Here is a 122,195-nt window from a genome sequence, read left to right on the forward strand (position 1 = left end):
GAGTTTAAACCAACAAAGATAAAAAAAATATATAAAGAAGGGCATTACATAATGGGAAAGTGTTAAATTCCACAAGCAGACCTAACTATCCTAAATATATATGTACCAAACACAGGAGCACCCAGATTCATAAAGCAAGTTCTTAGAGACCTAGAAAGAGACATAGACTTCAACACAATAATAATGGGAGATTTAAACACTCCACTGACAGTATTAGATCATCCAGGCAGAAAATTAACCAAGATATTCAGGACCTGAACTCAACATTGAACCAAATAGATCTGATAGACCTCTACAGAACTCTTCACCCCAAAGCAGCAGAATATATATTCTTCTCATCAGCATATGGCACATACTCTAAAATCGACCATATAATTGTACATACAACAATCCTCAGCAAATACAAAAGAACCAAAATCATACCAAACAGTCTCGGTCCACAGTGCAATAAAAATAGAAGTCAAGACTAAGAAAATCACTCAAAACCATGCAGTTACATGGAAATTAAACAACATGCTCCTGAATGACTTTTGGATAAATAACAAAATTAAGGCAGAAATCAAGAAGTTCTTTGAAACTAACGAGAACAAAGATACAACATACCAGAATCTCTGGGAAACAGCTAAGGCAGTGTTAAGAAGGAAATTTATAGCACCACATGTCCACATCAAAAAGTTGGAAAGATCTCAAATTAACAACCTAACATCACAACTGAAAGAATTAGAGAAGGAAGAGCAAATCAATTCCCAAGGCAGTAGAAGATAAGAAATAACCAAAACCAGAGCTAAACTGAAGGAAATCAGTACACCAATAACCATTCAAAAGATCAACAAATCCAGGAGTTTGTTTTTTGAAAAAGTTAATAAGATGGGCTGCAAGCTATAAAGAAGAAAGAGAAAAGATCCAAATATACACAATTAAAAATGACAAAGGGAATGTTACCACTGACCCCACAGAAATAAAAATAACCATCAGAAACTACTATGAACACCTCTATGCACACAGACTACAAAACCTAGACTGAACCAGGAAGAAATTGATTCCCTGATGAGACCAATAATGAACTCCAGAACTGAATCCATAATAAATAGCCTACCAACCAAAAAAAGCCCAGGACCAGATGGATATACAGCCAGATTCTATCAGATGTGCAATGAAGAGTTGATACCATTCCTACTGAAACTATTCCAAAAAACTGAGGAGGAGGGACTCCTCCCCAACTCATTCTATGAGGCTAGGATCATTCTAATACCAAAACCTGGCAGAGACACAACAAAAAAGAACTTCAGGCCAATATCCTTGATGAACATCGATGCAAAAATCCTCAACAATATACTTGTAAACTAAATCCAGGAGCAAATCAAAAAGCTAATCCACCATGATCAAGTAGGCTTCATTCCCAGGATGCAAGATTAGTTCAACATACACAAATCAATAAATGTGATTCATCACATAAACAGAAGTAAAGACCAAAACCATATGACTGTCTCAATAGATACAGAAAAGGCTTTTGATAAAATTCAACACTGCTTCATGTTAAAAACGCTCAATAAACTAGGCGTTGAAGGAACATACCTCAAAATAAGAGCTATCTATGAAAACCCACAGCCAGCATCATAATGCATAGGCAAAACCTAGAAGCACTCACATTTAAAACCAGCACAAGACAAAGATGCCCTCTGTCACCACTCCTATTCAATATAGTATTGGAATTCCTAGCCAGAGCAATCAGGCAAGAAAAGAAATAAAGGGCATCCAAATCGGAAGACAGGAAGTCAATCTATCCCTGTTTGTAGATGACATGATTCCATAGCTAGGAAACCCCATAGTCTTGGTCCAAAAGCTCCTTGATCTGATAAACAATTTCAGTAAAGCTTCAGGATACAAAATCATTGTTCAAAAATCACTAGAATTTCTATACACCAACAACAGTCAAGCCGAGAGCCAAAATCAGGAAGGCAATCCTATTCACAATGGCCTCAAAAAGAGTATAATACCTAGGAATACAGCCAACTAGGGAGGCAAAAGAGCTCTACAAGGAGAACTACAAAACACTGCTCAAAGAAATCAGAGAAGACAGAAACAAACGGAACAACATCCCATGCTAATGGATAGCAAGAATAAACATCAAAATGGCCAGACTGCCTAAAACAGTCTGCAGATTCAGTGCTATTCCTATCAAAATACCAATGACATTCTTCACAGAACTTGAAAATATTTTAAAATTCATATGGAACCAAAAAAGAGCCCGGATAGCCAAGGTAATCCTAAGGAAAAAGAACAAAGCTGTAGGCATCACGCTACCCAACTTCAAACTATACTACAGGGCTACAGTAACCAAAACAGCATGGTACTGATACAGAAACAAGCACATAGACCAATGGAACAGCCTAGAGAGCACAGAAATAAGTTGCACACCTATTACTATCTGATCTTCGACAAAGCTGACAAAAACAAGCAATGGTGATAAGACTCCCTATTTAATTAATGGAGCTGGGATAACTGGCTAGCCATATGTGGAAGATTGAAGCTGGACCCCTTACCCCTTACACCATATTCAAGAATCAACTCGCTCTCCCTCTCCCTCTCCCTCTCCCTCTCTCCGTCTCCCCATGGTCTCCCTCTCCCTCTCTCTCCACGGTCTCCCTCTGATGCCGAGCTGAAGCTGAACTGTACTGCCGCCATCTCAGCTCACTGCAACCTCCCTGCCTGATTCTCCTGCCTCAGCCTGCCGAGTGCCTGGGATTGCAGGCGCGCCCCGCCACGCCTGACTGGTTTTCGTATTTTTTTGGTGGAGACGGGGTTTTGCTGTGTTGGCCGGGCTGGTCTCCAGCTCCTACCCGTGAGTGATCTGCCAGCCTCGGCCTCCCGAGGTGCCGGGATTGCAGATGGAGTCTCGTTCACTCAGTGCTCAGTGTTGCCCAGGCTGGAGTGCAGTGGCGTGATCTCAGCTCGCTACAACCTCCACCTCCCAGCCACCTGCCTTGGCCTCCCAAAGTGCCGAGATTGCAGCCTCTGCCCAGCCGCCACCCCGTCTGGGAAGTGAGGAGCATCTCTGCCTGGCTGCCCATCATCTGGGATGTGAGGAGCCCCTCTGCCCGGCTGCCCAGTCTGGGAAGTGAGGAGCGCATCTTCCTGGCCACCATCCCGTCTAGGAAGTGAGGAGCGTCTCTACCCAGCCACCCATCGTCTGAGATGTGGGGAGCGCCTCTGCCCCGCCACCCCATCTGGGATGTGAGGAGCACCTCTGCCCGGCCGCGACCCCATCTGGGAGGTGAGGAGTGTCTCTGCCCGGCCACCCCGTCTGAGAAGTGAGGAGCCCCTCCGCCCAGCAGCTGCCCCATCTGAGAAGTGAGGAGCCCCTCCACCCGGCAGCCACCCCGTCGGGGAAGTGAGGAGCATCTCCGCCCGGCAGCCGCCCCATCCGGCCAGCTGCCCCCATCTGGGAGGGAGGTGGGGGGCAGCCCACGCCCGGCCAGCTGCCCCGTCCGGGAGGGAGGTGGGGGGCAGCCCCCACCCGGCCAGCCACCCCGTCTGGGAGGGAGATGGGGGGCAGCCCCCGCCAGGCCAGCCGCCCCGTCCGGGAGGGAGGTGGGGGGCAGCCCCCGCCCGGCCAGCCGCCCCGTCTGGGAGGGAGGAGGGGGGCAGCCCACGCCCGGCCAGCAGCCCCGTCCGGGAGGTGGGGGGTGCCTCTGCCCGGCTGCCCCTTCTGGGAAGTGAGGAGCCCCTCTGCCCAGCCGCCACCCCGTCTGGGAGGTGTACCCAACAGCTCATTGAGAATGGGCCATGATGACGATGGCGGTTTTGTCGAATAGAAAAGGGGGAAATGTGGGGAAAAAATAGAGAAATCAGATTGTTGCTGTGTCTGTGTAGAAAGAAGTAGACATAGGAGACTCCATTTTGTTCTGTACTAAGAAAAATTCTTCTGCCTTGGGATGCTGTTAATCTATAACCTTACCCCCAACCCTGTGCTCTCTGAAACAGGTGCTATGTCCACTCAGGGTTAAATGGATTAAGGGTGGTGCAAGATGTGCTTTGTTAAACAGGTGCTTGAAGGCAGCATGCTGATTAAGTGTCATCACCACTCCCTAATCTCAAGTACCCAGGGACACAAACACTGTGGAAAGCCTCAGGGTCCTCTGCCTAGGAAAACCAGAGACCCTTGTTCAATTGTTTATCTGCTGACCTTCCCTCCACTATTGTCCTATGACCCTGCCAAATCCCCCTCTGCGAGAAACACCCAAGAATGATCAATAAATACTAAAAAAAAAAAAAAAAAAAAAAAATCAACTCAAGATGGATCAAAGACCTAAATGTAAAACCCAAAACTATAGAAACCCTGGAAGACAACCTAGGCGGTATCATCCTAGACATAGGAATGGAGAAAAATTTCCTGAAGAAGACACCAAGAGCAGTTGCAACAAAAGCAAAAATTGAAAAATGAGCTCTAATTTAACTGAAGAGCTTTTGACAGCAAAACAAACAAACAAAAAAACTATCAACAGAGTGAACAGCCTGTAGAATGGGAGAAAATATTTGCAAACTATGCATCTGACAAAGGTCTAATACCAAGCATCTATAACAAACTTAAACAAATTTACAAATGAAAAGCAAACAACCTCATTAAAAATTGGGGGAAGGACATGAACAGACACTTTTTTATTTTATTTTATTTTATTTTATTATTATTATACTTTAAGTTTTAGGATACATTTGCACAATGTGCAGGTTAGTTACATATGTATACATGTGCCATGCTGGTGTGCTGCACCCATTAACTCGTCATTTAGCATTAGGTATATCTCCTAAAGCTATCCCTCCCCCCTCCCCCCACCCCACAACAGTCTCCAGAGTGTGATGTTCCCCTTCCTGTGTCCATGTGTTCTCATTATTCAATTCCCACCTATGAGTGAGAATATGCGGTGTTTGGTTTTTTGTTCTTGCAATAGTTTACTGAGAATGATTATTTCCAATTTCATCCATGTCCCTACAAAGGACATGAACTCATCATTTTTTATGGCTGCATAGTATTCCATGGTGTATATGTGCCACATTTTCTTAATCCAGTCTATCATTGTTGGACATTTGGGTTGATTCCAAGTCTTTGCTATTGTGAATAGTGCTGCAATAAACATATGTGTGCATGTGTCTTTATAGCAGCATGATTTATAATCCTTTGGGTATATACCCAGTAATGGGATGGCTGGGTCAAATGGTATTTCTAGTTCTAGATCCCTGAGGAATCACCACACTGACTTCCACAATGGTTGAACTAGTTTACAGTCCCACCAACAGTGTAAAAGTGTTCCTATTTCTCCACATCCTCTCTAGCACCTGTTGTTTCGTGACTTTTTAATGATTGCCATTCTAAGTGGTGTGAGATGGTATCTCATTGTGGTTTTGATTTGCGTTTCTCTGATGGCCAGTGATGGTGAGCATTTTTTCATGTGTTTTTTGGCTGCATAAATGTCTTCTTTTGAGAAGTGTCTGTTCATGTCCTTCACCCACTTTTTGATGGGGTTGTTTGTTTTTTTCTTGTAAATTTGTTTGAGTTCATTGTAGATTCTGGATATTAGCCCTTTGTCAGATGAGTAGGTTGCAAAAATTTTCTCCCATTCTGTAGGTTACCTGTTCACTCTGATGGTAGGTCCTTTGCTGTGCAGAAGCTCTTGAGTTTAATTAGATCCCATTTGTCAATTTTGTCTTTTGTTGCCATTGCTTTTGGTGTTTTAGACATGAAGTCCTTGTCCATGCCTATGTCCTGAATGGTATTGCCTAGGTTTTCTTCTAGGGTTTTTATGGTTTTAGGTCTAACGTTTAAGTCTTTAATCCATCTTGAATTAATTTTTGTATAAGGTGTAAGGAAGTGATCCAGTTTCAGCTTTCTACATATGGCTAGCCAGTTTTCCCAGCACCATTTATTAAATAGGGAATCCTTTCCCCATTGCTTGTTTTTCTCAGGTTTGTCAAAGATCAGATAGTTGTAGATATGTGGCGTTATTTCTGAGGGCTCTGTTCTGTTCCATTGATCTATATCTCTGTTTTGGTACCAGTACCATGCTGTTTTGGTTACTGTAGCCTTGTAGTATAGTTTGAAGTCAGGTAGCATGATGCCTGCAGCTTTGTTCTTTTGGCTTAGGATTGACTTGGTGATGCGGGCTCTTTTTTGGTTCCATGTGAAGTTTAAAGTAGTTTTTTCTAATTATGTGAAGAAAGTCATTGGTAGCTTGATGGGGATGGCATTGAATCTATAAATTACCTTGGGCAGTATGGCCATTTTTGTGATATTGATTCTTCCTACCCATGAGCATGGAATGTTCTTCCATTTGTTTGTATCCTCTTTTATTTCATCGAGGAGTGGTTTGTAGTTCTCCTTGAAGAGGTCCTTCACGTCCCTTGTAAGTTGGATTCCTAGGTATTTTATTCTCTTTGAAGCAATTGTGAATGGGACTTCACTCATGATTTGGCTCTCTGTTTGTCTGTTATTAGTGTATAGGAATGCTTGTGATTTTTGCACATTGATTTTGTATCCTGAGACTTTGCTGAAGTTGCTTATCAGCTTAAGGAGATTTTGGACTGAGACAATGGGGCTTTCTAGATGTACAATCATGTCATCTGCAAACAGGGACAATTTGACTTACTCTTTTCCTAATTCAATACCCTTTATTTCCTTCTCCTGCCTAGTTGCCCTGGCCAGAACTTCCAACACTATGTTGCATAGGAGTGGTGAGAGAGGGCATCCCTGTCTTGTGCCAGTTTTCAAAGGGAATGCTTCCAGTTTTTGCCCATTCAGTATGATATTGGCTGTGGGTTTGTCATAGATAGCTCTTTTTATTTTGAGATACATCCCATCAATACCTAATTTATTGAGAGTTTTTAGCATAAAGTGTTGTTGAATTTTGTCAAAGGCCTTTTCTGCATCTATTGAGATAATCATGTGGTTTTTGTCTTTGGTTCTGTTTATATGCTGGATTACATTTATTGATTTGCGTATATTGAACCAGCCTTGCATCCCAGGGATGAAGCCCACTTGATCATGGTGGATAAACTTTTTGATGTGCTGCTGGATTCGTTTTGCCAGTATTTTATTGAGGATTTTTGCATCAATGTTCATCAAGGATATTGGTCTAAAATTCTCTTTTTTGGTTGTGTCTCTGCCAGGCTTTGGTATCAGGATGATGCTGGCCTCATAAAATGAGTTAGGGAGGATTCCCTCTTTTTCTATTGATTGGAATAGTTTCAGAAGGAATGGTACCAGTTCCTCCTTGTACCTCTGGTAGAATTCGGCTGTGAATCCATCTGGTCCTGGACTCTTTTTGGTTGGTAAGCTATTGATTATTGCCACAATTTCAGAGCCTGTTATTGGTCTATTTAGAGAGTCAAATTCTTCCTGGTTTAGTCTTGGAAAGGTGTATGTGTCGAGGAATTTATCCATTTTTTGTAGATTTTCTAGTTTATTTGCGCAGAGGTGTTTGTAGTATTCTCTGATGGTAGTTTGTATTTCTGTGGGATCGGTGGTGATATCCCCTTTATCATTTTTTATTGCATCTATATGATTCTTCTCTCTTTTCTTCTTTATTAGTCTTGCTAGCGGTCTATCAATTTTGTTGATCCTTTCAAAAAAACCAGCTCCAGGATTCATTAATTTTTTGAAGGGTTTTTTTGTGTCTCTATTTCCTTCAGTTCTGCTCGGATTTTAGTTATTTCTTGCCTTCTGCTAGCTTTGAATGTGTTTGCTCTTGCTTTTCTAGTTCTTTTAATTGTGATGTTAGGGTGTCAATTTTGGATCTTTCCTGCTTTCTCTTGTGGGCATTTAGTGCTATAAATTTCCCTCTGCACACTGCTTTGAATGAGTCCCAGAGATTCTGGTATGTTGTGTCTTTGTTCTCGTTGGTTTCAAAGAACATCTTTATTTCTGCCTTCGTTTCGTTATGTACCCAGTAGTCATTAAGGAGCAGGTTGTTCAGTTTCCATGTAGTTGAGCGGTTTTGAGTGAGTTTCTTAATCCTGAGTTCTAATTTGATTGCACTGTGGTCTGAGAGACAGTTTGTTATAATTTCTGTTCTTTTACATTTGCTGAGGAGAGCTTTACTTCCAACTATGGGGTCAATTTTGGAATAGGTGTGGTGTGGTGCTGAAAAAAATGTATATTCTGTTGATTTGGGGTGGAGAGTTCTGTAGATGTCTATTAGGTCTGCTTGGTGCAGAGCTGAGTTCAATTCCTGGGTATCTTTGTTAACTTTCTGTCTTGTTGATCTGTCTAATGTTGACAGTGGGGTGTTAAAGTCTCCCATTATTATTGTGTGGGAGTCTAAATCTCTTTGTAGGTCACTCAGGACTTGCTTTATAAATCTGGGTGCTCCTGTATTGGGTGCATATACATTTAGGATAGTTAGCTCTTCTTGTTGAATTGATCCCTTTACCATTATGTAATGGCCTTTTTTGTCTCTTTTGATCTTTGTTGGTTTAAAGTCTGTTTTATCAGAGACTAGGATTGCAACCTCTGCCTTTTTTTGTTTTCCATTTGCTTGGTAGATCTTCCTGCATCCTTTTATTGTGAGCCTATGTGTGTCTCTGCACATGAGATGGGTCTCCTGAATACAGCACACTGATGAATCTTGACTCTTTATCCAATTTGCCAGTCTGTGTCTAATTGGAGCATTTAGTCCATTTACATTTAAAGTTAATACTGTTGTGTGTGAATTTGATCCTGTCATTATGATGTTAGCTGGTTATTTTGCTCGTTAGTTGATGCAGTTTCTTCCTAGCCTCGATGGTCTTTATAATTTGGCATGATTTTGCAGTGGCTGGTACCAGTTGTTCTTTTCCAAATTTAGTGCTTCCTTCAGGAGCTCTTTTAGGGCAGGCCTGGTGGTGACAAAATCTCTCAGCATTTGCTTGTCTGTAAAGTATTTTATTTCTCCTTCACTTATGAAGCTTAGTTTGGCTGGATATGAAATTCTGGGTTGAAAAGTCTTTTCTTTAAGATTGTTGAATATTGGCCCCCACTCTCTTCTGGCTTGTAGAGTTTCTGCCAAGAAATCCGCTGTTAGTTTGATGGGCTTCCCTTTGTGGGTAACCCGACCTTTGTTTCTGGCTGCCTTTAACATTTTTTCCTTCATTTCAACTTTGGTGAATCTGACAATTATGTGTCTTGGAGTTGCTCTTCTCAAGGAGTATCTTTGTGGCATTCTCTGTATTTCCTGAATCTGAATGTTGGTCTGCCTTGCTAGGTTGGGGAAGTTCTCCTGGATAATATCCTGCAGAGTGTTTTCCAACTTGGTTCCATTCTCCCCGTCACTTTCGGGTACACTAATCAGATGTAGATTTGGTCTTTTCACATAGTTCCATATTTCTTGGAGGCTTTGTTTGTTTCTTTTCATTGTTTTTTCTCTAAACTTCCCTTCTCGCTTCATTTCATTCATTTGATCTTCAATCACTGATACCCTTTCTTCCAGTTGATTGCATCAGCTCCTGAGGCTTCTGCATTCTTCACATAGTTCTCGAGCCTTGGTTTTCAGCTCCATCCGCTCCTTTAAGCATTTCTCTGTATTGGTTATTCTAGTTATACATTCATCGAAATTTTTTTCAAGGTTTTCAACTTCCTTGCCTTTGGTTTGAATTTCCTCCTGTAGCTCGGAGTAGTTTGATCATCTGAAGCCTTCTTCTCTCAACTCGTCAAAGTCATTCTCCATCCAGCTTTGTTCCGTTGCTGGTGAGGACCTGCATTCCTTTGGAGGAGGAGAGGCACTCTGCTTTTCAGAGTTTCCAGTTTTTCTGCTCTGTTTTTCCCCATCTTTGTGGTTTTGTCTACTTTTAGTCTTTGATGATGGTGATGTACAGATATGTTTTTGGTGTGGATGTCCTTTCTGTTTGTTAGTTTTCCTTCTAACAGACAGGACCCTCAGCTGCAGGTCTGTTGGAGTTTGCTAGAGGTCCACTCCAGACCCTGTTTGCCTGGGTACCAGCAGCGGTGGCTGCAGAACAGCAGATTTTCGTGAACTGCGAATGCTGCTGGAACAGACACTTTTCAAAGGAAGACATACATGCAGCCAACATACATATGAAAAAAAGCTCAATGTCACCATTTATTAGAGAAATACAAGTCAAAACCACAATAAGATACCTTGTCACACTAGTCAGAGTGGCGATTACTAAGTAAAAAAATTACAGATGCTGGCAAGGTTGCAGAGAAAAGAGAACACGTATACATTGGTGGGAGTGTAAATTAGTTTAACCATTGTGGAAAGCAATGTGGTGATTCATCAAAGAGCTAAAAGCAGAACTACCGTTTGACCCAGCAATCCCATTACTGGATGTATACCCAGAGGAATATAAATCATTCTGCCATAAAGACACATACATACACGTGAATATTCATTGCAGCAGTATTCACAAAAGCATGGAATCAATCTAAATGCCCATCAATGACAGATTGGATAGAGAAAATATGGCACATACACACCGTGGAATACTATGCAGCCTAAAAAAGAATGAGATCATGTCTTTTGTGGGAACATGGATGCAGCTCAAGGCTGTTATCTTTAGCAAACTAATGCAGGAACAGAAATTCGAATACCACATGTTGTCACTTATAGGTGGGAGCTAAATGATGAGAACTCATGAACACAAAGAAGGGAACAAGAGATACCGGTCTATCAGAGATTAGAGAATGGGAGGAGGGAGAAGGGTAGAAAAGTTAACTATTGGGTACTGGGCGTCATACCTGGGTGATGAAATAATTTGTACAACAAACCCCTGTGACATGAGTTCACCTGTGTGACAAACCTTCACATGTACACCTGAACCTAAAATAAATGTCTTTTTTTTTTAAAGGAACAAAATTAAAAGTGTTTGTGCCTCAAAGGACACCATCAAAAAAGTGAAAAGAAACCTACTGAAAGGGAGAAAATATTTCTCATATATATACATATCATATCTAATATATAAAATACCTGATAAGGGATTTTTATCTATACCATGTAAAGAACTGTTACAAGGGCCAGGGGCAGTGGCTCACACCTGTAATCCTAGCATTTTGGGAGGCCGAGGCGGATGAATCACTTGAGGTCAGGAGTTTGAGACCAGCCTGGCCAACATGGCGAAACCCCGTCTCTAATAAAAACACAAAAATTAGCCAGGAATGGTGGTGCACTCCTATAATCCCAGCTACTCAGGAGGTGGAGGCTGGAGAATCTCTTGAACCCAGGAGGCGGAGGCTGGAGAATCGTTTCAACCCAGGTGGGAGAGATTGCAATATGCCGAGATTGTGCCACTGCACTCCAGCCTGGGTCACAGAGCAAGGCTCCATCTCAAAGAAAAAAAAAAAAAACTGTTTTAAGTCAACAATAAAGACAACCCAATTAAAAAATGGGCAAACAGTTTCAATAAACATTTCTCCAAAGACTACATAGAGATGGCCAATAGGCAAATAAAAAGATGCTTAACATGATTAGTTATTGGGGAATGCATATCAAAACTACAATGAGATACTTCTTTGCACCCAGTAAGATGTCTAAAATGAAAAACACAGACAATATCAAGTGTTGACAAAGATTGAAGAAATTGGAGCTCTCATACATTGTAAAATGGTGCAGCTGCTTTGGAAAAGTTTGTCAGTTTCTCAAAATGTTAAACTTAGAGTCAGCATGTGACCTAGCAATTCTATACCTTGATATATGCCTAAGAAAATTGAGAATGTACATTTATCAAAAAACTCATAGGCTGATGTTCATAACAGCATACTCACAATAGTAAAAAAGTGGAAACCACCCAGACATCAACTGATGGATGAATAAATGAAATGTGGTATTCTGTAATGGAATATTCAGCAATAAAAAGGAATGAAGTACTTATATATAGATCATACTTGAAAAATAGTACAGTGTAAAAGAAACCAGTCACAAAAGGCTGAATCTTCTATAATTCCAGTTAAGTGAAGTGCCCAGAATAGGCAAATCTATAGGTTAGTGGTTGTCAATGCTTGGGTAGAGGGGAGAATTTAGAAGTGACTAGTAATGGTACAAGGTTTTTTTTTGGTGATGATAGTTTACTGAAATTAGATAATATTGATGGTTGCACAATGCTGAATATACTAAAAACCATTGAATTATATTTTAAAAGGATGAATTTTATGGTAAGGGAATTATATCAACAAGTTTGTTACTTAAAATACTTCAAAAGGATGAAATTTATAGTAAGGGAATTATATATCAATATATCTGTTACTTTAAAAAGAAGAAAAATAATGATTAATACACCCTCACTCATAATTCTAACATGCCATGGTGGAGGTCTTATTACAAATTTATTCCTTTGTATGCTTTCTATGAAAAATTACATTTTTTTCCATGACTGTCCTACAGTGGAGATAGAAAGATTAATATAATTCACCATATTAACAGAAAAGTGTTTAAAAAATTATAAGATTATCTCTATAGAAAAAGCATTTGACAACACCTAATACCCATTCTTGAGAACAACTCTCAGCAAACTGGGAGTATACAAGAACTTCAATAACGAAATAAAGTGCATTTATGAAAAAAGCCCAACAGTGAACATTACACTTAACAGTAAGACTTTGAATGCTTTCCATCCATTATTTATTTTCTATTGTGACCATAGCAAATTGCCACAGATTTGGTGTCTTTTTTTTGTTTTTATTTATTTATTTTTATTATATTTTAAGTTCTAGGGTACATGTGCACAATGTGCAGGTTCGTTACATATGTATACCTGTGCCATGTTGGTGTGCTGCACCCATTAACTTGTCATTTACATTAGGTATATCTCCTAATGCTATCCCTTCCCCTTCCCCCGACCCCACGACAGGCCTGGGTGTGTGATGTTCCCTACCCTGTGTCCAAATGTTCTCCTTGTTCACTTCCCACCTATGAGTGGGAACATGCAGTGTTTGGTTTTCTGTCCTTGGTCCTTGTGATAGTTTGCTCAGAATGATGGTTTCCAGCTTCAACCGTGTCCCTACAAAGGGCATGAACTCATCCTTTTTTATGGCTGCATAGTATTCCATGGTGTATATGTGCCACATTTCCTTAATCCAGTCTATCACTGATGGACATTTGGGTTGGTTCCAAGTCTTTGCTATTGTGAATAGTGCTGCAATAATCATACATGTGCATGTATCTTTATAGCAGCATGATTTATAATCCTTTGGATATATACCCAGTAATGGGATGGCTGGGTGAAATGGTATTTTTAGTTCTAGATCCTCAAGGAATCATCAGACTGTCTTACACAATGGTTGAACTAGTTTACGGTCCCACCAACAGTGTAAAAGTGTTCCTATTTCTCCACATCCTCTCCTGCATCTGTTGTTTCCTGACTTTTTAATGATCGCCATTCTAACTGGTGTGAGATGGTATCTCATTGTGGTTTTGATTTGCATTTCTCTGATGGCCAGTGATGATGAGCATTTTTTCATGTGTCTTTTGGTTGCATAAATGTCTTCTTTTGAGAAGTGTCTGTTCATATCCTTTGCCCACTTTTTGATGGGGTTGTTTGATTTTTTTCTTGTAAATTTGTTTAAGTTCTTTGTAGATTCTGGATATTAGCCCTTTGTCAGATAAGTAGATTGCAAAAATTTTCTCCCATTTTGTAGGTTGCCTGTTCACTCTGATGGTAGTTTCTTTTGCTGTGCAGAAGCTCTTGAGTTTAATTAGATCCCATTTGTCAATTTTGTCTTTTGTTGCCCTTGCTTTTGGTGTTTTAGACATGAAGTCCTTGTCCATGCCTATGTCCTGAATGGTGTTGCCTAGGTTTTCTTCTAGGGTTTTTATGGTTTTAGGTCTAACATGTAAGTCTTTAATCCATCTTGAATTAATTTTTGTATAAGGTGTAAGGAAGTGATCCAGTTTCAGCTTTCTACATATGGCTAGCCAGTTTTCCCAGCACCATTTATTAAATAGGGAATCCTTTCCCCATTGCTTGTTTTTCTCGGGTTTGTCAAAGATTGGATGGTTGTAGATGTGTGGTATTATTTCTGAGGGCTCTGTTCTGTTCCATTGATCTATATCTCTGTTTTGGTACCAGTACCATGCTGTTTTGATTACTATAGCCTTGTAGTATAGTTTGAAGTCAGGTAGCGTGATGCTTCTACCTTTGTTCTTCTTGCCCAGGATTGTCTTGGCAATGCGGGCTCTTTTTTGGTTCCATATGAACTTTAAAGTAGTTTTTTTCCAATTCTGTGAAGAAAGTCATTGGTAGCTTGATGGGGATGGCATTGAATCTATAAATTACCTTAGGCAGTATGGCCATTTTCATGATATTGATTCTTCCTATCCATGGGCATGGAATGATCTTCCATTTGTTTGTATCCTCTTTTATTTCATTGAGCAGTGGTTTGTAATTATCCTTGAAGAGGTCCTTCACATCCCTTGTAAGTTGGATTCCTAGGTATTTTGTTCTTTTTGAAGCAATTGTGAATGGGAGTTCACTCATGATTTGGCTCTCTGTTTGTCTGTTATTGGTGTATAGGAATGCTTGTGATTTTTGCACATTGATTTTGTATCCTGAGACTTTGCTGAAGTTGCTTATCAGCTTAAGGAGATTTTGGGCTGAGATGATGGGGTTTTCTAAATATACGATCATGTCATCTGCAAACAGAGACAATTTGACTTCCTGTCTTCCTATTTGAATACCCTTTGTTTCTTTCTCTTGCCTGATTGCCCTGGCCAGAATGTCCAATAGTATGTTGAATAGGAGTGGTGAGAGAGGGCATCCTTGTCTTGTGCCGGTTTTCAAAGGGGATGCTTCCAGTTTTTGCCCATTTACTGTGATATTGGCTGTGGGTTTACCATAAATAGCTCTTATTAATTTGAGATATGTTCCATTGATACCTAGTTTATTGAGAGTTTTTAGCATGAAGCAGTGTTGAATTTTGTTGAAGGCCTTTTCTGCATTTATTGAGATAATCATGTGGTTTTTGTCATTGGTTCTGTTTATATGATGGATTATGTTTATTGATTTGCATATGTTGAACCAGCCTGGCATCCCAGGGATGAAGCCCACTTGATCACGGTGGATAAGCTTTTGATGTGCTGCTGGATTTGGTTTTCCAGTATTTTATTGAGGATTTTTGCATCGATGTTCATCAGGGGTATTGGTCTAAAATTCTCTTTTTTTGTTGTGTCTCTGCCAGGCTTTGGTATCAGGATGATGCTGGCCTCATAAAATGGGTTAGGGAGGATTCCCTCTTTTTCTATTGATTGGAATAGTTTCAGAAGGAATGGTACCAGCTCCTCTTTGTACCTCTGGTAGAATTTGGCTGTGAATCCATCTGGTCCTGGAGTTTCTTTGGTTGGTAAGCTATTAATTATTGCCTCAGTTTCAGAGCCTATTATTGGTCTATTCAGGGATACAACTTTTTCCTGGTTTAGTCTTGGGAGGGTGTATGTGTCCAGGAATTTATCCATTTCTTCTAGATTTTCTAGTTTATTTTCAAAGAGGTGTTTATAGTATTCTCTGATGGTAGTTTGAATCTCTGTGGGATCGGTGGTGATATCTTCTTTATCATTTTTATTGCATCTATTTGATTCTTCTCTCTTTTCTTCTTTATTAGTCTTGCTAGCAGCCTATCTGTTTTGTTGATCTTTTCAAAAAACCAGCTCCTGGATTCATTGATTTTTTGAAGGTTTTTTTTTGTGTCACTTATCTCCTTCAGTTCTGCTCTGATTTTAGTTATTTCTTGCCTTTGGCTAGCTTTTGAATGTGTTTGCTCTTACTTCTCTAGTTCTTTTAATTGTGATGTTAGAGTATCAATTTTGGATCTTTCCTGCTTTCTCTTGTGGGCATTTAGTACTATAAATTTCCCTCTACACACTGCTTTGAATGTGTCCCAGAGATTCTGGTATGTTGTGTCTTTGTTCTCATTGGTTTCAAAGAACATCTTTATTCCTGCCTTCATTTCGTTATGTACCCAGTAGTCATTCAGTAGCAGGTTGTTCAGTTTCCATGTAGTTGAGCAGTTTTGAGTGAGTTTCTTAATCCTGAGTTCTAATTTGATTGCACTGTGGTCTGAGAGACAGTTTGTTATAATTTCTGTTCTTTTACATTTGCTGAGGAGTGCTTTACTTCCAACTCTGTGGTGAATTTTGGAATAAGTGCAATGTGGTGCTGAGAAGGATGTATATTCTGTTGATTTGGGGTGGAGAGTTCTGTAGATGTGTATTAGGTCTGCTTGGTGCAGAGCTGAGTTCATGTCCTGGATATCCTTGTTAACTTTCTGTCTCGTTGATCTGTCTAATGTTGACAGTGGGGTGTTAAAGTCTCCCATTATTATTGTGTGGGAACCTAAGTCTCTTTGTAGGTCTCTGAGGACTTGCTTTATGAACCTGGGTGCTCCTGTATTGGGTGCATATATATTTAGGATAGGTAGCTCTTCTGGCTGCATTGATCCCTTTAACATTATGTAATGGCCTTCTTTGTCTCTTCTGATCTGTGTTGGTTTATAATCTCTTTTATCAGAGACTAGGATTGCAACCCCTTTTTTTTGTTTTCCATTTGCTTGGTAGATCTTCCTCCATCCCTTTATTTTGAGCCTATGTGTGTCTCTGCATGTGAGATGGGTCTCCTGAATACAGCACACTGATGGGTCTTGACTCTTTATCCAATTTGCCAGTCTGTGTCTTTTAATTGGAACATTTATCCCATTTACATTTAAAGTTAGTACTGTTATGTGTGAATTTGATCTTGTCATTATGATGTTAGCTGGTTGTTTTGCTCATTAGTTGATGCGTTTTCTTCCTAGCATTGATGGTCTTTACAATTTGGCATGATTTTGCAGTGGCTGGTACCAGTTTTTCTTTTCCAAATTTAGTGCTTCCTTCAGGAGCTCTTTTAGGGCAGGCCTGGTGGTGACAAAATCTCTTAGCATTTGCTTGTCTGTAAAGTATTTTATTTCTCCTTCACTTATGAAGCTTAGTTTGGCTGGATATGAAATTCTGGGTTGAAAAGTCTTTTCTTTTAAGATTGTTGAATATTGGTCCCCACTCTCTTCTGGCTTGTAGAGTTTCTGCCGAGAGATCCACTCTTTGTCTGATGGGCTTCCCTTTGTGGGTAACCCGACCTTTGTCTCTGGCTGCCCTTAACATTTTTTTCCTTCATTTCAACTTTGGTGAATCTGATAATTATGTGTCTTGGAGTTGCTCTTCTCAAGGAGTATCTTTGTGGCGTTCTCTGTATTTCCTGAATCTGAATGTTGGCCTGCCTTGCTAGATTGGGGAAGTTCTCCTGGATAACATTCTGCAGAGTGTTTTCCAACTTGGTTGCATTCTCCCTGTCACTTTCAGGTACACCAATCAGATGTAGATTTGGTCTTTTCACATAGTTCCATATTTCTTGGAGGCTTTGTTCATTTCTTTTTACTCTTTTTTCTCTAAACTTCTCTTCTCACTTCATTTCATTCATTTGATCTTCAATCACTGATACCCTTTCTTCCAGTTGGTCGAATCGGCTACTGAAGCTTGTGCATGCGTCACGTAGTTCTCGTGCCATGGTTTTCAGGTCCATCAGGTCTTTTAAGGTCTTCTCTATGCTGTTTGTTCTAGTTAGCCACTCGTCCAATCTTTTGTCAAGGTTTTTAGCCTCTTTTTGATGGGTTCGAACATCCTCCTTTAGCTCAGAGAAGTCTGTTACTACCAATCTTCTGAAACCTTCTTCTCTCAACTTGTCAAAGTCATTCTCCATCCAGCTTTGTTCTGTTGCTGGTGAGGAGCTGCGTTCCTTTGGAGGAGAAGAGGCACTCTGATTTTTAGAATTTTCAGCTTTTCTCATCTGGTTTCTCTCCATCTTTGTGGTTTTATCTACCTTTGGTCTTTGATGATGGTGACGTACAGATGGGGTTTTTGTGGTGATGTCCTTTCTGTTTGTTAGTTTTCCTTCTAACACTCAGACCCTCAGCTGCATGTCTGTTGGAGTTTGCTGGAGGTCCACTCCAGACCCTGTTTGCCTAGGTATTACCAGCGGAGGCTGCAGAGCCGCAAATATTGCAGAACGGCAAATGTTGCTGCCTGATCCTTTCTCTGGAAGCTTCGTTTCAGAGGGGCACCCGGCCGTATGAGGTGTCAGTCGGTCCCTACTGGGAGGTGCCTCCCAGTTAGGCTACTCGGGGGTCAGGGACCCACTTGAGGAGGCAGTCTGTCCTTTCTCAGATCTCACACTCTGTTGGGAGAACCGTTACTCTCTTCAAAGCTGTCAGACAGGGATGTTTAAGTCTGCAGAAGTTTCTTCTGCCTTTTGTTCAGCTATGCCCTGCCCCGAGAGGTGGAGTCTACAGAGGCCAGCAGGCCTCCTTCAGCTGCGGTGGCCTCCACCCAGTTCGAGCTTCCCAGCTGCTTGGTTTACCTACTCAAGCCTCAGCAATTGCGGGTGTCCCTCCCCCAGCCTCGCTGTCACCTTGCAGTTCGGTCTCAGACTGCTGTGCTTGCAGTGAGCAAGGCTCTGTGGGCATGGGACCCTCTGAGCCATGCGTGGGATATAATCTCCTGGTGTGCCATTTGCTAAGACCATTGGAAAAGCGCACTATTAGGGTGGGAGTGACCTGATTTTCCAGGTACCATGTGTCACGGCTTCCCTTGGCTAGGAAAGGGAATTCCCTGACCCCTTGCACTTCCTGGGTGAGGCGATGCCTCGCCCTGCTTCGGCTCACAATCTGTGGGCTGCACCCACTGTCCTGCACTCACTGTCCGACAAGCCCCAGTGAGATGAACCCGCTACCTCAGTTGGAAATGCAGAAATCACACGTCTTCTGTGTTGCTCATGCTGGGAGCTGTAGACTGGAGCTGTTCCTATTCAGCCATCTTGGAACCTCCCCTTCAGATGTGGTGTCTTAAAACAATATGCTTTTTTTTTTTTTTTTTTTTTTTTGAGGCAGAGTCTAGCTCTGTCATCCAGGCTGGAGTCCAGTGGTATAATCTTGGCTCACTGCAACCTCTGCCTCTCGGGTTCAAGTGATTCTCCCGCCTCAGCCTCCCGAGTAGCTGGGATTAACAGGTGTCCGCCACCACATCCAGCTAATTTTTATATTTTTGGTAGTGATGGGGTTTCACTGTGTTGGCTAGGCTGGTCTCGAACTCCTCACCTCGTGATCCTCCTGCCTCGGCCTCTCGAAGTGCTGGGATTATAAGTGTGAGCAACTGCACCCTGCCTAAAACAATATCCATTTTTTTAATCTTACAGTTCTCTATGTCAGAAGCCTGTGTACAGCATCACTCAGTTTGTGCTCTCCTTAGGATTTCAGCAGGACCATCTCAAAATATTGACAGGGCTGTTTTGTGTGTGTGTGTGTGTGTGTGTTTTCCTGGAGGCTTTACAAATGAATCTACTTCTAAGCTCAGTCAGGTTGTTGGCAGGTTCCAATTCCATGCAATTGAGGTACTGGGGTCCCTGTTTCCTTGCTTACTGTCAGCTGAAGATTGTTCTCAGCTTATAGAAACCACTTATATTCCTGTGGCCCCTTTCTCAATCTTCAAAGTCAGCAATGGCAGCTTACATCCTCCTTATACTTTGAATCTTTCTTACCTCCCTTTCTGCATCATCTTTCTCTGCTACTTCCTCTTCTTCAGCATGTATCTGATTGACTCTTCTGCCTTCTTCTACTCTCAAGGGCTTATGTAATTACATTGGGTCCACTTAGCTAATTCAAAATAATCTCTTTAATTTAAGGTTAGTTTATTAGTAACCTTAAATTTATCTTCAGAGTCTCTACGCAGCAGTATCTGGACTAGTATTTGAATAATCAGGGGATGGGAATCTTAGGGCCCATCTTTAGAATTCTGCCTATCATACCCTTTAAGAATAGGAACAAGACAAGGATATTCACCATGACCACTCTTATTCAACATTGTATTGGAGATTTGACCTATTGCAAGAGGCAAGAAAAAAATAAAAGTATATAGATCAGAAGTAAATACATAAATTGCTTTTATTCATAGATGACATGTTAATCTATGTTGTAAATCACAAGAAATCTATGAAGAGGGGGCTGGAATTAACAAGTAAGTTTTCTGGAATTAATAAGTGAGTATAAGACAGCTAGTAGGAAAATCAATTATATTTCTATATGTTAGCAACAAACAATAAAAAATTTGATTTTTTTAATAGAAGGAACCACTTATAATAATAAATATTAATTGAAAGTAGATTATGAACATAAACATGAAATAAAACTTACAGAAGGAAACATAAGGACATATCTTTGCACCATGGGAGAGGGCAAAGAATTTTTAGACAAGTCATAGAAAGGAATAACCATAAAAGAAGACATATGTTAAAATTAATCAAATATAAAACTTTTTATCAAAATGAGTAGCCAAGCTATACTGGGAGAAAATAAGAAAGAAAATATATATAGCCACCAAGATAACTTTTCAATAGGTGAATGGATAAACCAACTATGGTATATCCATACAATGGAATCTTAGTCAGTGGTAAAAGATGATGTATCAAGCCATGAAAAATGTACAGATGAGCTTTAGATGCATAATGCTAAGTGAAAGAAGCCAGTCTGAAAAGGCTACATACTGCATAATTCTGATTATAAGACTTTTTGGAATAGGCAAAACTAAAGAGTTAGTAAAAGTCAGTTGTTAGCAAGAGTTTAGGGGGACGTAGGGAGAGTTCAATAGTTGAAGTTTAGTTTTAGTTTTAGTTGAATAGTTGAAAGTTTAATAGTTGATTAGTTAAAGTTTAGGTTTGTGAAACTATCCTCTATGATACTGGCATGGTAGATACGTGGCATGCATTTGTCAAAACCCATACAACTTTACAACACTAGTGTGAAACTCAATGTATGCAATTTAAGAAAATCATTTAAGAGATTGGGGTATCCAAGAAGGAATGCATATATGACAAGAGAATCTGTATCACAAATATATAAAACAACCTCAGTAAAGGTGGTGGGGAAGGTGACAACCTAGATAACTATGGAAATGAGTGAAGTCTGTAAGACTAAATACGATAGGAACTGCATATAAGCACTGTACTCTAGTTGATAAAGATGTTTTCCATGAGGATATGGATTAACAATTCTAATACTACTATGTATCTATACTGGAATTGAACAATTAAGTAAATGGATGATGCAGGGTACGAGCCAGTTTTCTCACTGCTGGAGTGAGAATCTACAGATAAGCTGGAAGAGGAGATTAGAATGATCTATGTGGTACTATATAAGAGTTGGCGACATATGTATGAACTCATGTTTAGCTAAATAGATCTACAGATAGTTGCAAGCAGAAATATTTATAGATACATGTATTGCACAGGTTAGTACACACACACACACATATCTTTGCTCTGTCAGCTAAGACAGCTTAGAAGCAACAATATCCCAGTAGCAATGAGCAAACGTGGTCTCTAGATTCTAGTTTCTAATAACATTCTCTAATAAAAGGAATCAGGACTTGGAGAAATGGCTGATTCCAGAACTGGGGCAGGAAATACTCAAGATTAGCCAAGAACATCCTGTGGTAACAGAATGTAAGGAAGTGCTCAAAACAAACAAAAAACCAAATGACACACCTACCTTTATAAGGATACTTTATAAGAGCACAAAAGCAAACTAAAACAGCTTCCAATGGCCAAAGCTGGAACACTTTGAACAACAAAATAAAGAGCATGAGGTGCTTAATATCATTCATTATTAGAGAAACTCAAAAGTGAAATCACAATGAAAAAACACTATTGACTCACCAGATGATTAAAATGAAAAGACTGAAAAGATAAAATGTTGATCAAGATATATTAATATTAATATAATTCATACATTGCTGGTGAGATTATAAAATGGTACAACCACTTGGAAAGGTTTGGCAGTTTCTTATACAATGCCAATTTTAGGTATTTACCCAAGAAAAATGAAATTATATATCTATAAATTATATGTGTATAAAAAGGCTTGTACATGAATGTTTACAGCACCTTAACTCATAATAGCTAAAAACTGGAACTAATCCAAATGTCCATCAATATTTATCTTCATTGGATAAACAAACTGTATTGTATTCATAAAATGGAGCACTACTCAGCAATAAAATGCAGCAAACTGACAGCCACAACATGAATGTGTGAAAGAACTCAAACAAAATAATTTATACTGTAATGTACTTTATCTGATGTTCCAGAATAGGCAAAAGTATAGTGAAAAAAAAATCAGAAAAATTGTTTTCTCTGGGTGAGGGGGTGGTGTATGGTCTGGAAAGGGGCATGAGAGTACTCCCTTGGGTGATGGAAATATTCTGTATCTTGACAGGTGTGAATTACTTGAGTGTATACATTTATTAAAAGTCATCAGTTTGTAAAATAAAGATGTGCATTTCACTGTAGTATAGTAAATTTTACCTAAATAAAAAAACTCAGGGAGAAAAAAGCTTAAAAACAAAGGTTTTATATTGGTAATTTTGATAAATTGAACATTTATATTTATTTTATTTTAGATTCAGGGGGTACATATGCAGTTTTATAACATGGATATATTATGTAATAGTGAGGTTTGGGCTTCTAGTGTGCCCATAACCCAAATAGTGAACATTGGACCCAACACTTAATTTCTCTTTTTTTTTTTTTTTTTTTTTTTTTTTGAGACGGAGTTTTGCTCTTGTTGCCCAGGCTGGAGTGCAATGGCACGATCTCGGCTCACTGCAACCTCCGCCTCCCGGGTTGAAGCCATTCTCCTGCCTCAGCCTCCAGAGTAGCTGGGATTACAGGCATGCACCACCACACCCGGCTACTTTTGTATTTTTAGTAGAGACGGGGTTTCTCCATGTTGGTCAGGCTGTTCTCGAACTCCCAACCTCAGGTGATCCACCTGCCTCGGCCTCCCAAAGTGCTGGGATTACAGGCGTGAGCCACCATGCCCTGCCGAACACTTAATTTCTCAACCTTTACCCTCATCTCTCCCTGCCCGCTTTTGGAGTCCCCAGTGTCTATTATATTCATCTTTATATCCAGGTGTACCCATCATTTAGCTCCCACTTATAAGTGAGAACATATATTATTTGGTTTTCTGTTTTTGGGTTATTTTATTTAGGAGGATGACCTCCAGCTCCATCCTCGACTGCAAAGGACATGATTTCATTCTTTTTTTTAATGGCTGCATAGTATTCCATGGTGTATATTTACCACATTTTCTTTCTCTGCTCATCTGTGGATGGACACTTGGGTTGATTCATGACTTTGTTATTGTGAATAGTGCTGCAATAAACATGAGTGCAAGTGTCATTTTTATATAATGATTTTTTTTTCCTTTGAGTAGATACCCAGTAGTCAGTAGTAGGATTCCTGGGTTGAATGGTGGTTCTACTTTAGTTATTTGGGGAATCTCCATACTGTTTTCTATAGAGGTTGTACTAATTTACCCTTGAACCAGTAATGTATGTGTTCCCTTTTCTCCACATTCATACCAACATTGTTATTTTTTGACTTTTTAATAATAGTCATTTTGACTTGTGTGAGATAGCATCTCATTGTGGGTCATATTAGTCATGGTTCTCTAGAGGGATAGAACTAACAGGATATATATTTATTTATTTATAAATATATATATGTCCTGTTATATATCCCATATATATATATATATATATATCCTGTTACATATCCCATATATATATATATATCCTGTTATATATCCCATATATATCCCATATATATATCCTGTTATATATCCCATATATATACATGGGAGTTTATTAAGGAGTATTAACTAACACAAGGTCCTAAAATAGGTCATCTGCAAGCTGAGGAGCAAGGAAGCCAGTTTGAGTCTCAAAGCAGAAGAACTTGGAGTCCGATGTTCGAGGGAAGGAAGCATCAGCACGGGAGAAAGATGTAGTCTGGGAGGCTAAGCCAGACTGGTCTTTTCACGTTCTTTTGTCTGCTTCTATTCTGGCTGCACTGGCAGTTGATTAGATTTTGCCCACCCAGATTAAGGGTTGGTCTGCCTTTCCTAGTTCACTGACTCAAATGTTAATCTTCTTTGGCAACACCCTCACAGACACACCCGGGAACAATACTTTGCATCCTTCAATCCAATCAAGTTGACACTCATTATTAACCATTATGTGGGTTTAACTTGCATTTTTCTGCTTAGTGACGTTGAGCATTTTTTCATGTTTCTTCGCCACTTATGCATCTTCCTTTGAGAAATATCTGTTCATGTCCTTTACCCACTTTTTAATGGGATTGTGTTTTTCTTGTTGATATGGTTGAGTTCCTTGATGATTCTCGATATTAGTCCTTTGATACATGCACAGTTTGGAAATATTTTCTCCCACTCTATAGGTTGTCTGTTGACTCTGTTGATTATTGTTTTTACTCTGCAGAAGCTTTTTAATTTAATATAGTCCCATTTGTCTATTTTTGTTTTTGTTGCATTTGCTTTTTGATGTTGTAGTTATAAATTATTTGCCTAGGCCAATGACCTGAGGAGTGTTTACAGGGTTTCTTCTAGGATTTTTATAGTTTAGGGTCTTACATTTCAGTCTTTATTTAATCTTGAGTTAATTTTTAGTGTATGATGAGAGATAGAAGTCCAGTTTCATTCTTCTGCATATGGCTTGTCAATTTTTCCAGCATCATTTCTTGAATAGGATGTTTTTTTCCCAACTGTGTGTTTTATCAAAGATCAATTGGTTGTAGGTATGTGGATTTATTTCTGGGCTCTGTATTCTGTTCCATGGATCTATATGGTTTTTATACCAGTACTATGCTGTTTTGCTTACTATAACCTTGTAGTATAATTTGAAGTCAGGTAATGTGATACCTCCAGCTTTGTTCTTTTTGCTTAGGATTGCTTTAGCTATTTATACTTTTTTTGGTTCCATAAGAATTTAGGATTTTTTTTTCTAATGCTGTCAAAAATGACATTGGTAACTTGATAGGAATTGCATTGATTCTATGTATTGCTTTGGGCAGTATGGTCATTTTAACAATATTGATTCTTCCAATCCATCAGCATGAGATATTTTTCCATTTGTTTATGTCATTTATAATTTATTTCATCAGTGTTTTGTATTTCTCCTCGTAGAGATCTCTCCCTCCTTGGTTAAATGATTAAATGTATTCCTAGGTCCTCTGTGTGTGTGTATGTATGCATTGTAAATGGAATTGAGTTTTTTATTTCATTCTCAGATTGAACGTTACTGGTACATAGAAATGCTCCTGATTTTTGTATGTTGGTTTTGTGTCCTGAAACTTCTTTTTTTTCAAGTCTAGGAGTCTCTTGGAGGAGTCTTTAGAGTTTTCTAGGTATAAGATCATGTCATCAGTGAATAGAGATAATTTGATTTCTTCTTTTTCAAGTTGGATGCACTTTATTTCTTTCTCTTGCCTAATTGCTCTGGCTAGGACTTCCAGTACTATGTTGAATAGAAGTGGTGGGGATGCACACCCTTTTCTTATTCCAGTTCTTAGGGGGAATGCTTTGAACTCTTCCCCATTCAGTATGATGTTGATGGTGGGTTTGTCCTACATAGCCTTTATTATTTTGAGGTATGTTCCTTCAGTGCCTAGATTGTTGAGGGTTTTAATCATGAAGGAATGTTGGATATTATTGAATACCTTCTTTGCATCTATTGAGATAATCATATAGTTTTTGTTTTTAATTCTGTTTGTTATGAATCACACTTATTGATTTGTGTATGTTTAAGCAGCCTTGCATCCCTAGAATAAAATCCTTGCATCCCACTTAATCATGATGTATTATATTTTTGATGTGTTGTTGGATTCAGTTTGCTAGTATTCTGTTGAGGATTTTTGCATCTATTATTCATCAGGGATATTGACCTTAGTTTTCTTTTATTGTGTTCTTGCCTGATTTTGGTATGAGGGTGATACTGGCTTCATAAAATGAGTTAGGGAGGAATCCTTCCTTCTTGATTTTTTGGAATAATTTCAGTAAGATTGATACTAGACTTCTTTTTACATCTGGTAAAATTTGGCTGTGAATCCATGTGGTCCTGGGCTTTTTTGTTGGAATAATTTTTATTACAGCGTCAATTTGATTACTCATTATTGGTCTGTTCAGGGTTTCTATTTTCTTCTGGTTTAATCTTGGGAAGTTTTATGTTCCAGGGATTTATGCATTTCCTCTAGGTTTTCTAGTTTATACTTTTAGAAATGAGAGAGGTAGGGCCTTTTTCTGGATTAGCCTTTGTCTTAAAGGGAATTCTGTGGGTTGTTTGATCTTCTATCTAGACCACTAAAAATTTCCCCATATCCACAAGGAGGCTGATTTGCTTTCTTACCATTCATGTGTTCACTGGAGTGGCACTTTTAATTTCCTTCAAGAACTTTTCCTTTGCATTCACAACTTGACTACCTGTTTGATGCAGGAGGACTAGCTTTTGACTTGTCTCAGCTTTTGGCATGCCTTCATCACTAAATTTAGTTATTTCTAGCTTTCGAGTTAAAGTGAGATATGTGTGACTTCCTTTCACTTGAAAACTGAGTAGTCATGGTAGGGTTATTAATTGGCCTAATTTAAATACTGTTTCTCAGGAATAGGGAGGGCTAAGGAGGGAGGGAGACAGAGAGAGAGAGGAGAGAGGAGGGAGGGGAGAGGGGAGGTGAGAGGGGGAGAGAGGGGAGAGGAGAGAGGGGAGAGGAGAGAGGGAGGGAAACAGAGAGAGAGAGGAGAGAGGAGGGAGGGGAGAGGGGAGGTGAGAGGGGGAGAGAGGGGAGAGGAGAGAGGGAGGGAGGAACAGCCAGTTGGTGGGGCAGTCAGGTAAACACAGTCGTTATCGATTAAGTTTGCTGTTTTATATGGGGGCAGTTTGTCATGCCTCAAAACAATTACCATAGTAGTGAGAGGTGACAACATGCTAGCAGCCCTCGCTCACTCTTGGTGCCTCCTTGGCCTTGGCGTCTGCTCTGGCCACGTGTGAGGAGCCCTTCAGCCTGCCACTGCACTGTGGGAGCCCCTCTCTGGGTTGGCCCCCTCTGCTTGCGGGGAGGTGTGGTGGGAGAGGCGCAGGCGGGAACCGGGGCTGCGTGCAGCACTCGCAGGCCAGCACGAGTTTCAGGTGGGTGTGGGCTTGGCAGGCCCCACACTTGGAGTGGCCGGCTGGCGCTGCCGGCCCCGGGCATTGAGGGGCTTAGCACCCGGGCCGGCAGCAGTGGAGGGGGCACTGGGTCCCCCAGCACTGCCGGCCTGCCCATGCTGTGCTTGAATTCTCGCCAGGCCTCACCTCAGCTGCCTCCCCACGGGGCAGGGCTTGGGACCTCCAGCCTGCCTTGCCCAAGCCCCCCTGTGGTGGGCTCCCTCGAGGCCCAAGCCTCCCTGATGGGCACCGCCCCTTGCTCTGCAGAGGCTGGTCCCATCGACTGCCCAAGGGCTGAGGAGTGCAGGCACTTGGGGCAGGACTGGTGGGCAGCTCCACCCACGGCCCTGGCGCGGGATCTACTAGGTGAAGCCAGCTGGGCTACTGTGTCAGGTGGGGACTTGGAGAACTTTTATGTCTAGCCGGAGGATTGTATATGCACCAATCAGCACTTTGTGTCTAGCTCGGGGTTTGTGGATGCACCAATCAGCACTCTGTATCTAGCTAATCTGGTGGGGACTAGGAGAACTTTTATGTCTAGCTAGAGGATTGTAAATACACCAATCAGCACTCTGTGTCTAGCTCAGGGATTGTAAATGCACCAGTCAGCACCCTGTCAAAATGAACCAATCAGCTCTCTGTAAAACGGACCAATCAGCTCTCTGTAAAATGGGCCAAACAGCAGGATATGGGTGGGGTCAGATAAGGGAATAAAAGCAGGCTGCCTGAGCCAGCAGGGGCAACCTGCTCGGGTCCCCTTCCACACTGTGGAAACTTTGTTCTTTCCTTCTTTGCAATAACTCTTGCTGCTGCTCACTCTTTGGGTCAGCACTGCCTTTATGAGCTGTAACACTCACTGCGAAGGTCCACAGCTTCACTCCTGAAGCCAGCAAGACCATGAACCCGCCGGGTGGAATGAACAACTCTGGACGGGAGGAACGAACAACGCCAGACGTGCTGCCTTAAGAGCTGTAACACGGCCGGGCACGGTGGCTCATGCCTGTAATCCCAGCACTTTGGGAGGCCGAGGCGGGCGGATCACCTGAGGTCGGGAGTTCGAGACCAGCCTGACCAACATGGAGAAACCCCATCTCTACTAAAAATACAAAAAATTAGCAGGGCGTGGTGGCGCATGCCTATAATCCCAGCTACTCAGGAGGCTGAGGCAGGAGAATCGCTTGAACCCGGGAGGCGGAGGTTGCAGTAAGCCGAGATTGTGCCATTGCACTCCAGCCTGGGCAACAAGAGTGAAACTCCATCTCAAAAAAAAAAAAAAAAAAAAAAAAAAAAAAAAAAAAAAAGCTGTAACACTCACTGTAAAGGTCTGCAACTTCACTCCTGAAGCCAGCGAGACCAGGAACCCACCAGAAGGAAGAAACTCCAAACACGTCCAAACATCAGAAGGAACAAACTCCGGACACACCATCTTTAAGAACTGTAACACTCACTGCGAGGGTCCATGGCTTCATTCTTGAAATCAGTGAGACCAGGAACCCACCAATTCCGGACACAGTAGCATTAAAAATCACTGATCATAGATCACCATAATAGATTGTCTGAGTCTGTTTTCTGTTGCTTATAACAGAATACCTGAAACTGGGTAATTTATAAGGAGAAAGAATTTATTTCTGACACTTATGGAGGCTGAGAAATCCAACATCGAGAAGACTTATCTGGTGAGGGTCTTCTTTCTCGTAGGGACTCTACAGAGTCCCAAGGTGGTACAGAGCATTACATGGCGAGGAGGCTAGGTGTTCTAGCTCAGGTGTTTTTTCCTCTTCCTATAAAGTCTTCAGTTCCAGTATTGTAATAATCAGTGAATCCAGTAACCCATTAATTCATGAATGGATTAATCTACTTATAAGAGCAGAACCCTCATGACCTAATCACCTCTAAAAGGTCCAGCTCTCAATACTGCCACAATGGGGATTATGTTTCAACATGAGTTGTAGAGGTGACAAACATTCAAACTGTAGCACAGATATAATGATAAAAAAATTGGAAATATTGTGAGAATTACCAAAATGTGACATAGAAGCATAAAGTGAGCACATACTGCTGGAAGAATGCCACCGATAGACTTGCTCAACTAAGCGTTGTCACAAACCTTTAATTTGTAAAAGAAAAATCAATATCTGCAAAGCACAATAAAGCAAAGGACAACAAAACCAGGTATGTGTGTGTATTTTAAAAGAATATTGGATTCAATTTGCTGAAACTTTTGTTTATAATTTTTGTGTTTGTGTTCATGAGGGATATTGGTTTATAGCAAGCTTGTTTAATCCATGGCCCACGGGCTGCATGCAGCCCAGAACAGCTTTGAATGAAGCCCAAGGCAAATTTGTAAACTTTCTTAAAACATGAGATTTTTTGCAGTTTTTGTTGTTGTTTTTCACTCATCAGCTATCGTTAGTGTATTTTATGGGTGGCCCAGGGAAGCCAAAAGATTGACACCGCTGGTCTATAGTTTGCTTATAATAGCTTTATCTGGTTTGATGTCAGGGTAATGCTAGCTTCATAGAATGAATTGGGAAGTATTACTTCCTTTTCAATTTTTTGAGAGTTTGTGCAGAATAGATATTATTTCTTCTTTAAATGCATGGTAGAATTCACCGGTGAAGTCATTTGAGCCTTGAATTTTCTTTTAGGGAAGGTTTTAAACTGTATTATTGATTTTTAAAATAGATAATAAGGGTAATTCAAGTTTTAAACTTCTTCTTGCATGAGTTTTGGTAATTTGCCTTCCAACTAATTTGGAAATTGTTGGATTTATTGGCATAAACTTGTTCATAATCTTTCCATATTATTCTATTTTTTAAAACTTTCTTTTTAATAGAGACTTGCATTGGTCAGTTCGAAAATTAAATTAAGTATTATAAACCCTTAATAATAGCATTTTGAGAGGCAAGAGCAGCTCCAGCTTGGAAGAGAACATTTGCAAATCGGAACAGCCACGGCTTAATGCCATCACTGGTGTGTGCGTGCATTCATGCTGGAGGCTGCTACATAAAGGAAAAGAAAGGAACCAACAGAATTCAGGGTATCTAAAGTTTCGTCTAGTGCACTGACTGGAGGTGCTACAGTTTAATACAGCTGAGGTTCAAGGTCCCTCACACATCCTTCATCCAGGAAGGATGCACCACACATTCAAATATAATCCCGTGGTACACCCTGATGGACTGGCCACAAAATGCACTCAAATACAGTAGAGAATTATGAGATTGTCAGCAAGCAGTGCTCCAGAAATTGTTTTTAAGTCATGTCTAGTTTTAAATCTTTGGAATAAAACTGATTTTTTAAAATATCCTCCAACTAACATACATTTAATTGCCTCTGGCAAATGGACAGATTTGTGTGTGTGTGTGAAGGGTGTTTGTGTGTGTGTTAAGAGTGTTTTTTCTTTTTTTGTTGTTTTGTATTTTTTGTTTGTTTGTTTGTTTTTGGTCTAAATAGAAAAAAGGAAAACGAGGAAGAAAATTGTTGAGGCCAGACCTCGAAATGCCCCAAGTGTCCAATTGGCAGCTACAGCATTTGTGAGGAGGTTCCTTTGCCCTCAGACGAGTAGTTTCAACATTTCAGTGAAAACAAAGGCTGCAGAAAGCTGAAAACCCAGATCTTGAAGGTTGCTGTCATATATGTGTTTGTGTTTCTTATATTATTATTTCCTTTTGACTTCAGTTTTGCATCCCAAATATGTATGGGGTGGCATTTTAACAGTCAATGAGTCAAACAGTCAAAGGAGGACAGGAGGGGAGCCAGCTGGTAGGAGGGAGCAGCAACTGTGTGTGGACCAAGCGCCATTTTTATTTTACATGACGTGTCTTGAAGGGATGGTCCCAGAATATACAAAATATACAATCTGTCCTAATAACCACCTTACTTGCTTGCATAGGCCATTTGATGGTCCTAAAGGCAGTCTTTGGAGTTGAGGCCAGTACCAGCTAGCTAGGAATGCGGGTAGATAGAGACCAGTATTGGATGTGTGTGTGTGGTATGAAACGTAAGGACTGTAGCCTCCTTTGGAGTCAGCTTGCAGAGTAAATGTGGGGCCTCTGTTAATCCTGAGGATTCTAGGTCACAAGTCATGGTGGGCCTAGCAAAAAAAGAAAAAAAAAAAAAAAGAAGAAACATGTCTCTCCTTTTAGAAAGCCCATGAGAGAAACACCGCAACCTTTTTCTTGAATGTCAACCCTTCACTCTCACAATGGCATTTTAAATTGTGTGTTGTAACAAATGGAGGAATAGGAGCTCAGTGGGCATGAGAGAGAAGATAGGATGATGTTTTGTGAAGCCACTAGACTTGGGAGGCATCCTCAGTTTTCCCCACTCCTGGAAAGAGTGATATTTTTGGCTTTTTGTCACATCATAAACCAGAGTTAAATACACAGCTGCCCTCTGAGACTAGCGACATCTATGCTTTAACTGGTGATGGGGTAGCAATGACACCCAGCATAACAGTTGATCGCTGTGAGCTGAGGTCATTATGCCTCAAGGAGGATGAGAGAACTGTGATTGTCTATTTCGAGAGCTGAACATCCAGGTACCGACAGAGTCCTGGAGAAGTTTAGTCCGTGGAGAAAAGATAAAACACTTAAGCTTCAAAATAAGCTTTTCAAGTTTTCATTAGCAAAAATGGAGAGATTAAAAAGAAAAAATCTAGCACTGGCAGTAAGGTGAGGCTCAAGGGATATACTGTGATTTATCATCAAGGACTTTATTCTCTTCACCTCTTTGCAGTCATGCTAGAAGTTTCCAGAACCCCTAGGGCATATGGTGTGCAAGAGTCAAAAAGTAAGAGAAGAAAACTCCTCCTTTGAGAGTGAAGTCTACAGAAATGCAGGCCAGAAGGGTGTAAGGTGTTATTCCAGAGTCTGCTGCCGCTAAAGCCTTTGGGATTGACGCGAAAGATCTCAGTAGTACTAAGAAGAACCAAAACCACTCAACAGTTCTGTGAGGGAGTCTGAACCATGGAATAGTAGGACTTTTCACACACAAAGGACAAATAAATCAAGAGTTAATTTTGGCTACCAAACTGCAATTTGGTTTTCTAGGTCATTTTCCCCCAACTATTTAAAAACAAACTTTAGTGCTACACATATACAACTTTAAGATGCTGAATTCTCCTATCAAGTTGCACTGAGAAGCAAGTGAAATAAGCCCCTCAGACTGCCGTTCACCTGCAGAGACGTCACATTCATTTACTTTGATTTCCATTGGCAACAGCGGGAAATAATTCAAATAGTGCTGAAGTAAGCAGCCAGTCTGCCTTGCTGAGTTCACCTGGTTTCCTTCTTCATCTTCTTCCATCTGGCTAGGGCAAGGCATAAAGAATAGACATATATGTTTTAAATACAGTTGAGTGCATGACAGTGTGTATGTGTGTGGGTCTGTGAGTGTGTGTATGTGTGTATAGAGGTTTATAGGTGAGAACTTTCTTCTGAGAGGCAGTGGTTCTCCACCTGAAGCCCAGCCCCCTGCCTCATGGTATTTCCTTAAGACACTGGCTGATGCCACCGCAACTCTGGCCTTTCTGTTTTTTAGATATGTTTCTTCATAGGGAGGGCAAGATGGTCAGACCTAGAAAAACACCTGTTGCAGTGGTTGCATTTGAAGAGGTTTGCACCTGTGTGTTTCCCGTAGTGCCTCGTGAGCTCATCGCTTCATGCAAAACTCCACTAGCATCCCTCCCATGAGTACCTGTAAGGCTTCTCACCTGTGTGAGTCTTCTGATGGGCCTTTAAGGGGGAGCTTTTTGTATAAACTTCCTGGCACCCGTTAAACTGACAGCAGTGAACCCTCTTCTTGTTTTCAGGACATGCTTCAGCCCCTAGCCCTCCTTGGTCACTGTCGCTCTGTCCACTCTTAACGGCCCTGGCACCATCACAGCTGCTGAAGCTGTTGTGACCCCTCCCACCTTTACGGAGATGAGAGCAGCCTTCTTGGCCACTAGTTTCAACGTCACCGTGCCATCCACGGCAGAGACAGTTTGTGAGGTTTTGACCAGATGGTGGCTGAGCTCGGGACAGTGGGGGCATTAATGAGGTCATTGTGTTGAGCTGGACCTGGTTGACAGCTGTGTAGCTGTCTAGAGAAGAGTTGGCGGCTGGAGGCTGAGGCAGGTCTCAGATAGCAACTTGCCCCGAGAGAGCAAGACTGCTGAGCTCTTCTGACAGATGGCCGCTTCCACGGGGAGCAGCAGGAGGTCTAAGCGACGGAAGCTTTCCTCAATGCACCGGGGAGGAGAAGCGTGGAGCAAACAGGCCAAGTCCTCACCAAAGGTCTCCGAGATCCTTCTGGGCTCCGTCTGTAGGTAGCGTTCCAATTCAAGGCATGTCTCCTCTGGAATATTCCCTCTTCTCTCAGTCTCTATTCTCCTTAGGGGACCCTTTCTTTTATCCTGTGTTTCCCTCGGGGGTCTCCACTCCCACAAGTAAATATCTTCCAGGATATCCTGGAAGTAAGGCTTCTGGACTTCCTTTTTTCCACTTATTCCTGCTGCCAGGTCTCTAGGGATGGCAAAGCTGAGAAGTAGCCGGTGTCGTGGACAAGTTGTAGCTCCTGGAATATACTACAACTAGCCAATACGTCCATGCTGCTGCTGCCGAGCAAAACCGGAGGGGAAACCCTCCCCCGAACACAATTGGGGCTGTTTGTTAGTGTCTGGCTGATCCCCCAAGAAGGCAGACATCCAGTGGCCCTTTTGTTTTGTTTCAGTCAAACGAAGCTGCCATCTATTTCTGCAGCGCTGTTCGCTCCTAATGCAATCTTTGCCTTTTATTTTGGGAGGTTGTATTTCTCTTGCGATCGCTTCTCTCCCCCACTTCCCTTCCCTCCCCTCCTCACCCCCACCCCATCCTTTCTAGTTTGTAGTCTTGCCCTTCCTTTTCTCCCATATTATTCTTTTAATATTTGTAGAATCTGTAGTGATGTCACCTCTTTCATTTCTGATGTTGGTAATTTGTGTCTTTTTTTCTGATCTATCTGCCTACAGGCTTTATTGATTTCAAAGAACTGTTTTTGGTTTCATCAATTTTCTCTACTTTTCTGTTTTTTATTTCTTTAATTTCCACTTTGACTTTTATTATATGATTTTTTCTGCATACTTTGGTTTTATTTGCTCTTTTGCTGCTAGTTTCTTAAGGTAGAAGCTGAAATTCATTTATTTGAAACATTCCTTTATTTTTTCGTATCTGGATTGAGTGCTATAAATTTCCTGTTAAGTATTGGTTTAATGACATCTGATATGTTGTGTTTTCATCTTTAGTTCAAAATACTTTCAAATTTCCATTTTTATTTACTTTTTTGATTCATAAGTTATTTAGTGTTTTAATTAGCTTTCAATGATTTGGGAATTTTCTAAGGGTATTTCCATTACTGATTTTTAAAAATTCCATTGTGGTCAGAGAACATATTTTGTATAACTTGAATCCTTTTTGATTTATTAAGATCTATCTCATGTCTCAGAATATGGTCTATCTTGGCAAATGTTTCATAGGATTTTGAGAAAAATATATATTCTGATATTATTGGGCATGGTGTTCTATAAATATCAATCAACTCGAGTTGATTGATAGTATTTTCCTAGTCGACTCTATCCTTGTTGAGTTTTATACTTATTCTATTAGTTATTGAGAAGATATCGAAATCTCCAACCATAATTATGGATTTATCTATTTCTCTTCACATTACTATCAGTTTTGGCTTCATGTATTTTGAAAGTCACTTGTTATAAGGTGCTTAAATATTTATGATTGTTACATATTTCTCATTAATTTACCTTCTTGTCATTATGAAATGTCCTTTTTAATCTTTTTTGCTCTAAACTATATTTTTTTCTGACATTAATATAGCCACTGCCACTTTCTTCTTACTGGTGGTAGCACGGTGTGTGTGTGTACATGTGCATGAGATATAGTTCGGATGTGTGTCCCTGCCCAAATCTAATGTTGCAATATAATCCTGAATGTTGGAGGTGAGCCTGGTGGGAGGTGATTGGATCATGGAGGCGGATTTCTCATGAGTGGTTTAGTATCATCCGTTGGTGCTGAGTTCTGCCAAGGTCTGATCATTTAAAAATGTGTGGCACCTCCCCGTCCTCTCTCTTGTTCCTGAAGTGCCTGTTCCTACTTTACCTTCTGCCATGTATAAAAGCTCCCTGAGGCTTCCCCAGAAGCAGATGTCACCATGCTTCCTGTACAGCCTGCAGAACAATGAGCCAGTGAAACTTCTCTTCTTATAAGTTACCAGGTCTCAGGTATTTCTTTTTTGTTTTCTTCAACTTTTATTTTAAGTTCAGGGCTACATGTGCAGGATGTGCAGATTTGTTTACATAGGTAAACATGTGCCATGGTGGTTTGCTGCACAAATCATCCCATCACCTAGGTATTAAGCCCATCATCCATTAGCTATGCTTCCTGATGCTCTCCCTCACCCCACCACCCTCCTCCAACAGACCCCAGTGTGTGTTGTCCCCCTCCATGTGTCCATGTGTTCTCATCATTCAGCTCCCACTTATAAGTGAGAACATGTGGTGTTTGGTTTTCTGTTCCTGCATTAGTTTGCTGAAGATAATGGCTTCCAACTCCATCCATGTCCCTGCAAAGGACATGATGTCGTTCCTTTTTATGACCTCGTGGTATTACGTGGTGTATATGTACCACATTTTCTTTATCCAGTCTATTGTTGATGGATATTTATATTGATTCCATGTCTTTGCTATTGTGAATCATGCTGCAATGAACATATATGAGCATGTGTCCCTATAATAGAATTATTTATGTTTCTTTGGGTATATGCCCAGTAATGGGATTGCTGGATCAAATGGTATTTCTGCCTGTAGGTCTTTGAGGAACGGCCACACTGTCTTCACAATGGTTAAACTAATTTACATTTCTACCAACAGTGTAAAAGCATTTCTTTTTCTTGGCAACCTTGCCAGCTTCTGTTGTTTTATGTCTTCTTAATAATAGCCATTCTGACTGGTGTGAGATGGTATCTCATTGTGGTATTGATTTGCATTTTTCTCATGATCAGTGATGTTGAGCTCTTTTTCGTGTTTGTCGGTGGCATGTATGTCTTCCTTTGAGAGGTGTCTGTTCATGTCCTTTGCCCACTTTTTAATCCTTTTTTTTTTTTTTTTGTAAATTTAAGTTCCTTAATTCTGGATATTAGACCTTTGCCAGATGAATAGATTGCAAAAGTTTTCTCCCATTCTGTAGGTTGTCTGTTCACTCGGATAGTTTCTTTTGCTGTGCAGAAGCTCTTCAGTTTAATTAGATACCATTTGTCAATTTTTGCTTTTGTTGAATTGCTTTTGGCTCAGGTATTTCTGGAGAGCAGTGTGAGAATAGACTAATATAGTGTGTGTAGGTATTTACATTATTTTACTTTTTACCTTCTTGTGTCTTTTTGTTTAAAGTGTATTTCCTGTAGGCAGCATATAGGTGAACCTTGCTTTTTTATTGTGGTAAAAATACATAACATAAAAAGTACCATTTTAAGTTATACAGTTCTGTATCATTAAGTACATTCACATTGTTGTGCAATCATCATCACCATCCATCTCTAGAACTTTTTTTCTTTCCCAATAGAAATTCTGTACTGATTAAACATTAATTTCCCATTCTCCACTCCCTAAAGCCCCTGGTAACTGTCATTCTATTCTGCTTTTCTGTCTCTATGAATTTGACAAAATTTAAGTTATTCTAGAACCTCATGTAAATGGAATCATATGTTTTTACTTTTGCATCTGACTTATTTTACTTAGCGTAGTACCCTCATAGCATGTGTCAAAATTTCCTTTCTTTTTAAGGCTGAACAATATTTCTTTGTATGTACCACATTCTGTTTATCTGTCCACACATTAATGGACACTTTAATTGCTTCCACCTTTTGGCTGTTGTTAATAATGCTGGTATGAACATGGATATACAAATATCTGTTCAAGGCCCTGCTTTCATTTCTTTTGGGTATATGCACACAAGTGAAATTGCTAGATCATATCATAATTCTATATTTAATTTTTTGAGGAATTGACATAGTGTTTTCCACAGTCACTGCACCATTTTACATTTCTACCAGCAATGCAGAAGAGTTCCAGTTTCTCCACGTCTTTGCCAATATTTGTTATTTTTCTGTTTTTTTCTTTTTTAAGTAATAGCCATCCTGATGGGTGTGAAGTGACATATCATTGTAGTTTTGATTACCATTTCCCTAAAGTGATGGTTTGAATGTTCCCTAAAATTTATGTGTTGCAAACCTAATTGCCACGGTAACAGTATAAAGAGGTGGAGCTTTTAAGAGGTGATGAGGTCATGATGGTTCTGCTCTTATGAATGGATTAATGCCATTATCATGTGAGTGGGATAGTTATCTTTTGTTCTGGACTTTTTTGGATTCATCAAGTATTTAAAAAATTATCCCAATAATCTCCTTTGTTTGCTTATTAGCCATAACTCCTTGTTTATTAATTTAGGGATTGTTTAAGGATTTATACTATAAATCTTTTACTTTTCAAGGTAAAAGTGTGTTATATGTATATATAATATATAAATACGTGAATCTTATACCAGGATACTTCCCTTCCTGACCTTCTGCTATTTTTTCAAAGATTCTACTTGAATATATGTTATAAACAATACAATAATTGTTATGATTTTCATACCTTTAAAGAGATTTAAATAATAGTTAAAAAAAGAATTGGCCTTATTTACCCATGTAGTTACTATTTCTGTATGCTTCCTTTCCTTATATACATCCAGATTTCTATCTGGTATGATGGTCTCTCCGACTAAAGGACATTATTTAATACAGAACATTTCTTATAGTGCAGGTCTGCTGTGACAGATTCTTTTAGTTTTGTACCTTTGAAAAAAATCTTTATCTTCATTTTCGAAAGATATTTTTGTCAGGTGGTGTGTATTGAGTTGTGTCCCTACAAAAGATGTGTGAATGTCCTAAGCCCTAGCACCTGTGACTGTAGCCTTATTTGGAAATAGGGTCTTTACAGATTTAATCAAATTAAGATGAAGTCGTATTGATTAGACGTGCTTTAAATCCAATAACTGGTGTCCTTATAAGGAGAGAGAGATTCGGAGACACTGACACTCTCTGTCACACACTCACACACACACACACACACAAAGTAGGGAGACAGAAGATGGCTTTGTGAAGATAATAGCAGAGATTAGAGTTATGTGTAATCTGTCTGCATCCACTACAAATCTGGGAAGATAAGAAAAGATTCTTCCTTAGAGCTTCAGAAGGAGCATGACTCCCTCATCACCTCTATTTCAGACTTGATTTTGGAATCTGGCCTGCAGAACTGTGAGAAAATACATTTCTGTTGTTTTAAACCACCCAGTTTGTGTTACTCTGCTATGGCAGCCCTAGGAAACTGATGCACCAGGTATAGAATTCTGGTTGAGAGTTTTTATATTTCAGTCCTTTATGATGTTGCTTTACCGACTCACCTTGTTTCTAACTAAAAATCTGATGTCATTCTTATCTTTGTTTCTCTGTGTTAATCATGTTTTTTCCCTTTGCTGCTTTTAGGATTCTCTCTTTATTACCACAGTTGTGCAATTTGATTATAATATACCCTGGTATAGTTTTCTTCATGTTCCTTATGCCTAGGGTTCATTGAATTTTCTGAATTTGTGGGTTTATGGTTTTATTACATTTGAAAAGTTTTTTGCCTTTATTTCCTCAGTCATTTTTTCTATAGCCTCCCTGATTTGTGAACTCCAATTGCCCGTACATGAGGCTGCTTGAAGTTGTACTACTCACTAATTTTTTTTCTTTTTAAAATATGTTCTTTTTTCTCCATGTATTTTATTTTGGATAGTTTCTATTGCTATTCCTTCAAATTCACTAAACTTCTTCAATGTTCAATCTGTCATTAATCCCATCCACTGTATATTTTATCTTAGTTATTGTGTTTGATTTGAATCTCTTTTATATTTCTAGGTCTCAACCTTGTGAACATATGTAAAAACTGTTTTAATGTCTTTCTCTGCTAATTATAACATCTTCGTCAGTCCTGAGTTGATTTCTATTCATTGATTAGTCTTCTCTTTATGTGTTGTGTTTTCCTTCTCCTTTCCATGGCTGATGATCTTTGGTGAGATGTCAGACATTGTTAACTTTAACTTGTTGAGTGCTGGATATTTTTGTATTCCTATAAATTTTCTTGAGCATTGTTCTCAGATGCAATCAAGTTACTTGGAAACAATTTGATTTTTTTAGGTCTTGCTCTTATGATTTTTCAGGTGGGTCCAGAGCAGCACTCAATCTAGAGCTAAATATTTCCCAGTGCTGAGATAATGCCTTCCTGAGTACTCTACTCAATGCCCCTGATTTATGAGATTCTTACAGCTGGCTGGTGGGAACAGTCACTGTTCCCAGGCCTGTGTGAGTTCTACACATTATGTCCTTTATTCTTTCAGATGGTTCTTTCCCTGGCTTTAGGTAGTTTTCTTAAACACATTTACATAATTAAAAAAAAAATTTTTACTTTAAGTTTCAGGATACAGATGCAGAATATGCAGGTATGTTACATAGGTAGACATGTGGCCATGGTGATTTGCTGTACACCCTCAATTCCCTTTGGATACTTGGAAAGCTTTCTCAAGGACAGGTGTAAACAGGCCCAGAATGCAAAGATTGGAATAAATACCTAACTCTTCAATACCCAGACACCAGCAAACATCCACAAGCATCAGAAACATCCAGGAAACATGACCACACCAAATGGACTAAATAAGAGACTAAGGGCAAATCCCAGAGAGACAGAGACATGTAATCTCTCAGAGATTTCAAAATAGGTGTTTTAAAAGACAATGAAATTCAAGATAACACAGAGAAGAAATTTAGAATCCCGTCAGATAAATGTAACAAAAAGATTGAAATAATTGTTAAAAATCATGTAAAAATCCCAAAGCTAAAAAATACAATTGATAAATGGAAGAAAGCTTCAGATTCTCTCAACAGCAAAGTGGATTAAGTGGAAGAAATAATTAGTGACCATGAAGACAGGCTGCTTAAAAATATACAGGCAGAGGAGACAAAAAAGAATAAAATGGAATGAAACATGCCTGCTTGGCCGGGCGTGGTGGCTCATTCCTGTAATCCCAGGACTTTGGGAGGCTGAGGTGGGTGGATCACGAGGTCAGGAGTTCAAGACCAGCCTGGCCAAGATGGTGAAACGCCGTCCCTACTAAAAATACAAAAATTAGCCAGGTGCGCTGGCAGGCACCTATAATCCCAGCTACTTGGGAGGCTGAGGCAGGAGAATTGCTTGAAACCAGGGGGGGTGGAGGTTGTAGTAGGCCGAAATCGCTGCATTGCACTCCAGCCTAGGCGACAGAGTAAGATGCCATCTCAAAAAAAAAAAAAAAAAAAAAAAAGGAAAAATGCCCACAAGATCTAGAAAATAGCCCCTAAAGGGCAGATCTAAGAGTAATTGGCCTTAAAAAGGAATTAGAGAGTCCAGGATACAAAGTTTATTTGAAGAGATAATAACAGAACTTTCCAGACCTAGAGAAAGATATCAATATTCAAGTACAAGAAGGTTATAGAATAACAAGCAGATTTAACCCAAATAATATTACCTCAAGACATTTAATAATCAAGCTCCCAGAGGTGAATGCTTTCCTTCAACAGATAGTATTTATTGAGCACTTTTTGTATACCAGGCACTGTTCTAGATACTGAGGATGGAGCAGTGGGCAGTGAACAAAACAAACAAAATCCTTCTCATGGAGCTGATACTTCAGTGGGAAGAGACAGGCAAGAAAAAAAAAAAGGAAGAGGGAAAGCCGCTAAATGCTAAGTGTCAATAAATGTTAAGTAAAATGGGGGCAGAAAAGCAAAGACAGAAAAGCACCCTACCCCAATGGGGGTAGGGTGGATCTTGGATAAGATAGTCAGCAAAGGCCTCCATGGAAGGCCAAAATAAAAAGTGAGAATTGCTCTAGATTAAAAGAGACCCCTGAAACATGTCAACCAAATGCAAAGCGTAAGTCTTGATTGCATTCTGGCCTTAAAAATGCAAACTTAAAAACATTTTTTTTGATGAAAACTTGGAAGATTTGAATATAGATTGCATATTAGATGATGGTGTAAAATTATTTATTTTTCAGGTAAGGAGATGGTATTGTCATTATGCAGAGGGTATCCTTTCAGGAAGTTTATGCTGACAGTTTTTGAATTGTTTTAGTGTCTGTAGTTTACTTTCAGATGGTTCAACACATAGAGGAAGAACTAAAGCAAATGTGGCAAAACATTAACAATTGGTAAATATGATGAAGGTGTAAGGGTGTTATTACAGTATTCTTTAAAATTTTATGTATGTTTGAAATTTTTTCAAAATAAAAACTTGGCAGAAAAAAAGATGGAATTTAGGGTTGTTGGAGTCGACCTGAATTTTCATCACCAGGTGGTGCTAAAGCTTTTCAAATGTAGTTAAATTAACAGCAAACAATCTGTGCTGACAGTTGCATATTAATTTAGGAAAAATTTGGGTGGGAGGAACATAGACTATAAATCAAGCTTTTTAAATTTGCCAATTTTACTCTTGCTTGCATTATTATATTTTACACAATTTGAAGAGGTTCAGCTATACGTTTTCTGGCTGTCAGTTTCCTTCTCTTCGACCTTTCTCATTTCCAGGCCCTTATTTTCTTCTCACAAAAGAGCTACTGTGATAATTCCCAACACCAGATGCCACTGTGATCCACATTGCTCACAGAGTAACCTTCGTGCAGCATTTCTGTCCCCTTCATCAGCTCCCTATTCCCCTCCAAATAGTTTCCACTCCTCAGCAAAGAATTTACAGTTTGATACCAATCTTCTTTTCCCAGTGTATCTATTATTGTTGCCTTGCATTAACCCTACTCAGGAGAAACATTGACTGCTGTCCTTTTTTTTTCAAATAAATGTCATACACTTTCTTGCCACTGACTATTCTGCTTTGTGTGTCTCCATACTCCCAATGCCCTTCTGCCTATTGCCAGTTCAAAATCTGACCTTGCCCATCATTGAAGCCTGAATTAAATATCATTTCCCTCATGACAATTTCCCCAAACACCTTACTCAGAAATATTCCTCTTTCTACAGCACTTTTAAATTTTCTTACCAAACTGATAACATTTTGTATTACATAATAATGTGTGTACACTAAATTATAAACACCTCCAAGGTAGGCAGTTTATGTTTATAGTCTTTGGATTGTGTTTAATATGATGTGGAATTTACTAAAGGTCAGTGGAATTGAATTTCAAGATTATTCAGAAGTAGTTTATAGTAGTGGTAAAAGTACTGACTAATTACCACCAACTGCCAGCCTTACTCTGGTTGTTCATTTCACAGATAAGCAATGAGAGGCCACCATAGTGAGAAACCAACATGGATAAAGGATGTTCATGGCTTAGTGGCCCCACCTACCAAAAAAAAAGTCATCAATTTGAAGTAAAATTTCCTTTCAATTTGAGTCTGTCAAAACCCTTAAATTCTTGAATGTCATTTGATCTATATATTCTTCTAGGTAAAAACATGAAAAGAATGATCAAAGATTTGCTTTAAGAATATTTCGTATATGTTACAAAATATGTTTGTAAAAGCTAAAAATTAGAAGCAGCCTAACCAACAATACAAAGTTGGTTAAAGACATTCTAATATATCCATACAATGAATTACTATGGAGCTATTAAAAATGGTACTCGAGAACAATATTTAGTGGCATAGAAAGAGGCCCCCAATGTTATTATAGGAAAAAAAATACATCATATTGTTGACATAATGCTTTTTAATAGAAGAAAAGATTTGCATAGAGAAAATACTAAAATTGATGGCAGAGATATATTTCTAGATTTGGAGATTGACTGATTTAAATTTTCTCTCTTGCTATCTTTTTTCCCCCTAAGTTTTAACTCTGAGCACCTATATTAAGCAAACAATAAAAATATTTAGGAGAGAAATTATATTCCTAATGTTATTCCATTGTGTACATTCATTAATGAAGGAAGGAATTTCAGGCTCTAACATTGTTACTTGGGCCTAACATAGAACCAGAGGATAAGAAGGCCAAATGATAACCCAAGAGAAGACAGTATTGGAGGTCAGAAAAGGTAAGAAAGCCAGGTAGAAAAAAATGAGGGTTGAAGAGTGGGGTTACCATGCTCAGGAAAGGAGGGAGGCGGGAATACAAGTAGGAGAGCCGTAAGAATCTAGTAGATACCAAGATTGTAATGAAATAGAAAGGTAACTGCATTTAGAAATCTGGGTCCAATATTTAGTATTATTGTCTATTAGATAGGTACTCTTGAGTAAATCATTTATGTTTTCAAGGGTCAGAAAATACCTTGAAGGTATTTTTATTCCCATGTTACAAGTGAGCAAAGTAGCCCTCAGAAAATATAAATGAGGTCATATATACATAAGCTAGGGTTTCTCAGCTTTAGCTCTATTGGCATTTTGGGCCAGACATTTTATTGTGGGAGCTGAACAAGCACATTTGTATGGGATAATAAGTGATGATGTCAATTTTAATAAAGAGGAAGTTGCCCAGTGAGAAGGAAAGCAGGTGAGAGACATTTTGTAGTTAAAGAAACTAAAATTTTACCAATTTACATAAAATCTCCCTAAATACTCAGTGTACACATCTCACCAAGGAGTGTTTTCCCCTGGTAGGGGACTTTAGAGAACTCCAATACCTATAGTTGGCAGGCATATATGTCCCAGATCTATATAAGTCAAATCAAGCCACTAGCATATGCATCTTATGTAATAGATTTTAAGCTCAATCTTTTTCAGAATGGGGTATTTTATATCTTTCCTGTCTATGCTGAGATGAATCCCAAGGGGGCCCAGATATGTATATGAGGATGAGTCATTGTCCCTGATATGGATAAGTGAAAAGGGTAGGGAAAAGGTTTCTGACCCTGATAGAGCTATTTGTGGGTAGGGAGGACTCTAATTCTTGAAATCATGATAGAATGTTAAAGTCTCCCGCATTTGGAGTATATGTTGTTTGCATTAATCCCATTTATTTTTAAAAGAAATATTATTACTTACATAGTTCACCCCAACTTTATTTCAAATTGGGACTATTTAATTAAAATAGAAATTTAATTTTATGTTAATTTGAGGGTTACTTTTTTGGGAAAAAAAAGCCTTTCTCATACGCAACTTAAACACTTGCATGCTTTTAAAGATAAAACAAGAACAACAAAAAAGTAGAATTTATTATGTAATTCTACCACCCAGATAGACCCAGTATGAATATTTTGGTGTATACCCTTTCGGAGTTCTTAAATTGGGGGTTCTGGATCCAGCCTGTACATTAGGTTCACCTGAAGAGCTTTGAAAATAAGACTATGTCTAGTCTCATCCCAGAACAAATAAACCAGAATACCTGGGGGATGGAGCAGGCCTAGGTAATTTTTTTTTTTTTAACTTCACAGGTGATTTTAATGTACAGACAGGGTTGTGAACCACTCTTAAATGAATGACAGATTAGTGCTGAAGCACTAGGCCAAAATAAAAGATGCTGGTGCCTTCAGCTAAGTGGTACTTTGGCTGTAGTTGGCATTGACAATTAGGAAATGAGAGTGGTAGAGAGGCCACTTGGCATGCAGCAACCCTCAGTGGCCTGGCACTGTCCAAGCCATGCCACTGCTATCTGCGGTAAGCAGTAATCAATAATTTAGGCAGTAGGAGCTATAGATATTTTGCAAACAGCAGACAGTCAACCACACAATCAGGAACTGCCAGTTACTCTCTCCTTAGTGTAAATGACAAGGCTAGAATTTATCCCCTGAATGTCACCATTGAATATACAAATTCAAATGGCCTCTAAGCTTTGTTAAAAGGCTCACAGGTGAGCTAAGTGGTGGGCATGTGTGCAGGGTGCAGGTTACTTTGCCCCGGCCCCAATATGGCAGGCTTCTAGGCTCTGGGGAACTAACTGGACAAGGGTAAGAGAAGCAGTATGGAGGAAGCACATTAGAAGATCAGATTGAAAGAAGCATCAGACACCCAAGAAAGCCTGTCCATCAGCTGTTGCCTGTGGAGAGAGAAGATAGTGGAAGGGAGGCAGGCTGGTTGCTCTCTTAAGGTCTCATGGGCTGCCTTTACCACAGTGGTATCTGCCATCAACTTTGTACAGCTCAGAGGTGGAATCTCTCCAGTCTCTCCAGTGGATAATTAGCTCTTAGGGCAGCTACACACATTAATGCTACAGCATTTTTCAAAGTAGGAGAGTGCTCATCAGTGACCAGAATAATTTGTGTTCATTACTCAAAGGACTCCATCTTTCTTAGGGAGGGAAACTAGAGATAATGAGTGAATATTTATTAAAATGTCAATGTGTCATGTGCTTTACATTTTAGTGTATGATTTATGGATGAGGAAAAAAAAATCATGGAAAACACACATAAGTTTCCAAAGCTGGTCAGTGTGGTGAGGGCAAGATTCAAACCCTGGTCTCTCTGGCTCCAGAACTGTGTTCTCTATAGCTACTAGCCTTCCCAGGAGATTGAAGAAACATTTGGAAGACTGAGAAAAGGGAAAATCATCCTGACAGAAATGTCAGGAATGCTTGCACTATAGCTGTCCAATAAAGGGATAATAATAGTACCCACATAAAGGTGCTATTGTGATAGAAAATTTATTACGGGTAAAACATTTAAGAGTGCCTGGCACATAGTATATGTTTAATTCATGCAGTGCTCACGTTGGCAGGGAACTTACTGTCCATTGAAACATTTGTTAGAAATTCATTATGCAAGCTGAAATTGGGCTCCTCTAGCTTTTATCTGGAAGGTGTTCCCACCTGAAAAATGGAAGAAATTTTCAGTGAGGCAGATTTTGGGTTGATTTAATGAGGTAGTTTCCAACATTTAGAGCTACTTAAGAGAAACAAACTGCCTCAGGAAGGACAATTGTTTTTAACAGACTATTTTTAGGGCAGTTTTAGGTTCACACCAAAATTGAGAGAAAGGTGCAGAGAGTTCTCATTTACCTCCCCCTCACACATGCACAGCTTCCCCCATTATCAGCATTTCCCACCAGAATGGTGCATTAGCTACAATCCGTGAGCCTATATTGACATATTATTGTTATCCAAAGTCCATAGTTTACATTAGGGCTTGCTCTTGATATTGTGCATTCTATAGATTTGGACAAATGTATAAATGACATGTATCCACTCGTATAGTATCATGTAGACTAGTTTTACTGCCCTAAAACTTCTCTAGGAGGTGGAGTGATTTTCATAAGTTAAAATAACCACACTTGGCAGAGAGTCCCCTGGATAAAATCCACAATTGCAAATTTCAGAGCTTATCTGTGCCACAAGTGGACTCTGAAATGCATTAGGAAAGCACATGAACAAAGGCACATTAAACTTTGATTTTGTACTACAGTGGCACTGTTATTGACAAACCCAACTTCAAATTACAGATTTGCATCAGAACATGAGCATATTATCTTGCATTGACTTCCACAAAGAAATTAATATTCCCACACCCTCAGATTAAATTTGGCTGTATAATAGATAATTGGGGACCCCCTCCTTTGTTACTCTTGAATCTATCAATATTTATGATAAAATTTAGATTCTGACCTGCAATCAAAACCAGCCTTCTACCAGAGACCCCTCAAAATATTTTTCCTGCAATGAAGAGACATTGAAAAGAAGACAAAAGGAACCATGCTACATTTTTGTTAAGCTTAGTTCCAAGGTGTAAGTGGAATAAATATGCTTGTTATTGAGTGAGATTTTTCACCATGGGTTTCCTAGTGTAAAATGTTTTTGACATATTTTGGACTAATGAAAAACAACTATGCTTTGGAACAAACTTTAAGTGGGAATTGATATGTGCTGATCAGTTTTAAATTGATTTACAATTCATGAGGCTCTTGGATAGCAGAAAAGAATGACAGCCGAATGAGACAACTTGGTGAAGGTCACAGGGATAATCAATAGAGGTCAACAGTACATTGAGGCTGGGAATGGAACCTGGCAGGGGCCCACTGCCACTGTTGCAGTGCCCATTTGGTCACAGGGAGTGACTGACTCTTCATACATGGTATTTTCATATCCTTTGAGATATAATTATCTGTTTTATCTAACTGAACAGTTTATTCTTAGAGGTTATTATTCAAGTTGGATTATTTCTAAGGTCAGATTACTATAATACCTAGGAACTATGTAGAAATTTGCAGAGGAAAATTGGAAGTGGCATTGTATAGGCTATCATTATAACATGCTGAGGGGTTTTTGTTTCTTTAAGAAAATGTTTCAGCTCTTCACTTTTAGATAAGTTTACCTTTGTTTTGGTGGAGGGGCAGGGTCTCACTCTGTCACCCAGGCTGGAGTGCAGTGGCATGATCATGACTCACTGAAGCCTTAACCTCCGAGGCTTAAGGAATCCTCTTGCCTCAGCCTCCCAAGTAGCTGGGACCACAGGCACCTGCCACCACATCCAGTGAGTTTGCCAGTTTCGAAGGGGCAGTTTCTTTGGCTTATTTAAACTCACAACTGACTTCCTTATCTTCCTCTTAAAGTCACTTCTCTTTTTCCAGTGAAGGCTGGTGCCAGCTATTCAAGCCAGCCAGGCTCAAACCTGAGTCTCAGAGCCATCATTCTCAGAATTGGAAGGGACCTTAAAGGATACTTAGTTCAGCCACCCATTTGGTGCTTGAACCCTTTATCATCATATAGTTTGTGATTCCCCAAGTATTTGAGCACTTACTCAATATCGAGTACTCTGCTCATTCTACTAAATAATAATTCTGCCAAATATTGAGCATCTTCTAGAAAGAAAAAAGATTTAGCCATAAAAAGGCACAGCTTGGCCTAGTGGAGGAGATAGCTGAGAACATTTTAATATGATGTCGTGGGTGCTTTGTGGAGGTAATGCAGAGGAAGAAACAGGGAAGAGAGGAAGGATGCCTGGCTTAGAGGAGGCTCCAGAGAGGGAGAGTTGGGACCTGCTTTCTAGAGGAGGAAACGGTAGAATTGAATCTTGAAGGATGAATAGGAGTGATCCAAGTGACTGATAGATATGTGTTCCAGGCAAGGAAACTGCAAGGGAAAAATCCCAGAGGGACCACGTGTATCTCTCTACATTGTGGTTTTCTCTTCTGTAACAGCATTTACTTTATAGGAATGTTGTGTGGAATAAGTAAGAAAATATTTATGTTTATAATGGACAGAGCAAATGCTTACCAAATTATTATATTATTATACTGCTAACATATATCAGTGCAAAGATATGCAAAATAACCTTATAGCAACCAGATAGGCCCCTCGAGCCTGCAATTTTTGCCTCATAAATAGACTAATATATTTGTAGAAAGACTGTCCAACCTGAAACTATCTTAGAACCTAATGCTACTAGATACTTAAGTTATAACAACTCCTCTTGCTTGCTGATATTCCACGTTTACCAAGAACCATGTAGATTTGTCTTCTCTTGGGACCAGGTCGGGTCAACATGAGTCTCTACTTGCTTCACAACTTTATTTCCTTATTGTCAAATAATTTCCCACTCCGATATTAAGACCAGTCCCTTATCAATCTTTTAATAGCACTCATATAGCATGAACTATGTGCCAGACGCTGATCTTAACGCTATTCAAATATTAACTTATTTCATTCTCATAGCAATCATAGAAGGTAGCTGCTGCTGTTATCATCACCATTTTTCAAATGCGAAAACTGAGACACAGGGAGGTGAAGTAACTTGCAGCTAGTAAAGGGTAGAGCCCAGGTTCAAACAGAGGTAGTTTGACTCCAGAGTTTCTGTTCTTTTTTTTTTTTTTTAATTATACTTTAAGTTCTGGTGTACATGTACAGAACGTGCAGTTTTGTTACATAGGTATACACATGCCATGGGGGTTTACTGCACCCATCAACCCATCATCTACATTAGGTATTTCTCCTAATGTTATCCCTTCCCTAGCCCCCGACCCCCTGACAGGCTCTGGTGTGTGATGTTCCTCCACCATATCCATGTGTTCTCATTGTTCAACTCCCACTTATGAGTAAGAACATGCAATGTTGGTGGTTTTCTGTTCTCGTGACAGTTTACTGAGAATGATGGTTTCCAGCTTCATCCATGTCCCTGCAAAGGACTTGAACTCATCCTTTTTTTTTCTTTTTTTTTTTTTGAGACGGAGTCTTGCTCTGTCGCCCAGGCTGGAGTGCAGTGGCGCGATCTCGGCTCACTGCAAGCTCCGCCTCCCAGGTTCACGCCATTCTCCTGCCCCAGCCTCCCGAGTAGCTGGGACTACAGGTGCCCGCCACCACACCCGGCTAATTTTTTGTATTTTTAGTACAGATGGGGTTTCACCATGTAAGCCAGGATGGTCTCAATCTCCTGACCTCGTGGTCTGCCTGCCTCGGCCTCCCAAAGTGCTGGGATTACAGGTGTGAGCCACCGCGCCCGGCCGAACTCATCCTTTTTTATGGCTGCATAGTATTCCAAGGTGTATATGTGCCAGATTTTCTTTATCTAGTCTATCATTGATGGACATTTGGGTTGGTTCCAAGTCTTTTGCTATTGTGAATAGTGCCACAATAAACATACCTGTGCACATGTCTTTATAATAGAATGATTTAAAATCCTTTGGGTATATATCCAGTAATGGGATCGCTGGGTCAAATGGTATTTCTAGTTCTAGATCCTTGAGGAATCACCACACTGTCTTCCACAATGGTTGAACAAATTTACACTCCCACCAACAGTGTAAAAGCATTCCTATTTCTCCACATCCTCTCCTGCATCTGTTGTTTCCTGACTTTTTAATGATCGCCATTCTAACTGGTGTGAGATGGTATCTCATTATGGTTTTGATTTGCATTTCTCTGATGACCAGTGATGATGAGCATTTTTTCATGTGTCTGTTGGCTGCATAAATGTCTTCTTTTGAGAAGTGTCTGTTCATATCCTTTGCCCACTTTTTGATGGGGTTGCTTGTTTTTTTCTTGTAAATGTGTTTAAGTTCTTGGTAGATTCTGGATATTAGCCCTTTGTCAGATGGATAGATTGCAAAAATTTTCTCCCATTCTGTAGGTTGCCTGTTCACTCTGATGAGAGTTTCTTTTGCTGTGCAGAAGCTCTTTAGTTTAATTATATCCCATTTATCAATTTTGGCTTTTGTTGCCATTGCTTTTGGTGTTTTAGACATGAAGTCTTTGCCCATGCCTATGTCCTGAATGGTATTGCCCAGGTTTTCTTCTAGGATTTTAATGGTCGTAGGTCTTATGTTTAAGTCTTTGATTCATCTTGAGTTGATTTTTGTATAAGGCATAAGGAAGGGGTCCAGTTTCAGTTTTCTGCATATGGCTAGCCAGTTTTCCCAACATCATTTATTAAATAGTGAATCTTTTCCCCATTACTTGTTTGTGCCAGGTTTGTCAAAGATCACATGGTTGTAGATGTGTGGTGTTATTTCTGAGGTCTCTGTTCTGTTCCATTGGTCTGTATCTCTGTTTTGGTACCAGTACCATGCTGTTTTGGTTACTGTAGCCATGTAGGATAGTTTGAAGTCAGGTAGCGTGATGCCTCCAGCTTTGTTCTTCTTGCCCAGGATTGTCTTGGCAATGCGGGCTCTTTTTTGGTTCCATATGAAGTTTAAAGTAGTTTTTTCTAATTCTGTGAAGAAAGTCAGTGGTAGCTTGATGGGATAGCATTGAATCTATAAATTACTTTGGGCAGTATGGCCATTTTCATGATATTGATTCTTCCTATTCATGAGCATGGAAAGTTTTTCCATTTGTTTGTATCCTCTCTTATTTCCTTGAGCAGTGGTTTGTAGTTCTCCTTGAAGAGGTCCTTCACATCCCTTGTAAGTTGGATTCCTAGGTATTTTATTCTCTTTGTAGCATTTGTGAATGGGAGTTCACTCATGATTTGGCTCTCTGTTATTGGTGTATAGGAATGCTTGTGATTTTTGCACATTGATTTTGTATCCTGAGACTTTGCTGAAGTTGCTTATCAGCTTAAGGAGATTTTGGGCTGAGACAATGGGATTTTCTAAATATACAATCATGTCATCTGCAAACAGAGACAATTTGACTTCCTGTCTTCCTATTTGAATACCCTTTTTTCTTTCTCTTGCCTGATTGCCCTGGCCAGAACGTCCAATACTATGTTGAATAGGAGTGGTGGAAGAGGGCATCCTTGTCTTGTGCCGGTTTTCAAAGGGGATGCTTCCAGTTTTTGCCCATTCAGTATGATATTGGCTGTGGGTTTATCATAAATAGCTTTTATTATTTTGAGATATGTTCCATTGATAGCTAGTTTATTGAGAGTTTTAGCATGAAGCTGTGTTGAATTTTGTCGAAGACCTTTTCTGCATCTATTGAGATAATCATGTGGTTTTTGTCATTGGTTCTGTTTATGTGATGGATTACGTTTATTGATTTGTGTATGTTGGACCAGCCTTGCATCACAGAGATGAAGCTGACTTGATCGTGGTGGATAAGCTTTTTGATGTGCTGCTGGATTTGGTTTGCCAGTATTTTACTGAGGATTTTTGCATCAATGTTCATCAGGGATATTGGCCTGAAATTTACTTTTTTTTGTTGTGTCTCTACCAGGTTTTGGTACATGGATGATGCTGGCCTAGTAAAATGAGTTATGGAGTAGTCTCTTTTTCTGTTGTTTGGAATAGTTTCAGAAGGAATGGTACCAGCTCCTCTTTGTACCTCTGGTAGAATTCTGCTGTGAATCCTTCTGGTCCTGGAATTTTTTTGGTTGGTAGACTACTAGTTACTGCCTCAATTTCAGAACTTGTTACTGTTTTTTTCAGGGATTCGACTTCCTCCTCGTTAAGACTTGGGAGGTTGTATGTGTCCAGGAATTTATCCATTTCTTCTAGATTTTCTAGTTTATTTGCATATTTATAGTATTCTCTGATGGTAGTTTGTATTTCTGTGGGATCAGTGGTGATATGTACTTTATTATTTTTTATTGCATCTGTTTGATTCTTCTCTCTTTTCTTCTTTATTAGTCTGGCTAGCAGTCTGTCTATTTTGTTGATCTGTTCAAAAAACCAGCTCCTGGATTCATTGATTTTTTTGAAGGGTTTGTTGTGTCTCTATCTCCTTCAGTTCTGCTCTGATCTTAGTTATTTCTTGTCTTCTGCTAGTTTTTGAATTTGTTTGCTGTTGCTTCTCTAGTTCTTTTAATTTTGATGTTAGGGTGTCAATTTTAGATCTTTCCTGCTCTCTCTTGTGGGCACTTAGTGCCATGAATTTCCCTCTACACACTGCTTTAAATGTGTCCCAGAGATTCTGGTATGTTGTGTCTTTGTTCTCATTGGTTTCAAAGAACATCTTTATTTCTGCCTTCATTTTCTTATTTACTCAGTAGTCATTCAGGAGTAGATTGTTCAGTTTCCAAGTAGTTGTGCGGTTTTGAGTGAGTTTCTTAATCCTGAGTTCTGATTTGATTGCATTGTGTCTGAGAGACTGTTATGATTTCCATTCTTTTGCATTTGCTGAGGAGTGCTTTATTTCCAACTATGTGGTCAATTTTGGAATACGTGCGATGAGATGCTGAGAAGAATATATATTCTGTTGATTTGGGGTGGAGAGTTCTGTAGATGTCTGTTAGGTCTGCTTGGTCCAGAGCTGAGTTCAAGTTCTGAGTATCCTTGTTAATTTTCTGTCTCGTTGATCTTTCTAATATTGACAATGGGGTGTTAAAGTCTCCCACTATTATTGTGTGGGAGTCTAAGTCTCTTTGTAGGTCTCTAAGAACTTGCTTTATGAATCTGGGTGCTCCTGTATTGGGTGCATATATGTTTAGGATAGTTAGCCCTTCTTGCTGCATTGATCCCTTTACCATTATGTAATGCCCTTGTTTGTCTTTTTTGATATTTGTTGGTTTAAAGTCTGTTTTACCAGAGATTAGGATTGCAACTCCTGCTTTTATTTGCTTTCCATTTGCTTGGTAAATATTCCTCCATCCTTTTATTTTGAGCCTATGTGTGTCTTTGCACATGAGATGGGCTTTCCTGAATACAGCACACCAATGGGTCTTGACTCTTTATCCAATTTGCCAGTCTATGTCTTTTAATTGGGGCATTTAGCCCATTTACATTTAAGGTTAATATTGTTATGTGTGAATTAGATCCTGTCATTATGATGCTAGGTGGTTGTTTTGCCCATTAGTTGATGCAGTTTCTTCATAGTGTCGATGTTGTTTACAATTTGGTATGTTTTTGCTGGTTCTGTTTGTTCTTTCCATGTTTAGTGCTTCCTTTAGGAGCGCTTGTAAGGCAGGCCTGGTGGTGACAAAATCTCTCAGAATTTGCTTGTCTGTAAAGGCTTTTCTCCTTTCTTATGAAACTTAGTTTGGCTGGATATGAAATTCTGGATTGAAAATTCTTTTCTTTAAAAATGTTGAATATTGGCCCCCACTCTTTTCCAGTTTGTAGGGTTTCTGGGGAGAAATCCACTGTTAGTCTGATGGGCCTCTCTTTGTGGGTAACCCAACCTTTCTCTCTGGCTGCCCTTAACATTTTTTCCTTCATTTCAACCTTGGTGAATCTGACGATTATGTGTCTTGGGGTTGCTCTTCTCGAGGAGTATCTTTGTAGTGTTCTCTGTATTTCCTGAATTTGAAGGTTGGCCCATCTTGCTAGGTTGGGGAACTTCTCATGGATAATCTCCTGAAGAGTGTTTTCCAACTTGGTTTCATTCTCGTCACTTTCAGGGACACCACTCAAATGTAGAATTGGTCTTTTCACATAGTCCCATATTTCTTGGAGGCTTTTGTTTGTTCCTTTTTATTCTTTTTTGTCTAATCTCGTCTTCTCTCTTTATTTCATTAAGTTGATCTTCAATCACTGATATCCTTTCTTCTGCTTGATCAATTCGGCTGTTGAAACTTGTGTATGCTTTACGAAGTTCTCGTGCTGTGTTTTTCAGCTCCATCAGGTCATTTATGTTCTTCTCTACACAGGTTATTCTAGTTAGCAATTCGTCTAACCTTTTTTCAGGGTTCTTAGCTTCCTTGCTTTGGGTTAGAACATGGCTCCTTTAGCTCAGAAGAGTTTGTTATTACTTCTGAAGCCTACTTCTGTCAATTCATCAAACTTATTCTCTGCCCTGTTTTGTTCCCTTGCTGGCGAGGAGTTGTGATCCTTTGGAGTAGAAGAGGTGTTCTGGTTTTTGGAATTTTTAGCCTTCTGGTTTCTCCTCATCTTTGTGGATTTATCTACTTTCGGTCTTTGATGTTGGTGACCTTCGGATGGAGTCTTTGAGTGGACATGCTATTCCTTTCTGTTTGTTAGTTTTCCTTCTGACAGTCAGGCCCCTCTGCTGCAGGTCGGCTGGAATTTGCTGGAGGTCCACTCCTGACCCTGTTTGCCTGGGTATCACCAGCGGAGGCTGCAGAACGGCAAAGATTGCTGCCTGATCTTTCCTCTGGAAGCTTCATCCCAGAGGGGCGCCTGCCAGAGCTCTCCTGTGTGAGGTGTCTGTCGGCCCCTACTGGGAGGTATCTCCCAGTCAGGAGGCACAGGGGTCAGGGACCCACTTGAGGAGGCAGTCTGACCCTTAGCAGAGCTGGAACACTGTGCTGCGAGGTCCTGTGCTCTCTTCAGAGCTGTCAGGCAGGAACGTTTAAGTCTGCTGAAGCTTCGCCCACGGTCGCCCCTTTCCCCAAGTGCTCTGTCCCAGAGAGATGGAGGTTTTATCTGTAAGTCCCTGATGGGGGCTGCTGCCTTTTTATTTATTTTATTTTTTTTCAGAGATGCCCTGCCCAGAGAGGAGGAATCTAGAGAGGCAGTCTGGTCGCAGTGGCCTTGCTGAGCTGCAGTGGGCTCCGCCCAGTTCGAACTTCCAGGTGGCTTTGTTTACACTGTGAGCGTAAAACCGCCTACTCAAGCCTCAGCAATGGTAGATGCCCCTCCTCACACCAAACTTGGATATCCTGGGTCGATCTCAGACTGCTGCTGTGCTGGCAGCAAGAATTTCAAGCCAGTGGATCTTAGTTTGCTGGGCTCCGTGGGCGTGGGTCCCGTTGAGCCAGACCACTTGGCTCCCTGGCTTCAGCACCCCTTCCTAGGGGAGTGGACGCTTCTGTCTCCTTGGCATTCCAGGCGCCGCTAGGGTATGGAAAAAAAGAACTCTTGAAGCTAGTTTGGTGTCTGCCCAAATGGCCACCCAGTTTTGTGCTTGAAACCCAGGGTCTTGGTGGGGAGATTCACCAGAGGGAATCTCCTGGTCTGCAGGTTGCGAAGACTGTGGGACAAGCACAGTATCTGTGCTGGAGTTCCTCAGGCTTAGACCCTCACAGCTTCCCTTGGGTGGGGGAGAAAATTCCCCACCCCTTGCACTTCCCGGTGAGGCGATGCCCCACCCTGCTTTGACTCGCCCTCTGTGAGCTAACCTACTGTCCAACCAGTCCTAATGAGATGAACGGGGTACCTCGGTTGGAAATGCAGAAATCACCCGCCTTCTGCATCGATCTCGCTGAGACCTGCAGACCGGAGCTGTTCCTATTTGGCCATGTTGCCAGCAATCCAGGAGTTCTTTATCGCCACATATGCTGCATCCCTGAAGTAGGCAGCTCTGGGACCTACAAGAGTGACTTCTGAGCCCACAAGGCTGAGGTCAGACCCTGAATCCTGGTAAATGTGGCAAGATTACGCCACTTTGCTGGGCTTGTCTGGTTGCCTTTGGGAGCTGGTCTTCTGAAGTGCTTGAATATCAGCTTTGCTTGGAGTTTAGACCTTCCAGTTCATTGTCAATAGAATAAAGAAAGTGATGGGTCATCTTTTGCTTTGAAGATATCCAGTGCAGCGGCCTTCACTGAGGCTTTTAGCTTACCCTGCATTGGATCCAAGTTTTGCCCTAATCTAAACAGGAAGGGAGGGCCCTTAGGTCTGAAAAAAAAAAATTTCTGAGGCCTACGGCAGAATAATTCTTCTGCCATATTCGGAACAAGGATTTATGTTTCTTGTTTAAAAGTGGTTTTTCCATTCCTATGGAGAATAGCATAGTTTGAGTTTATCTCTAATGAAAACAGAGGTGGCCAGTAGCCCACCATTACAGGCACCCTGAGAGAGTCATACATAGAAGCCAAATTCTAGGAGGGTATGCATTGCTCATTGCTGAATAAATTTGACCGCAAATCCTGGCCTTGCTGAACTAGGCTGAACTGTGTGAGAACCAGGACTCCTTTTGCCTTTCTAGCATAACGCCAAATCCGAAAACAGATTTTCATTGCCCCTCCCTTATTGCTCACACTCCATACTTGACCACTGAGGTCTTACCACACTGGTGACAAAAAGAAGCAAGGATAGGTGAGTTGCTAAACCCCGGAGGAGTTTTGGCTTTTCTCCACCTTCCAGTCCTCTTTAGGGTTGGGGAGCCCTTCCTAAGGCAGAGCTCAGACCTATCCTCAACATCATCCTGGAAGAGAACAAAGCTAAGGGAGATGAGAACCAAGAAAAGCTGGAAAGAGAGAAATTAACCCAAAGAGCCCTTCTTGCTGAAGCAAGGGCTTTTACCCTCTTCTGACCAAAAGCTGCAACTCCCAACAACACACTCTTGGAGTGTTCTCTATCAGTGCCCCTTGAGGGGTGGATGAGATCGTGTTGAGTGGGGGTGGAGATGGGAGAGAGTAGAGAGAGGGATGGTGTTTGAGCTCCCCTGAAAGTTGGCTTGTGCCACAAACACCTTGTAAAGAGCAAATAAAGTCATGGCTTCATCTTAGCTGCTCTTGAAATTCATAGATGAGGCAGGATACAGGGTATTGTGGAAGTGAAGAGCATGGACTTGGGCTTCCACAACTAGTAAATGGTAAAGTAGGATTCAGACTACCTCAGTTTGAATCCTGCTTTACCATTTACTAGTTGAGTGGCCTTGCACAATTCACTTGACCTCTCTGTGCCTCAGTTTCCTCATTAAAATATGGTGGTACTAATAGTAGAGTTTAGAATTGTAAAAATGTTGGGGAGGAGTGTGTTTGACAGTGGCACAGGTTATACGACTCAACAAATCCACAGTTATAGTTGGAGATTTCAACACTTCTGTCTTAGTGATTGATGGGACAAGTAGATAGAAAAATCAGCGTGGATATAGGAGATCTGAGCAACCTTATCAACCAAATTGACTTGATTCACATTCATAGAACACGCTACCCCACAACTTAGACAACACAATTAGACTGTCCACCAGATGATTCAGTGCCAAAGTTACTGGAAGGTTATTATTTGTTTTTGGTCTGTAATTGCTAAGTTGATACAAAATGAAATTTTATAACAATTGTAGAACCAATAGGACAGTGATTCTTGTTTCACTGTGTATATAGCTTATCTTGAGTTTTTTTCCTTTTCATAGTTCTGTATTTACAGCATTCAGATGCTTTCCCCCTTTGGGAAGTGCAAATGAAGGACATCTACCTTGTTCATCCTTCTTGTACTGCTTCCCCAGGAATGTGAGGTGGGCAAGGGATGATGACAGAGATGGGAAAGTGAATTTGAGGATGGGCACTGACTTTCAAAAAATATTTTCACATATGTTTTTATTTGATAGTAATAATTATGCAGGGGAAGAGGGTAGGTCTTTGGCCATGTTGTCATGGTATTACTTGCTCCTCATCTGCTTGTCTTTCACTGAAGTGCTCTGTTCTCAGAAACCATCACCTGTTTCTTATTCTAGGAAAGTGGTGGCAGGTGATGTAATAGTTAATTGTGTAAGACATCCAAGATTATTTTTCCTACATACAAAATAGGCTTTTTAGGACCTATTAAGAATAATAGGGCAAACAAGATCCTATACACAGGAAAATAAAAATTATATAAAAAGAACTATTCATGAGAAGAGTGTGAGATAATGCAAGCACATGAAGAAATCTACACTGGGGTGGATGAATCATTACCCTGACTTCCCCTGGGTTTTTGCTTGCTGATGCCCTCCTGCTGAGATAGATGTGCTTTTGCAAAGCAGAATTGGAGGTGAGTAAATAAGAAGGGGGTTATTCACTTTTATCATCACAGTACCCCACATGTCGGTTCAAGGAAATTCTAATGAAGAAAGTGCTGTGAGTTTCTGGAATTAGAACCCAAATTACTCTTAGAATTAAAAGAATGAGAGTAGGGACAGCACCAGTTGCTTATTTGATGAAACAGAAGAAGCCTGATTGAGATCATCTTGGTGCATTAGGAAAACAGCCTCAGGGCTCCCGCTGACAGGACACTTTTCCCAAGTACTATTAATTATAATGCATTATTAGCTAACTGCAGGCAGTGGACATCCTTTGCACGTTAACTAAAGTGCAACAGCCGTTTAGCTAGTGGGGCCTACTTGGTCTTTAAAATTGTCTTAATCATTAGTGAATTCGTTAAACTATAACGTTAAGAGATAAAAATAATCGTCGCTGTTGCTTGGGAACAAGTCCAAACTGAAACTGGTTTTCAGAGGTTCTGAGTACAAATGTTCTTGACTGTGTAGATTGACGGGAGCTCTAGACCCAGCCAGCCTCACCCCGACATCTTCAGGGTTACACAATATCCTAAGATCATTGTTATGGGTTTGATTTTTACTTTGGAGCTGCAGTAGGATGTGAGGCAGGGAAGATGGTACCATGGGCTTCAGTTCTCAATCATTCAGAAATTTACAATGTAGTTGGCAAATTTTTGAAACTCATATTCCTTTCAGTGCTTTCTTTTTTTGGGCCATTTCACTGACTATTAATGGCTCCACCTGGGGAGGCCTGGAAATGATGCTGAAACTCAATCAAGCCTCCCTGGCAGTTCTGGAAAGAGGTTTTGAGTGTCAGTGCAGAGGCTATGAAGAGAAGCTCAAATTGTGCTTTAGGATTATCTCTGGATTTTGATGATTGGCATATTCTTCTTCTGCCACAAATTACTGAGACTTAACAGAACAAACAAGCTTAATTGGTTTGGTTTTGATTCATGTTTTGATGACTGACCACAAGCAGAAAACATGGGAAAAAACTTCTCGTCAAGTGACCTGAGAAGAGAAGTTCATTGCTTTTCATTTTATCCAAATGTTTTAAAATGTTTAAATTTAGTTTAAAAATTTACATACATTAAAATTTACACTTTTTGGTATTTCATTTTATGAGTTTGGACAAATACATGGTTCAGCAAACCACCACCACAGTCAAGATAAGGAACAGTTCCATCACTCTCCCAAATTACTGCTGCTTTATATGTCAACCCCAATTCCTTGCATGTACTACTCAGTTATCTAGTCCTATACTTTTACACTTTCTAGATGTCATATCAATGGAATCAGATTATGTAGCCTTTTGAGTCTGGCTTCCTTCACTTAGCCTAACACATTTGAGATTCATCCATGTTGTTACATGTATCAGCTGTTTATTCTGTTTTATTGAGAAGTATTCTATAATTTATCCATTCATCAGTTGAATGACATATGGGCATTTCTGTTTCTGATGTTTATGAAAAAAGCCATAAAAAAGTTTTTATGGGAACATAAATTTTCTTTTCTCTTGGGTAAATATCTAGGTGTGAGATTGCTGGGTCTTACGCTAAGCGTATATTTAACTTTATGACACTGCCAAACTGTTTTCCAAAATGGTTCTACCATTGTGCATTCCCACCAGCAGTGAATGAGGATTCCAGATACTTTCTATCCTTAATAGCACTTGGTATTGTCAGGTATCTTTCTCTTATTGATTTCTAATTTAATTTTTAATGGTTAGAAAATATAGTTTGTATGATTTCAATTCTTTTATATTGGTTAAGATATATTCTGTGGCCCAGAATATGATCTACTTTGGTGAATCTTTCATGTACACTTGAAAAGAATGTGTATTCTGCTGCTAAAGGGGAGAGTGTTTTTAAAATGTCGATTAGCTTAATTTGTTTGTTGGTCAGGTCTTGTACATCCTTACTGATTTTTTGTCTACTTGTTTTTATCAGTTACTGAGAAGGGGTGTCAAAGTCTTCAACTACAAGGTAGATTTGTCTATTTTTTTCCCCTTTCATTGCTATCAGTTTTTCTTCACATATTTTGAAACTCTTGGTAGGTACATGCATATTTAGGATTGTTATATCTTCTTGGTGAATTGACCTTTTATTATATAAGATCTCTCTTTATCTTCCATTGCATTTGTTGTTCTGAAGTTTACTTTATCTGGTATTAATATAGCTACTCCAGCTTTCTTCTTTTTTTTTCATTCTTCTATTTTGAATCCACCTATATGTTTATATTTACAGTGGATATCTTGTAGATAGAATATAGTTAGTTGAGTCTTACTGTAATGCCCAATTGTACAATCTCTGTTAATTGTTTAGACCATTTATACTTATCATTATTGCTATAGTTGGATTTATGTCTACCATTTTATTGATTTTTTTAAGTATTCCATTTTATTTTATGTATTGGCTTTTTGTCATATCTCTTTGTATTATTTGTATTATTTTTCTAGTGGTGGTTGTAAGAATTACAACATATATAGCTAACCATTCACAGTCTACTTAAAGTTAATATTATTACTCACTTAAGTAAAATGTAGAAGCCTTAAAACCATACAGGTTACTTTGTCTCTCTGCCCTTATGTCATAGTGGTCATATGTATTATATCTATATGCACTGAAAATCTTACTAGATAATATTATAATTTTTGCTTTCAACAGTAAAGCATATATGTGTTTTAAAGAACTTAAGATGAAAATAGTTTTTAAAAGTAATTTATCCAGATGTTGCTATTTGTTTTACTTTTCCTTCATTCCTGAATTTCCCAGTTTTTTTGTTTTTTAATATTTCCTTTAAGCCTTTAGAACAGGTCTGCAGGCAACAAAAATCTCCTGGCTTTTCTTCATCCAAAAATATCTTTTCTTACTCTTCATTACAGAAATATATTTTTGCTACATATACCAATTTATGCTTCCATCAGTGTATGAGGGTCCTGTTTTCTTAGCATTTTTGCCAACCTCAGTAATACAGGTTGAATATTCCTTATCTGAAATGCTTGAGACCAGAGTGTTTCAGATTTGATATTATTTCAGGTTTTGGATTATTTGCACTATACCTACGAGTTGAGTATGTCTAATCTGAAAATCCAGATTGCTCCAATGAGCATTTCTTTTGAGCCTCATGTTGATGATCAAAAAGTTTTGGACTTTGGAGCATTTCAGATTTTGGATTTTCAGATTAGGGATACCCAACCTTACCATTTTTAACTTTGCCAATTTGATGGGGAAAACAATGGCATCTCATTCTTTAGGCATTAAGAATATCTGCCTTGGAGGTTGCAGCGAGCCAAGATTGTGCCAGCCTGGGCAATAGAGTGAGAATCTGTCCCCTGCCCCGCCCCCCCAAAAAAGAATATCTTCCTTTTGTTATATATGGTGAATTTTTTTTTCACTTTGTTATTTATTTTTTATTTTTACAAAACATATACAAATATTTAATTTGTAGGTAGGAAAAACTGTCATTTTTTTCCTCTTATAGTTGTTTTCTTTTTTGCTTTTATTTAGAAAGATATTTTGCACCCCAAGATCAGATAAATATCCACATTTTCTTTTGGTTCTTAAAAAAATAAATTTGGCATTTTTCTCCATGTGCCACTAATTGTTTTGGTTAGCATAAGGTAGGCATTTAAGTTTATTTTCCTAACTAGTAAATACATGTTCAGCAACATTAACTTATATATACTTCTTCCTTGTTTGCAATACCTACATTATCAAGTATTAATTATTTTTATTATTTATTTTAGAGCCAGGGTCGTCTTATGCTGCCCAGGCTGGACTTGAACTCTTGGGCTCAAGTGATCCCTCTACCTCAGCCTCCTGAATCCCTAGCTGGGACTACAGGCTTGTGCTACCACACTTGGTTAAGTATTAATTACTTTTATGAGGTTGTGCCTGTTTCTGAGTTTTTAATATTGTGCCTGTGTATTTATATTTTACCATGCCACAGTTTTATAATGAAAACTTTTTAGTATTACCAGATTCAGCAAATGAAAAAACAGAACACCCAATTACATTTGAATTTCATATATATACAATTTTTTTTTTAGTATATGTTCCAGATATTGCATACAGTTCTGAAATTTGGCCAGGCACAGTGGCTCACACCTGTAATCCCAACACTTTGGGAGGCCGAGGTGGGAGGATCACTTGAGCTCAGGAGTTCAAGACCAGCCTGGGCAACATGGTGAAACCCATGTCAACCAAAAATACAAAAAATTAGTCAGGCTTGGTAGTGGCATGCATCTGTGGTCCCAGCTACTTGGGAGGCTGAGTTGGGAGGGTCACTCGAGCCCAGGAGGCAAAGGTTGCAGTGAGCTGAGATTGTACCACTGCACTCCAGACTGGATGACAGAGTGAGACCCTGTCTCAAAAGAAAAAAAAGATTCTGAAATTTCATTTATTTTTATTTTATATATTTTATTTTTAATTGACAAGTAATAATTGTATATATTTATGAAGTACAATATGATGCTTTGATACATGTATAAATTATAGAATGATCAAATCAGGCTAATTAACATTCACCTCAAATACCTATCATTTCTGTGTGATTAGTACATCCAAAATTCACTGTTTTAGCTATTTTGAAATATTACAATACATTAAATTCATTATTAATTATAGTTATTATGTGCAATAGGTCACCAAAACTGACTCCTCCTGTGTAACTGAAACTTTGTGTTCTTGGATCAATGATTTACCTGCACCCACCCACAGGCTCTGGTGACCACTATTCTACTCTCTGCTTCTATGAGTTTGACTATTTTCGGTTCCACATGTAAGTGAGATCATGCAGAATGTTGTCTTTTTGTACCTGGCTTACTTCAGTTAGCATAATATCTTCCAGGTTCATCCATGTTGTCACAAATGATGGAATTTCATGCTTTCTAAAAACTGAATAGTATTCTATTTTGTGTATACACTACATTTTAAACATTCATCTGTTGATGGGCATCATGGTTTTTTTCAAGCCTTGGCTATTGTGAGTAATGCTGTGATGAACATGGGAGTGCAAACATCTCTTTGACACACTGATTTCAATTTCCTTGGGTATAAACACAAGAAGTGGGATTGCTGGATCATATGGTAATTCTAGTTTTTGATTTTAAAGGAACCTCTATGTTGTTTTCCAAAATGGTTATATTAATTTACTTTCCCAACAGCAGTGTACAAGCATTTCTTTTTCTCCACATCCTCACTAACTCTTCTTATCTGTCCTCTTTTTGATAATAGCCAGTCTAACAGGTATGGGGTGATATCTTATTGTTATTTTAATTTGCAATTCTTTGACGATTAGAGATACTGAGCATTTTTCATATATCTTTTGGCCATTTGTATGCCTTCTTTTGAGAAATTTCTATTTAGGTCCTTTGTCCATTTTTAAATTGGGTTGTTTTCTTGTTATGGAGTAGATTGAGTTCCTTGTGTATTTTGTATATCAGCCTCTTATCCAATGTGTGATTTGCAAATATTTTCTCCCCATCTGTAGGTTGTCTCTTTACTCTGTTAATTGTTTCCTTAGCTGTGCAGAAGTTTTTACTTTAATGAAATTCCATGATCAATTTTTGCTTTTGTTGCCTGTGCTTTTGGGGTCATATCCAAGAAATCACTGTCTAGACGAATGTCTTGGAGCTTTTGCCCTATGTTTTCTTCCAGTAGTTTTATAGTTTCAGATCTAGTGTTTATGCCTTTAATTCATTTTGAGTTGATTCTTCTATAAGGGATGGAATAAGGGTCCAATTTCATTCTTCTGCATGTGGATATCCAGTTTTTCCAACTGTACTTATTTATTTATTTGTTTTTGGTTTCCTTTAGAGACAAGGTCTCAGTCTGTCACCCAGGCTGGAGTGCAGTGGCATGTTCATAGCTCACTGCAGCTTCAAACTGCTGGGTTGAAGTGATCTTTCTGTCTCAACCTCCCAAGTAGTTGGGACTACATGTGTGTGCCACCATGCCCAGCTAGTTATTTTTTATTTTTTTATGGAGACAAGGTCTCATGTGTTGTCTAGGCTGGTCTTGAACTCCTGGGCTCAAGTAATACTCTCACCTTGGCTTCCCAAAGTGCTGGGATTACTGGCATGAGCCACTGTGTCTGGCCCCATCATTTATTTATTGACAAGACTATCCTTTCACCATTGTATGTTTTTGGTACCTCTGTTGAAAATCAATTGACTATAGATGTGTGGGTTTATTTCTGGGTTCTGTATTCCATTTCATTGGCCAATGTGTCTGGTTTTATGCCAGTACCATGCTGTTTTGATTACTATAGCTTTTTAATATGTTTTGAAATGTATTAGTATGATGCTGTCAATTTTGTTCTTTTTGATCAAGATTGCTTTCACTCTTCTGGGTCTTTTGTGCTTCCATACTGAGATTCTGAAATTTAAATATAACAAGGTGTCTTGTATTTTATCTGGCAAGTCTGAATTCTAGTATCTGGCCATACAAGTTGTCTCCAGTCTTGTTTTCCAAAATATCTTTTTTTTTTTTTTTTTAAATAGAGTCCTTTGAAAACTGATGGGTAGGTTTTTTTTTTTGGAAAGTATTTCAGTGTTATTTAATGGCTACAACATCAAAAGAAAACAAAAGTGGGTAACATTTTCATTCTTTAAAATAGATTAATATTAAAACATGCTAATTTCTCTAAAGCAGGTTGGCCCTTTACCCCCATCCTCCCACAGTATGTCTTTTCTTTTTCTCTCCTGGAGATAAAAGCTCTTTACCATTTTTTATGAATTGAATATTTGTGTCTCCCCAAAATTCATTTGTTGAAGCTCTAACCTCCAATGTGACTGTATCTGGAGGTAGGGCCTATAAGGAGGTTAAATGAGGTAATAAGAATGGGGCTCATCAGTACCGCTGATGCTTTTATAAGAAAAGGAAGGGATACCAGAGCTCTATTCCTTTCTACCATGTGAGTACACTGGGAGAAGGGGGCCACCTAAAAGCCAGAAAGAGAGCCCTTACCAGAAACCAAATAAGCTGGCACTTTCCTCTTGGAATTTCCACTCTCCAGAATTGTGAGACATAAATTACTGTTGTTTAAGCCATCCAGCCTATGGTGTTTGTTATGGCAGCCCAAGCAGATGAATGCACCATTTGAAGACTAAATTATTTGCATGTTGCATAGCACATCTCAGTTTTTAAAATTTAACAATTATTTCTCTCTCACAAAATCCTACGAGTCAAGCATGCTACCTTTATTTTCATTTTATGTGGTAGTAAATGATTGAAATTTTAGATTATTTGATCCACCCAAGATGACTCAGCTGATAAATCCATAATCAGGTCTCAAGTTTATGGTGCAGCTGGTTTATAGGAGCCCATACCTGCCTAGGTTATGAGCTTATGTAATACTTTCTCTGCTGAAAAGAGCTAGTCCACCTAATACAAGCATCCTTAACTTTCCTACTCTGTCTAAAAATGTCTCTACAGCTTTATTGATTTTCCTCTTACCTTTCTGCCTCCTTCCTAATATATCTACCTGTGATTTTTTTATATCAAAGTTTCTCATGGTCCACTTATTCTCCTCTCACTCACCCTAAAATTATTTCTCAATTTGTTTTGTTCCCTCATCCTACACAGACATTCTCACACTCTCCCATTGGAAAGGACAGAAATAGATTTGGAAGGGCAAAGGAAAAATTACCAGCACATATACCAGTATATTTGCTGGTATTTCTTGCTTTATTGATTTGGGTTGTTTTGTGTTGACAAGTTATTATGATAAACAATAATTGAGCTTTCTTTTCCATACTTTCTCATTCTTCTTTTCCTCATATCTCATAATATAGTCCTACTATAAATTTTATTCCAAAACAAGGATTATAACAATATCCAGTGTTTTCCATAATTATGTAAATAATCATTCACTGCCAAGCCAAGTAGGGTATTATAATGTTTTCTTTCTTATGCTACTCTCTTCCCAGGACCTAATAATTATGTTATATTTTCATTTGTTTAGCTTTCTATGTATTTATCACTATTTTTTTTTCTAAATGCTCCATATTATTCTTCATATAGCCACACACATCAGATAATCCTTAAGTTCTGTTTTTCCCTAGAACTTTATTTTCCTTGCTTCAATTTGAATTGGTTGCTTTCTAGGCCCTGATGCTGGCTGTCTACCTATGACTTCTCTCTTGGAACTTCATAACTCTGCTTTTTCTGAATCCCATGTCTTCCTTTCCCCCACACTTTGTTTTGGTAGGATATACCTTCTACAAGTTTCATGAGAAAATGTCCAAAAGAGATAAAATTTTGAATCCTTGCATGTCACACATATCTTTATTCTACTTTTGCACTCAATTATCAATATGTCCAGACATAGGATTCTAGATTGAAAATGGTTTTTCTTCAGAATTTCTTCAGAAGGCATTTCTCCTCAGCTTTTTAGCTTCTACAGTTGCTGATCAGCTATTACATGTTTTTATGAGCTTTGTTCCTTTGTGATCTGGCTTTCCTTTCTAGATGTGTTTATGTGCTATTATATTTTCTTAATCTCAGCTGTTTGGAAATTTCATGATGAAATTTTGGGGTTTGTTTGTTTGTTGTGTTTGGCATACAATTAACTTTCAATCTCAAGTCCTGTTCTTCAGTTCAGCAAAATGTCAATATAATGTATCTTTGATAACTTCCTTCCCTCCATTTTGTTTTTCCTCTTTCAAAACCCTGTTGTTTGGATGGCGGCTCCTCTGGGTGGATCCTTTGTTTTGTTTTTTCCCTACCTTCAATCCCACCTCCAATAGTATTTAGTTTATGAATAAGTTGTATAACTATTTTCAAAATTGGAAATGTTATCCCTTGTTCGTGGACAAAAGTGTTTGCTTTCATGCTCAATAATGTGGCTGCAGTTGGGTATTAGGCTAGTTCTTTCCAATACTTCTTTCATAATTATCCTCCCACTTTGCAAAAGAAAGTCATAATCCTCATTGGATCCTGACACTCACCTTGGTGCACTCAGAATATTAAATCTTTAGAGGGCCAAATAATAATTGGAAATCATTTTACCTATGCTGCATACCTCAGCTAAAGTGCCATAAGAAATTGTATATTTTGGCCTGGGTTAGGATATTTTGAATTCAGGCATTGTATAACTGGATAGTGTCCACTTTTGTGTAGCAGATCTTACCGAATTATTTTTAAAGTACATTGCTCCTGAGGGAAAGATCAGTAAAGGTAAAGAAAACAAAATATCTGTAAGAAATGCAGGAGACAGGCTTATGGCAAGTATCCATGCCTCATCAGTGTTTACCTATGTAAGTATGGGGATTCAGACGGGAGATAGTTGTTACAGGTAAGTATTAAGGTACTTACTGGAATTGAAAAATGAAGTCAGATAGAAAGTAAGCCTGATGTGGAAAATTAGTTTGACGATGAGGACTGGATTTGCTCATTAGGTTATGACAGACATTTTCCATGAACTGAACAAGCTAACAAGCAAAATCCAAGTTCCAATAATTTAATGGAAATAGAGCATGTGATAAGATACAAGAGTTTTATTTTATATATGTAAAAATGCATAAAATTAATAATATTTCAATTCTCCCAACTCTTTCTGAGTATATCAGGTTAATCAAAGTGCCTCTAAGTAAATGATTCAACAATATAATTAGTATTTTGTTAAGTCTTATTAAAGCCCTTTTGCCCAGAAAATAAGTGAGGGAATGACTGTAACAAAAGACTAACAATTTCTTTTGCAATGTATGTTCTTCCAAAAAAATTGAAGAAGAACCCAACTGAGTTATTAGCTGATAGATTATTAAAAGTTATTTTTATGATTAATTTTTATGAGCTTTTTGGCTATAACTTGGAAATGATTCATGCAATTGAATGACATTGATCCTTCCATTCCTATATACTTATTAATAAAAACAAGATTTTCAAAACTTACATCTATATTAGCAAAAAGTAATAATAGAATTTATGCCTAATACTGCTTTACCTTAGCAATAGGGAATATCCATCTATTAATAAATTAATTGAAAAATAACCCCACATTTCTCATTGAGATCTATTTCTAAAATAAGTACTTTTACAGTTTGATAAAATAAATTTTATCAAGATTTGTAGAGAGATTAAAAGATGGCTGACTAGATGCAGCTGGATTGTGCCTTCTCTCATGGAGAAGAACCAAAATATTGAGTAAACCTTCACACTTTGAACAAGTGTTTTAAGAGAAAAAAACAAAATTTAACAGAGAGGTGACAGAAGACAGCATGGTTAAAGAGGAAGGAAGCGGGGCTGGCTGCTCAGCATCACTGGGCATCAGGACCCTGCTCCTGGACCTGGACCAGACCCAAGGAAGGAGTGAGTAAAGGAACCTCAGAGCACCACGTTCCTGCTGTGGACCTCTGAGATACTAGCTACAGGAGTTCACATGACATCAACAAACCTTTGGCCTGGCAGAGGGAACAGCCTGAAGAACACACAGAGGCACTGCTTGAATCTGCATGAAGCCCAAAAAGCTTCAATATGCTGGGCAAGTGAAGCAAAATGTGACTCTGGTCACCTACCCACCCCAGAGTTCTGTGTCTGGATCTAAGTGGCTACAGCTCCAGCTCTTTGCTGGCTGAGAGAGAGCAGGGCGAGTGTATGCTCACATGCCCAAGATAGGCCTCATCACCATTGCCACAGGACTGGGGTTACAGTTGAATCACACACCCCTATGCCTGATGGTCCCTTTCAAGACTGCTTGCTTGGCCTCCTGGAGGGAGTAGGGGTGGAGGGTCACAGTATATCCTCCATTGCTCCCCCTGAGTGGTTTGTTGGTGGCCTGGGAGCAGTTCATCCCCCTGTCACAGCCAGTGCTTGATCTTGAGGGGCGAGAGGACAAATCCACTGCTCTTGTCCCAGGTCCTCAGGACTTGAACACACTACCCAGAGGTATGGAGATGAGGTCTGTGGCCTGATTTTGAGCAGGGGCAGAGACCCCACTGTCAAAACACAGAGAAAAGTATGGTGTGGGTTCATGTGGAGGTGGGGAGCTAGGCGTCCCTCCCTTTGTGAGACTGGACGGCAAAAGCTATGACCTGATAGCTACAGCTTCTGCACAGGGAGTCTCATGGTCTGGAATACCTGGAATACCTTGAAAATCTGGGCACAGAAGGCTTGTGACTAGCCCAACCAGTTGGGCTTGTTGCTGGGTGTGCCCCAGCCCCCTGCTGGGTTGAAAACCCAGGGCTGCCCCTTTCCCCTGAGTGGGCTCTGTGGCACAGTAGAGGCACTTCCATTCCTCCCTGGAGGAGGGGCCCCATGGCCTGAGAGCTTCCCCAGGTCCCCACCAAGGTTGGTGCTTGGACCAGCCCAGCTTTGCCTGCTGTGGCTACCTTAGCAGCAGAGCTTGGGAAGGGACCCCTGGGAACCCTATACCCTGTCCAGTGCCAGAGGTACCCCAGTACTTTTCCCCAATCAACAAAGGTCAAGTAAAAATTTCACTGCCACCACTGCAACTGCCTCTCTCCTCCAAGTACCACCTACTGGCTGGGAAATCAAGCTGTACAACTCATCACAATTTCTGCTGACGTTATTGTACAGTGTTCAACCAACTTTTACCCACAAGTGCTACCTACTAGCAGGTAGTGAACTGCACAACTTTATATAATTCCTGCTGACTGAGAAATGAGATAAACCTCCTGAGACCTCCACCTCCCCATATGTGTAGTAGACAGTGTGCCTGGCCACACACACACACACACACACCACACTGCTACTACAACTTACAACTAGCATTTGAGAAAACCACTACACTAAGGCTATCTATAACCATGAAATTCAGACGTTGGTCTCCTGAAAAAATTACAGAAGCAAAGCAAAGGACCCTACCCAATATATGTAATAGTCACACTCTCAAGGAAGGAAGAAAAAATCCACCCAAATGAAAGTAAATTAAAAAATATGAAGTGACAGCTTCGACAGATGAGAAGGAGCCAGCATGAGAACTTCAGCACTATGAAGAAACAGAATATTGTGACATCCCCAAAGGAATCCATTAGCTCTCTAGCAATGGATTCTAACCCAAATGAAAACTTTGAAAAGACAGATAGAGAATTCAATATTTGGATTGTAAGAAAGTTCAGTGAGATCCAAGAGAAAGATGAAAACCTACACAAAGAAATCAGGAAAACAATTCCTGAGGGAGAAGAAGAAAAAGTAAGATACTTGGAAAAAATAAGAAAAACAAAACAAAACCCAAAGCTAGCAGAAGAAAAGAAGTAACAAAGATTGGAGTAGAACTAAAGGAGATTGAGACAAAAAAACACAAAACAAAACTCAACAATGACATGAAGGATCAACAAAACAAAAAGTTGGTTTTTTGAAGCGATAAACAAATTGATAGACTGCTAGCCACTTTAACCAGGAAAAAAAGAGAATATTCAAATAAGCACAGGCTGGGCATGGTGGCTCACACCTGTAATCCAGCACTTTGGGAGGCTGAGGTGGGAGGATAGCTTGAGCCCAGAAGTTCAAGACCAGCCTGGCAATATAGTGGGATCCTGTCTCCCCAAAAGAATTTTTTAAAAATTACTTGGGTGCAGTGTTGCACACCTGTATTCCTAACTACTTGGGAGAGTAAGTCGGGAGAATTGCTTGTGCCAAGAAGGCTGAGGCTGCAGTGAGCTGTGATCATGCCATTGCACTCCAGCCTGGGCAATAGAACAAGACCCTGTATCAAAAAACAAACCAAACAAAACCAAATAAGCACACTCATAAATGATAAAAGTAAAACTATGACTGATACCAAAGAAATATAAAAGATCATCAAAGGTTACTATAAGTACCTCTATGCACACAAACTAGAAAACCTAGAGGAAATGGATACATTCCTGGAAACACACAACCTCCCAAGACTGAATGAGAAAGGTACAGAAATCCGGATCAGACCAATAACAGTTAATAAAATTGATGCAATAATAAAAGTCTTTCAACAAAAAAATCCCAGGAACAGACAGATTCACAGCCAAATTTTACGAGATATACAAAGAAGAGCTAGTACCAATCTTACTGAAACTATTCCAAAAAAGTGAGAATGAGGGATTTCTCCATAGCTCATTTTACAAAATCAGTATCCCTGATACCAAAATCAGGCAAGGACACAACAAGAACAACAAAAAACTGCAGAACAATATCCCTGATGAACATAAATGCAAAGATCCTTAACAGAATACTAGCAAACCAAATCCAAGAGTATGTCAAAAAGATAATTCATTGTGATCAAGTAGATTTTATTTCATGGAATGCAAGGATGATTCAACATATGCAAATCAATAAATGTGATTAGCCACATAAGCAGAATTAAAAATAAAAACTTTTTAAAAACCCCAAAATTGAATATGAAGAATGGATAATTAAAACAAAATGAAAACAAAAACGTAAACCATATGATCATAAAAATAGATACAGGAAAAGCATTCAGCAAAATCCAACATCCCTTCATGATAAAAACTCTCAAGACTCTAGGCATTGAAGGAACATACCTCAAAATAATAAGAGCCATATATAACAAACTCACAGCTAACATCATACTGAATGGGGAAAAGTTGAAAGCATTTCCTGTAAGAACTGGAATAAGACAGGAATGTCCACTCTCACGACTTCTATTCAACATAATACTGGAAGTCGTAGCCAGAAAAATCAGGCAAGAGAAAAAATAAAAGGCACCCAAATTGGAAAAGAGGAAGTCAAATTATCTCTGTTCACTGATGACATAATTTTATACCTAGAAAACTCTAAAGATTCCTTCAAAAGACTGCTAATCCTTATAAAAAATTCCAGTAAAGTTTCAGGACATAATATTAATGCACAAAAATCAGTTGCATATCTATACAACAATGATGCTGAAGCTGAGAACCAAATGAAGAACTCCATCCCATTTACAATAGCCATGCACACAAAAAAAGTAGGATTATACATTTAACCAAGGAGGTGAAAGACCTCTACAAGGAGAAATACAAAACACTGATGAAAAAAATAGTAGATGACACAAACAAATGGAAAAACATCTCTTGCTTATGGATTGGAAGAATCAGTATCATTAAAATGATCAAATTGCCCAAAGCAATATACAGATCCAACACAATTCCTATCAAATTAATAACATCATTCTTCACAGATTTAGAAAAAACAATCCTGAAGTTTATATGGAACCAAAAAATAGCCTGAATAGTCAAAGCAATGCTAAGCAAGAAGAACAAAGTCAGAGGCATCACATTATCTGACTTCAAATTATACTGCAAGCTTATAGTGACTAAAGCAGCATGGTACTGGCACAGAAATAGACACATAGATCAATGGAACAGAATAGAGAACGCAGAAATAAATCCACATGCCGATAACCAACTTATCTTTGACAAACATAAACAATGGGGAAAGGATACCCTATTCAATAAATGGTGCTGGGAAAATAGGCCAGCCATATACAAGAGAATGAAATGGGACCCCTAACTCTTACTATATATAAATAACTCAAAATGGATTAAAGACCTAAATGTAATACTTGAAACTATAAAAGCCCTAGAAGAAAACCTAGGAAAAACTCTTCTGGACATTGGGCTAGGCAATGTATTTATGACTAAGACCTCAAAAACAAATGCAACAAAACCAAAAATAGACAAATGAGGCTTAATTAAACTAAAAAGCTTCCGCACAACAAAATAATAATCAGTAGAGTCAACAGACAACCTACAGAATGGGAGAAAATATTTGCAAACTATGGATCTGTCAAAGGACTGATATCCAGAGTCTACAAGGAACACAAACAACAAGAAAAAACAATCCATTAAAAAGTGGGCAAAGGACATGAACAGACATGTCCTCGAAAGAAGACATACAAGTGGCCAACATACATATGAAAAATTCTCAACATCACTAGTCATCAGAGAAATGCAAATTAAAACCACAATGAGATACATCTCACATCAGTCAGAATGAGTACTATGAAGTCAAAAAACAGGAGACGTTAGTGTGGACACACAGAAAAGGGAATGCTTATACACTGTTGGTGGGAATGTAAATTAGTTCATCTATGTATTAATAAAACAGTATGGAGAGTCTTCAAAGAATGAAAAATAGAACTACCATTCAACCCAGCAATCCCACTACTAGGCATCTACCAAAAGGAAAAAAAATATTATGTCTAAAAGACATGTGAGCTTGTATGTTTAATGCAGCCCTATTCACAACAAAATCATGGAATCAAAGTGTCCATCAATAGTTGATTGATTGGATAAAGAAAGTGTGATATATATATACACCATGGAATACTATGCAGGCAAAAAAAAGAAATCATGTCCTTTGCAGCTGGAGGCATCTATCTATCTATCTATCTATCTATCTATCTATCTATCTATCTATCTATCTAGATATCGGTATATCTAGATATAGATAGATATGAAAAGCTTATACATAATGTCTTTGTTTTTTTGATGGTGGGTAGTAACAAATTACTATAGTTTTTAAATTCAATTAAATAAATAGCACGGTAATTTTTAAAAATGCTAATATATACTATATTCTAAAAAATTGCATCTTTTGCAGATTTTCAAATATTTGACAAAAAATTTAAGGTGTCAACTTAAAAATTTGAAAACCACTTATGTATACTTTCTATACTCTTACTACACTCCTTATAGTACTATAACTAGTTGTTTTCAAATCTTAGCTCTTTTATGAGAGCTTTATGTTTCACAGAACTTTAACAAAGTATCTTGTTCATAAAAGGAACTCAACTAAATATTTGCTCAATTAAATTATTTCCATCAAACGGAGTCATTCATTTCTCTTCTACTGTTCTTATTTAATCTTGTGGTTAGTTTTTCCACTACTTATAATCAAAACAACTGCCAGATGGGAATAAAATTTGGCCTTAAAAAATCATTCACATTTTATTTCTAAAATGAGAATGGGAAAGTACTGTGAGAAGGAAATAAGTATATATAATAAACCAATATCAGTTTTTAAAGTGTTTTTTTCTATATAAATGAAGCAACACTAAGCATTCAGAAATGTATTTATTGATATCAAACTATTGTATATATATGTGTGTGTGTATATATATATATACTTTTAACTTAAAGTAATATCTTTTCATGATCATTCTTTTTAATGTGCACCAAATTAGCAGTAAAAATAGCAGCAGATGGATCAGAGTGGTTGTCAATAAACCTTTTCTCCCCAGGTTACTAATATACAATTGCCATGAAAAAAAAAATATATATATATATATTTACACTTGACTCATCACCTCTGCTTAGGACCCTGTAAGCACAAGATATTGCTGAACTGCTGTATTTGCTACATATGGAACAATTAGACTAGCAATAAGAAGTAGTTTATGCATGTATGCTGGCCTACATGTATATACCCCTTTCGCAATTACTGAGGATTATCAACAAAGTTTGTTCTTGTCTTGTGATTATAATTCTATTAAATTACATTTAAATGTGATATACAGAATTTTGTTTTATAATTAGTATTATTCTAAGAAATAATAGTACATATAGACCCTGTAAAAATAACATAACTTATGCAAAAGCAAATTCAGAAAATGCAATAAAAATTCTTATAATCTTACTTAGAAATATCAGGTTTGGATTTAGGAATTAGATAGCCTAGTATCTCTTCTGATTCTTTGTTGTTGTTGTTTTTTTCAGGGGAGCGCATGAACAGAGTCACCCACTACTACAAACTGTGCAGTTGGGTTTCCCACATTTGGGGAAATGGCAGGGGTCAGCACATCCGGAGTGTAATGGATGAGCCGTGCCCTGGAAAAACCACCTTTGTGATTGTGATAGCTCCTCTGCCAGGTTAGTAATCTCTCCTGATTCTTACCATTCCCTCGTTGTGAGATTGTTTCTTTGAAGTAAGAAAATATTATCTTGAACTTATAAAACTCTTTTTTTTTTAAAAAAACAAAAATTTGGAACTATCTCATATATGATCATTCTTTATCCTAACAGTATTGCTATGAATACTAGTTTTAGGTAGCATTTATTGAGTACTGTCTTTGTACCAGGCACTATGCTTAGCACTTCATGTTTAATCCCCACAACTCCCTGAGGTAGGTAATATTACTGTGCCCATTTTACAAGAGAGGGCTCGAAACCCAGGTTCATGGAAGGCAAAAGACACAGATGGAGATATTAATACTCTGGCCTTCCTGAACTCCCCATTAGACTGTGAACTCCTTGAAGTGTAGGGGGAGGGAGCAATGCCTTACTATATCTTAGCTGCATTACAGTGCTGACCATGTAGAGGAAAGTAGGGAGGAGGAAGCTAAGATAGGACATTTTCCTGGGAGTCATGACAGTGGGCAATCCTAGATGTAGCAGGTGAATGCGAGACCAAAAACTCTAATTCTCATACTTCAAACGAGCTAAGAGAAAAATCACATTTGTAAAGACATTAGAGTATAGAAACACTTCCACAAAAATGAGAGAGTACATGGAAAGTTAGGTGTTCAAATTCACATCTAATTTCCCTGGGATTAAATTTAATTAATTACGGTCAATTTTATTTTTTATTATGATGTATACCCTTGAAGACTTAAAATTTTTTTATTATAGTAAGCTAGTTCTTTGGTCCTCCTATAAAGCTTTATTGGCTTCTTTCTTATTTCCCTTTAATGTTTCTTGTCAACTCACATGTATCTCTGCAAGGAAAAAGTTGTAGAAGGGGAACAATATAAGGTACTTAAATTTCTCTGAGGCAGAAAACTTCAGGGTCTGAATTTCTGGTGTTTGTGGGCCAGTCAAAATAGTGAAGAAGCACTTAAAAGTGGTCTTTGGAATTTTTAATTTAAATATTTACCACTTTATTCTGTTAGTAAATGAGATCAGGAATAGTCATTTGATTAAATCACATGTATCACCTATAAAAGTGTTAAGCTCCTTTATCATTGTTTACACTGGGCTTCCCAAAGGCCATCAGCATCCTGAAGAAGCATACAAGAGCCACCCAGGAGCCATTTTCCTGCTCCTGCCCTATTCAGAGACTCTCTATTTTTGTCCAGAGTTCACAGTTTAGCACAAAGATGTCCTGAGTTATTTAAGCTCATTTTGACTGTATCCTGAAATCCCAAGTGAAAATAGTTTATCCCAAATTGGCCCAAAAGAAAAACAAATCACACTGAAAAGAAACAATTTCTTGTTCTTTGGACTGTTAAATTACATATATGTGAACAACTTTAGAAAACAAAGCAAATGTTCAGTGGTTTTTAATTATTTCACTCTTAAAGAGTACTTTTTAAAAAGTGCTTTTCTTCAATACACATTAAAGCAAACATAAGAAGGATTGATCAGTGCTCCAGTTGGTGGAGAATACAGCCTAGAGATACATTAGCACCCTGCTAAGCTTTTGGGACCCATCAGAACTATATTTCCATAATTGTAAAATTGACTGTAAGCTAAAGTCTGTTTAATCATCTGTGTATTTCCAATTTGCCTATGTAGGTAAAGGCAGATTGATAGTGTACAATGCGTGTTAGTAATGGCCATAGAATAGTTTGGCTAGAATCTGTATACAGCTAAGACAAAGAAGGAAATGTCAAAGGAGACGATTATTTTATGTTAGGAACACACCATAAAACAATCAGTCTTTCCAGGAAAATTAAATAGGGATTTTGATAAAGTCTGAAGCTGAACATTTATGAAGTTTCAGAAGCCCACACTCAGGAATCCTCAAACCCTACCTTTTCAACTTATTTTGAGACATAATAATTCAGAAAATATTTTTAACAAACTGATCAATCCTTTACTTCAAATTTTCTTACATTAGATTTGATCAAACTTATTAGGAGTTTGAGGTAATATACCAAATGTCTGACTCATGATTGTTTGAGTGTATGTGAAAACCAGGCTGTGCTCAATTAAAAAGCAAAGCAAACTATAACTCAAAGGATTGTGCCAGAAGGGAATCAACATGGTTTTATAATAGATGTTAATGTTAACTGATAACCCAGGCTATATGATCAGGCGAAACCTTTTTAGTGTTAAATCTTGCAAAAACCATTTGGCCATTAAGTAAAGGAACTAAAATGGTTTTCTTTTCTGAGTGCTGAAAGATTTTGATAAGCCTACCAAAAATGAAAGTTTTTCTCTATAGACATTTTTTAATATACTCTATAATCCATTCCACATGAAAATACAGAACAAAAGTAAAATTTTAAGCAAAATACAAATTCTAGTACTCAAGAAAAAAGCTGAGTGCGATAAATGGAAGAGTTGTCTATTTTAACATGGAACTTATTGCCACTAGCCATATCTCCTTTAACATAAGATATATGGGTAAGAAAATTCCAATTTAATGATATTCAAATATATAAATATTAGTTGCATCCTCAGGTTTCTAGTTATGTGTTAAAAAAATGATATGTTGAAATCTCTTCAATTTTAGAAGAACCTTGTTATAAAGAACAGAGCTAAAAATATTAGAACCACCTGCCCTTTAGTGTAACAAAATAAACTAGCCTTTTTGGTTTACTTAATTACAGTCTTACCATCAAAAATATATTCTCTAACTTAAAAAAATACTTTTTTGGTAATATTTGATGACATTTCTGATGAGAGCACATAAAAATAAAACAATACTTAAAGATGTGGATATAAAATGCTCAAGGAATCGTCATTTAAAAACAGACGGTTCCCTTATTGTTTCTGTTCATGTCAAAAAGCAGGGTTTTTTTTTTACACAGTCTCTGTAGCTCCTAGGAATTTCATTTCTACAGCAGCTTTTGGCCTGTGGGCTGAGCCACTCTTCTTTTGGAATTCTGCAGCAATTTCCTCAAAAGACTTTCCTTTGGTTTCTGGAACTTTAAAAAATGTAAACAGGGTAAAGGCCAGGAGCACTCCAGCAAAGAGGAAAAACACATAAGGTCCACAGAAGTCCTGGATAGAAAGCAAACACAGACTTTGAGTTAGCAGTTGTTTGACCCTCTCTTCTGTTCAGCAAATCTGTGGAATATTAGGCTGCTTACCGCAATGTACTGGAAACACAGAGCTACAATGAAATTGCAGGTCCAATTGCTGAATGCAGCTATTGCTAAAGCAGCAGGACGTGGTCCTTGACTGAAAAACTCAGCCACCATGAACCAGGGGATCGGGCCTGGCCCAATTTCAAAGAAGCTGACAAAGAGGAAGATGGCTATCATGCTCACATAACTCATCCAAGAGAACTTATTCTGAGGAAAAAAACAAAAACAATAGTGGGACTGAGATCATCTGGCTGCTTTTTCCTTTAGCTAAGTAGCCTCTGAGTTCACAGGCAGGCATACAACTTTTTATAATGTATTTTGTTCAAGCAAGTATAAGTTATTCCATTCTGAAAGAAATTATTCTAGTCTGAATCATGCATAACTCTTTAGATTTCTTATAAGGAAATCCTCTGGATTAGGATTTTCCTGTAAAAGAGGCAGGGCAAGGATCCAGTGACCTTTGCTTCTGCTCATACTAAGGTTTCCAGACAAGATGTGTAGCTCCCTGTGAAGTAGTGGATGACAATGCCAGGAGGGCAGAGGTTCAGGTACATGCCCAAGGTCACACAGGAAGCCATGTGGCAGAGTCAGCATTAAAACCCAGTTGGCAGTGAATCCAGAGCCTATGCTCTAACCATGGGTACATGGCCTCCCTGGATGACAACCAGAATTTACATGCTGATATTCAGTCTTAAACCCAAGAAACTAGTTCATATTTTCTTTATATATCTCCTTTGATTTTATGCTGTTGCTCTGGCTTTATTTCGTAAGTCAGTCTCAAATATTTTTGAATACAAAGCACTTTAACCTGGACCACAGAGGTGCCAGGTACCATCATATGTTAATGAAAAACCTCAGTGCAGGCACCAAACTTACCAGCAGCACAAGTCCCACTGACATGAAGATGGCACAAACAAACATCCCACTCATTCCAATTAGAAAGAGAGAACGTCGCCCTGCCTTCTCCACAAGGAATACCTAGGACAGTTTTAAAGAAGATTATCTCAGTTTTGTGAGTCACAAAATATTGACTGTTTACTTAAATCATTTTTACTGCCAAAGAGGTCATTTTAATTTATATAACAGATAAGAGGCAGTTCCATCCTTCCATTTTACAGGAGTGAGATCAAGGTGGGGAGTGACTCTAGCCCCAGGTGGCAGAGCTAGTTTCAGTGGACAGCGGGTAATGATCAAATATCTGCTTAATTTAGTCACATTGGTTTGAATAGACCATTATAGAGATAGAACCATAATGTTACCACTACTCCAGGATTATCACTTTGGGTACAATATTCACAGACTGTACAGCTGGGGTCTCTTCCAATAGATGTCCTGTACCTTTAAAATGTGAAGGTTCCACATTTAAACATGACATTAACTTATTTTCTAATAATTATCCTAAGTTATAATTACAAGGGTCTGTGCACTATTGACACCGGAAACAGTACAACTGTTCAGGTGTCAACTATTCTCATCCAATTTTCTCACGGCTTAATAAAGTCCTATTATGACCACTCACCTAGCAACATGTGGAATTTGATAATTGAACCAAAATAGGCCTGCATTTTTCTGGTATGCTTAATTGTATCTTGTGCTGGGAGTGAACTATTCGTTTTAAAAGTTAGCACTTTAAAGCAAAGGGTTAAAATGCTTTCTTATCTTAACTGAGGAGATACGTCATTGATTCCTTTAGTTTTGTGGACCTTTGCATTAATGGTTAAGTTTTACAATTAGCCAAGACCAGAGTTTGTTATACTCTTGCCTGATCCTTGGAATATTACCAAGGCTGGTGAGTCACTCTCCCCCTCACCCCCCACAAAACTTCCTGTCATAATTTCTCACTTTGGCACCTGGTGAGCAAGTTGGCTGACTCATCAGCCTATCAGTAAATCAATAGCAATCCAATGTCTTTAGTATAGTGAGCTCTGGCTCTGAAGACATCTTAGAAACATTTCACCTACAGTGAAAGCCTGTTTCTCAGAGGCACACTCATATCAGAGTTTTAAATCACTTCAGATAGGATGATAAGCTAAGAGCACATATTTAATTATTGAGAAGGAAGTGGGAAAAAACAGACTTTTCTCAAGTTCATTAAATTTCTCTCTATATTTTAACTCTTTTATTATGATATTCAAAACTGGCTTGGTGCCACCATGTCAAGCTACCAAGAAAATAGAAGCATTTCTTTGTGAATGAGCTCCCTTACTATAAACTCTAAAACTGAACATCTTGAAAATTGAGTTGGCCTCTGTCCCTGAGGCCTGGTGTGCACTCAGGATGAGTGTGACAAGGAGTGAGACATGGTCAATGGCTTGAGATGTCTGCCCAATTAGAACGTTCATCTTTGCCCCAGGGCCTCACGCAAATCCTGGTGGGTGCTTAGTTCCAATTTGGTAGTCACCGCTTCTTTCTCAGTGTCATCCTGCTTCCTAGATCCCTCCATTTTCTTTCTGCTTTTTTTCTCTCAAGATTACAGGCCCTCTTCTACCAGCCCATTAGTGTGGAAGAAAATATAGGATGTGGAACACAATTAGTGTGGAGTTGGGAAAGTCTCTCTTCCCAAAAACAAATTGATGTTCTTCCAATTTGGTGAAACATTAATATATTCAGTGCATATTTCTATTTGCATATTTTTATTTGAAAGTACACACACAATTTGGTAACATTGGTTAATTTTGGGGAGAGAAACTGGGTGACGGAGGGACTATCCTTTTTATACTTTTTGAACTTTAAAACAATGTTTCAAAAATTAATATAATTAAAAATTTTAAATGTGATCTGTAGTCCTGGAGGCTTAATTAATGATTTGGACTGGTTTTTAAAGATTATGTCACTTCCCTGTTCAAAAACTTAAACAGAATCAAAGGATGGACTCTAAAAAGGTACATTCAAAATAATTAGGACACTGTCTTAAACAACTCCTCCCACATCAGTAGGGTTGGGAGCCGGGTGCAAAAATGAAACTTTACAGAAGTTTCCTCTTTAGATTTTTTCAGAATTTAGGCTACCTAATCTTGACAATTTGATGCTTCACATAGAAAATCCTATTATACACAAAATGTTTTAATAATAATCTACTATAAAAAATATGTTGAAGAATTTGTAAAAAATATTCCAGGAGACAAAAGGGTGAATAGTCCCTTGGATTGCACTTCAGAAACAGGTCTTGATTGATTTAGAGTGGCCTTTTGGTTTAAACAGGCCTTATCTCTAAAGGTATGTCTACAGAACCATTGGCGTTTCGTTATTATCTGTTTTTCCTGCTCTTTCCAAGGTCCAGCACTGTTTAATGTGGTCTGGACAAACCTGCCTTTTGATCTGGGTAGCCAGGCTGTAATTTATTGATCACCCTAAGGTAATAGTTAAGAGTTCATGTGCAGAGAATAAAAAACAAGTGACTAAATTATATTGAGTATAGTATTGTGACTAAAATTGAAAAGAATAAACTTTTTGCTGTTTTTATCTTGTTGAACAAAGATAAAAATAAGCTCAATGACTCTCATTCTACAGTGAATTACATTAGTTGGGGAGTTTTTGTCTTTATTGTTGTTTACTTCTTAGATTATTATGTTAGATATTCTTGTTGTCAGGTTCTTATATATCCTTAATATATAAGAACCATCACTTCTTATATAAAGTTATTTGGTTTTAAGAAGAGTATATGACTTTTTTTTTTGTTGGAAGAAAACAATAACATTTCTAGTTACTATGTCGCTTCCCTCATAATCTCACACATACTCTCATGCATCACCAGAAACCACAACCTTGTGAACTACTTGGAAGCTCTGCCCAATGGCTTAATACCATTTGCTGAGTCTGTTTAACTTTGCTTAAAGGCTTAAATGTCTGTTAGAGAGGGCCTTGTTTATTTATTTTTATATGTTTCCCCCAAGGCACATGGTAAAAAAAAGAATTTGAACTATGTAAAAAGAGGAATCTAAGTAGACCATCCAATATCAATAGAAATGACAAGCTGTCAGCTACTCCCAAGGGGTTTATGTACAGAGAAAAGAAGGAACCTAGGAATCTGCACAAGGAGGAAGTTCTCTGTGTCCCCAAGTGAGTTAAAAATTCACAAATGAGTGACTAAATGGCATCCCAGCAGTGCAGAGAACCAGCGATTCACCTCAGTTATGCCTAATCTCAATGCAGTGGTTGGCTTATTCAAACAGGACTCTTCTCATGACTCACTTGGGTTTACACACTTAGAGCATGTGTACAATAAGTCATTGATTGCTTTTAGAGCCGAAGTTCCCCCCCACCCCGCAATTTCTGGACTAAGGAACAAGCAGAGTATTTATCTAGGGCATTGACTTACAGAGACAGCAGTGAAAACCGTGTTTACAGCACCAACTCCAATGGTTGCATAAACAGGTTTGCTGATACCAGCCGTCTGAAAAATGCTGGTTGAGTAGTAAAAAATCTGCAAAGTAAAAACAGGTTAGCCTTAATCTTAAGAAGTCTGGCACTGATATCTTTAAAGCAAGAAATATTTTAGATTGTTTATTTTTAGTTGTTTCTATAGCGGCATGCATCCTAGAACTTCGTACAGATTTTCTCCTTCCAAGGAAGAGAACCCTCAGTCTTCCTTTAGTGTTTAAAGCTTCTGATTGCTTAAACGTCCTCCTTATATTTAGTTGAGAACTCTGCTACTGCATTTTCTTTATTTTTGTAAATAAATTGAAACGTTTTGTTAAAGTATAATATACATAGAAAAGTACACATAAATATGCAGCTTAATTAATTTTCACAAACCGAACACACCTATGTAACTAGCACCCAGATCAAGAGATAAATAATTTCCACCCCTCCAGAAACTTCTTAAATCTCCCTTTATCACTTATCCCAAGGAAACCACTCTTACAACTCCTGACATCATAGATAAATTTTGTCTACTTTTGTACTTGATGTGAATGGAACCACATAATATGTATCATTTTGTGCCTGGCTTCTTTTAGTCAACATTACCTTTGTGAGAATCATCCTTATTGTGTATTGTAGACAGTTCACTATCATTACTATGTAGTATTTTATTATATTAATATACCATGATCTACTACTATTCTATTGATGAGTATTTAGGTAGCTGCCATTCCTAAATGAATAATTTACTATTCATTAGGCTATCAGAAATCCTCAATTCAATACTCAACTCTAGAAGCCACTTGCAATTTATTTATTTATTTATTTTTGGAGGTGGGTGGGAGGCGGGTGTAATTATTCTTTTTCCCTCCTTGTATTTATTGTGATTTTTGCCTTTTGCCTTCACCTTAATATTAAACAGACATATAGTACCATTGACTATTGACGTTTTTAAAAATTGTCATTTTAGAAAACTTGAAGCAAAATGAAAGTTAATGCTCACTTAATATATGTTTGTTGTAGCAAGACACATCATGATGTCAACATTTTAAAATGTCTTTTAGCTATTGATTATGAATAGTAATAATGAATAGTGATTATGAATAGTGCTGCTAGGAACATTCTAGTACAATCCTTTTGGTGGAATATGTATGCATTTATAACTAGGAATAGAATTGCTGGACCATGGTGTAGGCATGTGCTCAACTTTGATAGATATTGCCAGATAGTTTTTGAAAGAAGTTATGACAATTTTACAGTCTCACCAGCATGTATAAGAGGTCTAGTTGCTATTGCATTTAATCCAGAAAATTTCACTAGTCTCAGTAGACATGGAGAAATTTTGTTCACAACCTTTCTAATAGCCTTTTAAAATTTAGTTATGTTTATATATTTATGTCTTTTAGGTCATTCTGCTATCCATCATCCTTTGTCATTCCTTCCCCACCTAACGTGTCCTATTGCTGGTACCTCTTCCTGCAGACAGGACTGAGGTAGAGGACTGTGCCAACTGTGTTCAGTGCATAGAGGCCTACAGCACGCTTCACACTATCCCACCATTTTTAGGCTGCCCAACAGCCTCAGGTTCAACATTTCCTAGATTCCTCTTTAAGTCAGGCACTGGGATGGAAGCTGAAACAGTAAGGTTCAGAGAAATTAAATTTTATGCCATTGAATATACAGACAGAGCTGAGATGGGAGATATGAGTTTGGTCTCTGAGCCTCAAAGTTATACAGAGTATTAATAAAAATAAACATCAAGGACCTCTTAAAGGAGGACGGAGACCACAGTGGAGTTTGTGGAGTGAGGTTCAGGTCTCATTTTGTTTCAATGGATGGGAATTACTTCCTTTGCCTCCCCCAAGTGTTTGCCCATCTCTCAGTCACCCACAAAGTGTCCCATGTGGATTTGGCATTGGCTCACTACAGCAAATGTCCAGTTTACATTTTTAACAGCAACAAAGGGGAGAAGTGGTGTTTTTTTTTTTTTTAATCTAGTTTCTTAACAAATGCTTAATTTTTTCCTCTAGTAGTTAATTGTCAGTAGAACCATCTTGGTCTGCATGATGCAGGGGTTTCAGTGTAAGACCTAAAAGCTAGCTAGTTTAATGCTCAGTATGTTTTTCAATCATGTATTGTCTACCGTCCTTAGTCACCAATATCATGCCAGTTTACTCTATTATTTATTTTGTGTGCTATCTCCTCAAATGGAGTGAAAGTTTCTTAGATGGCAGGAACTGCTCTTTGCACCTGGCTATCTGGTATACTTCATTTAAATAGATAAAGGGAACCCTTGACTCCATTTGGCTTGGGCTATCAGAAATCCTAAATTCAATACTCAACTGTAGAAGCTCCTTGCAGTTTTTTGGGGGAGGGTTGTATAATTATTCTCCTTTTCCCTCCTTGTATGTATTAAGATTTTTGCTTTTTGCCTTCACCTTAATAGATATATAGTACCATTGACTGTTGACACTTTAAAAAATTGTTAAGTAATTTTAGAAAACTTTTGAAGCAAAATGAAAATTAATGCTCACTCAATGTACGTTTGTTATAGCAAGACCCGTGATGCCAATACCTTAAAATATCTTTTAGCTATTTAAACTTGTACCCCTTGCCTTCCCTATTTTAATTCACTGTGCTCTTAAGAGTTAGTGGGTGTTCTTAAACTTACGCCATTGATTCCAGAAAATTGCTGAGCCACGTGCAGCATCAGTGCCACTAGAATAGGCTGTCGGTAGCTGGAATTGGTGAAGAGCTGAATTATAGAGACTTTCTGCTCACTCGATGCTTCTTCTCTTTCTTTTCTCATTTCATTAATATCTTTGGTGACATCATCATATCCTCTGAGTCTTTTCAAGCCTGTCCAAGAAAATGATCAGGTTGAAACAACTCAGGTCAAAACAAAAAGAAATTTATTTTTATGTTAATGAAAGAGCTACATTTCTGCATGCCCCATTGTATTACTTAATAGCATGGGTGTTGGAAATTCTTTTTTTGTTAAATTAAATCCTGCTCTTTGATTTAAAAGAAAAATAGAACATTTGGCTTCATCTTATGACAAATAAAACTATGATCCTCATTATATTAGAAGCATAATGCTGGAGGGATCTTTTAGAAACCTCTGGTTGAGTCTAATACTGTGTGTATGGATTTCTGGTTTCGGCTTAAGTGAATGCCTATGGGTGCCAAATGACATGCACCAGTCATATAAAAGCGATTTTGCACATTCTTCTTACATTTAATCACCAACTTCATGTGGAAGGCACTGTTTTACATTAGCTGATAATGCCAAAACAATAGGAAGAAAGAAAAACCATCCACAGACTTACTTTGTTTTGCTTTGACTTCCTCATCTAACTTGATGTAAAGGTATCTGGGGCTTTCTGGACAGAAAAAGAGTAGCAGAGACTGAAGGATGGCTCGCACACCAGACAGGCCAAGCAGGATGTGCCACAGATCATAATTGCCCAAGATAAATTCAAGACCAATAATCTGAAAATGCAAGGAGGAAGTATATCAACTACATAATACTTTGGATCTACCTTTTACACTAGTTTGTTGAAAAAGTACTTTGGCTATTTAATAGTAGTCTCTGACAACTTTGGTTCAAGTAACGGAAACTGTTACTATTGTATCTCACTTTAACTAAATTAGGAACTATTTGTTATATAAGGAATTAACCTAGGTTTTTTTGATCTCACTTTAACTAACTTAGGAACTATTTGTTATATAAGGAATTAACCTAGGTTTCATTAACTCCAATTGGACAGTCAGGATGAGAATCAACCAAGCTTAGACAAAAATACATACTTGATATCTAAAGCAACACATAGCTGTATTCTCCAGGCAACCAGATAGAATAATACTGTGTTAAAATCATCCATGACTTTGGACCTTTGCTTGATATTTCCTTCTTATATTACCCAGAACTTATAGAAAGGGGTTTTATAGATAGAACAATTACTGTGATGAGAACTGTCTTGGCGATTCCTATGGCAATAGTTTATAGACTACCCTCTGGATTGTCGTAGGTGTGGGGTCCCAGACTCCCTTTGACACCATAGGGTAGAAGGGAAGGATAGACTCAGCTGAACAGGAGTTCCTGGGGCAATCACTTACATATTAGATTCCCAAGTAAGATGTTTAAAACAAAGGAAATCCAGGCAGTCAAACACGAAGTTTTCTATTTCTTGACATCTAAATGGAATAATTTAACTCTAGAATAGCTCTGAAGTTAAGACCTGGCTTGCCAGGTCACCTCCAGTGCTATCCCACCAACAATTCCAAGGGGAAAAGTGAGGAGTGATAATAATTTACCTTTGAACGAAAAAGTCTATGTCTCTACACCACCTCCACTACCACTGGTAGAATTGGCTTTTCTCTCTGTGCTGGTCTACAGTGAGAATGGACAGTCAGGGAGGGACGAGATGGATGAAGTGGAGGAAGTACAGTAGGGGATGCCATAGTAGTAGTGGTACCATAGAGGATGAAGTAGATGGGTGCAGTAGGGGATAAGGATGGGGAGTTTTTACCTGACTAATAAGAATGCCCGTGACGATGGCCAGCTGATGAAAAGTGCCAAGTGCTCCCCTGAGAGCGGTTGGAGCAATTTCACCGATATACATAGGAACCAGGCCTGAAATTAGCCCTGCATGAAACATGAACATAAATGTTAAAGTGCAACCAGGACTATCTCAATAATAACAATTTGGTTTAAGTACAGTATATATCTTGAATGAAAGCCCCTCCCTGAGTTCATTGGAAGGATGAACCCTTGTTCCTAGGTATAGACATAGTTTGTGCAGGAGATATTTGATATGACCTCATATGCAGTTGTAGTTGGAAACATGAATAGAAAGAAATGCTTAGTCATGTATTTGACAGTTCTTCATTACATCATCTTATTTAATTAAAATTCATGTTAATTTTTAGTTTACATCATAATGCCTTAGGTTATCTTCAGAAAAGAAATTGAAGAATGTTTTAATAATATTCTTAATTAGGGCTCATGGGATTAAAGGAAATCAGAACATATCTCCACCAACCTCTTGATAGATGTTGAGTAACAACTTGCCAAAGATCACAAGCAACAGAGCATTAGTGTGAGAACAGCATGCCCTATCTGAATTCCACAACGTAGAGGGCCCTCAAGATCACTGTTAAGGTGGTGACGAGGGGCGAGGGGAGGTGCAGAGAGGTAGAAGAGGTTAAGGATCTTAAGGACTCTTCCCCAGTTAGAAACCAGGGAAACGCAGCTTCTTTATTCTATTCAAATATTAGGCTTCGAAAACATTTTATTTGAAGAAAGACTTTTGGTACTTAAATGAATACAAAACATTGGAAAGCACTAGCTCATTCTGCCTTCTGAAGCTTTCTTAAATGCACATGTAATCAGTCGTGCTGGAAATGGTGGAATGTCCAGCCATTTGCTGACTGCATAAAAAGTTCAGAGACTATCGACAGGCAAGGCTGAATTAAATGTTTGACATTTTCTTAACTATTTAAAAATAGGATTTGCAGAGGCTTCTTCTTAGAAACTACCTGCCTATCAAATTGAAATGGATGATCTTTGTGTAAAAGATGCTTTGACAATTGTTTTCAAAATATATTTTTTAATGCTTCAAATTGTTCTTAATGTCTCAAATGAACATTTACATGTGTGATAAGGTATCTGTATTTCAGCTGAATTTTACAGGTGACTTTTAATGTGTAGCCTGTTGATCTTAAGTAAGAAAAAAATCATTTATTTGGCTCAATTCTAAGTTGTACTATCTTTCTGTAATAGCTAATACTATACCTGAAAAACAGAATAATGTAGATAAGCTCACAGGTCTGAAGTCACATGAACTTGAAGTCAAATTATATTTCCTATAATTTTTAGGAACTTTAATGCTCAGAATAGGGCCAAACATAATTTTAGAAGATAGTTGGGGAGTACAAGTTGGTTGGCTACGCCAGTTAGAGGTTGTTTTACAATATATTTATAGCATTTGTTTTCAATTTTACCAAAAACATTTTGTATATTTTTTTCACACTGTATTTTTTTAAATGGAGAGAAAAGAAAGAAGAATCATAATTGGGACTTCGTTCATAGTGTTATTATCTGCATTTTATGGGAGAAGAAACTGAGGCTCAGATTTAATATTTAAGGCCATGCAGAGACAGTGCCAGAATTTATTTGCTCTGAATCCAAAGCCCTTTCCACATTTGGGGTTGACTCTTTACCTTGATAAAGCTACACTGATCTTCAGTTATTTTTATTAACAATGAAAATAATAAAAAGATATTTAATTAGACTGTTAACTTGATATTTTAGTCTTTTGCTTCAACTGATCATTGAAGATACATGGAATTCAAGTCTTTTCTGTAGGTAAAAGTGTTAAAAATACTTTTATATACAAATCTTACGTCCTCACCACTCCTTCCCCATCCCCATGGATAGAGGTGCCTTGAAAGGCAACTACGTTTTGTGAAAATGGGTTAAAATCTCAACCTAGCACCGTCAAAATCAGAGCTTCATTGGCAGAAGTTACAGATTTAGCCATTTGTTTTAGAGAGAGATTGAATGATTCTCCCTTTCTTCAGATGTCTGCTAATTAGTTGCCTCTGAATGTTTGAAAAGCTGTCTCCAAGAACTAGCGATTCCCACTATTCAGAATAAAGTTTGTGGGAGGAACCTCCTTCCTTTATTCTGAACTTTTAAATATCAGCTGCTTCTCTCTGATTCACTTTCCCTATGGACACCACCACTGTAATGCTTCACTCAGTCATGTCTAGAATCATACAGGGCTGGGGAATGTGGTCTAAGAGATGGGTTCAGAGTGTTAAGGTCTTGTCAGATAGAAGAGATGGAGACATGGCAGCCAGGTAGTCCATAAGGGCAGAATTAAGGGTCGTGGTATAGCAGTCTCCCACTGTCTGCTATACCACAGCAGTAATAACAACAGCTAGCATTTACTGGTAGCTTACTGTATGTCAGATTCTATGCGGAACGTTTTACATGTGTTCTCACAATCACCCTATAAGGTAGATATTATTATCCACTTCATTTAATAAATGAAGCAACTGAGAGTCAGAGTTAAATAATTTGTCTGTGATCATACAACTAGAAATGATGTCATTGCCATGGACAAGAACCTTGATAGCATCATAATTCCTACTTACTGGTCCCAAACCTCCCAACTCAGGATTTCAACTTTATGCTATTGCCTTTCCCTCTGTGATGTCACCCTAGACTCAAAAATATCCCTGAATGCTACCACATCCGCCTTTAGAGTTACTTTCAGACAAAGGTAGGGGTGTGTGTGTGTGTGTGTGTGTGTGTGTGTGAGTGAGTGAGACTTACCACAATATAGTCCTGATATGCTTCTTCCAGCAATTATAAGTATATGAGATGGTCCCAATTTTGAAAACCCCATCAAGAGAGCTCCAACTAATGACAGAATGTTTGCTACTAACATGGCTTTGATTCTGAAATTTTAAAAAGCAAGGAATATAAATTCAGCATCAAAACTTGCTAAAATTATTCGCTTTCAGAGCATGTTGAGATTTTTTTTAACCTAAGAGCAATTATTTTAATTTTGCTGTAAAAGCTAGTCGGGGAATCTTGAACCAAGATTGCTAATTTGACTCATCTATGGACTAAAGTATTACTAATAAGCAAGACTTATGATGGGATAACCTAGGTTGCATCCACCTGATCTCTACATTTTTCTATTTTATTTTGAGACAGGGTCTCACTTACTCTGTCACTCAGGCTGGAGTGCAAAGGCACCATCATGGTTCATTGAAGTCTTGACCTCCCAGGCTCAAGCCTAATCTCTACATTTTGATAGAGATGATTCAATCCTGGTGAGGACAAGCTTAAGATAACACTTATGACAGTTTTTCAAAGAGTTAACTAAGTTTTCTCTAAGTTGATTGTTTTAAAGAATAATTGTCTGGTGATAGCTAAATTCAATTCTATAGTTGTAACCTACAACTTTTTTTTCTTTCAATGGCACAGGTTTTTAATCTAGATAGGAAAGGAACTTTCAAAGTTAAATTTCCTTTGTATAAATTATTTGGAAGTAATTTAAAACATACTTTTAAGCCTTATCTAGAGAATTATAATTATCTGTATTTTAATATTGTATGCCAGCTTATTTCCAAAATCTATAAATTAATAGTGACCAACGTAAAATACATAATAGAGCTGACAATAGCAACAAAAACACTTTCAAAATTAATCAGATGAAAATTGACAACATTTGCAGATATCTGTTACTTTTATTTCTAATTAATGGGAAAGCGAGGTACACAGAAAACCTTTTTTGCAGTCAAGCAGATAATGGTAAGGCCAATAAATGCCTGAGTAGACAGGTGTGAAAATGTTTGTGCCAAAAGAAATGTAAACGTCCTTGTTATATTCTATTTCACTGCTTCAAACTTTGATAGGTGGGCCTTTTCCATGCAAGTATCTTTAACACCAACCAAACAGAATTTTTTTTTCTGGAGCATAAAACTATAAAGTCACATACTGCAGTGATTGTCTAACATCCACGTGATAGGCTAAATCATGTCCCCTGGCAGCCTACAGCATAATCCCCAGACTCTGTGAATGTTATGTCACATAGCAAATGAGGTTTTGCAGATGTGACTGAGAATCTTGAGATGGGGAGATTATCTTCAATTATTTGAGTGAATCCAGTGATGTAATCACAAGTGTCCTGCTAAGAGTAAGGTAGAAGAGGAGCAGGTGATAGGATGACAGAAGTAGAGATTAGAATGTTGTGCTTCAAAGATGGAAGAAGGGGCCACAAGCCAGAGAACTATAGTTGGTCACTGCAAGCTGGAAAAGGGCAAGGAATGCATTCTTCCCTCAGAGCCTCCAGAAGGAACCAGCCTTATTGGCATTTTGACTTTAGCTAACTAAAACTGAGTTTGGAATTTTGACCTCCAAAACTATAAGAAAACATATTTGTGTTGTTTTAAGCCACTAAATTGGGGATAATTCATTACAGCAGCAATATGAAATAAGTATAGGGAAACAGAGTGATTTAGAGCTGGCTAGCCCCAGAGCTACAGAGTAGAAAAACAATTTAAGGGGTGTTTAGTAGTTTAGACTATTGTGAAATGCTTTTTATCTACACAGGGACAGAGGGCAGGCAAATTCAATAATTGACCTTAACAAGTTGTTACCACCTAGCTAATAGTCTCTTTTATTAGGGGAAAAAAGATAAAAAGTCATAAAAGAAATAGCCTGGAAGAATCTTTGATGCCAGATTGCCCTAAAGTCCCCTTTCCCTACCACCAAAGGATGCAGGAACACTTTATGTAATTTAAATTCTTTTAACTTCTGTTCAGATATTAGAAATGGCCACAAATAAATACTTTAAAAAATACATGAAATAGCTGAATCAGGGAAAAAGAAGCTTAATTCTATGTAAGCATATTTCTTAAAATCTGACTCTAAATACTTCAGATAGTATAGGCTCCATTATTGTCGTGGTCATGGTCATTGTCGTCATCATCATCATCATCATCATCATCATCATCATCAAAATGAGGCCACATTTGGTGTTTGCTTAATAAATGTCAGGCATTGTTTTAAACCTTTTATATTTGTTGTCATTAAATCCTCACAATAATGCCATGAGGTAGGTATTATTTTTGTTTTCACATTGCAGATGGGAGGAAAACATCTTAGAGAACCTAATAACTTGCCCATTTTCATACAGCTATTAAGTGACAGGTCTTGGACTTGATCTGTGTGAAACCAAAGGGTAATGTATCATTTTAATGAGTTCCATTTTTGATGGGAAAGAACGCGTGCCTTCAAAGGCAAGCTATGCATCGCTTCCTTTACTCATGGTAGTGTGGAATGCACAGACCATAGTCTTCTCTACCGTACCCTGGTAATTAAACTGTAAATGCATAGGTTGAAAAAATTGGCCTTGCAAACCCAAAACTATAAAATGGTGGCCACAGACATCTGTTGACTATTACACAATTGCAAGGAAACACTTTTTTTTTAAAGGCAATAATGGAAGTATTACATTTTTATTTATTTACTTTTGACTGGTACATAAATGACACTGGTAATAATGAAAATCATGTCACTTCTCAATGAATCTCTCTAGAAAGATAATTTTATGGGGATACTGATAACTTTGTCTTAATTTTGATGTTGAAGTTATGGACTTTTGGGCTGCTTTTCAAGGGGGATCATTTTATTACTAAAAGCTAGGAGAAACCTCACTTTTTGTTTACCATAGGTCATTTGATACGTGGTCATTTGACATTGTTTTGGGGTATAACCATTGTTGATGCCAAATCCTAAGACTTCAGAGGGTTTGTATATTGGCTGCATTAAATGTTAATTAAATATTAACACTAATTAAATGTTTTAGGTTAAGTCACTGAACTCATCAGAATCTTACCTCTAAATGAGGGGCAACTAGGGTTTACATTTTTTCTTCAGGAATGAGAAGTAGTATAAAATATCAGTAGTTGCTAAATGATTTGTGCATATTTTAGAACGTAATTTAATTTTGCTTAATTTGATTTACTTAAAAAAATTTTTTTAAATTATTTTTCCTTTTTCCTTTTGTCTGAGCCCGCTTGCTAGGGAATAATTTACTTTAGCAATAAATAATTAATCTAGAGAATTCTCCATTTACTACTTAAACCAACTTGATACACATTGAAATTATTTTTGAATTTTTTTAAATGATGAAATTCAGTTTATTAATCTGCATTTTACAGATTCTTATTTAAAGTTCAACTGAACATCAGCAAGTTGATTAAAATATAAGAAATTGACCACTGTCTTTTATGGTGGAGAAAACTCCATTTCAAATAAAAATAATAATAAAACTTGGGTTACCATGATATTGCAGTTAAGAAAACTTATAGTCATATTATATAAAAGCTCCAGTATAAGAGGAAGAGTTATCAGAATTGTAATAACCAGAGAGCTAAAAATTATAATTTATAATAGGAATTGAAAAAACTAAGTGAATTATAATCCAGAATTATTAAACTAGTTGCCTAAATTGTTATTTACATCTTTAAAGGCATTTTCACTTTCTAAATTTTTCATATATTATTTTTATCATGAGAAAAAAAGGTAATGCACAAAAGGTGGACTCAAATAGGAGAAAATCTAAAAAATAATCATTTGATATTCTGGTTTTATCTCCTCTTTATATAGGGTGGGAAATCCTAACAGCTGTAGTCCATTGCATGAATAAGTAAAATTTGAGGGTAAAGGAGTTCCACTGATATTTTTAATCCAAAAAACCTAACAGAAACTCAAGTGATAAATGGGGGTATCTCTTGCTTCATCTCTGGTTGGGGCTTTGAGATAGCAAGCAGTACCAGCAGCCAGAAACCGCATAACAAATACATTGGGCAATTGGGAGTTGGGGATGTTGACTGAACCTTTGAACTTGACTGATCCGAATGCCAAATTCTAATTTAAAAAGGAAAAACTGGATGTTTGAGACATAGTGTGATTTGGTGAAGCAAACAATGGACTCCCAGGTTAAAAACTCTAATTAGTCTCTTCTGCTGAGTTCCTGAGTTAACCGTTTGTGTAGTGGTCTCCTAGTATATTTTATAACTTACAAAGCTAGAGGATCAAAGCAATTATCTAGAAATACACACAAAACTCATGTTTGGTATAAATGTCTGAACAGTTAACCAAACTGTCGCAACAGCTTTTTTCATTGATTTGATCTAACACTGATATGCCTCATAGGGTCATGAGTTGAAAAAACAACTCTAAAGCTATTCCACAAGAAGAAAGATAATATTTTTCTAAACAAGTGTTAGGAAAATGAAAATATGAAAGTTTCTGTTTATGCTTATTTATGAAATTTGCCTACCTTCCAAGTGTGTCCCCAAGCCACCCACCAAAGAATGATGCAATCATTCCACCAACTGCAAAGCTGGATACAGACAGGGACCAGAGCATGGTGATTAGTTGAGCAGCTGCCACAGTCTCTTCCTCAGCCCAAGGGGTTGGTTTTGGGTTCATTGAGTATGAGATTGTGGGCAGTTCATCTGTACTGTTGATAACATAGTTGTTGATAGCTTTTCGGTCATCCAGTGGAACACCCAAAACATGTCTATAGTGAGATATTATTACCTAGGAGATAAAGAAAAATAGCTTTACTATTTCAAACATTCTATGTATTTTTGTTTTTGTCTTTAAAGTGTTTGTTATGTGTTTAAATAGTACCATCTCAATTATGTGTTTTATATACATATAAACATGGATAGATTTGTTTACAGTTGGCCATATCCTATAAAACAAAGGTTATAAATTACATTGCCAACAAGAACCAGGCAGGAACAAATAAATGAAGGGAACATGTAATATTTTGATGACTAGGGGACTAAAATACATTTTTTACTATTTGGGACTAATAGGGAATGGTCAGGATTGTGGAACTAGAGGAGCAGGAGGAAGCTGCAAACGTGAAACTGGTGTTGGATGACCTTTAACTTTTTAACAGAAAGTCAGAAATCTGAGTTTTTATGTAAATTTTTTCGAGTTTTAAATATTGGCAACTATTGAAATTGAAACTATTCTGCAGGCTAGGCCAGGTGCGGTGGCTCACACCTATAATCCCAGCACTTTGGGAGGCCGAGATGGGCGGATTGCTTGAGCTCAGGAGTTTGAGACCAGGCTGGGCAACATGGTGAAACCCTGTCTCTACAAAGAATACTAAAAATTACCCAGGCATGGTGGCACATGCCTGTAGTCCCAGCTACTTGGAGGGGGCTGAAGCGGGAGGATTGCTTTAGCCTGCGAGGTTGAGGCTGCAGTGAGTCAAGATGGAGCCACTGCACTCCAGCCTGGGTGAGAAAGTAAGACCTTGTCTCAAAAAATGTATATATTCTGCAGGCTAAAAAGATACATTTTCATGCTAGTGTTACTTCTGCACAGCAGGATTTAAATTGACTTATACATATTTTAACAGAATCATAAAAGTGGATATAAGAAAAAAGACTGGGAAAGTTAAGATGAGGGTCAAAAATAAAGTTAGCATACAGAATTCAAACACTAGATGGTGTATCTTTGTTGGAAGTGAGCTATAGATTTACCAGTAAACTTCCTAGCCACCAGGGCAAAGAGAGGAAAACAACCGGGTATATTATTGATGAATTCCTAAGATAACAATAAGTTAGTGGCCCTTGAGAAGGTATTGAGACCCAAAGGAAGTTTCTCCTGTGGGTCCTCATAGAGTTAAGTGTGTAACAGAATGGACAACATTGGAAACTAAATTTCATGGAGCCATATTTTGTAATGTGCTTCATATAATTCAGATGAATTATAGGACATGGGAGGAAGACGAGGCCATCTTCCTCCCATGTCATTCCTCTCAATGATGATTTGGTCACTATTTAGCATCAGTGAGCTGGGAGGGTACTCTCTGAGAAGGACCTGGAATGCAGCTGCTCTGGGTTACTAGTTATGGGCAAAGGCCTGTTTGCTAATGCCAGCTGAGTGAGGGGAAGAATTGAGCATCCTCTTATAAAAGAAGTCTGATCAAGACATTTGCCTCAGACCGGGTGCCATAGCTCATGCCTGTAATCTAGCACTTTGGGAGGCCAACGTGGGTGGATCACTTGAGGTCAGGAGTTCAAGACCAGCCTGGCCAACGTGGCGAAACCCTGTCTCTACTAAAAATACAATAAATTAGCCAGGCATTGTGGCTGCAGCCTGTAATCTCAGCGACTTGGGAGGCTGAGGCAGGAGAATTGCTTGAACTCAGGAGGCAGAGGTTGAAGTGAAAATCTCCAGCCTGGATGACAGAGTGAGACTTTGTCTCAAAAAACTAAAACAAAAACATTTGCCTCACTAGAAGGCTGCCTTATATGAATAATATGCATAGAAAAAAAAAGCTGAAGGAAATATCCAAAATGTTCTCAGCAAATAATTATGGGTATTTTTTTTCTAATACTGTCTTCAGTAGGCATGTGTAATTTTCATAACCATACGAAAGTGTGATTTTAAAATCCTTTCAAATAATCCCAAATGTCATTCAGCTGATAAAAAAAGGGCTTAAAAAATCATTCTTATGTAATGGTGTTTCAGCAGCTCTTTAAATACAAAAGGAAGGGCCTATATATAGAGAGAGCACTAACCTGGATGCCAGTATGGGGATCGCTGTTTTCAGCTCTGGCTCTGGGACTTGGATTGAAGGAGGTGAAACCTTAGCCTAAGCTTCCATCTAAGACTGGAGGGGATGGTTTAATTTTTTCTTTTCTTTTTTTTTTTTTTTTGAGATGGAGTTTTGCTCTTGTTGCCCAGGCTGAAGTGCAATGTGCGATTGCAGCTCATCGCAACCTCTGCCTCCCGGGTTCAAGTGATTCTCTTGACTCAGCCTCCCGAGTAGCTGGGATTACAGGCATGTGCCACCACGCCCAGCTAATTTTGTATTTTTAGTAGAGACAGGGTTTCTCCATGTTGGTCAGGCTGGTCTCGAACTCCTGACCTCAGGTGATCTGCCAACTTCAGCCTCCCAAAGTGCTGGGATTACAGGAGTGAGCCACTGCGCCCGGCCAGGGATGGTTTAATTAATGATGTGATAAGGTCTTCCACAAAAAGAGAAGGGGCTCTATTAATCAAGTCATGGTGATGTTGAATGTTAAATTGTTAAATGATGTTAAATTCCAGGAAACCTGCTAAATTGGCATGTGTTGTCATCACCCACACAAAAAAGATATGACCCTTGTCTCTTGACCCCCAGCACTATGCCCTGGATCTCTCAGCCTGCCACACTCCTGATGATTGTAGCACCTAATCGGAGCACGTCTTTCAGCAGGAAGCAGCCCTTTTCAGGTGATGGATTATGGTCAGCACATATTTCACATATCCACACCCTGCAGTATCTTTCATTTTCCTTGGGGCTCAATGTTCTAAAAGAAGCAGAGGAAATATAATGGACTTACAGAAGGCACCGAAAAAATGTTTGTACCTTCACTTTATGCCACCTCTTCCCCAGGTTCCTCTTCTCTCTCTTTCATTAATTCACCCCTCTTTATTGAGTACCTTCTTTATGCCAACTACTGTGCTTGGCCCCAGTGATAGGAAGAGGAACAATTCATCAGTCTTGCCCTCAATGACCTCACAGTCTGAGTTAGAGCAGAGGGGAATGAAGTCCTGGTTCCCCGACTTACGGGCTGTGGGAGCTGAGAATAACATACCTCTCCCATGTATTCACTGAATACCAGAACAGGGATGCACAAAATATATGAGAAAAATGGTTGAAATAACTCGATTAAAAATTCACCCAAGGAGTCATCATGGAGAAAATCCAAACTTTGTTGAGCTTCTTGAATATTATTTTAAAGTTTTACATTATTTTACTTTGGGTCACCTATGGGAGACAGGAATGGAGGGGGAAGGACCATAATCTCTTTTAGTTTAGGGCTTCTTAAGGTTTTAATGTAGACTGGAAATGGGCATAATAAGGTTGTTGAGAGGATCCAGTTGGGGAGATCATATGTTAAAGTACCTGATGCAAATAAGCAGGTGCTCAAAAAATGTCCCCTGAGTGAAACATATCCTTATTCCCTGGCACTTTTCATTCGTGTATGGCTGAGATCTCTGAATGAATGTTGCAATAAGCTCTTTCTTTCTTTTTTTTTTTTTAAAGTATCCTTCAGCACATGATATTCTGCCTGGAGTTTTCTGTGAGCTCAGCAAACAGCAGAGTCAGAGATTAAGAATTATTTATTGCCTCCTTTTTTTTCCCCCTGCGATTGTTAATTAGGGAGTCAAGGCCAAGTTATCAGCTTTGGAACAGTGCACATCGTACCTGACAGGCCAGGATGGCCTTGTGTCTCCCACGTGGACACCCTTTATCTCTGTGTATGAGGAACATATGATATCTATCACTGACAGAACTTGCCAAAAAGAGAACTTCTACATATTTCACTTGCCTGTTGAGGTGCATTGATCACACCAATGTCATATCCAAACTGGAAGGAACCCAGCACAGCGGTGATGACAGTGAAAACCAGGGTCCCAGTGACCTGCAGGGGGCGAGACACAGGGCAGGGAAACACCAGGCAATTTTAGTTTCCCGTCTTTCTGTCAGGCTGCAGCTTAAACTTCTTACAGGCTCCACAGGCTGGTTCTTTCCCCTCAATATCGATTTGCAGTATGCCCTGTGCTCCAGGCTGGCAGGTGTTGTTCATACAAGAATGTGAGCCATTCATCATTTCCCCTATGCTGCTAAAACTCAAAGAAGTTTGGGACAGCTTCTTCCAGGGGAGGAAACAAACATTCTTTTCCATATATGTGTATGAGAATAGCATACCTCTCCTGTCTATTCACTGGATACCAGAATAGGGATGCATAAAATATATGAGAAAAATGGTTGAAATTACTTGATTTAAAAAAATCCACCCAAATAGTCCTCATGCAGAAAATCCAAACTTTGTTTTATATATATATATTTGTTGATATGTGTGTGTGTGTGTGTGTGTATGTGTATATATATATATGTATATATATTCAGAATCAGGATTGAGAACTAGAATAGCTGCTGACGGAAGGGAGCCGCCAAGATAGAGCCATTATATCATTGGGAGCAGTAAAATAAGACACCAGTAATAAAGAGATGGGGAGCTCTGTTGGATGTTGCCATGGTGACAAAAATACTCATATAAGAGGCATTAGCTAGCCTTTATCATGTTCCGCATCAACATCCAGGGAAGGGTACTTTTCAGGATTTGCATCTAGTTCAGCCTAGAGTTGTAGGATAAGGGCCATTATTTTCTCCCCAACTCCCCAACCCCATGTAGTTACAATGAAACTGTGTAGAAAAGGGGCAGAACATTCATCCCCTTGAACTCATATTTACATGTCTAACTATCTTAGAGAAATCACATCATGCATTCGGATACTTAGTTTAGCATTTTTTTGTGCATGTGATAGCAAAATTGTAGAAAGAACCCAAATATCGTTCAATGGGAAATAGTCAAGTAGATTCAGATACACCATAATACATACATCAGATACATGTAATATGCTATGCAGCAGTTAAAAGGAATAATATGATCATGTGTACTGACTTATTTTTAAGTGGCGAAGGAAGTTATGTAATCTAATGTTTTTTAAAGGCTTAAACATGAGTTTGATTTAAAAAATCAAAGAGTTATTTGATTTGTGCATGATGTATATAATTCATAGAATGTTTTCTTGAAGAACAAATGAGTTGATGGTCCTTGAGGAGGAGGTTGGAGAATGAGAGTGAAGAAAATTTTTTCTTGTATTCATATGATTAGACATTTCATAAGGAAGACATTTCATGTACATTTACATAAATTTTTAAAAAGCTTGGGATATAGTAGGAACTTTGTTGTGTAAATGAATGAGTCACATCAACATGGATTCCAGTTCTCACTCTCTTAGTAGGTATGTGACCCAGGCCGCTTCCCTTATAGGAGCAGTTTTTCTCTAAATTGTGGGGTGATAGTAAATCTCCCTACCCTGGTGTAAAGCCCCAGTATAAAGAATAGCAAATTAGCCAGGACCCCTCATTACCCTGAAAAGCTAGAGATCAGAAATTTCACAAAGTATTGTCACAGAACCATCCTGGGAGCCCTTGAAATTATTTAGTCCAGTGGTTCTAAAACCAGACCCTACTTGGAGAGCCTGTTACACATGTAGCTTCTTGGAGACAGCCCCAGATCTTCTACTGGATTAGAATCTCTGGGGTGGGGATAGGGAATCTGTAGGTTTACAAAGCTTCCACCCCTTTCACTAATATAGGGGGTATCTATACAGACTTTCCCTCCTAACACTTCTTTCTCTGAAAGAAAGGACTTCAAAGTTGACCCAAAAGATATGGTTATATGATACATATATATTGCCCAAAAGAATAATATATATTGCATAATATGTTTATTAGATATAAATTGGCCAGGCATAGTGGCTCACACCTGTAATCCCACCACTTTGAGGGACTGAGGTGGGCAGATGGCTTGAGCCTAAGAGTTTGAGACCAGCCTGGGTAGCATAGCAAGACCTTGTCTCTACAAAAAAAATACAAAGATTAGCAGGGCATGGTGGTGTATGCCTGTAGTCCCAGCTACTCAGGAGGCTGAGGTGGGAGGATTGCTTGAGCCCAGGAGGTTGCGGCTGCAGTGAGCTATGATTGCACCACTGTACTCCAGCCTGGGTGACAAAGCAAGACCCTGTCTCAAAATATATATATTTATTTTATATATTTATATATCATTTACATCTGATATTTATCACTTATATATATCATTTATATCTTACATATAAGATATATTAACATTTTATGTTTATTACACGTGAATTATATATATTATACATAAAATGCATACACACACTATATGATATATGGTCTATGTGAGTATGAAAGATTTTGAATTTAAAATCTAAAATGTAACTCGACATCTAAAACTCAGTGGCTTAGATAGCCAAATCTAAGATGGGATTTTATTTACTTAGTTGGTGGTTTCTCCTCAAATCCTTTTTCCCCTCAAGCTATTTCCAAGGATAGGGATTTTCATCCTTTTTACAGGTGGTAGCCATTGTCAGAAGTGATGGGATAAGGAGTACCCTGGGAGGGCTTTAACCCACTTCCCTCATACTCTCCATCACTGAAACCAGGACAATCTGATGTGAGATGCAACACAAACAGATTCAAAGCCTAATACTACTTATGCTTACTGCATGCCTGTTCACTATGTGGATTATCTCATTTACTTCTTAAGTTAGTTTTCTATTGCTGCCGTAACAAATTACCACCAGTGCAGCAGCTTAAACAACACGAATTTATTTATCTTAAAGTATAGCCAAGCATGGCAGCTCATGCCTATAATCCCAGCGTTTGGGAGGCTGAGGCTGGAGGATTAATTGAGGCCAAGAGTTCATGACCAGCCTGGGCAGCATAGCGAGATCCCCATCTCTACAACAACAACAAAAAACATCTATAGATGGGAAGTCTGGTATAAGTATCACTGGACTAAAATCAGGTTGTTGGTAGGCTGTGTTCCTTTCTGGAGGCTGTTGGAGAAAATTTGGGTTGATGATGGAATTCAGTTCCTCTTGGTTATAGGTCTAAAGTCTGTCGTTTTGCCCTGGTTATAAATTAAGGGCCATTCCCAGCTCTAGATGCCACCAAATTTCCTTGGCTACTGGTATCTTTCTTTCATCTTTATAGCCAGTAATGGGCAGGTCAGGTCCTTCTCATGTTACATCTCTCTGGCACTGACAAGTAGCTGGGAAAGTTCTTCCCTTTTGAGAATTCATAGGATTAGATTTGACCCATCAGGGTAATCCAGGAAAATCTCATCTCTAGGTCTATTACTTTAATCTCATCTGTAAAGTCTTTTGCCACATAAGGCAAGATATTCCCAGGTTCTGGCAATGAAGCTGTGGACTTCTTTGGAGGACGATTATTTTGTCTACCACATTCTTCATGGCAGCACCATTAATGTCCCCATTTTATAGATAACTAGATTAGTTTAACATCTCACAGCTAGTAAATTAAAGAACAATGACTTGGTTCCAGATCTTACGCTTTTAACTTCTTGGTTATTTTGCATCCCTCATTAGTCAGATACAGACATTGAAAAGCCAAGCACATCTGAAAAATCTAGGACCATAATCTTTATAAATTAAAAAAGCTAAGAGCATACATATCCACAGAATTTACCACTTGTGGGTGTTTAGCTGTTTGGCTTCAAACACACAGAAATCTCAACCACATTTTCCCACCACCTACCACACAAATCCCTTTTCCCCCACTTACCGGTAGAAACTTTTGGTGAGGTCTCTGGACAAAAGTCCAAAAAGGCAAAGCCTACTCAATTGCTCATCAGTAGCTGAGCTGAAGAGGAACCTCAGGGTCTTCCCACCACAAAGCCCAAGACCACAATATACTTCCCCAGTCTCATCCCTGCATTTTCTTTTCTTCTGTGGCACTTGGTTTATTAGTGACTGTCACCTCCTGCTTCATCCCTGGATTTCTGTTCTCTGGGGGTTCTCTCCCTGTCCCTCTACCATACAAACATATAATTTATTTCTCCTTATTTTAAGAGTCCAATCAGTAGCCATGCTAATGGTGAGCAGGGGCGACACAGAAATTGAAGTTGGGGTGATAGCGATAGCTGCAGCACATGTACTCCCCTGTCGTCTCCATTAGTTCACCCCTGTCACTTTACATACACAGCCTAAGTCACAAAGTCCCACATTACTTTGACAAAAATGAAAGCTAATTTTTAAAGATGCTGGATCTCCCATCCTATTTCTTTCCAATCAAATTGTTCTATAGTATAGAAATTCTGGAGCTGCCTCTAAGATCAGTTTCTCATTTTATTAGAATAACAAAAATAGCAACTATGAAGGAGATAGGAGAGTTTTTAAACATTTAGAAATCTTAGCATGTTATTAAAGTCCTTATCCTCTGGCCTTCCTGGTTTCTTTTTGAGGGTTGGCTGTGTTCCTGCCACCCCAGGGCCTGCAGATCCTTATTTTAACTCCTCAAGATAGAATTTTACCAGGTTGGTCAGATAAGGAGCAATCTCATCCATTTTAAGCAGGTCATTTGAATTTCTGAGAATTTCCAACAAAAGTGATTATCCCAAATATCAAAATCTCTGAAACTGTTTAATGGCATTTCCTTTTGCTGTCTTTTTCTTTATCTTTTATTTTCAGGTTTAATTCCCCTCCTGAACTCCATGTTAAAATGGCTCCCACTCCTTCGTCTTTTCTTTCTCCAATGTTGTGAAATGAAAAGAAGTAATGTTTATAGTCAGCCTTGTATGTGGCTTGGCTCTAGACTTGGTCAAAGGAGGTTTTGTTTCTAAGGGGAAATTTCCGAACACGACCAAGTCTTAATAAGCCCCGTCAACCTTCATTTATCCACTCTAATGTCCAAGAAGTTGACACAAGAAGAAGTACATAAGTGCTACTGAAAATAGCAAGAAATTAGAGAGGATCTTAACCTGTCCAAGTTCTGAGGTTCTAGATGGTTTGCCTGTTTTCTCAACAACCCGGTAGGTAGGAATTATTATTATCATTTCACATATGGGGGAGCTCACATGGAAAGAGTAAACAGCTTGTCCAAAGGCCACATAACCTAGTAAGTGCAGAAGATCTTCAAGCCTTTTCTCCTAACTTCTTCATAGGCTATAAGGTGTTGAGCTTGCACTTTAAAAAATGCTACCTTCATTAGGAGCTTAATAACTTTAAGTTAGAGAAACTAGATTCCATATCCAATTTAAAATATGCTGCTGGATAAATGTGGAAGGGTAGAATAAGCAAATGGCTGAACTTCAACATAAAACAATGTAGTGTTTATATTGTGGCTCATAAGTCATATAGGGTCTATTAGAAAAAAACAAATAGATGTGGGAGTCAGAAAAGCTCCAAAAGAGTCCCAGCTAGGCTCCTAACGTCACTGAGCCTAAGTTTCTTTGCCTATAAAATGGCTATAAAACTAGTTAATGCATAGGATTACTGTAAAAACTAAGATAAATAATGTGGTCTTCCTATAAACAGTAAAAGGGCTACAGAACAAATGCATCTTTAATCATGTCTTTATCATCTCATTCATTTCTTTTGTCAAACAGCCATGTGTCAACTTTTCATACTTTACCAATACTCTTTGCAATACCACAAAGTACATGAAATTATTCCTATTTTAGAGGTGAGGAAGCCAGGGATTAGAGAGGATTAAGGAGCATACCTAACACTACACAGCTGGTGACAGATACTCTAGTGTGGGAACCGAGAGCTGATGGTCTTAAACGCCACTGCTAACCTGAAGAGCAGATTTTTCCAGCAATTACTGATTGACTAGGTAGGGAGGAGAAGCTTATACCCTTTTCTTTAAACTACATGTCTCCAAAACCTAAACCAAAGGTGATCTTGCATGCAACTTTGGAAAAAGCCAGGGGCTTATCAAGTCACAGAATTTTTAAGTTGAAAGAGACCTTAGAGAACAATGGATTCTTGTCTAATTCCTCCATTCTTCAGTTGTAGAAACTGAGGTCTCACAGGCCAAGTTGTTTATGTCATTTGTCTGATTTCTGTGAGCACTTTGGACATATTCAGTGTGACAACTCAGGTCTCTTGACCCCAGTTCCTTGCTTATCCTACTTCTTTCAAAGTCTGGATAGATTCACAAAGCTGAAAAACATTGCACTACCTCAGTTCTCATTCTTTCTGGGTTCCATTGTTAGGCAGTTCCTTGGTTATCAAGAAAAGATCTACAACGTAATTTCAAAAGCCCCTAAGAAAATTAATGATAGTTTTGAATGAAGCTTGAACATCTGCGACGTGCCAGACACTATGTTAAGCACATTACCTTCCTTTTTGCAGTAGCTTTCAAACTTTAGTTATTTGATTACTACCTTCATGAATTTTGCCAAATCTACATACCATCTATGTAGTTGTTAACTTAATGTTTGTCTTTATATTGACCTTAAAGTTCTAACTACTTTAGCTTTATCCTGGGCTATAATACTCATGAAATCATGATGTGCTAATTATTCTTTAAATACATACTATATAAACGCTATATAAATAGCATTTTATATTTAACTTTAAATATAAAACATATAAATGGTGTTTATATAATATGTATTTAAAGTGTTTATATATTTATGATATTTATATTTTATAATTTATAATATAAATACTATTTATATTTTATAATTTATAATATAAATACTATTTATATAATATGTATTTAACACTATTAATAATTATATAACTATTAACATTAAAATTGTTGTCTAAGCCTCTCTAATATAATCTCACTTAATTACTCCCTAAATCTAAAGTACTAGTATAATCCCTGAATATCCCATATTATATCACTGAGCTCAAGTTTCTTTGCCTATAAAAAGGGTATATTGTATCCTAATATGTTCTTGTTTTCTCACAATAGAGAAAATCCAAAGCTCAGTTAAATAACTTAACCCAGGCCTCACAGCAGTTTAGTGGCATTGCTAGAACCCAGATCCAAGTCTGGCTGACTCCAAAGCCAGTGCAGCTAACCATGCCATCTAATGACATGAAGGAATGTTCAGCAGAGTAAGTTGCACCAGATGAGAACTTAAAGGTGAGACCCTACAGGGCACAGATTGATCAACTTATATGATTGTGTGTACAGGGGTGGGTGAGTTTAGGAACCACGTATAAGGGAGCAAGGACACTATATCCTTTATATTTTTAAGTTTTTTTTTAAAGTATCATATCTAGAGAGAAGTTGAAACAGTAGTGAAGTGATCATTCCATAACCTTCGCCTTTATTCACCACTGGTTAACATTCACCAATTTGTTGAACTCTCACTCTGTAGTGTTTGTGTGTGTGTGTTGTTTTGGCTGAACCATTTACAAATAAGCTGTAGATATTTGTGTCATTTCACCCCTAAATACTTTAGCATGTACAAAGAACAAAGACATCCTCCTACATAATTAGATACCATTATTATATCCAAGAGTGTGAAATTGATACAGTAATATTATTTAAGATGCAGCCCATATTTAAAATTTCCCAACGTCTCCATAGTTCCCTTATTGCTATTTTTTTCTTCCTTCCACAATCTAAATCATTTGTTGCATTTGGTTGTCAGTTTGTCTTAATCCCTTTTAATCTAGAGAACAACCCTTCTACCTCTTTTGTCTCTCCTGCACTGACGTTTTTGAAGATTCCCGATGAGTTTTCATGAATAAATTTAGGTCAATCTGCCCCCCCCCTTTTTTTTTTTTTTTTTTTGGTTAGGAGGGGACATATTTCTTTAGTAATGTGGTTATGCACAATTACTTGAAAAAACTTATGCAGACTAATCAGTTAACAGAGAAAAAATCCTTAAAACCCCAATTACTGAATAAGAAACAGTTCTTCAATTGGCAAAGTAAAGAGAATTAATTTTGATCTGTGGTAGCTACACCCAACCTCCCCCAAATCCTCTGTATGACTTGACTGTATTCCCCTAACTATCTCCTGAAAACCAGACTTGAAATGAATATAATGCTGCTTTACCTTATCTTCTGTCATTGTACTAGTTGGGAGTCCTGTCAATTCCAGGTCTTGTGTGAGTGTGGCACATGCACCTGACTAGCTCCGGCCTGTTTATTCGCAGCTCTGCCTAGGCCTAGTTATGCATTGCAGGAGGAGGAGCAAGGAGAGGGAGGAGTTGGGCTACCCAGACCTGAGAGTCCAAGTCTAATCTTCTCAGCGGCAGCTGAATATTGATGGGAATCTAATCAATAAATGCTTTGCCTCAGCAACCTGTGGCTTCAATGCCTTTGTTCCAGTAGGAAAGAAAATGGGAGCAGGTCCCTTAGGCATAAGTTACAAACCAGAGGCAATCACATTTCAAGGCATGTGTTATGTGGCAGTAATTGGGAGCCGGTGAAAAGAGAAATCTTTGGAGTCTTTTGTAGAAGATGAGATATGCTGAGCTGCCGTGCTGTGCTGTGGAACATGGGAGGCACACTGCACTCTGCTCCACAGAGAATTAGTGCTGTGGTGTTTCTGTTGAGAGCTGGGCTGTGTGGCCGGAGACCATTGTTGACTTGAATGGTTACCTGGATGAGCTTTGGATTGTTAGGGACTTGGGTTTGAATCTCAACATTTTACTGGGGAGTATAACCTTAAGCAAGTGGCTCACTGTGACTTTTCTCTGATTAGTTTTTTATTTTTGCCTGATAAAATAGAAATAACACACATTTTGTTTTGTTGAGTAGATTAAATGATATAATATGTGAAAGTGTTTGGCATATCTCAACATATAATAAATACTTAGCCAATAGCGGTTGTTATTACTGTTATTATTATTGCTTCATATATGTCAATAAGCACTTGCTGGAGGCTTTAACGTAGAGTTCTCAAATAAATCTGCTCATATGGCTTGATCTTGGGCCTAAGTATCCCTTATGATATTCAAACCCTGTAGGGGTTCAGGAGATATCCAATTTATTGAGCTTTAAGTGTGTGTGGCAACTGGGGCCACAGATTGCACTGAGGCTCAAATGGAACCAGTTCCCAGCGGAACAAAAATGTAACAAGCAGCAACAGAATGAGGGGTGTTATGAAGAAACAGGGTGAGAAAATGAGGAATTAGAGGAGATTCAGATTTCACCTTCTTATTTTGCCACGCTGTTTTCATTTCTGTCACCTCTGCAAGGTGACACACCTGAAATGTTTGGTTTGAGAAGGTAATTCAATCGAACTACAAACTTTTACTGAGTCCAGCACAGTTCCATGCTCTGAGATGATTGAGATAAATAAGTCACAGCCTCCTCTTTCTAGGTGTTTATAACATATAAGATGAGACATATGTAATGCAGACACAATACAATAATTTCATAGTGGAAAAGCGTGAGCAAATATTAATAGTAATGATGGTTAATCTTTACTGAGGTCTTGCCGGGTGCCAGGTGCTGCTCTCAGCACTTGACATGGATTAACTCGTTTAGTCATAACATGAGGTGCTCTGTGTCATAGTGCCAAGCTTTGGGGAGCAGCTTTGAAGTCAGACTTTAAAGCGCCCAGATAGCCACGCTGACTTTCCGCATCAGTTTTGGCTGGTGATGAGCACGCCCCATTGCCAGAGCGGTCCACAGTCAGGAGCGGTTCCATGGCATTTGCCAGTGACATGACATTCTGCAGGAAAGCGTCTCTGTGCCGCGTCGTAAATGATACCGGTGTGGTTTACTAACCTTTGTCTTTTGAACCTGCCTTTTCAGAAACGGAATTTGCCTTGAGTGCGCGGGCGGCCAGTGAGCCTTTAACTTCTTGTGCTCAGCCCCGGCCGGCCGGCGCGGAGCACGGCGGCAGGAAACCATTCTCTTCTCCCATTGGGAGCGCGACCCGCCATTCAATAGCGGGCCTTCGGGGCACCCTGATCAGTTTCCTCTGGTTCAGCCAAGGCCTCTGTGGTTCTGCTCTTTCTCAGAAATGAATGAGTAATCTCTGCACCATCTGGGATATGCTAAAACTTTATCTCCGTGCGGGGAAGGGGTGCGATTCATTTACATTGATGCTCTGATTGCTTTTGCCCGCGGAGAACTGATAAGCGATCTCAGACTTTCAGGAGAGCTTGTCTTGGCGCCCACTGAGGAGCTGCAGGTCGTTGCACTCCTGGCTGTGGTGAAGTCAGTCTTTTCGCACTTTGCCATTGGAGTGGGCGCCATTCAATAACGTGCACCAGTGCCTGCAATCATCCGGAGATTTCCACTGGGCAGGGCGAAACCAGCTCTGTGTGGTTGTTCTTTAGGCTTCATACTTTTAAGCCCTCTAGGTCACATTCGGATTACTTCGCTGATTAATGTAATCTTAGTGGATGCCAGAAGTTCTAGGTGGTGACAGGACTGAAAAGAGTCCGCCCTCCCTCTCCCCTTTTTTCATTGTCATCCTTTCCTTCAGTAAAATAAGAATAGTTTTTTTTTTCTTCTTCCATAAATGAGGAGGGGAGAATGGAGAGATAAACCAGCTATTTCAGCATGCTGCATTCCTCTCCAGTTGGGTCAGATGTGGTTAAGTGCAAAGGCATCTCCTGGGAACAAATTAAATGAGGTCAAACTTGGCCAAGCCAGGAGTACAAGAGAATATCGGAAGGTCCCAGTACCTGAAGGACAGTCAGTGTATTTTAAGATTTTTGAGCCAAATTTTTCCCCATTGTAGCTTGCCAAAAAAGAGGGCAAACTCTTTACATCCTCTTCTCGCCTCTCCACACCCTCTCCCTAGATATCTCTGTGGTCTGCATCTCTTCCACATATGTCTTCACAGCCTCCTACCTGACTTCCCTGCTCCCATCTTACCCTGCAGTACCTTCTTGACACAGTAGTTAAGATATATTTTTAAAGTTAGATCATAATACACTCCTGCTTAAAAGTCTCCAAAAGCTTCCCAATCACCCTTAGCAAGAAACCCACGTTTCTCACCACAGCCCAAGAGGTTGACTTGACATAGACCCTGGGTGGCTCTGAGACCTTCTCCCCTTCCGTGGGCCCAGCCACACTGGCCTCAGACTTGTCTAATATGTTCCATGTTCAGCACCTTTGTCCTCAATGAGCTTCTGCCTATAGCCCTTCTCCCTAGATTTGTATGTAGCTGGCTCCTTCTCTTCATTCAGATGACGGCATAGTGAGGATTCCCTAACCAGGCTTCTTAAGATAGATACCACCTACTTTCTCCAACTCATCCCTGGGCCAGTTACTCTGCTTTATTTTCTTCTTAATGCTTATGCTTGAAATTTTATTATTTGCTTGTCTATTATTGTTTGCCACTTTCCTGCCAAAGCTAAATTCCACGAATGTGGAGACCTTGTTGTTATCCCCAGTGCCTAAAATGCTGCCTGGTACATAGCAGGCACTCAACAAGTATTTATTTAATAAATTAAGTCCAAAAGGGTTGTCACATTCTTTCTTGTGTTGGAGGAAGGGGTATCTCAGGCTGGGATTTGGACATTTATTGATTTAACATTCAGTAAATGTAGTATTTGCTGAACATTTTGCTAAGCACCGGTTATAACAGTGAACAAAACAGAGTAGAGTCTCTGATCTTGTGGGGCTTACATTGTATGAAAGAAACTAAAAGTGCTGGGGAAGAGAACAGGGGGCACCCATTTTAGAAAAGGTGCTCAGAAAAGTGTTCTGTGTAGGGGTGCCTTTTTGGTTGAGACCTCAAGGCTTTGTAGGCTATAGGAATAAGTTGGGATTCAGGTGAAGGGCAATGGGAAGTCACCAGAGAGAACCAAGAATGGGAGTGATAAGATCCAATATATGTCTTAAGATTACTCACGCCATTGAGTGAGGGGTGGATTGGATGAGAGCATTTGTGGAAGAGGAGAGGTACAATTGCAACAATTCATGCTTGCTATTGACCACCAAGGCTAATAGTGATACCAGAGAAAGAGAAGTGTACATTCAAGATATATTTTGGTGTGTAAAGCAGATAGGACTTGCTGATAATTGCTTTTGGGAGAGGATGGAAAGAGAGAACTCGGGTTGATAGGTAGTTTTTTTTTTTCTTTCTTTTTTTTTTTTTTTTTTAAGAGATGGAGTCTCGCTTTGTCACCCAGGCTGGAGTGCAGTGGTGCAATCTGGGCTCACACACAGAGTTTTTTATGTTCTCATAAAAAAGACTCTGCCTCCCAGGTTCTAGCAATTCTCCTGCCTCAGCCTCCCGAGTAGCTGGGATTATAGGTGTATGTTGCCATGCCCAGCTAATTTTTTTGTATTTTAGTAGAGACGGGGTTTCACTGTGTTGCCCAGGCTGGTCTTGAACTCCTGAGCTCAGGCAATCCACCTGCCTTGGCCTCCCAAAGTGCTTGGATTACAGGCGTGAGCCACCGCTCCCAGCCGATAGATAGTTTTCTTACTTGTTAAACTGGGATGACTGCGATGATGCTATTTAATAGTATGGATGCAGAATTCTTTAATCATCTGAGTAGCAATCCAAGTTTATCTTCCAGACTTCAGAGAAGGCCACTATAAAATAATGAAAACAGATATATTTTGTTTTACTTTAAAAACTTAAACTTTTTGCCAGGCATAGTGGCTCATGCCTATAATCCCAGTGCCTATAATCCTGGCAGTTTGAGAGGCCAAGGTGAGAGGATTGCTTGAGGCCAAGAGTTCAAGACCAGCCTAAGGAAACGTAGTGAGACCCTGTCTCTTTAAAAAAAATTAAAAAAATTATCCGGGCATGATGGTGCACGCCTGTAGTCCCAGCTACTTGGGAGGCTGAGGTGAGAGGATCACTTAGGCCCAGGATTTTCAGGTTACAGTAAGCTATGATTGTGCCACTGCACTCCAGCCTAGAGAATAGAGTGAGACCCTGTCTCAAAAAAAAAAAAAAAATCAGAGTTTTTGTGATAATTGTAGATTCACATGCAGTTCTAAGAAATAACACAGCCCATGTATCCTTTACGCAATTTTCTCCAATGGTAACATCTTACAAAACTATAGTACAATATCACAATGAGGATATTAACCTCAATAGTCAAGTTACAGAACATTCCTATCACCATGAGGATACCTCATGTTGCCCATTTATAGCCCCACTGAATCCCTCTTACCCTTACTCATTCTTAAATCTTGGCAATCACCAATCTATTACATGTCTATAATTCTGTCATTGCAAGAATATGATATAAATAGAATCATATAGTATATATATTAGAGTTCTCCAGAGAAATAGAAGCAATATAATGTGTGTATATAGGGAGAGACTTATTTTAAGGAATTGCTGACATAGTTATGGAGGCTTGGTGAATTCAATATCTGATGGGAGAAGCTGGCAGGCTGGAGACTCAAGAAAGACTTGCATTTGAGTCTAAAGGCAGTCTGCTGGAAAACCAGGAAGAGCAGATGTTGTACACAAAGTCCAGAGGCAGTCTGCTAGAAAATTCCTTCTTGCTCAGGGATGTCATCCTTTTATTCTATTAGGCTTTCAATGGATTGGATGCGGCCCACTCACATTATAGAGGATAATCTGATTTCCTCAAAATTCACTGGCTTAAATGTAAATATCATCTAAAAACATCTTTACAGAAACATCCAGAATAATGTTTGACAAATATCTGGACACCATGGTTCAGTCAAGTTGACACATACAGTTAACGATCACAGTATGTAACCTTAGAGATTGGCTGTTTTCACTCAGTGAAATTCCTTCAAGATGCATCCAACTTGTTGTGCATATCGTTAGCTTGTTCCTTTTTATTGCTGAGTAATATTCAATGGTATGGATAGATCACAGTTTATCCTTTTACCTTTGAAGGACATCTGGGTTGTTTCCATTTTTTTGCTATTAGAAATAAAGCTAATGTAAGTATTTGTATAAAAAACTCTGTGTGTGAATATAAATCTTTTCTTTGGGATAAATGCAATTGTTGGGTTATATGTGGTAGTTGCTTGTTGAGTTTTTTAAGAAATTGCCATACTGTTTTCTAAAATGGCTGTCCCATTTTCCCACCTGCAATAAATGAATGATTCAGTTTTTCTGGCTGGGATTACAGGTGCATGCTGCCATGCCCGGCCAACATTTGATTTTCATTATTTTTTATTTTAGCCATTCTGAAATGTATGTAGTGATATCTTATTGTGGTTTTAATTTGCATTTCTTTAATGGCCAGTGATGTCGGACGTATTTTTATTTGCTTATTTGACATCTGTATATTCTCTCTGGTGAAATGTCTTTTGATTATTTGCTAATTGAATTTTTTGTTGTTATTTGGGGTTTGTGTGTGTGTGTGTGTGTATTTTTTAGTTTTAATAGTTCTTTATATATTTTAGATAACTAGTTTTTTGTTGGATATGCGGTTGGCAAGTATTTTCTTTCACTCCATAGCTTGTCTTTTCCTCCTTTTAGCAGGATCTTTCACCACGTAAACAATTTTAATTTTGATGAAGTCCAATTTATAAATTTTTCTTTTTATGGATTTTGCTTTTGGTATCAGATTTAAGAACTTTTTGCCTGGCCCTAGTTTATGAAGATTTTCTCCTAAGTTATGCTTTGCTTTGCTTCGCTTCTCTTCTCTTTTTTTTGACTGGGTCTTGCTCTGTCACCCGGGCTAGAGTGCAGTGGCGCGATCTCGGCTCACTGCAACCCAACCTCTGCCCTCCAGGTTCAAGCGATTCTTCCTGCCTCAGCCTTCCAAGTAGCTGGGATTACAGGCACCTGTCATCACTCCTGGTTATTATTATTTTTTTTTTGGTGTTTTTAATAGAGATGGGGTTTCACTATGTTGACCAGGCTGGTCTTGAACTCCTGACCTCGTGATCTGCCCGCTTTGGCCTCCCAAAGTGCTGGGATTACAGGCGTGAGCCACCGCGCCCAGCCTATTATAGTTTTATATTTTATATGTAAGTCTATGATTCATTTTGAGTTCTTTAAAATATGAGGTATGAGAACTGGGTTGAGGTTCACTTTTCGCCTGTGGATGTCCAGTTGCTGCAGCACCATTTGTTGAACAGGCTCTCTTTCCTTCACTGAATTGCTTTTGTACTTTTGCTAAAATCAGCTAGGCATTATTTATGTGAGTCTATTTCTGGTTTCTCTTTTCTGTTCCATTGATCTATGTCTCTATCCCTCTGCCAATACCAAGAGTCTTAATTATTGTAGCTATATATAATAAGTCTTGAAATCTGGTAGGCTGATTTCTCTCACTTTATTCCTTTTTTTCTGAAAAAGTTTTTTTTTTTTTACCTTTCTATATAAATTTTAGACAACTTGTATATATCTACAAAATGTTTTGCTGGGATTTTGATAGGAATTGCATTAAACCTGTGTATCAATTTGGGGAGAATTGACATCTTTACTGTGTTGAGTCTTCCAAACCATGAACATACTCTTCATTTATTTAGATCTTTGATTTCTTTTCCCTTTCCTTTCCTTTTTCCTGTTTTTCTTTCACTTTTGTGACAGGGTCTGGTTCTGTCTCCAGGCTGGAGTGCAGTAGCATGATCTGGGCTCACTGCAGCCTCTTGTTTCCAGGCTCAAGCCATCCTTCCACCTCAGCCTTCCGAGTAGCTGGGACCACAAGTGCGCATTACCACACCTGGATAATTTTTGTATTCTTTTGTCGAAACACATGATTTTGCCATGTTGCCCAGACTAGTTTTGAACTCCTGAGCTCAAGTGATCAGCCTGCCTTAACCTCCCAAAGTGCTGGGATTACAGGTGAACCACTGCGCCCTGCTCCTTTGATTTTTTTGATCGTTTTTTAAATTTTCAACATACCAAGTCTTGTACATGTTTTGTTAGGTTTACACTTAACTCTTATTTTTCTCAGTGATTTTGTGTTTTTAATTTTGGTATCCACATAGTCACTGCTAGAATATAGAAGTAAAAATCATTTTTATGTGTTCATTGTGTATCCTGAAACCTTGCTGAACTCACTTATTAGTTCTAGAAGTTTTTGATAGATTCCTTGGGATTTTTTATGTAGACAATCATGTCATCCAAAAATAGGGAGAGTTTTATTTGTCCTTTCTGATCTATATGATTTTTATGTCCTTTTCTCGCCTTGTAATATTGGCTACAACATTTAGCACTTAGGTTGAGTACGGATGATGACAGTGGACATTCTTGCCTTGTTCCCAGTCTTAGGGGAAAGCATTTAGTCTTTCTACGTATAATGTTAGTTGTAGGTTTTTTGTAGATGTTCGTTATCAAGTTTAGGGTTTTTCTTTTTTTTTTCTAAGAGTTTTTTTTACAAATCATGAATGAGACTTGAACTTTGTTAAATGCTTTTTCCACATCAACTGATAAGATCATGATTTTTCTTCTTTAACCTGTTGATATGGTGAATTACATTGATTGATTTTAAAATATTGAATCAGACTTGTTTCTCTGAAATAAGATCTACTTGCTCATGATATATACTTTTAGTATATTGCTGACTTCTATTTGCTAATATTTTGTTAAGGATTTTTACAACCATATTCATGAGGTATATTATATAGTTTTCTTTTTTAGAACTGTCTGGTTTGGCATCAGGGTAATACTAGCTTCATAAAATGAATTTGGGAGTCATCCCTTCTCTTTAATTTTTTGAGGTTGTATAAAATTGATGTTTGGTAGGATTCTCTAGTGAAACAATCTGAGTCTGGAGATTTCTTTTTGGTGGATTTTAAATTACAGGTTCACTTTCTTTAATAGTTAGAAGACTAATAGAGTATCTATTTCATATTGGATGAGTTGCAGTATTTTGTTTTTAAAGGAGAAGTGGTGCATTTTGTGTATGTTGTCAAACTTATATATAGGGTTGTTCCTAGTATTCTGTTATCATTCTTTTGATGTCTGCAGGGTCTGTAGGGATATACTTTGTTATATTCCTGATACTGGTAATTTGTGTCTTCTCTCTTTTTTTGTCAGTCTTTCTAGAATTTTGTAAATTTATTAATTTTTTCCAAAGAACTAGCTCTTTGTTTCATTGATTTTCTCTATTGTTTTTCTATTTTCAATGTCATTGATTTTTGCTTTTGTCTTTATTAGTTCCTTCTGCTTGCTTAGGTTTATTTTGTACCTCTTTTTCTAGGTTCTTGAGATAGGAGCTTAAGTAAGTGATAGAGACTTTTCCTCTTTTCTAGTGTATGCATCTGGTGCTATAATTTTCCCACTTAGCACTGCTTCACACATTTTGACATGTTATATTTCAATTTTAATTCAGTTTACTGTATTTTTAAATTTTCCTTGAGACTTCCTCTGGTCCATGGATTATTTTAGAAGTGTGTTGTTTCATTTTCAAGTGTTTGGAGATTTTCTAGTTGTTGATTTCTAGTTTGATTCCATTGTAGTCAGAGAGAGCATTCTGTATGACTTCAATTCTTTTAAATTTGTTGAGGTTTGTTTTATGTCCCAGGATATGATTTATCTTTGTATATAGATCATATATACAATATATACAGCAATGGCTCTTGCTGAAGCTTGCCAGGAGACCTTGCCACCCTTTGCTCTCTCAAGGTCCACCTGGAGTCAGTGTTTCACTTCTACCTCTGTGTTCTTCATGCTCTCTGAGCACCTGAAAAGAATATGTATTCTGCTTTTGTTGGGTAGAATGTTCTATCGATGATTAGAGCCCATTAATTGATAATATTTTTTATTTCTTTTAGTTCTTTGTTCTAATTGTTCTATCACTTGTTGAGATAAGGGTGTTGAAGTCTACAACTATGATGGTGGACTTGTCTGTTATTGCCAGGTTTAGTTAGAAGTCCAGGTTGTCCATTCAGCCTCCATTGACACCCAGGGTAGGGGAAAGTTCCTCATTAATGCTGGGCAAGGGTGGGACTTCCAGCTCCCCACGTGGCCTCCACTGATACTGTGATGGGGATAGCCTGAATACTGATGGACAATGGTGAAATTCCTGACTCTCCACTAGGCCTTCTCTGATAGCATTCTTGAGGGAGACATAGGGGTGCTTTGTTACTTCTAGTGGGAGTAGAAGCCCAGGCTCCCCACAATGTTTCCACTGATATCATCGGAGGGGAGCCTCATCAGAATGAGGATGAAAGTTCTGGCTCCCTTGTTGGACACCACCCTGGCAGAGATATTGGGGTGTCTTTGCTACAGCCTCATGAGGGTGGAAGTTTAGGCTCCTTACTTGGTCTTTCATAGGTAGGGGAAGAACCACCATATTTTCTTTGGTGATTGGATGGAATAAAGCAGTTATGGCTAGTTTTCAGCCTTGCTAAATTTTCCCTTTCCCTGTCCTTTGGCTAGGGAGAGCAGGTTTTGAGGGGACTTTTTTGTCTATGCCCAATTAGTATTTCCAGGTTGCTGGATTCTTCAATTCAAAGCCTAGGATATACGAGGCAAAAAGGAAACCCAGGGAATTCACCACTGTTCCTCAGGTCTTGAGAGTCTAGTCAGACTTCTACTCTCCATCTTTCATAGTCTTCTTGTATTTATTTTATATTAACATCCAGGGTTTTTAGTTGTAGTTAGATGAAAAAATAGGGAAAAATATATCTACTCCATCTTCCCAGGAGTGGAAGCCTTGATCCACTTTTAAAAGCCTTTCAGGGAAAGAAACCTAACTAATTACAAATCAAACATGAACAAACAAAAGACCAAATCAAACCAAACTAAGATAAAACAAACAAAAAACCTTTATGGCATTGAATCTAACTTTTCTTGGTGCAACTTCTTCATAGAAGAATTGAGATGTTGTTGCTTTTCATTCTCTGGTTTTTCGTACATATGCAGCAATAATATGTAGGGGAAAGACAATGGGCTAAGGAAGTAGATAATTGTGAGCTCAATACTAATCTCCCTGCCAGTGGTAGATGATTAGATACAACTGCCTACTGAACATTTTTACTTGAATGTCTAGTAGGTACAATCACAATTTTATAAATAAACAGAACTCTTGCTCCCTCCATTTTCTATCCTGAAACTGCTTCCTCACAAGCTTTTTCTAGTTTGTTAAATGGCACCAACAATTATTCCAAATCAGGTACTACAGCCAATCCACTATACCTTCAGAAAAGTTCTGTTCACTGTACCTTCCAGATATACCCTGAATCTGACCACATCTTACCATCACCTTAGTTCAAAAGCCTTGAGTATCGCAATAATCTTCTAACTCCTCTCCTGTCTCAACTCTTGCTTCCTTTCAGTTTATTTTCCTCATAATTGTCAGAGGATGTTGAAAAAAATAAATTAGGAAACACTTCCCTGCTTACAGTTCTTTGCTTTTTATATAAATGAGAATAAATCAAAATGCCTAACTTTACAAGGCCTGAGCGATTTGATTCCTTGCTTACTTTTCTAATATATCCTTCTACCTTCACCTTTGTTCATCTTGCTGCAGACTTCCCATTGCTTTTGCATACCAAGTTAGCTTCCCTCTGTCTGGAACACTCTTCCAGGATGAATGCCTCATTCTCTTAATTTAGGTCTTAATTCAGATATTTGCCCTTTAGAGAGGCCTCTATGACCACCCTAGCTTAAGACAGCACCCTTTCTCCAGTCACTTCTATCATAATTACCTTACTGTGACTTTTTCATTGCATTTATTAGTATCTGAGATCATCTTATTCATTTACATGTTTATTTTTGTTCTCCCCACCCCCAGTACAATATAAGTTCTTTGAAGAATAGTCTCTATCTATTATGCTCACTGTTGTGTTCTTAGCCCCTGTGATCTTACTGGTACACACAGTAGGTGCTCATAAAAGATTTACTTATTGACTTCAGGGGTTTCCTGGGAGTGTTACAGTTGTTGGTTAATTCATAGTTATGCAATATACAAAATTTGCCAGAATCCCTTTCTACTTTATAATGGAGTAGTTTGTCAGGGTTTCAATCCCAGTTCCATCATGTTTAGCTAATTAAAAATCTCTCTGATAAGAGTTTCCTTATCTGTAAAATAGGGCACCTAACAGTGCCTCCTTCATAGGATGGTAAGGGTTAAATGAGTTAGTACATGTAAAGTGTCTTGAATGCTTGGAACAGTGCCAGGCCTGTAATAAGTATTTGCTGCTGTTATTATTAGTACTAAATGTAGGCTACGTTTCATTAAAGGGCACCTTCATTTTAAAAGTTTTCAATAAGAACACTGGAAAAGCAAATGGATCTGAAGAAAAGATGGTTCAGGAATTCCCCGACCCTGGTCAAAATATTGGAAACGACAGTATTTATTTCCTTTTTAATCAATGACAGAATTTGTCTCAGGAAGCAGTTAAAACACAATCTCTTGCCTACTGTGAGAGAAGGGAAAGAAGATTCAATTAATTAGTACAGACTTCCCACTGAGGGGTTACTGATGAGCAACTTCAAACCTTGGAAGAGCCTATAGGACCTCAGCATCCTCCCACTATAGCATTTGTCCAACGGTGAAAGATTCTGATGTTATCTTCAACACTTAGACAAACAGCCAGCAAGGCCAGTGGCAGCTTCACCAATGAGCCAGGAGTTGGAAAGTAAGCAACACCCAAATTCCTACCACCTCTTTCTAAACTGTTGAGCACCTACCATACTTCAGAACTTCACACGCATTGTCATTTTATCCCCATAACACCGTATGAGTAAGATAGTACTCTTATTTCCCAGAGAAGACCATGGGACAACATTTAAGGATCTGTCCCAAAGTTCTATGGCTAATCAGTGGCAAAGCTGCGATTATCCATTCAGCCCTTCAACAAATATTTATAGATTATCTTTCATGTGCCAGGACTAGAGATAGCAGTGAACCAATCACATAAGATTCCTGTCTTTCAGGAATTTACATTTAATAGGAATGGGGATCCATGTTTTAGAGCCTATGCTGAGAGCACCTCAAATTTTCCCAAATGGTAACCTATGGGAGATGAAATGGGAAATTGACAGTGGAAATTGACAGAAATATATTGGAGCAGTTAACGGCAACCATAGCAACCACCAATATTTACTGAACACTTCCTAGGTATCAGTTCTTGTAGGCTGTAGTGACAACTGGGAAGGAAATAGACACAACCCCTGTGCTCATAGAACTTTCCAAAAATGTTGGCAAACTTAATTGCTTTACAAGGCCAGGCAGGTAATATAAAGGGTTAAAATGCCTACACACTATATTCTTTCAACAGAGATATGCTTTGTTTATTAAATGACTATACATACTCTGCTTTTTCAAAGAAATGTGCTTTTATTCTTAAAATGCAAGGCTTTTCTTGGTCTATCTTTTGTTTTCCTAATTTCGTTGGAGACATTCCATCTCATTTTCCTCTTTACTGTGGGTAAAATAGCAGCACACATATGGTGATGAAAGGCAGCTGACACTTGGCCTCAAACTCACAGAGTAAGAGAGAGATGTTGGCTTTGTGACAAACTGGAGAGGCTGCTGCTCCCTCCTTCTGAGGTGGTGCAGTTGATACCCAATCCAGATGGTTTTACCATCCAAGACCAGGAGATTTGTGTTGCCAGAGCAAATGAAAGCCATAAGTGAATGGTGAGTTGATTATTTTGGATTCTCCCAGAACAGGTGAACCTAAGACAAAAAGAAGGAGAAAATCTGAGGGGGGTGGGTGTTTAAAGGCAGGAATTGTCTGAGCATGTTCTCTTTCCCTGGAATCCTCCAAGGATGGCTCTAGGGCTATAGATTCTAGAAACGATTCATACCTTATAATCTAGATTTTCTAGTCCATGTTATTTACTAAGTGTGTTTTCCTTCTGTTATCCCTATTCCTCTAGAAAAGCTTCCAGGGGGAACTAAGGGATGACTCAATGCCCACACCACAGGGCTAAAGGGAGAAGCCGAGGGTCCAGTGTCAGGATGGTGAATTTTTGGAGACTTGAGTTAGTGCTGTAGTTCTAGCCACCTCACCTCATGTGGGGACTCTTGCTTTATTGCTAATTTGGGGGATGTGGGTTTATTTATTTATTATTGACTGATTGACAGCCAGGCTGGAGTGCAATGGCACAATCATGGCTCACTGCAGCCTTGAACTCCTATGCTCAAGTAATCCTCCCATCTCAGCCTCCTGAGTAGCTGGGACTACAGGCTCACACCACCACACCTGGGCAGTGAAACACCTTATTATTATTATTTTTGTTTGTTTGTAGAGAAGGGATCTTGCCAGGTTGCCAAGGCTGGTCATGAACTCCTGGGTTTAAGTGATCCTTCTGTCTCAGCCTCCCAAAGTGCTGGGATTATAGGCATGAGCCACCGGGCCTGGCAGATGTGGATTTATTTTTAAGGGAGCCTGTAGGCTTATTTCAAACAAAAGTAGGAAGCTTTTAAGCAGGGAATTAAGAACAAGTGATGTGAAATACAAAAATCTTGATTCTCCCATCCACGTTCACTTGGGTATTCCTACATGCAGTAAAAGATTCCTGAAAGTCCAAGTCTTTCAGATTCAGTGTAGTTGCACTGAAACAAATTACTAGAACCATGGTTTTTCGTGTGTTGTTGTGTTAATGATGATTCTCATAACACTAATAATTCTATAGACTTTCACACTTATAATAAATGCTATCTCATGGGATTCTCACAGTATACTCTGAAATAGGTATTATTATTCTCATTTTGTAGGTGAGGAAACTGGTATTCAAAATAGTTTAGTGATTTGTTCAATGTCACATGATTAGATAGTGTCAAAGTTCCATATAAGCCCACATGTATGACTTTAGATCTTTCTGCTATATATCACTATCTTTGTTACTGTCTGGAAGCCAGTTATAAAGATTATCCTTCATGTGATCCACACCACAGTGAATGGTTGGCTCTCTATGCATTTATATGCTGTTGTTGTCTGAATTACAAAACAATTAATAACTGGATTCTTGACCATTATAGGTGGAAATAGACAATTGTTTAAACTACAAAATCATGAACATGTTTTCCACCAGATCTTCCTCTTTTCCCAGTCTCACCCACAATCCAAACAGAAATTTACCTGTTGTATGTAGCTACTCGTACACTAAGAATTCCTATGATATCTTTCCATGAGGAAAGATAAAATGAGGACTTTATTGAATGCATTAAAGTGGTGCACTTGAGATGACACAGTTTTAGAAGACACTGCTTTTGAATAAAGATAAATTAGTGGCCACAAAATGTTTCAAATGCAAGCCTTAATTAAACTTTGTAAGTTTAAGCAATGTAAGCCAGTTGGGCCAATAATAATTAGATCCTTATTTCTTTTCTTTTTTCTTTCTTTCTTTGTTACTTTTTTTTTTGAGATGGAGTCTTGCTCTGTCACCCAGGCTAGAGTACAGTGGCACACTCTGGGCTCACTGCAATCCCCGCTTCCCAGGTTCAAGTGATTCTCCTGCCTCAGCCTCCCGAGTAGCTAGGACTACAGGCACGTGCCACCATGCCTGGCTAATTTTTTATATTTTTAATAGAGATGGGGTTTTACTGATGGTCTCAATCTCCTGACCTCATGATCTGCCCACCTCGGCCTCCCAAAGTGCTGGGATTACAGGTGTGAGCCACTGGGCCCGACCAATTAGATAGATCCTGATTTCTTAGAGTAGATCTTAGGGATAAATAAGCCAATAACAACTAAAGCGTGAGCTTTGATGTGTAGACTTGAGGGATAGGATTTGGTAAAGAGAAGATAACTTGTCTGACAATAGTGTGAATGTGAGTTGGGTGGGGCACTGGGTGGAAGGGGAGAGAGAAAGGACACCAAAAAGAATGGAGGTTGGGTCTCTGGGAGAGCCTGCTGATGCTGGAATATTGTTTCATTTAGGTGACACTCTGGGACTCATACTGACCTCTTGGAGTTCCCCCCACAGCAAACCTTGGTAGGGGTCCAGGGAGGTCAAGTTGTGGTCCGAGAGCATCATGAGCTGTATCTCTAGCCACATCCATGCAGTGGGGAGCCTGCT

The 122,195-nt window shown here is 38.7% G+C and overlaps 1 protein-coding gene, 1 non-coding gene and 1 pseudogene across 2 annotated transcripts; all 3 read right to left on the minus strand.

Annotated features, from left to right (window-relative positions):
- Positions 1-32,179: 32,179 nt before the first annotated feature.
- LOC129397521 (Krueppel-like factor 7) lies at positions 32,180-59,658 on the minus strand (annotated as a pseudogene).
- Positions 59,659-74,695: 15,037 nt separating this feature from the next.
- On the minus strand, positions 74,696-74,859 carry LOC112439520 (U1 spliceosomal RNA). The gene has a single exon (XR_003027789.1). It is a non-coding gene; the product is annotated as a U1 spliceosomal RNA (small nuclear RNA).
- A 1,314-nt stretch (positions 74,860-76,173) lies between these two features.
- SLC2A2 (solute carrier family 2 member 2) lies at positions 76,174-106,424 on the minus strand. Its single transcript, XM_003831936.5, has 11 exons — positions 106,410-106,424; positions 98,317-98,409; positions 94,248-94,510; positions 89,723-89,847; positions 86,910-87,025; positions 85,707-85,869; positions 85,049-85,236; positions 82,334-82,438; positions 78,892-78,993; positions 78,019-78,222; positions 76,174-77,929 (listed from the first exon to the last, which is right to left on the minus strand). Exons 1-11 carry the CDS (start codon positions 106,422-106,424, stop codon positions 77,729-77,731), a joined length of 1,575 nt encoding a protein of 524 aa, XP_003831984.3. The 3' UTR covers positions 76,174-77,728.
- Positions 106,425-122,195: the final 15,771 nt, after the last annotated feature.

The sequence above is a fragment of the Pan paniscus genome, chromosome 2, assembly GCF_029289425.2.
Source record: "Pan paniscus chromosome 2, NHGRI_mPanPan1-v2.0_pri, whole genome shotgun sequence".
Classification (NCBI taxonomy): Eukaryota; Metazoa; Chordata; class Mammalia; order Primates; family Hominidae; genus Pan; species Pan paniscus.

Coding starts and splice junctions, on each gene's coding strand:
- SLC2A2 (XM_003831936.5), bottom strand. Junction 85,870..86,909: donor CGGGCATTCTTATTAGTCAG/GTAAAAACTCCC, acceptor TTGCATTTTCAG/ATTATTGGTCTTGAATTTAT. Junction 82,439..85,048: donor AATTTTCTGGAATCAATGGC/GTAAGTTTAAGA, acceptor TTTACTTTGCAG/ATTTTTTACTACTCAACCAG.